Genomic DNA, 144,179 nt, shown 5'->3' on the forward strand with positions numbered 1-144,179 from the left:
TTCTTACTCCACAGTGCATAGAGGATTGCTCAGAAGTAAGCCCCATTCACCTCCTCAGCCCCAGTTAAGCATGTCTCTGAGATTGAATCCTGTGAAATCCTGTATCAACTTATCTAGAAGTCCTACTGAACTGAATGGGACTCGCTTCTGAGTAGACAAGCATAGGATGGCGCTGTAAGTCATCATCTTTTAATACTCTTATGTGGAAATGGGGGTATAAAATATGGGAGTGTATTCTAAGCTCTGCCTCCCCCCACAAAAGCAGCCAGCATGCTGCCCACCCCCAAAATGAATGAATGAAAATGAAAGAGGGGAGAGAAAAATAGAATTAATACAGAAAGAGGCAGGGAAGAAGAAGAAAACCAGCAAAGGAAGACTTGAAAATTGGGGAAATGAGAAAGACAGTGAGGGAGCAAGAAAAAGGAAGGTTTTATTGAGAAGAATGCGGTAGTAAGGGGATTCCCTTACAGTTTCTTGGGCAAAGAGATTATTTACCTTTCTCAACCTGCAGTTTGGCACCAAGATTTCCTTCCTGCTCAAAACATATCTATAAAGCTGAGCGCCCGCCCAAAATATTATTTCCTTTGTGACTAGGATTTGCAGTCTGTTTCATGCGCCGTACATAGCGGTTTGCCGCTGGCAGCGTTCAAGTGGCGTACGGATGGTGGCGGGATACTCCCCCCACATGCAGCTGCGGTGGCACAATGGCTGCTTGCGCCGCCGTGCCCGGGGGCGGTGAGAAAAGCACCCCATGGGGTGCCTTCTTGTCACCCCCTCAGACATGGTACCCGGGGGTGAACCGCCCCCACCGCCCCTTCCTCTGCCACTGAAGGGTTAATGGTGAGCTCCAGTACCCCCCCCCCCTTTTAAAAGAAAAATAGCACTGAATAAGATACATTTCACTCTGATTGGGAAGCCTGTGACCAAGTCAACTCTAGCCCACCAGACTCTTCCAATCTTCCTGCTGTAAAACTTTTTGTTTTGGTGGTAGGAATGTAGAGAAGTTAATTTTTTGGGGGAAATGATATACAATGAATTGAAAAAAAAATGTTTAAAATGACGTTTGTAAAAAAAACCCCAGAAGCATTTTTGTTAGGGATTGGAGGACAAGACCTGCCAAGAAAAATAAAGAACTTATTTATGTATGCTAAAACAGCGGCAAGAGTCTTGTTAGCACAAGGATGGAAGAATGAGGAAATCCCAACGAAAGAACGGTGGCAAGAAAAATTGATGAGCTATGCGGAATTGGCCAAACTGACATACAAACTGTGTGATAAGGACAATTGTGACTTCAAGGAAGAATGGGAACTTTTTACAAATTACCTAAAAAGACAACAAAATGATCTGGACTCCTTGGCAGGTTTTGAATAAACATCCACAAATTTATTAGTTGAACACATGATAGATAAGGCAAGGATATGTACAATTTTATAACATGCAGAGAATATGTGCAAAGAAACCAGAGAGGGGAGCTGAGGGAAGTCCTGGGTGTGGGGGAGAGGGAGGGATGGGGGGAAAGGGAAAAAAATAATGTAATTGATTATTTGGACTGATAATTTGTTATGCTAAAATTGTTTAATAACAATATTTTAAAAATAACAAAATAAAACTTTTCGTTGATGTGGTTGTTTGATGGGTGCCCTGCTTGTGTCAGTAAGGGGTCTAGCTATGATTGTAGGTGATGTGCAAGTCATGATGAGATTATTACCTGTATTGGTCTCACAGGGGAAATAGGATTGGCTCCAACACATTAGCCAAACATAAAGATCAGAGCAGGATCTTGCCCACTTGGGATAAGCATAATGTCCGTGTTGGAAGCAGGGATCCTAATCTCAGCTATAGCCCTGAAATGACAACAGAATCCTAAAATAACAAATCCCCATGACGGAGTGAGCTCCCGTTGTTCTGTCCCAGCTCCTGCTAACCTAGCAGTTCAAAAGCACACCAGTGCAAGTAGGTAAATAGGCACCACTGCAGTGGGAAGATAAATGGCATTTCTGTGAGCTCTGGCTTCCATCACAATGTCCTGTTGCACCAGAAGTTGGTTTAGTCATGCTGGCCACATGACCTGGGAAGCTGTATGTGGAAAAACACCAGCTCCCTCACCCTGAAAGCAAGCTGAGTGCCGCAACCCCATCATCTCCTTTGACTGAACTTAAACGTCCAGGGGTCCTTTACCTAATAGGATCAATGTGTTGGCAGTGAATATCACACTCATTCTCTCATTCTGGTAGACAACCACTTAATCCTGTCTTTAGAATGTAGTATGCAGGGACCTGTGGCATGTGTGGATATTTATGGCCTCTTCCACAAGCGGGTGGTAAGTGGGATATCCCAGGAATTGTTGCACATAAGCCAAACCCCTTGTACATTTGGCTTCAAAGGGTGTGTGGATGTGCTTGTGTTTGCTGCCCAACTCACCCAATTGTAAATGGAAGAATTAATTGTAATCTCTTCCCAAACTTCCATCTCTTTCCTTCCTCCTGTGTTTCTTGAGCAGCACAGCTCGGCAACACCAATGCAAAATGCTTCTGAAGCTGAAGAGATGCCAGACAGCTTGTGATAAGACATGGACTTCTGTTCACAGTAAAGAATCTGACTGAGTGAATGCAAACCCTCTGATGTGCCTGAAGGAGCTCTTTTGACCCCAACCTATACAATTACAGTGGTACCTCGGGTTGAGAACTTAGGTAATTCGTTCTGGAGGTCTGTTCTTAACCTGAAACTCTTCTTAACCTGAAGCACCACTTTAGCTAATGGGGCCTCCTGTTGCTGCCGGCCTCTGGAGCACAATTTCTGTTCTCATCCTGAAGCAAGGTTCTTAACCCGAGGTAGTATTTCTGGGTTAGAGGAGTCTGTAACCTGAAGTCTATGTAACCTGAAGCGTATGTAACCTGAGGTACCACTGTATAGTTATAAATGGAAAAGGGACACAGGTGGCGCTGTGGTCTAAACCACAGAGCCTCTTGGGTTTGCTGATCAGAAGGTCGGCATTTTGAATCCCCACGACGGGGTGAGCTCCCGTTGCTCTGTCCCAGCTCCTGCCAACCTAGCAGTTCAATAGCACACCAGTGCAAGTAGATAAATAGGTACCGCTGTGGTGGGAAGGTAAACAGTGTTTCCGTGTGTTCTGGTTTCCATCACAGTGTTCTGTTGTGCCAGAAGCAGTTTAGACCTGCTGGCCACATGACCCAGAAAGCTGTCTGTGGACAAACACTGGCTCCCTCAACTTGAAAGTGAGATGAGTGTCATAACTCCATAGTCGCCTTTGTATGAATTAACTGTCCAGGCGTCCTTTACCTTTTACCTTAAAAAGGTAAAGGTACCCCCTGACTGTTAGGTCCAGTCACGGACGACTCTGGGGTTGCGTGCTCATCTCGCTCTATAGGCCAAGGGAGCCAGCATTTGTCCGCAGACAGCTTCCGGGTCATGTGGCCAGCATGACTAAGCCACTTCTGGTGAACCAGAGCAGCGCATGGAAATGCCGTTTACCGTTCCACCAGAGTGGTACCTATTTATCTACTTGCACTTTAACATGCTTTTGAACTGCTGGCAGGAGCTGGGATCGAACAATGGGAGCTCACCCCGTCACGGGGATTCGAACTGCTGACCTTCTGATCGGCAAGCCGTAGGCTCAGTGGTTTAGACCACAGCGCCACCTGCGTCCCTACCTAGTTATAAATGAGCCTATGTGCAAGTGAAAGACCCTCTTCCAATTGCTTCGACTCCTGTTCCCAAAAGTCCTGTATTGGTAACCATTCTGCTGTTATAAGACATTTTTAAAAATCAAATGCTCTTCAGCATAATTGGGGGGGGGGGAGGTTGTGAATGGAACACACAAGCAGGCCTGTTGACTTGATCTCTTTCCCTGCTATTGAAATGTGTAATAGCTCCCACAACTGGAGCTTTTCTCCAATATGGAAAATGTTAACCAAATAAACAAACTTGAAAACTTGGCAAAACTGAAGTTTGCGGCAACCTTGTAAATTCCAAGCTGCTTTTTTTGATGTCAGGAGTTTGGAGGGCAAAAAGGAATTTGTTTTTGTTTTTGTTTTAAAACTCATTTAATCAAGTATTAATCAATATTTCGGACAAGTTTTCTTCTTGGGTTGTTGCCTGGCCCGGGTCTATGGGATGTAATGGGCTTTGGATATGCCTTTAAGTAAACACTTCATTTCTGTTTTTGAAAGCCTGGTGTGTGTTAATTTCATTGCATGTTTTCCTGTGGGAGAAGCATTTCAACGCATTAAGTAACTTTAGAGTCCCTGGAATGTGCATACATATTAAGTGGGTATCACTGTTTGCATCCTAGCAGGAAAACGAAGAGATAAAAATCAATTCTAATGAATTCTAATTAACCCAGTGAACTCGCCGTAGGGGTTGAAGTATGAAGAAAGAGCCTCAAGGCAGCTGTAAATAGAGCAATAGGTCACGGAAAGCTCATCTACTGAAATCCAGTGAATTAGTTATATTAGCCCAGCAAAAGGATTATGATTTTGAAAACAAGATGTTCGTCAGCACTCTTCATTAGGAAATAGAGTAGATGGCTTCGCTCACACAGAAACACAGACTTTTCTATCTTATATTCAGGTTCAACCTTAATTATATTTGGATCGCATTGTAAGAAGCAACTTTGAGATGACCTTGGCAGCCCCATTCTTCAGATAAAGTTTGCACTAAACAAAATCCAACGAAGTCCGACGCTGTGGCGATTTTAATCAGAAAAGCAGTCAGTGGGAGTGCTGGACCCAATACTCTCCTGTTCCCATTCTTTCTCCCTAGCCTATTTTCACCTACTAAAGACTCTGAGAGCTGGGGGACAGGGAGGGAGCGAGAAAGAAATTGGGAGGATATTGCAGGAAAAGGAACCAAAGGGGGCTTAGCAAAGCTTTCCGCTTGAAATCTCTCCCAACCGCTACTTCGCAGCAGCAAAGCCACATTTGAAAACAAAGATCTGCTACTCTCACATCTCCTTTTGACACTTCTTATTTCTTCTTTGACAATCATTAGTAGCCGAGTAAGATTGTCTTCCATAAAGATGGTTTGAACAATGAGTCTGTAAGTGACTGTGGAGGCCAATTCTGGATCCACACATCCTTCCACAGTGGGGATATTGGTTCCTGGGTGGGAGTTGATCACGGTGTGGATTTGCCAAACGTGCCTTCCTCTTAGCATGTTTCTCCCTTGCATCCTGAGTTCAAGTGTCTTCAAAGTCCATGACACCTTTGGTAAAGGATGTTCTTCAACTGGAGTGCTAGCAGGCCCGTGTTTCCCCGTTGTTGGTGTTTATACTACTTTTTTTTAGATTTGCCTTGAGACAGTCTTTAAACCTCTTTTGCTGAACACCAGCATTACGATTTCCATTTTAAGTTCAAAATAGAGTAGTTGCTTTGGATGATGATAATCAGGCATCCGCACAAGCCCAGTCCAACAAAGTTGATGTTGAAGAATCATTGCTTCAACACTGGTGATTTTTGCTTCATCCAGTACACTGATATTAGTTCGCCTGTCTTCCCAAGTGATGTGTAAGATTTTTCAGAGACACTGTTGATGGAATCTTTCGAGAAGTTGGAGATGGCGTTTGTAAGTGTTCCATGTTTCACAAGCATACAATAAGGTTGGTAGTACAATAGCTTTGTAAACAAGCATTTTGGTTTCCCTGCGAATGTCCCAGTCCTCAAACACTCTGCACTTCAATCGGGAGAAAGCCGCACTCGCAGAGCTCAGGCGATGCTGGATGTTGGCATCACTGGTGACTTAATAGTGCAACTGTACATGTTTGCTCAGAAGTAATCCCTCCTCCAATTCTTTGTGCCTTATTTCCGTGTGTGTGTGTGTGTGTGTGTGTGTGTGTGTGTGTGTGTAACTATACCATTCACTATTCCATTATTATATCCATCAAAACTTATTTACACTGTTGAGTTTATCTTAATGCTGCCAACGTTTTCAAGTGTAAACAGTCTCCCCCCACTATATACTGAATAAACATTTTGCAATCTTCTTTAAATGTTGTTCTTGTTCTCTTATTCTATATGTTAGGTCCTCAAGCTGCGCATATTCCATCAGTTTAAGTTGCCATTCTTCTTAGTTGGGACCTCGCTCACTTTCAATTTTTGGGCTAACGAAACACGGACAAAGTAGTGGTATACATAAATAACCTTTTTTGACACCTGGGAATTTCCATCTGAATTATCTCCAACAAAAAGGACTCTGGTGTTTTTTGTGTTTTTTAAATGTGCTTTAAAACATTTTTTTCAATTCATTATAAATTATTTCCCAATACTCTTTTACCCTTCTACAAGTACAAATTGTGCCTTATTTCCTAGGAAGTATGCTTAGGATTATAGTTCCAGTTTTCAGAAAACTCTGTCCAATGAGGGTAGGTGTTTACAGCAGCATAAAGGCATTGCGTTCGTTCAACTACATATATGACAAATGGATCCTAACTTGCAGGATTTTTCTAAGTAATAGAATAACGAAACAGGAGGGGTGTGTGAATGCAAGCATAACTTCTGTTTTTTATGAGCAGGTAAAGATAAAAGCTGCCCTGAATTCATTACACTCTGTAGAGTCTTTCATCTCTTCAGGTACACTTTTTCTTTTAGCTCCTTTTTAAAAATCGGATTTTTAAAGGTTTGTTTAATCGCAAACTGACAGGATTCTGCTCCGTATCAGTGTAAACATAGCAACATGAACTCCAGAACCGATCTAGCGATGTTTTAACAAGGGAAGATAAGGGTATTGCCTGTAACATTCAGTTGCATTCTTCATCAGTTGGATTGAAAAGATTGCTCAGTCTTAAATTATCACTCCCTCACGCCTTACTTGCTGCTGAAAGCATGATTTGCTAATCCCGTAACATTCCTGGATTTAGGGTGTGTAAATGCCAGGCTCCTTATAGACTATTTCCACTAGTAGGAATTTGGGCTCTAAAGTTTCTTTGCTCAATTACAAATAGAACACGTCTTCTGCAACAGTTCTGTTTTGATTTGAATCCTGCATAATGCTTGTGAGTTGGTTCCACCGTATCATCTGGAAACTGCAGTGAAGGTTCATTCTTTGAACACCTGTATCCAATTCTATTATATAGGCGGAAAGAGGCACTATTTTTGAACATGAGCTAGATGACAAAAATATGCCAACAATTCACAACCGTGACGCCTCAAGTTCTGAGGAATCGCATGATAAAAAGTAACGACTTACAGTCATACCTTGGTTCTTAAACGGAATCCGTTCCGGGAGTCTGTTCAACTTCTGAAAATGTTCAAAAACCAAGGCGCAGCTTCCGATTGGCTGCAGGAGCTTTCTGCAGCCAATCGGAAGCTGCGGAAGCAGCATCGGATGTTTGGCTTCCAAAAAACGTCCGCAAACCGGAACACTCACTTCTGAGTTTGTGGCGTTCAGGAGCCAAAATGTTCGAGTCACAATGTACGACTGTACTCCTTATGTGACTATCCCAGATTCATTGAACTGTATACCTTCATTTTACTGGGCAAATCTATGCTTCTAGTGAAGTTTTTAGCTATACTTTTCAAGTTTATACATTTCATTACTTTTACAACCAATTTAACATTTCAAAGTTTGACCTCCTGCCCCCTTTTTCTGCGGTTCCTTAAATTTAATTTTTAATATCTTCTGCATATCCAAATTCATTTAATTTGCTCATTTAATTATCTACTTTAAATAGATACTCTTATGAAACTGCAGGTTATTACCATAATCCTCCCATTTTTTTTATCTGTTTGCAGTTTATCTGTAAATATTCAATAAACCGTTTCCTTTCTTTTATAAAAAGTTCGTTATCGTGATTTCTTATTCTTCTGGTAAGTTCGCCATTTCTGCATCTTCCATAAGTTTTTATATCCGTTCTTTCTTTGCTGGGAAGAGAGCTTTTTTTCAGCCAGAATTGGCCAGAACTGAGTTGTTACCTTTTAGGTGGGTGCCACTGCCATCCTAAGAGAACAAGAGAGGCTTCCTAGTGAGTTCCAGCACCTCTTTTTCTAGAAAAATAGCACTTGTTGTAAACCAAATTACTTGTCATTGGGCCACGCTGGTCTTTTTCTAAGTTTCCATAGTGGGAACATTTATATGGCAAAACCGTAACGATCAGAAAACAAACACAACTGCCACCATTCTGGTTTCTCAAATGTGCTGTTTCACAAACACACGAAATTGTACAGGCATCCTGACAAATTGTTCTCTGAGCATTTCCTTTGGGTATACAAGGAATGCTGACTATTCTTGAAGCTGGGAGTTGTACAAAAGATCCTTTGCGGTTGCACCATCAGCTGAAATGTTTGAACTGAGCAGCTGCTTATCTTGTGAATGGAATTTCCTGTTAGTACACTTTTCGGCCCCGGTCTTCTGAAAAAAAGAACGGCAAATGTCAAGAAGCCTTGCCAATGGATCATGCCCAAATATCTTCGTGACGAGGAATATTTCACTTTCTTAAAACTGTATATTCTTCTGTTTGAATAGGGGAACCATTTCAGATTGAGGGGTGGGAGCAGGCATAAAAGATTTCAGATAGAGGGGCAAAACGCCAAACAAGCTTTGGAAGCCTAATCTTGGATATATTCCCAATGAAATTTGCAAAAACCCCAAAATGCTGCATTGAAGAGCATTCACAGCTGCTGCTTCTTTATACTTTACATACTATAACTGTAGGAAAGTTATTAACAAATATTATCCATTTTGCTTTAATTTTAGAAAGGATTTCTGTCTTTGGCATGCATAAATCCCCACTCAGCCATGAAGCTCACTGACTTTTGGTCAGTCACTCACTCTCAGCCTAACTTACCTACTGACTGGCCACAGCTCTCCAAGATTCCAGGGTTTTATCCCAGCAAGATTTTCTCCTGGAGATTTTCTACATGGAAAGCAGATGATCTGCCTCCAAACTACAAACTTTCCACTGAATTTAGAGCAACTAGTTTAAAACACAGCTATGTTTTTCTTTTTCTCAATTTCAATCAAATCTGGTTTAGGGGAAAACACATTAAGATGCAGTATTTCCTAAGAAGCAACAGGATAGATATGGATTGTGGCTAATATCGTGTGCACACTGCTTCTCAAACCAGCAGTGTGGGTATTGATGCAGGGTAAACAGGAGTGTGTAATTCAGCTTAAGATGGGACGAACCATTCTTGGACAGCTTCGTAGTGTCAGCAGACCTTGCAGCTTGTGTGAATCAGATTGGATCAAAGGCTTTATTCATGCAGGAACTATTTACGGGGTGGGTGGAGATGAGAGAAAATAGAAGACATCTTGTCTGCACACGAAAGCTCATACCAAGAACTAACTTAGTTGGTCTTTAAGGTGCTACTGGAAGGAATTTTTTTATTTTGACTATGGCAGACCAACACGGCTACCTATCTGTAACTGGAACCATGGAAGGCACCACATTGAGCCGCATGAAATGGAAGTCCATCAACCTCACCGGTATCTGAAGAAGTGTGCATGCACACGAAAGCTCATACCAAGAACTAACTTAGTTGGTCTTTAAGGTGCTACTGGAAAGAATTTTTTTATTTTGACCTTGTCTGTAGAGAAGAACAAACCAAATGGCTCAGCTTTTAAGGGTGGGGTTACAAGAAACATTGACACACAAACAGTGCCCTCTCATGGTTTAAGTAACACATGCCTTAACTACGAACTCAAGAAAAGGCAATGTAGTTTTCTCCAACACATAGGCATGCAGTCTAATCCATATGTTTGTGTTCTGAGCAGAGCATAATCTATTGGCTGCAGACTGGGAAGGTTTGCTCCAGATTGTGGAATGAGCTGAAATCTTTCCCCAGCCTGCTGATGATGCTATAACCTTCCAAAATGAGAGTCCGCGTGCATGCATATGTATATGTTTACTTATAATACAAAAAATGGTCTTGATCGTATCACTTGCTTTAGACTTCTCCATGGAATCCTTAATGAGTGGCATGCCCAACCTTTACCTTATATAGGCACGAAGTGTAGCTATTATAGGCCCCTTACTTTCTTAGAAATGGACAGCTGGTGATACATATCATGACATTCATTGCAAGACAGAAGTCCCTTTTTTAATATGCCCAATTGCAAAAAACAAACAAACTTCTGTATCTAAAAATATCAGATGAAATCAAATCTCTCTTAGTCAAAGGGGTAAAATTTCAAAGCAAGACAAAAGAATCAAGGAGTGACTGCATTTCAAGAATCCTCCATGTAAGAATTTGTTGTCATCTGTCACTCTGCAACAGTGTCTGTTTCCAGAAGCTGGCATCTCAGCTGCCATGCCACTCCTTGAAAACCACTCCACCCATAGGAATCTGAGTGTTGCATCGGGAGAGCTTCAGATAGCAGATGCATTACTGCACTGATTGTGCAAATGTCTCCTATAGAGCACTCAAGTCCCCCCCCCCCAGTGGCTGTTATTTATTGGTGCTTTAAAGGAAAGCACTGACATTTCATAATGCCCTTAATACAGTATGTTTGCATCTTGCACAAGGTTTATGCTTTGGGGGTGGTGCACATACGCAAAACTGTGTTTACACAACCTGCCCCCTTGGAACTACCCTGCGCAAGCAAACTTTTCTTCCAGAGCAGGCATCCTAAGAGGGCCTTAATCCTCCCCACCAAACAAGCTGAGCGCTTTTAAGCTCTCCTCCTTGCTTTTGGGCAAGTCCTGCTCAGTGTGTGGCTCTGAGGGCGCTCACGCAAAACCTTGAAGGGGCGGTCTGAGTTCCCGTAAGATCTCACAAGAGCACCCCAGAGCCTAGGAAGTGAGCCAAAGAGCTTCAAAGCTTTTTCCACGCCAGGAAAGCCCAGCGCAAAGGAGCAGTTGATTTGGGCAATTTCGACAGCTTTCAGACACGCATGGTTGAAATCGGGTCATAGAATGGCATCCAACGTAGGATTTCTAGAATTCCAAAAGGATCCAATACACAGCAGCTGTGTCATAGCCACTGGTGCAGGTGGAAGACAATAACTTGCTCACCAGTCCTCTGTCTCTTGGCTACTCCTAGGTGAGTAGCTGTCGAGGCAGTTGCTGCAACGGAGAGGTCCCACCCTGGACTTCGGCTTATGTATCTCCACTATCTGAGCTGTGCGCAAGCAGACGCAGACTACATCTGAGGGTAACCTCTTCCTGCTCCTCCCTCTTTTTGACCTGGGAGACAGAAGCAGGGGGCAGGAGGGGGAGGTGTGGAAGTCCTTGACCGAACACAGCCTGCCGTATCCCTCCCTCCTCCACCACCTGTTCTTCACTTTCTGAATGGCCGCCAAGACTGTACAACACCGGTCCTGAAAGACCTACATTGGCTCCCAGTACGTTTCCGAGCACAATTCAAAGTATTGGAGTTGACCTTTAAAATCCTAAATGACCTTGGCCCGGTATACCTGAAGGAGTGTCTCCACCCCCATCGTTCTACCCGGACACTGAGGTCCAGCTCTGAGGGCCTTCTGGCGGTTCCCTCACTGCAAGAAGTGAGGTTACAGGGAACCAGGCAGAGGGCCTTCTCGGTAGTGGCATCCACCCTGTTGAACGCCCTCCCAGCAGATGTCAAGGAAATAAACACCTATCTGACTTTTAGAAGACATCTGAAGGCAGCGCTGTTTAGGGGAGTTTTTAATGTTTGATTGGCGGTGTATAAATGATGATGATGATGATGATTTTCTATCCTGCATCATCTCCTGCCTCTGACTGTCATCTCCTGGCTGTTACAGGCTCCCCCAGATCACTGCTCCTTTCTTCCAAGTCAGTCTTGCAACTCTACTTCTGCCCAGCCACCACTGCTCAGTGTCCAAACAGCCCCCAATATCCCTCTGTTGGAGGCAATATTCCACTTGCTGGAATTTTAATTAAGGAGTATGCTCATGATCCCCTCGAGGGCTTCCTATAGGCACCCGCTTGGCTACTGGGAGAGCAGGATACAAAAGCAGGTGTGTTTTAGGTCCGATCTTGCCAGGCTCTTTTTATAGACTTAGGTTTAAAAGTGTCAGACTCCAAACAGTATAGAATGTCAGTTGTAATTCCCTTTGCCACTGCAAATGAATGATGACTCGGTAATGCTTGGAGACACTAATCGGGAAGCAGCCAAAAAGCCAAGGTATTTTAAAATTCACTGCATGGATATCTGGACATTTCTTATATTTGGATTATTTCTATATCGGGGTGCCTGGGCAGTGAAAGATTTCACTTGCAAAAACTGCATTCTGCATTTTTGGAAATGTGTGTCAAGTTGAAAGGGCCAACTGGCAAATCTGGCAGCCGTAGAAGAAAGCTCTTTTGTATTCACAACTAGGAAGAGGAGAAATGAATGCAAGTTATGTTGAAATGGGAATTCTAGCATTGGCTTCGTCCTCATATGAGAAGCACAGTCTGAATCTGCTTCAGTGATCTGAGTGTTCCACCTTGTGGTCAAGTCATTGAACTAGAAGTGATTCAGGAAAAACTGACAGAAAAGATCAGTGTGCAATAAATTGAAGCTTATTTTCCTTCCCATGGTTTTCCAGTATCCAGTGAGCCTGGGAGGTTCATAACATGAGCCTGGATTTGAACCCTGCTATACTCAAAGCGAGTCCAAAATTCCATGCATTGGATCAAAGTGGCTCTTTGCAGAAGCCAAGAAAATGATGCAGCACAGTATTTTTCAAAGTATGGGCTAGGGATGACCACTAGGCATTAATGCCACAGGTCTATCTTCTGGTTGCACTGAAGACTTTCAGATAGGCCAGTGCCAGTAACAACTTCCCACATGTTGGCTAGAGCAAGAGAGTGGGTCAGAGCAAGGGTCCATTTGGGTGGTGAAAACACCACGCTTCATGGTAGGCCATAAAACGAGCCCTCGGTGCCCTGACCCACGGGTCACGTTTTTACCAAAAAATCTGACGTCCGATTCACTTGAAAATGGTGCCCAACCCCTGCAAATTGCCTGCTGCAAAGTCATCAGATTCACTTGAAAAGGGTGCCAACACCTGCAAATTGCCCACTGCAAAGTTTGGCGGTACAAACAGCGCATTCCACAGGTGGACGGCAATACGGGGAAAAATTGTGCTGTTGCTGTGACTTCATAGCTCGAAAACTCTCTTTTTGCCTCTTACGTGACAACTCAGCAGAGTTTGTTTGCACATTGGGAGAAACATATTGATGGTAGAGCCGTTTAAGAATGTAACCATTTTGGAACCAATGGTTCTGCCATCTTGGCCTCACCACCAAGAAGGGTCTATCTCTTGTAAGCTTGTCGTAAGACATGGACGGTCTCATTTATGTCTCGTAGCCAAGGAGTAATTACCACTTTGTTAGCATGGCATCTAGTATACCCTGCTTCTTTACATTTCCAACACTTACTAGATCCTGTTCTATACATTTTTGCTAATTTAACCAGATACCACCAATGCATCATTTTCATATAATTCTCTTTTAGTAGGGTTGTATGCAACAATTCATAAAATATTGCATGTCAATAAAAAGGTCATAAATGCAACAATGCGAATAAAATATGTATTTTTTTAAAAAAAATAATTATAATATAATGATGAGAGTTCATATTCAACAAAACTGGAAAGTCATAGGAACTCTCTGATAGCCTTAGAGTAACTGAAAGAGAACTGAAACTGACAGAGCCTTCCATCCCTGCCTCTGACTGCAGTTTTTCCACATAGGAATTTGTTTTCACTGAAAATCCATTCCTGGCCTTCCCTACAGTTTGGTTTACTTTTTCTTTACTTTTTCAATGTAATTTGAAAGTGGTGTGTGGGATGGGGAGTTGCTGCTATTGTTACGCAGACTCTATCATGTGCCAGCCCTCCAATACCTAAGCCAAATCCAACCTACCCCTGGAATCAAGAGTTGGTGGGGCCAACCATGGTCCGCACCACAGTGAATAGGAAAAGACCAAGGAGCCACAGAGTGGACATGGTCATCTATTTAAAGAAGAAGAGCAGATGAAGATTGCTCTTAGATAGAAGGCATAGTCAACAACTTGATCAGTGAGCTCCACCTGACAAACCACTTATTGGGCATGCATCTTGATTTGCTTGCTTATGCAGAAGTTAGATTATATCTGGACTTTAAGGAGCAAGCTGGATGACAGAGCACTTTAATCCACTTTAACTGCACCATCCTAAATCTCCAGTGTACACTGCAATCTCTCCCACAAAATACTAACAAGGAAGTGGCCGCTTCCACTTGGATCAGGCTTTCTTTCTGGCTTTTCTTTCACGCTCTCCATGACCAGCTTGACAGGTCCTGGTGGATCCTGTAGGGATTTGACAAAGGAGGTATTTGCCAGGTTCAGGGTATGGAGAGCCAAAAGGGGAGCGTCCAGGGCTGGCATTGCCTTGGCAAGGTCTCCCTCAAACTCCTCCTGTAATCATATCAAATATACCACATTGTCAGGATGAACAGTCCAGTGAAACAATAACTTTCCAAGAACCACCCTTTCCTTTCTTATTCCAGGTGCTGCCACTGGATGTGCCTTGATTGGAATTGATTGAGGGCCCTCTCGGTGGCAGTTCCCCACCTGTCAAGTGTGCTCCCTGGTGCAACGGGAACGTGGTCACCCAGTAAGTTTTAGAACTCAGTGGGGATTTGATAACCCTGGTCTCCTCTGGCCTAACACTCTAACTCATTCTCATCCTCTCCCTTTCTTTGCTTGCTTGTGTTGATGGGGAGAGGGAGAGGGGTAGAGGGAGTTATTTTTTGTCTTTGGAAGATAAATGCATCAATATTCTTCCTAGATGACTTACATATGTCTGCCAAGGAGGTATACGGAGCCTAGCCTTCTACAGAATTCCTTAGGCAATGGATTGATCACAGCCACTGGTATGACAAGAAGGACACCTCAAGGCTTGCTATTGTTGATGTGAGGGTGCCCAACATCTTTCCTCCTCTAATTTTGGACTCAGATAGTTGCATGTCAATCAGTCTGAAAGAAATATGGATCAACCTACAAATGGTAGCTCTGTGAGGGATCTCCTAACAACTTTCAGCACCTTTAACAAACTACAGTTCCCAGGATTCTTTGGGAGAGGAAGCCAGGGCAATTTAAAGTGTCATAATAGTACCTTAAATGTATGGTGTAGACGTGACCTTGCCACCTTCACCAGCAGTTTCAACTGTCTGCCTGGGGTTACCAGAAGGAATGGCAAAGCTGCACTGAGACTTACCGTATTTTTCGCTCTATAACACGCACCCGACCATAACACGCCCGTAGTTTTTAGAGGAGGAAAATCCGTAGGCATGCCACCCGTAGGCATTTCCTCCATAAGACGCACAGACATTTCCCCTTACTTTCTAGGAGGAAAAAAGTGAGTGTTATGGTGCAAAAAATACAGTACTCTGCCTTCCTTTGTGTCTCACAGGGCATTTCACAAGGCACCTGGCCATTGTTTCCATCAGTGCCTTTGATGATCAAACTTTAGATTTGAGATTTGAGACCACTATTCTGAGGCCACTATTCTGATGAATGTGCTTCTCTTCAAGAGAGCACATGTTGTGGTATTTATATGTGCAGAAGCTGCCCCAGGAGTTTAAACATAACACATAACTTTCTTTGGTACGATAAAACATACAGTGCTTGTTTTCTGGGGGGGGGATGTTTAGGGGTACTCTCATTTTGACTCAAGGAAATCACCATTTTATAGTTGAAATTGGGGGAAATAAATACAGTAAATGGACAAAAGTACAAAGAACATGCACTACCTCATGCTAGATTCCAACTCCTACTTCACACATTAAATGCTTGTTCAGTCTGAGACTCAGGAAATGAGGCTGCCATCCGGGGTAGCAACAGAATTGAGGATTCACCGTGCTAGAGAAGAAAATAAAATGTTTAACATTTTTAGTTTCTTCGGTTTGATTCACAAAATGTTTAGGGGTGTGAGTACCTCTGCGTTCCCCCCAGAAAAAAGAACTGAAAATACACACACACACACACACACACACACACACACACGAGAAACAAGGAAGTTCGCCGGCCAGGCTACGTACGCAAAATGAGCACTCACACTTTACATTGTGGGTGCCTTTGCGGGATCATGCATGGTGCTACAGTTCCCAGGGGGCTTACTGGCAAACAGGGGCTGGCTTGCCTTTCAGTGTTAATTTTTAGGGGTTTATGCCCAATCTCAGTAATCAAGTTTCTTGCTGGGAGGTGGGGCCAGCCCCATTTTTATAAATAGGGGGTGGAGCCAACAATAGCCAGAGTGGCACAGAGTGGTGAGTACAGTGGTGCCCCGCAAGACGAATGCCTCGCAAGACGGAAAACCCGCTAGACGGAAGGGTTTTCCGTTTTGGAGGTGCTTCGCAAAACGAATCTCCTATGGGCTTGCTTCGCAAGACGAAAATGTCTTGCAAGTTCCTGCTGGTTTTTTTCCCTCCCCCCCTTTTTCTAAGCCGCTAAGCCGCTTATCAGCTGATCCGATCAGCAGATAAGCCGCTAAAAGCCGCTAATAGCGCTAATCCGCTAATCCGTCAATGGGCTTGCTTCGCAAGACGAAAAAACCGCTAGACGAAGAGAATCACAGAACGGATTCTTTTCGTTTTGTGAGGCACCACTGTACTTGGGGCCCCATTTCCTTTTCCACGTTTCCTTCTTCCCTATCATACTTCCTGCCATGGAGCCAAGCTCCCTTGACAGCTCTTTGTTATTAATCCCCCCCCCTTCCTGTTGCTTACTGATGGCGAGGCCTGTTAGGACTTCCATTTTTCGGGGGCCTGTGGCCTAGCAAAGCCTACTGAGGCCTCCCTTTGTTCCCTGTCAGCCGCTGGTTTGCAGAGGGGGGATCTGCGGCCTACTGAGGCGTTGTGAAGCCTCCAATTGTTCCCTTGCAGATTCTGGACTGCAGTGAGAGGGCTGCGGCCTAGTGAGGCCCAGTGAGGCCTTCCTTTGTTCCCTTGCAGCCCCTGGACTGCAACGGGGGGCCTGCGGCCTACTGAGGCCTAGTATAGCCTCCAATTGTTCCCTGGCAGATGCTGGATTGCAGCGAGAGGGCTGTGGCCTAGTGAGGCCTTCCTTTGTTCCAGGGCAGCCGCTGTTGGGGTGCTATTCCCAGTGCATGGTATTTGCCCAATTTTTTGCTGGGCCCTCTGTGGGACCGGGGGTTGGTCTGGATGACCTCTGGGGTCCCCTTGCAAATTGGATTTGTCTACCTGCCATTTACAGCCCTGTGCATTGGCTTGCTAGCATTCATGTCATTTCATTCTCTCTTGTTTCTTGGCCTGCTCTAGTCTCGCAGCCTGGGCCTTGCCCTGTGGCAGACACGTGTAAATTTATGAGAGCCCGCCCTGAGGAGCCTGGCCAGTTCCTTGTTCATGCATCTGGCCACCCTTTAGAAGAAGAAGAAGAAGAAGAGTTTGGATTTGATATCCCGCTTTATCACTACCCGAAGGAGTCTCAAAGCGGCTAACATTCTCCTTTTCCCTTCCTCCCCCCACAACAAACACTCTGTGAGGTAGGGGACTTCCGGAGGTGGCGCCAACGGCAATGGCGGTCTCCTTCTAGATCGGAGGGAGAAGCTCCTCGGAGGCTGGGTCTTGCCACTACGGCGAAGCGGGGACCCTGTCAAAAACTGCAGGCGGAGGAAGCCTGCGGCCGTGGGACTCAGCGGGCACCAAAAGCGCCCCCCCAATTTGCAAAAGGACCTCGTAAGGGGTCCCGGAGCGGAACGGGGGTGGCGCGGTGCTGTGAGTCGATCACTACTTCCGAGGAGTGAAGCCGCGCAGCTGTTGCCGGAGAGCGCTGACCTTTTTTCTTCTGACAATTCGGCTGATAAACAACAACCCATGAGTAGGTTAAACTTAAAGACGGGAAATTAAAAGGAAACAAGGCTTAATTTGGCACTGAAGCGGGAAGGTGTAAAGAGGAAGTCCACCTTCCGGTTTGTATAAAGATCAAAGCAAAAACTGTCTAAGCTAAATACTGAGAATGGAGTGTTAAAAAGCTATAAAATCCAAACGTCAAACCAGAGGAATTCCCTCCCTGAGTTTAAGGAGAGGGAGGGAAGAAGAGAAAGTATTTCTTATTTACATTTAAAATCTGAAAGGAAAAAGAAAGATTTAAGACCAAACACTCTGTGAGGTGAGTGGGGCTGAGAGGCTTCAGAGAAGTGTGACTGGCCCAAGGTCACCCAGCAGCTTCATGTGGAGGAGCGGAGACGCGAACCCGGTTCCCCAGATTAAGAGTCTATCGCTCTTAACCACTACACCACACTGGGTAGTTCACAGGAGTGCTGCGTAAAGGGAGGTCATGTGGTGAAGCACCTCGAAATTGAAGTTGGTAGGCCTGTTCTTTTCAGACCTGATGGCGTGCATCTTTCCAGCCCTGTGAGTGAGCTCTTGTTGTGTGACATCAGGCATGGCCTGATGGAGTGGTTGGAGGTAAGTTGAATGGTTTTCCAGATGGTGGCAAGACCGTAAGTTTGTGGTCTCAGGTGGCGGTTATGGCCTTGGGTGGAATCCTTTAGTCTTTTCTTCCCTACAGTGGTACCTCGGGTTAAGTACTTAATTAGTTCCTGAGCTCCATACATAACCTGAAACTGTTCTTAACCTGAAGCACCACTTTAGCTAATGGGGCCTCCTGTGCCGCTGTGCCGCCGGAGCACAATTTCTGTTCTCATCCTGAAGCAAAGTTCTTAAGCTGAAGCACTATTTCTGGGTTAGCGGAGTCTGTAACCTGAAGCGTATGTAACCTTGAAGGAGTGAAGGTCAGGATGACCAATTGAGAGCCAGACCAAAGCCCATTTTTATAGGAACCTCTAAAGCCATTTTTATAAGAGCAAAAAGCTAAGACTGTGTCTCTTTCTCTTGCCTTGCAAACAGCAAGTAGGCCACAGTTAGGATATTTTGCAGGTGCAGCTAACTTGCAAGCTTGTGGTTAGGGTATTTTGCAGATTTCTGAGAAACGAACCCCTGAAGAGAGCAAATAACAGGATATGTGCCGACCACCAGACTCCAGATATAACTCTTAGTGAGAAGTTGTTAAACCATGGGACTCGCTTCGGTACATTTCCCAGAAACAGGTGGGTTAGGGGGCTATTTACCGGAATCAGTAAATAGGTTAGGTAGTTTATAAGCCATCAGCGCCATCTAGTGGATAAGGCAGCTTGGAACCGAACAAGGCCACCACCATTTTTCATTGGTAGAGCTTAAATGAATATGCATTATAGATCATAGGAGGCTGTTAGTCATTGGCTAAGGGGAATGCCAAGGGGCTGGGTTGTTGCTTTGCATAAGGGTATAAAAGTTGTATGCATCTGAGTCTCGGGGGGCATTTTCCATTTCTTCTTAAATGCACCCATTTGCTTTTTGTCTGACAAAAACCAAATTGAATATAAAGAAACTTTTCTTTAAAAGATATTGCTGCCTGGTCTTTTCATTTCTGGTCTATATTTCGAAGTCTCCTACAACCTGAGGTACCACTGTATATGGTGGGGGGCAGGGCATGAAGTGGTGACTCACCCCATTGCAGCGGCGATTCAAGGGTCCCCCTCTTAAAGGGGTTATATATATGGGTGTCACTGACCCTACACTGAAAGGTCATCAGTGAACTACCCTGCGTGCGGGGATATGGGCTTGGCTGCCTGCTACGCATATGTCTCACAGAGTACCCCCATATCCCATTTACTCTGATGAGCCCCAGTTCCCCCCGGCTGGGGTGCTGGGGGGGGGGGTACACGCCCAAGACCTAAGCCAAAGTCTTCCTACATTTGGAAGTTTAATAAAGTTGTGGCCTAATTTTATTTCTTCCTTATGATCCCTGGGGGCTGTGGCTGTCGCCGCCTGGTCATGCAGTGCATATGCTACACTGGCTCCGGCTTGGTGGAACGCTCTGCCTAATGAGACCAGGGCCCTGCAGGACCTGATTTCTTTCCGCAGGGCCTGTAAGACAGAGTTGTTCTGCCTGGCCTTTGGCTTGGAATCATCTTGATCCCCTACCCCTCTTTCTCCCCCCCCCCTCCTCCTGTGATGGAACTCCTATTTGGGGACTTCCCTGGTTTTTTTCTGGCCCATATAGGACCAGTCTGGATAGTTAGCCTTGGTGAACACTTGACGTTTTCATTCCCAAAAAAGTTTTTGATTTGAGTTTCTACTGAAATGAGTCTGCAATTTAATGTTGTATTTTAATCTTGTTTTTTAAGTTGTATTTTAATCAATTGTTTTTATACCTGGTTTTAGCCGCCGTGAGCCCGGTCTTGGCCTGGGAGGGCGGGATATAAATAAAATTTATTATTATATTATTATTATTACTTAGGTAATCAGTGCGCAAAATGCATATATTTCTGAAAATAAAATGCAGAAATGGATTACCGTATTTTTTGCTCTATAAGACTCACTTTTTCCCTCCTAAAAAGTAAGGGGAAATGTGTGTGCGTCTTATGGAGCAAATGCAGGCTGTGCAGCTATCCCAGAAGCCAGAACAGCAAGAGGCATTGCTGCTTTCACTGCGCAGCGATTCCTCTTGCTGTTCTGGCTTCTGAGATTCAGAATATTTTTTTTCTTGTTTTCCTCCTCCAAAAACTAGGTGCGTCTTGTGGTCTGGTGTGTCTTATAGAGCGAAAAATACGGTATATTGGGGGGAAATGGCTTGCAAAAATGGATATATTAGGCAAATACATACAAAAGTGTGTATGTTAGGGGAAATTAGCACTCAAATGCTAATGATTTTTTTTTGGGGGGCCGGGGGGGGTATTGCAAACCAGTGTGGAAATCAGCAGAACTGAACATAAAATTGGGAAAATGAGAAACTGAAATTAACGGATTTGCTCATCCCTAGTGATGTCTGCAACTCTTCATGGCAAAGTGGGAGAAGAGACCCTAGGGGTGGGGTACGTTGGAAAGAAAGGTCAGGGTTACATTTAACTTTTTTGCTCTTTTTTAAAGGATTGGCAAAACGATGGCTGCGGAAAACCTTCTCCTAACTCCTTCAAAATCTCACTACGTCTTCAACCTGCACGATTTCTCCCGGATCATCAGAGAAGTTTTGCTCTGCCACCATACCCATTTGCAGGTGTAAAAGCTACACTTGCTTTTATTTCATCAAATAGGGGCACCATCATCACCATAAAATTTAGCTTCTTGGGATTGTGGCTGCGAAGGAAAAGCCTGAGCTTAAAGAGAAAAACAAGCTGATTGTAGAAAGTGCAGCAAACAAGAAACAGCTGGAGGAGATTGAAGACGAAATCCTGGAAGTTCTTTCCAAGTCAGAAGGAAATATCTAAGAAGATGAAACAGCTATTAAAATCATCTCTTCCTCCAAAGACTTGTCTGAAGAAATCTCTGAAAAGCAAGAAATTAGCACTATTACTGAAATGGAAATAGATACCACCTGAATTGGGGTACTAGCCGGTGGCCACTCATTTAGCAATAGTCGTCTTCTGTGTGTCTGATCTGGCTGACATGGAACCAATGTATCAATATTTCCTGATATGGTTTATTAACTGCTATGTCCAGTCTCTTGCCAATAGCAGGAAAAGTGACGTTTTGGAAGAAAGGATTGACTTAATAATTGAACATTTAACAATCACCATCTACAACGACTGCCGATCCCCGTTTGAGAAGGTCAAGCTTCTTTTCTCCTTCCTTCTGACTATAGGGATCGTGAAAGGGAGAGATGAGATTGATGGTGAGGTCTGGCGTTTCCTACTGACAGGTGAGGTTGCGCTCAAGAACCGGGATGCGAATCCTGCCCCAGAGTGGTTGTCTGACAAATCATGGGCTGAAATTGTGCATTCCTCAGGGCTGAAAAACTTGCATGGGCTGTTGCATCATGTGGAGTCCAATGTTGTGGAGTGGAAAACGATTTATGGTTCTGCCAAACCTCATGAAGAAGAGTTTCCTGGTGAATGGAATCTGGTCACAGGTCTTGACCGCATGGTCATCCTCCAATGCCTGAGACAAGATAAAATCATCCCAGGCACCCAACTCTTCATCGCAGACAACATGGTGAAGATAAGTATCAACCCCCCCCACCTCTGATTTTTGTTCTGTTGCCAGGTGCTGATCCCATGGCATGTTGGTTTCTTAAATACCCAACATGATACCCTTCTTTTATGATACTGCCTTTCCAGTTGAACAAGGCTATAATCTGCATCTTTCACTACCCACACCCTGAGCAGCAGCTCAAACTCTGACCCAGAGGAGGAGTGCACAGCCAGATTTTTTTAAAAAAATGGCAGTGCAAGCACATGAGGAGGAGGAGTATGGATTTGATATCCCGCTTTATTACTACCCTAAGGAGTCTTAAAGCAGCAAACAATCTCCTTTCCCTTCCTCCCCCACAACAAACACTGTGAGGTGAGTGAGGCTGAGCGACTTCAGAGAAGTGTGACTAGCCTAAGGTCACCAAGCAGTTGCATGTGGAGGAGCGGGGAAGCGAACCCGGTTCACCAGATCACGAGTCCACTGCTCTTAACCACTACACCACACTGGCTCTCAATGAGGTGCTGGACCCAGACCTGGGTCCCCCATTCTAAACTTGAGCCAGAGATTCCATGGCCAGTGGCAGTAATGCTTCTCAATGCCAGTTGCAACAGTGCTGCTGTGTTCAAGACTTACTTGCAAGTTGCCCACAGGCATCTGGTTGAGCATTTTGAGAGCAGGATTCGGGACTAGATGGGGCATTGGTTCTTATTATGCTCTTATGAGACTCCCAAACTGGGATCCCCAGAGACAGCATCTCCGGGGTCAGATTCATCTGTAGGTCCAACCTTCCCTTCTGCCCCAGGGCCTGTTTTCCAGCACACAAAATGCAGCCAAGGGAACTCAGCAGAGAAAGACCACAGTTCATGGTACCCTTCTCATGGAGAGGTTCACAGGTTCAGTTGCTGGTATCTCCAAGTAAGGCTAGGAGAGAAATCTGCCTTAAGCCATGGAGAGCTGTTGCCAGTCCGTGTTACCCTAACTGGGCTAGATGAACCCATGCTCTGACTCTATAAATAAAGTAGCTTCCTACTGACATTTCTTAATTTATCTGTATGTTGTGTGCAGAAGTCTGCAACAGCAGCTTGCCTGAAAGTCCTTAAAAAAGCACTTTAATAATAATAATTTTCTTTGTACCCCACCCATTTGACTGTGTGGCACCCTGAGCAGTTTCCAACATATATAAAAACATAATAAAACATTGCATATTTAAAAGCTTCTCTTTACACGGCTGCCTTCAGATGTCTTCTAAAGGTGACAGTTACTTTAAATGAGAAGATTCGGTTTGGGTTTCTTGAATAGCGTTCCTGAAACTAAAACCCTGCACATTTATTAAAACAATTTGTATTTAAATATTTGACCCTAGGCTTGATGATTTCAGCATGGAAAGCATCCAGACTACTTCACTTGGCCAGGGCCAAGGAACAATTGCAGCAAAGATGAACTGCCATCTCTCAACCAGCTGGATGTCTGCTTCAGGAAAAAAAAAGGTGAAGAGGTCATAGTACCTGAGAGTACTCATGACAAGTTCAGGCAAGAATTCAGTATCTATTAATCAGTCTACATGAATGCTGTACAAATCCTGTTTCCTGGGCTCCAGACATCCTCTTATGCTGATCAGGAAAGGGGTGCAATGAAAGTTCTGATCCCTTGGGGCTCTGGGGTCACAGAGAAAGTGGCAGCAGGCTTTTTCTTTTTTTAAAAAAGCAATATTAGGTGAATATATCTTCCCAGTGTGGTCATGTCAGATAATATCACAGTGAACAGCAGGGTCATGCAGGTAAGGTCAGGCTCCTTAGCATGTGCCTCAATTTAGCAGTATCAAGTTCAGGGCCAAGGTCAAATATACATGTTAGTATATAAAGTCCTTAACAGCTTGTCCCTAGTTTACTTGTGAGATTTCCTTATCCTATAAGGACTGCATAAGTCCTATAAGGACTCCTTATCCTATAACTGCATGGGCGGTTGCCCATGCAACTGCTTGGATCTGTGGAACTGGCACTGTTACAAGTGCCACATAATACTTGATCCGCATTTGTAAGAAAATGATATTTTCAGTTGGAACTCCCAAGCAGGTACCTTCATTCTACTCTTTTTGGTGCCTGCTAAAAACATCCATAAATGTAGAATCTTGACATACATTTTAATTTGCTCCCTGCCCACCGTTGATCTTATTTATTTTTCAATGTTTTCAATAGTTGTTTCCTTTTTTTAGATGATTTTATGGTTTTACTCTTTTTGTAAGCTGCTTTGAGCTTTGCTTGCAATCAAGTGGTGTATAGATCATAAGAAATAAATAAAAATACACCCAGATTTAGGCAAGCCCTATCAGGACCATGGACAGGTCCTGTGACCTCCAGTGGCTGCAGTTTTCTCTTGATTGTAGTTAATGGGTGGATGTTGTCTCAGCAAAGAGGTTGAGGTTGGCAAACCCTGTTCTGCAATTAGCCCTGCCTTTGAGGAGGAGCTGGCTGTGTTCTTTATTTATTTTTTAAAAAATATTTTTATTATTTTTTCCAGGTACAGAAGCAAAGTCAGATATATAAGGAAATAACAGAAAAAGAAAAAGAAAAACAAAAAAGATCCATCTTTCCAAAACTTTTTTCCATGATCTACCGGACTTCCCCACATCTCCCCAACCCTGCATTCTTTGCAATAAAAATGTCAGCAAATTAATACCTTGTTTCATGTATTCTTTGTACTTTCAAATAATTATGTTTTGGGTTTAAAATACTTATTATCAATTTACTTTTGATCAGAAATATATATAATGGTAATTTAAACTTTAATACTTTCCTAGTTATAACTTAATTTCCCGTATCCCGAAATCTTATCGCTGAAGCTATATTTTCCAACTCATGCAAATTCTTAACATTCATATAACTTATAATATTTTTGTAGATAGTCCTTGAATTTTTTCCAGTCCTCTTCTATCGATTCTTCTCCCAAATCTCGGATTCTGCCAGTCATTTCGTCCAATTTCATATAGTCCATCAATTGCGACTGCCACTCTTCCAGTGTGGGTAAATCTTGTGTCTTCCAGTATTTTGCGATGAGAATTCTTGCTGCTGTAGTTGCGTACATAAAGAAAGTTCTATCCTTCTTTAACACATTCTGGCCGACAATGCCCAAAAGGAAGGCCTCTGGTTTCTTGGGAAAGGTGTATTTAAATACCCTTTTTAACTCATTATAAATCATTTCCCAGAAGGCCCTCACTTTTGGACAAGTCCACCAGAGGTGGAAGAATGTCCCATCAGCCTCCTTACATTTCCAACATTTATTATCAGACAGGTGATATATCTTTGCGAGTTTGACTGGGGTCATGTACCACCTATATATCATTTTCATAATATTTTCTTTCAAGGCATTACATGCCGTGAATTTCATACCGGTGGTCCATAACCTTTCCCAGTCCTCAAACATGATGTTGTACCCAATATCCTGCGCCCATTTTATCATGGCTGCTGGCTGTGTTCTTTAAAGGGCTATTGTCCAGTTCCATAAATGCTAACATCTACAAGGCTGAAAGATGAAATGCTACAGGGGACTTACCCTAAGGGTTTGAGTCACAAACCCCGCCTCAGCCCACTCACAAAGGGCCATCACAAACTCCACCTGAGCCCACTCACAAAGGGCCATCACAAACCCCACCTCAGTCCACTCACAAAGGACCATCACAAACCCCACCAAAGCCCTCTCACAAAACGCCCTCACAAACCCCATAGTACATTGGGATTTGTGACAAAACTCCATCATCCCTAGTAATGCAAGGCCAGCTAACATCTGGCTGCTTATTAAAAGTGTCCCACTGTAGGTTCCAGTTCCCCCCTGTGCCCACTGTATTAGGGCTCCGGTCACCTTGTGAGCAGAGTCTTATTTAGTCTTCTGTTTTAAACAGACGGTATCTCTGCATGCATTCAGAGAACAAAGGAATTTTGTGTAAGCCTTTTAATCTTTGAACAGTTGAAGTGGTGAGTCCACTGCCATTTCATTCAAATGCGTTGTTTCTATTCCTAGGCGAATCTAACTATGGTAGGAGATTACTGGACGACAAGGACAGGCTTCTCCAGCTCTCTGTTCTTTCCAATTGCATATTGTAAAGATGCAGAAGTCCTGGAAAATGATCAGCTTTCCCCAGAGGGGGAATATTTTGTAAAAAGTCCATTCTTTTGGGAGGAGTGGGTTTGTTGTTCAAGGCCTCCCAATCACCTTGACTGCACAACCGGGATTTGCTGGGATGTGGCTGAATCCCACCCAATACTGGTCTGGAAGTCCTCTTTGCTTTGCTCCCAGTTTTCTTTCTTGCGTTGAGCCCAACTCTTTGCTTTGTCATTTCATTCAACTTCGCTTCTGGCTTTCCCCAGTTCCTACCTTGGCTTTCATTTTCAGGTCAGGGTCATGGGCTTGAGCCCCTGCATTGCAGGATGTTGAACTAGATGACCCTCTCTTCCATTCTAGCTCTTTGATTCTTTGATTCTGTGACTTCGTCCATTCCTGTGTAAGGTCTTCCTTGCCCTCTGCCTTCCTCTCTCTGCCCCAGATATTAATCTTCTGGTGGTTTTTGGCCCCATTTGCACTATACATATAAAGCAATGTCATACCTATTTACACAGTCATGAATCCCCCCTCCAAAATCCTGGGAACTGGAGTTTATTAAGGGTGCTGAGAGGTTAGTTCCTCTTCCTAGGGAACTCTGGAGCTTGCAGTTCTGTGAGGGGAACACAGCTATTAGATTTTGGCCATATATTGATGGATCACAAAGTTTATTTGAGTCTGCTACTTTTATTATCCCCCCCCCATTTTGTTTTATGTTGCTGTTTGATTAGTCAGGACGGACACACACAAACACACAAAATCACAATCACACTCTTTTGTTTATTTTCTATGGGACAGACAGCCACAGCAGCATTGAAAGCAGTAGGATATGTAAGGCACAACGTCAAAGGGGAAAGCTATTATTATAATCAGCTGGCCAGGAAGAAATGACTGGATTGGATATAGAAGAAAGAAGAGGATGAGTCAAATATGAAACATGGACTGCATGTCTGAATAATTGTTGCACCCCTGAGCTTTTGCCGTAACCAGATAGTAATATTGGCTCGGCTAATTAGGCCACACAATACCTCACTGCACCAGCTCACTTGCCTTATGGATATGCTTTGCAGTATTCAAGCCTGGCGTGCTCTGGTCCATGGGGTCACGAAGAGTCGGACACGACTAAACAACAACAAATTCAAGCTTTTAGTTCCTTTAAGGCCAGAACTCAAAAGATGGAAATTCAAAGGGGAACAACATATATCTCATGCAGTGAATGGGCTGGACACATTTTAGAGGATGTGTGCAATGACTGACATTCTGGGGGAAAGTAGCTCAGGCCTCTTACAATGATGTTTCCACAAATACCACACAAGAAACTATTCGGCCTTAACAGAGATCAAAGAACGGGACTCTGCATTTCTGCCTTGTGGAATTCTCTGAAGGGATAAAGGAGCACCTAAGTTGTGCTTTCAAGACATCTGCAAGAAAAAGGTTTCTTACTTGGGGCAGACTCTGTTGACACAAGTGCTACCAAGAGCACGAAACACATGGAGAAGTGTTCATAAGCTGCTGTTCCCTGCGTCACCCTTTTCAAATGAAACAGCTCAGGCTGACCTGTGTTATTCCTATGGCAGCCCGAGACACCACTGTCCTGATAACCTTAGGTGGGTTATGCCATGCTTTGTCTGGAGTTTGTCTGCCCCATTGTAAGACTCAGCTGCCAGCTCAACTGGCTGCTGTGCGTGGAATGAGATTGAAGATTCACCGTTTTGTTTTTGCTTTTTGCTTCAGGCAGCAAAATGTGTTGGTCTGGCTCTGCATATTGACTGATAGCAAACTGTTCCTATTGGTAATAATGTAACTTTTGCTGCATTTGAAAGCCATTTACTCTTTTCCAACTTTCAGGCTGACGACTTATTCATGGGGCCAGTTCAGCCTTGTTTGGAATTTCCTCCCCATCATTGCAGGGTCATGGCTAAGACATCCCCCATCCATCTCACTCTTTCCATGATGACACTGTATATTGCTTTGCTTGATAAGGATCCTGTGAGCTTCAACTTCCCGCTCTCCCACCTCCACCTTGTTGCGCCCTAAGACTGAGGGAGCAACTGCGTTAGTTCTCCCAACTCATTTGTGCCCTAGAAAGATATGGAAATGTCATGGAGGAAGCCCATGTTGAGCTGCGTCCAGCTTAAACTGCAGAACACACTGGTATGTGTATGCAAAGGAATGAACTGGGGAAACGTAAAGCTGTAGTAAAGCACATGTGCTGCTGTTCTGGAATTTTTTTTCTGGAATTATTCTAGTTCACCCAGAATTCAGGAAGACTGGGATGTAGGAATGCTCTGGCTAAGCAATAGGTGGCAAAATACAATTTCTAATCAGGCAGATCCAATCCTCCCCTTTGCTTTACATCTTGCAGTACTTTCATTTTAACTTGTGGTTTTTTTCATTGCCATAACACCTAGATAAACCCCTTTTGCCATTCTTTAAATAGTGAATCAGTCGCGAGAGGTATTATTTGAAATAAAAATATCATTCTAGGCAAAACATTCATTTTTATCACTGAAATTTTGCCTAGCAATGACAATTTTAACTTTTCCCATCTTGGCATAATAATTCACGGCACCCCTGCCAGCTTACATCACAATCCAATGTTAAGTTTATATTGGGGTTATCTGGTCCACAGAGGGCATTTCAGCAAATGAGCTGCAAATGGGTAAGTTGTTATGTGAACAGCCTAGGCGGGAAAGTGTTCTGGGATTTAAAAGCTGTCTAAAAACAATATTCACCTGCTTTTCTTTTTTCATAGATTACAATGTCGATTTTCTGGATAATTCTCGGTGTCAATTTCTGGCACCAAACACGCTGAGGTAAGAAAAAAATATGACTAGCATAGGGCTTGCCGATACGAAGATCGGCAGTTTGAATCCCCGTGACGGGGTGAGCTCCCGTTGCTTGGTCCCTGTTCCTGCCAACCTAGCAGTTCAAAAGCATGTCTAAGTGCAAGTAGATAAATAGGTACCGCTCTGGTGGGAAGGTTAACGGTGTTTCCATGCACTGCTCTGGTTTGCCAGAAGCGGATAGTCATGCTGGCCACATGCCCGGAAGCTGGACGCCACCTCCCTCAACCAGTAAAGCGAGTTGAGCGCCACAACCCCAGTGTCGTCTGCGACTGGACCTAACAGTCAGGGGTCCCTTTACCCTTTACCTTTAAAGGTAAAACATTTGCATTTATTGCTAAAAATTTCTAAAAATGCCCCCCCCTTCACTGGCAGAGGAAGAGGAGTGCAGGGGGAGCACACCACCCCGGCAGCATGATCCTGGCAGGGTGCCATTGCAGCTGCCCCCGCGCTGGGCACCCCACCCCCACAGGCAGCGCTTCCCGCCCCCAGGATGCACGCCCCGCCCCGCCTTCTCTCTTCCCCCCGGTGCCGGAGCATGAAGCTCCACCATTGCCCCTTTTGTGGGGTCACAAGAGAGTGAGTGTGATGCAGTTATTGTTAGGCCGGGGGAGACCAGGGCTATCAAATCCCTACTGAGAATATATTTGATGTCATTACAGGAGGAGTGCGAGAGCGACTTGGTGGAGCGAATGCCCACCCTGGAAGGTCCGTTTTAGGCTCTCCATACCCTGAAGCTGACAAATACCTCATTTTATCAACTGCATAAACGATCGACCAGGACCTGTCAAGTTGGGCATGGAAAACGTGGAAAAAAAAGCCAGAAAGAAAACCTGATTCAACTGGAAGCGGTAATTTATTTTTTTAATCCTCTATTGGGAGGGGTTGTCATGTGTTTCTTTGTTGATACTGAGCATTTTCATCGTATCACTTTATATAATATATTCAGACATTCAACCAGTAGACTTTAGTCCATTAGGGCAAGTGGGGAACTGCCCTAAAAAGCTAAGCCTCTGCTTAGCCAGCCCCCACCTGCTCCTGTTCCTCCTTAGACCCAGTGTTGCTGTTATGGAACTCAGCAGGAAGGAGGGTGAGGACAAAGCCAGAATTAGTTCACTCTGCCTGTCATTGGCTCTAATTCCCTACCACTGTTGACTCTCCCATATTCTGCCCTACAAGTCCAATGGGCACCAGCCCCTCCCCCTGCATTCAATGCAATAAAATGAACCATAGATACAAGTGTCATTCTATGACCTTATCCATTTCCTTTGGCTTAAGAATCACCTGGATGCTCCAAAAACTATTACAGGGGAAAGAACAGCAAGGTTGAAAATCTTCCAGATTTTTAAAATGAGATATTTATATTTTGACAACATTTTAATATATATGTATTTACAATTGAAATTTCAGGTAGTTCCAAAATGGTTGTAAGGCACCTGAAATTCCTCGGCTCCTTGAAGACTTCTGACAAAGAGAATTTCCTCCCAGCTATAGTGAAGAGAAGTAGAGAGAAGTTGTGGACTTTCAGCCAGGTGGACTTTCAGCCATCTTTCATAGAGCCAGCTGTATCAACTGCCTGCAAAGGCTTGTGCCAAGGAGTTGGATCCATGGAAGCGTACGACCGGGTGGCAAAGGTGGTTGCCCCAAAACATCAAGAACTCAGGAAAGAGGAAGGGTTGCTCACTCTGCTGATGCAGAAGCTCAATACGGACAGAGACGAACTAAAGAAAGTAATTGACCGTCTCCGGGACCTAAACGATGAACTTGAATCACTTAATAACCGGAAGAAAGAACTTGAAAAGAGGATTGAGGAATGCTCTCTGAAGCTGGAAAGGGCTGAAAAGATGAGCTTGGGAGGAAAGGAGGATATGGGCACGGAAGCAGCAAGCTATAATCTTTCCATTATCAAGGTGTCTGACTCCACTTACGTAAGGACTTTGGAGAACACCATCCAGTTTGGAACCCTAGTCTTGCTTGAAAATATCGGCGAGGAAGAGTTGGGTGCCATCTCAGAGCCAGTGCTGCTAATGGCAACTTTCAAACAGCAGGGTGTAGAGTACAGGAGACTGAGAGAGAACGTTCTTGAGTACTCAAGCAATTTCAAGTTTTTACTCAATGGATTTCAAGTGGAATACTACTTGGAGGAGTCTGACCACGTCACCAAGGAGCCCATGTCCGTGGTTATGTTGAAACAGGTAGATTTTATGGAAATTTGTACAGTGGTGCCTCGCAAGACGAAATTAATTTGTTCAAACAAAGTCCAAACAAAGCCAAATTTGGTACAACAAGAGTTTATTAAGTGCTCTTTAAAGTCACACATGCTGTAAAGAACATTTCAAAATTCAAACCCAGATTTTTTTTTAAAAAAAACAGCAGAGTGGCCCAATGGTCACAGAAAATCATAAAAATGCAGAAAAAAACCACAAGCTTCCAGATTCTTGCAAACCCCTCCCCAACTGTTCCCCCAGCCACCCAGCACACAGAAATTCAAATCCAGAATTTTTTTAAAAAACAGCAGAGTGGCCCAATGGTCACAGAAAATCATAAAAATGCAGGGAAAAACCACACAAGTGTCCAGATTCTTGCAAACCCCTTCCCAACACCAAGTCCTTGAATTCCAAACACCCCAACCCAAAATCCAACCCCCCCCCAAAAAAAAAGTTTTAAAAGCTTAACTTACCAAATGGCTGCAAAAGAAGTTTTGGAAAAGCTTCAAAAATCACCAAAGTCTTTAAAAACCTCAAAAAAGGCTACTATATACACTGCGTTCTATGAGTTGCTCCTCGAAGTCAAGTCGCAACTGTATTAACGGTGTTAAGAAAAAGGAAACAAACTTGCAAGGCGTTTTCGTCTTGCGAAGCAAGCCCATAGGGAAATTCATCTTGCGAAGCAGCTCAAAAACGGAAAACCCTTTCGTCTAGCGAGTTTTCCGTCTTGCGAGGCATTCGTCTTGCGGGGCACCACTGTATCTGTTTTCATTATCTGCTGTATCCGTTGCAAGCTCAGTATTATGGACAGAGACTGAGAGAGAACGTTCTTGAGTACTCAAGCAATTTCAAGTTTTTACTCAATGGATTTCAAGTGGAATACTACTTGGAGGAGTCTGACCACGTCACCAAGGAGCCCATGTCTCTGGTTATGTTGAAACAGGTAGATTTTATGGAAATTTGTATCTGTTTTCATTATCTGCTGTATCCGTAGTTATATCTGCTGTTTATTATTATCTGCTGTATCCACAGTTGCTTTTTAACTAAAGAGCCGCAATTAAGAGGGGATGTTCACACATGATGTTGTGGGGAGGGGTTTCAACCCCTTGCCCCCCTCCCAGTTCTGATCTGCCCTTAGCTGTCAACTTTTCCCTTTTCTTGCGAACAATCCTATTCGGAATAAGGGAATTTCCTTCAAAAAAAGGAAAACGTTGACAGCTGCCTCCCCAGGGTTGCTATTTACCCCAGAGTTAAAAGTAATATTGGGCTAAAAATGCCCTCCTTTTGTGGTGTCATAAGTGAGTGAGTGTGATGCAGCTGAGTGTTAGGCCAGGGGAGACCAGGGTTCAAATCTAAAACTCACTGGGTGACCCTGTTCCCATTGCAGCAGGGAGTGCATTTGACAGGTGGAGAACTGCCACTGAGAGGGCCCTCAATCAAAACAGGTAGATTTTAAGGAAATTTGTATATGTTCCCAGCACCCTTAACAAACTACACTGTTCCTGATTAGTTAGAAAGCAAAATCACTGGCAGATTCTGGTACCTAGTTGCCCACTAAAATGTTGGTGCATTTTTGTTTTGATTTTTCCCCTGAATTTGAATATGATTATGAAATGTGGTGAACTGAAGAATGGGACAGTAAGGAATTAATATGTAGATTATGCCCTCTCCCTTGGTTGTCCTCCTTAGGTTGCAGTTTCTGATGCCAAGGAGCAGCTAGTGGGTGCAGATGAAAAGGAAGCCAGTGAAGTGGCCGCTATTGCCCAGGGTATTCAGGTAATTGTGCTGTGCAGCCTGGTGCTCCCTCCCCATTCTCTACTATGCCAACTTACCTGAGAGTAAGCCCCCTTGAACCCAAGAAGACTGAAAAAAGAGGCAGACACAGGGCTACATTGTCAGCACATGATGTGCCCTTCCACAGTTGCTCTTTAACTAAAGAGCCGCAATTAAGAGGGGATGTTCACACATGATGTTGCTTGGAGGGGTTTCAATACCTTGCCTGCCCCCCCCCCAGTTCTGATCTGCCCATAGCTGTCAACTTTTCCTTTTTCTTGCGAAGAATCTTATTCGGAATAAGGGAATATCCCTCAAAAAAAGGAAAACATTGACAGCTGCCTCCCCAGGGTTGCTATTTACCCCAGAGTTTAAAGTAATATTGGGCTAAAAATGCCCTCCTTTTGTGGGGTCACAAGTGAGTGAGTGTGATGCAGTTGAGTGTTAGGCCAGGGGAGACCAGGGTTCAAATCCACACTGAGTTCTAAAACTCACTGGGTGACCATGTTCCCATTGCAGCAGGGAGTGCATTTGACAGGTGGGGAACTGCCACCGAGAGGGCCCTCAATCAATTCCAGTCAAGGCACATCCAGTGGCAGCACCTGGAATAAGAAAGGAAAGGGTGGTTCTTGGAAAGTTATTGTTTCACTGGACTGTTCATCCTGACAATGTGGTATATTTGATATGATTACAGGAGGAGTTTGAGGGAGACCTTGCCAAGGCAATGCCAGCCCTGGACGCTCCCCTTTCGGCTCTCCATACCCTGAACCTGGCAAATACCTCCTTTGTCAAATCCCTACAGGATCCACCAGGACCTGTCAAGCTGGTCATGGAGAGCGTGAAAGAAAAGCCAGAAAGAAAGCCTGATCCAAGTGGAAGCGGCCACTTCCTTGTTAGTATTTTGTGGGAGGGATTGCAGTGTACACTGGAGATTTAGGATGGTGCAGTTAAAGTGGATTAAAGTGCTCTGTCATCCAGCTTGCTCCTTAAAGTCCAGATATAATCTAACTTCTGCATAAGCAAGCAAATCAAGATGAATGCCCAATAAGTGGTTTGTCAGGTGGAGCTCACTGATCAAGTTGTTGACTATGCCTTCTGTCTAAGAGCAATCTTCATCTGCTCTTCTTTTTTAAATAGATGACCATGTCCACTCTGTGGCTCCTTGGTCTTTTCCTATTCACTGTGGTGCTGGACTCTCCCCTTCCGGCTCTCCACACCCTGAACCTGGCAAATATCTCCTTTTTCAAACCCATGCCGGATCCGAATGGACCTGTTACGCTGGCCATGGAGAGCGTGAAAGAAGGGGTCAGGGCCGTTGAAGAGCATGACCGTGCCGCAAATGTGATGGCACCCAAACATGAACAACTGAGAGAAGCTGAAGGGTAGCTCCCTCTGTGAATGAATGAAACTACACATTCTGGGGAAGAATAACTCAGACCTCTTACAATGATGTTTCCACAAATACCACACAAGAAACAATTCAGCCTTAACAGAGATCAAAGAACAGGACTCTGCATTTCTGCCTTGTAGAATTCTCTGAAGTAATAAAGGAGCACCTAAGTTGTGCTTTCAAGGCATCTGCAAGAAAAAGGTTTCTTACTTGGGGCAGACTCTGTTGACACAAGTGCTACCAAGAGCATGAAACACATGGAGAAGTGTTCATAAGCTGCTGTTCCCTGCATCACCCTTTTCAAATGAAACAGCTCAGGCTGACCTGTGTTATTCCTATGGTAGCCCGAGACACCACTGTCCTGATAACCTTAGGTGGGTTATCCTATGCTTTGTCTGGAGTTCTGCTTATGAGGTTAGCTATGGGCCGGTACCATCTCCTGACATGGAACAGTATGCTCTTATTAGCAGGCCTAATTTTGACTCAAATGCAAATCTAGATTAGACCTTCAGCTATAAAACAGGGGAATCTGTGGTCTTCCAGTTGCTGTTAGACTCTTAACTCCTATAATCCCTGACAATCACCTATGCTGTCTGGTCCTGATGGGGGTTGGAGTCCAACAATATCTTTTAAACAACATGGGGGATAGAATTGAGTCCTGCGTCACCCCTCATTGAAGGTTCCAAGGGGATGAAAAGCACTCCCTAAGTAACACCCTCTGGGAGCTACCATCCAAGTAGGACTGGAACCACTGCAAAGTAGTGCCGCCCACACTTAGTTCTGAGAGTCACTCCAGAAGGATAACATGGTTGATGGTATCAAAAGCCACTGAGAGGTCGAGAAGAATTGACAGGGATAGGTTTCCCTTGTCTCTCTCTCGACAGGACGACCAAAAGCAATTTCTGTGCCAAAACCGGGCCTATACCTATTGAAATGGATCCAGAAAATCAGTTTCTTCCCAAAGCACCTGGATCTGGTCTGCAACCACTTGCTCCAGAACCTTGCTCAGGAAAGGTAAGTGGTATAGGATTGCAGCCATAGACCACACTCCTCAAAGCACTCTGGATAAATGGGGAGGCATGCCAAAATGCCTCCAGCTTTCCAAGGGGGAAATACTGCTTTTTCAGTGGAAATGTAGTAGCTAAGGCTGCAGAAAAATCTTTTCACAAATATATTTAGAAGGCTAATGCATAAATGTGTTAGCTATTCATGCTTAGGACACTTCTGAATTGATTTTTACAAGGTAGTTAACTGTACATTGGTGTCAAGGAGAAACAAATAAATGACATTTAGCACTGATTTGCAATAATTTGAATACTGGAGTTAACGGTTTTATCAATTCATACCAGTCACTTAGTCGTACATAAATATATTACAGGTCTTTTATAGCCTGTGCAGGGACAGCTTAATAGAAAGGCACAAACCACATTCTAGTGGATTTGCATTTCTTAATCCTCATGCAGGCTTTGTCTCTTGTTTCCATAGCAATGAGTAGATCTATATTCCAATCACGCTGTCTGCTGGGCTTGCTGTCTCCATCAGGAAAACGGAGCCAGTTACTTTGTACGTGTGCGTTTTGGGGAATGATGTGGCATGGCCAACTCTAAAATAAAGAGTCGGATTCATTGGATATTTGAATGGGGATATATCAATGGAGCAACTTTGCTTGTGTGCATTTCTTCAGAACGCCGACTCATAATTTCAGAAGAAATTAGATACCACACTAGGTGAACATTGCTTTATTGGCATAGCTCTCGGCAGCCGGAATTTGTCTAGCATGCTTAAACTACAAATGAGAAATTAATAGTTTTTTCTATTGCTCTCTCCAAGAAAACAGAGCTACATTCTCCAGTGCATTTTTTCTTCTCGATCGTACAAGCTACTTCCGTATGTTCTAATATGGTTGGTGGTGATTTATATGTAAATAATTTTAACAGCCTTGTTGCTTCTGCAGCCATGCAGCTCTGTACACTGAAACAATGAATTCTACATATCATTTTTTCCCCTTTACTAGAAGTCTTGGGAAGGAGGTCCAATAGTCTGTATTTTTGATCGCCTGTTAAGCTTTCTACACTAATTCAGTTTACCAAAGCTTAAGTAAATACTGGATGAGCATTCCTGACAAGCTTTATGGTATAGAACAGAAGTCTTTGAATTTGAAAGGACCCATTTACCATTCTGATGTAGCTGTGCTATTCAGTGTTTTGTCTCCTTCCTCAGTGCCTTATATTTTTTATACTGGATCCATGAAAGTTGGATCCAGTATAATATATACTCGATCCATGAAAGTTGCAAACTTTCTTCCTACCCCACTGGCAGAATCCACTGGAGTAATTTCCACTGATTTCAGAAGAAATTATGCTAGGGTGTGTTGCGCACATCACTGATGCTGCAAACCTTACCTGGGACTAAGTCTCATTGAACACAATAGGACTTTCTTCTAGTAAAACATGAATAGGCTGCTAAGCACACTGACTAGGGAGTACACCCCATTGAACTAAATGGAACTTGCTTCTGAGCAAACATGCTGAGCAAACAAAGCACTTTTGAGCCTCTCATATTGTTGCTGTGGATATGTGTGAAAATCAGTGCAGGTGAGAGGGGGAAATGCCATTTAAAATTCAATGTACATTCTAGGCAACTTTACATTCACATTACAGATGAAGGAAATGCAAGTGTTTTTGGTGCCATGCATGAAACCATGCTTTGGTGTAATATATATCAGCAATGAAACAGGTGCCTTAGTCAAAATTCTTAGTACAAATTACTTTTATCAACTTCAAGTTAATTAAATTCATTTGTATAGAATTCCTGCTCTTCAATTTGCAGGCACAATTCTGTATTGTACTTTTCATAACGAACCAAAAGCAACAATACATTACCATATATGCGTATTTTCTAAAAATATTTTGAAAAAGAAGATTTTGGCTTGTATCTTTATGTTGCAATTGTTTGAAGTTGTTTAGCCAGTGTCATGTGGCAATAGATCTGCTTATTCTAAGCAGTTCTTCAGATTGGCATATACTTTGTGGACGGCTTCACTTTCATTTCTGAATATTCTTCAATAAAGTTTAATGCCTCATTATTTTAACTTTAAAAAAATCATTAAAAGTATGTCCTGCTATACAGCCATTTAAGTAGCAGAGGGCGCTACAGAACTACAAATACAAACCCCACGCCAATTAAAAAAAAATCTCTGTTTAGCAGCATGCTAAACGCACGCACTGCTTGCTGTGATAGAAAAAAACACAAAATCGTTGCCTTCACGTTGCTCACTGAAGGAGGGGGCGGTCGCCAGCTTGCAGAATATTTGGAGACAATTTGTAGCTAGTTTAATAAGCGGTTGCTTATATCTCAGACAGTTCACACACATCTTTCGTGCATGGCGAAGTATCCTGCCTTCCCTTACAACACGTCCACACTCCAGTTCCTAAGCATCCTTTTCCCACACTCTTTCGAGAAGAGTTGCCTCCATGCTTTCGAGATTAAAACGAAGCCCTCTCCTTCTCTCCGTTGTCTCACAACCGTCCCATCACCAGAGGAAGGTTTTCCTCGATGTCCCAAGCAGGTGGCACTTTTAAATGCAAGCATTCCGGCCCTCCTGCAACCCAACGCAGCACGCCGCGCACTCCTGCGCGGAAGCCTCCCCGGGGTGGTCCTCTCCTCATCCCTTCGCCATCCGCGTTTGCCATCCCTTGGCCACAAGCTGCCGTTCCTTCGAGGAAGCCCAGAGCGCGCAGAAGAAGCCCATTCTGGTGGCGCGCGTCTCTCCCATTCCCCATCCAGCAGCGCGGTGCCAGAATGCCAACGACGACGACCGCTTGCGCTCCGCCCCGTGCGTAAAAACCACAATAATATTAGTAATATATAAAGAGGCAGGGGAAGCGAAGTAAAAAGCACCTCTGAAGGCTTGCAAGATCTCTTAGGAAAGGAGTCAGAATCCACCAGCAGAGAGATCTGCCCTTGCTGTTCCTCCCCACCGCGGGATCCATCCTTTCACGTGGGGGTTGGAAGCTCGGTGGGCATGTTTACGCGCCTTCCAAAACAAGACTCCGTCTTGAAACGCGCAAAGCGGATATTTAAAACCTTGGCTCGGGACCGCCCCCTAAGGGCGAAAGGAGGCATCTCTTGAAGCTGATGAGCTTTGGGTGAAATAATTTGGGGGGGGGGGTGGAGAAGGAAAAAAAAAAGGTAAGGAGGGAGGGGTGGGTGCGCGCGCGCGCGGAGGGGATGAGGAGAGAGAGAGGAACCAAACCCGGTGCGCGTGTCTGTGCGCGCGTGCGTGCGTGTGCATGTGTGGCTTTTGAACTGCCCACAGACTGTCACCGAGAGAAGCGGGAGGGAGGGGGAGAAATGCAGCGGCAGCAGTAGCGGCGGCGCCGGCGTTACTCCAAGCAGCCACAGCTCCAGCCACTACACTCCCAGCCAGCGAGCGAGGGAGATCTCCGGCGAGACTCAGCGGGCGCCAGGGCGAGCCGGGACCCCGCTCTCTCTCTCTCTTTGTGACCCCAGCCTCGCAGCCGCGCCAAAGGGGACAGAGGAGCAAAGGAACGAGGTAAGAACCATCCGAGAGGCTGGAGACAATTTGGATTTTCTTGTTTCCCCCCTCTGTGTTTTTTACGCGGCAGCCAGCTGGTCGATCCGGTTCTTATTGCTGTTGAAACAAACGCCCCCGCCTCCAAAAATGAAAACCGCTTGTTCTCTCGAAATTTTTAATGTGTGTGTGTGTGTGTGTGTGTGTGTGTATTGGGAGATTTTCTGATCTATATATATATTTAAAAGAGGGAGAAGCAAGATCTAGGTAGCCCACATGCCTGGGCGATGGGTTTCTATGAAAGGGAGAAATTTAAGTCAGTGCCTATGTCTTGAAATCTTTGCATGGAGACGTCCACGGGCATGATGGAGAAAGGGATGGATGTGGGGAATCGGGATGGAGGGTTTGGGGTTGTTTTTCTCTTTAATTTTTTTAAAGCCACTTTTTTTGGAGGGGATGTTACAGATTTCTTTCCCCATCTTTTTAATATATATATATCTATATGTACAGTATGTATGTATGTATAAATAAATAAATAAATAAATAAGTATAGACTGCATAGCATGGATATCTCGAAGAAGGCATATTGGGGAGGGGGCGTACATCCATGTTAAGATCATGCAGGGGAGGAGGGAGAGGAAGGAGGGGGGAAGAGCGTAAATGCGAGATAACATGGCATGAGAGCCTCAGCTTGGGCTTGAAAGGATGGGTTTTCGCAGTTATATTACCTGTGGAGCACTTTGGAGAAAACTCCTAAACGGATCTGTGCGTGTGTATTTTGGCTAAACGTGTTTCCCCTCCTCCTTTTTAAAAAATCACCCCTTCAATCTTCTCTTTGCAGAGGGCGGGCGAGGTGTAAAGTGGACGCCTGCCGATTTTTTATTTTTTATTTTAAAACCATCCTGGGGTGTTACACTGTGTGATTGTTCTTTTTTAAGCGATCCTGAAGAAAAGAGCTTCTGCTTTTATTATTGGTCACCAGTGTGGGGTGAAAAAGAAAGACAGACGAGGAGGGGGGCGGGGTGGGGGGGATATGATAGCAGTGGCCACAAACATTTTAATCTCCCACCCTGCTTAAATGCAAAGCCTGCAAGACCAGAAGCGTTTGTGTGTCTTGGCTTGGGGATTTTTTTTGCTTTAATGCAAAGATCCACATCATCTCTATGGAGTTTAGGAATACTGCATGGATCCCCGTGGCTTCGTCCTCTCCGCCATGAATATGCATAGCAAGCCCCCTCCTGGCATCCTCTCCCCACCCCCAAGCGAATGTGGTTTCTTGTAAATCAGAGATCCTGCAGTTTCTCTCCCTTCTCCACCCCTCTGCTGCGTTAGCCACCGAATCATGGCACATGAAAACGAGCGCATCTTAGTGGCTCCCGGAGATGAGGCTCCCGGGTACCACGCTTTCTTTTTTGGGGGATGCCTTTTCCAGTAGCCGTCCCCGAGGCCAGCGCTTTCACACGTCGTCTACGACACCGGGTCTGTGTTGGGTGAGAAAACCTCCCAGCTGGGCCCCTCTTTTGGCGATACTGCAGGGAAAATGAATGAAACTCTCTTGTAATTACCTATTCCTTTGTCTTCGCCTCGCGCATGCGTAGCAGAGCAGGGTGGGGAAGACGGACGAGGCAAGTCTCTCTCCATCGTTAGTCAGGCACTTATCAGAATTGGCAGAACAAAGGCAGGCATCTTGAGATAAGGATCTCTCCAGACCTGTAGGACAGCATTGGAGGGAATCCTCTTTTTTTTTGCCAGCAGATCCATCTTGCATAAGCACCTTGTTAAATGCTCCAGTGGATTTAAAGGGGCAGAGGGAGAGGGAGATTGTAGACTCAGCATCAATTTTACAACCCCATGTGAATGAAATTCTGCTTAATATTAAGCGGTGGTGATCTCTGTTCGCTGTTAAGATTGTGCATCAGTCCAGCCATACTATCACAACTCCCTTTTTTCCAATGTAGCAGTGAAAAAAATGCTTCTAATCTAGATGAATGGGGGGGGGGAGGGTAAAGAAATGGCCATGCTGGGTGTAGGCTCTGGAAAATCTTCACTGTCTAGTATCTTGCAAAATGGCCTTCAAAGAACTGTGCTGAGGAATAGGGGCAACCATTTCAATGCGTTTCTCCACACCATGTCTCTTATCTGCTAGGCTGGCCATCTTTTCTGCAAACATTTTGGGGGTACCAAATGAACTGCACTAATGAGGCCGATCCATTAGAAGAGGACAATTAGGCAACTTCCGTGTACCTAGTTCAATTAAAGTCCGTGTTTAATGATACTGTGAAGAATCTGTCGCTATAGAAAGCACCCCAGCTGACACTGTCTGCCAAATTCCTCCACCTAGAGGGAGACACTCTCCTCCTCTCTGGCATTTTTTCCTATACAGTCCTGTTTTCTTCATTTAGTTCTCTTCTTTCCAACCTTCTCCCCATTCATTTCAAGAAATGGGATTTACCAAGATGTACTGTATGGTGGATACAGATGCCCATCCCCCCCCATCTGCAATTGAAGTGTGGCAAAACCCTCCACAGGCAGCACTTTGGCAGGATAATATGGATGAATTAGTTTAGTAGTGAGCCCACACTCAGATTTTGGTTCCTGGTGGAAACCTTGGCACCATACTCAAATTCTTCCATTTATAAGAGCTGGGGGAAGGATCTGCAGAAGCACCATTTGCTTAGACACAGCAGTTTGGGAGGTACAAACATCTACGCACAATGTGGGAATTGAGACGACAAGTTTACCATGCTCCTATGTGTGTTAACATTGTCTTGTTCACATGGGAGGCTGATGCAAATGACCAGGCTCAACCTTGGCTAGTTAGTCTAGAGGAAACCACAGTGATGAACTGGTTGGATTTGCAGCTTTAGGCACAGATCTAATCAAGAATTTGCCAACACACAGGAGCTGTCACATCTGAATTGCTACTTCTAGGCCCAACTATATATATATATGTGTGTGTGTGTGTGTGTGTATGTATGTATTAGAACTGTCGATCCAGCCAAACACTGGATTTTGAGATATCTTGGAATGCTGATTAGGTAATGTCTGTCCACAGGCCTCAGAGTCAGTCCATCAACAGTTTATTGCCTTGCCCACAGGACATTAAAAAAACACACCAAGTGACAGAATATATCTGAGAACCACAGTCTCGGAGTGGAGGAAGAGGGGAGGGGACTTTGCTAAAGGCTGGCACAAGATTCCCAGATTTATTAGAGTGCAAACAGTAGCATGGTATATTTTAACAACAGCTGTAGTAGTATACACACACACACACACACACGTGTGTGTGTATATATGTGTGTGTACACACACACACACACACACACACACACACACCCCTCACTGCAGGTTAATCAGTTACCTAAACAAACAGACATCAGTAAAAATGCACACAACCCAAATCCTCAAAGCAAAAGGATTTGTGCTTTTGGAATGCCTAGTGTATCGACCCAATAACTGATCAATAGTTGGTCAGACATATAGAATGTGGGTAGGATTATTTCCCTTTGTTTTGCTGAACGGCACAGCTGGTTTGGAGAAGAAAACAGAAAGTGAAGTTTTAAATGGAGAGGAGGAGCATGAATCGAAGGAAAGAAGTCACCACTACCACTTGTTTTTTTGTCACCTGTTAGTGGCTGCATATTAATGGTGAAAGCTGCTTTCCCCAGTCAAGTAAAACTGCTGACAGGAAGCCAGCAGCTCCCCACATGTTAACTTGTCAAAACAGCTGATTGGGTAACTCAGGAAATTTGTTAGTGAAATAACTGTTAGGGAAGCACATCACACAACACTGCTCTGCAAAAAAACAGATCTGCCAGTCCCCTTGCTGCATGCTGTTTACAAATACTGCCCAAACTTGTGGAATCTTCTGCTTGCAATATTGTTCATAGCCTTTCTTGCTCCCCTCCCCCCATGTATCAAAATAGAGTAGAAGATAATAAATATTTCAGTTTTTGTTAAAAGCATAGTTCCAAAACTGCACCATGCCCATGTGTTTTGTGAAATCATGGCCCTCTGCAAAAATGGCAGCGTTAGTAACTGCAACCGGAAGCTACAAATAAAATTTGTATTTTCTAAAGCGTCCTGTATTCATCTGTCTTTCTTGCAATCCCTTGTTGCAGCTGACATTTTGATCTGCTGACCAAGCCATTTGTGTCATCAGTTGCACTTCTAAAAACATCTTTTCCACAGAAAACAGAAGTAGGTTTGTTTTATTAATAAGCAATTGGTGAAACCCACAATGTAAAATGGATTCCTCCTCTCACATCATAAATTCTCTTTACCTCTTTAACAATGTTACTTTTGAGTAAGTGGTTGGGGCTCGCATCCTTAACATAGCAACCAGAAGTATATCTCACTGAAATCAGTGGAACCTGCTTTCACATAATATGTAGGATTGGGTGCAAGTTGACTGATGAAATTCTATGGTCATTTTTAACAGTTAAGAGCCAGTACTAAACAAGATCTCCTGAGGAACAATTATTGATAAGTGTCATCTGGAGAAGTAACATGGCCCGATCCCATGACTGCTTTGAAGTAAGTTCTACTGAGTTCAAATGAGCTTACTTCCAAGTAAATGTCAGTAGGTCACACTTCCAAGTAATCTTGGACATAAACCCACATAAATCAACGAGATTTGCTTCCAAGTCAGCTTGCTTGGGTATTGGGCTGCTAATTACCTTATTCTAGGTAAAAGTAAAGGTACCCCTGCCCGTACGGGCCAGTCGTGTCCGACTCTAGGGTTGTGCGCCCATCTCACTTAAGAGGCCAGGGGCCAGCGCTGTCCAGAGACACTTCCGGGTCACGTGGCCAGCGTGACGAAGCTGCTCTGGCGAGCCGGCACCAGCGCAGCACACGGAAACGCCGTTTACCTTCCCGCTAGAAAGCGGTACCTATTTATCTACTTGCATTTAGGGGTGCTTTCGAACTGCTAGGTGGGCAGGAATTGCCTTATTCTAGTAGACCCTTAATTCTACAGATGTGATTTTGATGTGCAAAATTTCACCGAGCGAGAGCATAGGGCTTTCACTTCTTTGTTTTGAAAAGATTCCTAGCCCACATGGTTTCCAAGAAAAGTGTGTCCAAACAATGTCACCTGAAAGATCAGGAACTAAATGTAGGGAAGAGTTAGAACTTCTGGTTCTCCTAAATCTCTGATTTCCTCGTTCCTTTTGCCACCCACACAGCCATGTCTGCACTTCTTGTTGGAATGTTGTGGGTAGCAGGAGAGGATATAGTGATTAAATATTATCCTTCCTAACTCACGCTAGTGAGTTTATTCACACAGCAGAGTACATTCCCCTCTTTACACAGCAGGAAGCTAGTTGCAGATTCGTTAGAATCTCTTAAGTTCTACTATTCCTGGTAAGACCCCTTTGATTCCCTCCTAAAAGAATAAAAACACAACAGTCTTCTTTTAAAAGTAATAAGTTTACTCACATTCAGTTCACAGTTGGAGCCCTAAAGGCAGGCTTTAGCTTAGAGTTACAGAAGAGGGTTTTAGTTCATCCCATATGGGAATTCATCCCACATGCTGCTGTGTAGTCCAAGAGAAGGAAAGGCATCAAAAAAGGAAAGTGGCTGCGTGACTGGACCTTTTGTGGGGTCTGGAAGGGTCACGCCCACCTTACCTGATCACATGAAAAGGAAGGATGCTCCAGACCAGGTGTAACAGGAAGTTCAACTGGCTGGACCGACATTCCCCTGCATGTCCACTCTAGGCAAACAGGAAATGTTGTGTTTGACTGCTTTTGTTATATCCCACACTTCTTCCTTGTCCTTTGCCCTCCCATTCCCAACAGAACATTTGACATTCTGAGACTATGTTCTGTTTTGCAACCAGGATATAGGATGCACATCTCGCAAGTGCATGTAAAGACAGAGAACATTTGCTTAGCATGCAGAAGCCCCCAACTTCAAGCTCTGGTATCCCCAGGTAGGGCTGGGAAGGATCCCAGTCTGAAACCTCGCCAAACTGAACTAGATGGACCAATGGCCTTTACATAGCAGCTTCCTATGTTAGTGGAAACATCTGTATAATTTACTAGGAAGGCAGGCTTTGGGTTTCTTAGCATGGGAGAGCATGGGGGGAGGATTGCTAGAAATGAATGAGCTTCCAAGGCACCAGCAGGAACAGAAATAAGAGGAATCTGAGGCCATCAACTAGAGCAGGGCCAGGATTTTTGGCCCAGCTTTTTTCAGCAATTTAGAATGGGAAGGAAAAGAAAGCACTCACAAACCAGAGGTGGTGCAGGAGACTTTATCTAGTGTGTGTGTGGTGGTGGTTGTGGGGAAGGGCTTGGTTTGCCTTACATAAATGAGGTGGTGGTTTGTTTTTGTTTTTTTTAAAAAAATTGGGGGTGGAAATCACCTGGCTGCCCATCGACTCTGCAAGGCGTGCCAGGATCTTCTGCTCCTGTTTTCTGCTGGAGGCAGGCCGATATGCCAAGGGGAACTCCTGGTCACCACTAGCAGAGGAACCACGGCAGAATGGGGAGGTTCTTAGGTGCTTCATGCTTGCTCTGGGACTTGTTCAAAAACAGGATTTAATTAAGGAAATCCAGCCGTTCCTTCGCCCATGAAAACTTGGAGGTATTTTCTGTTGTTCCCCAGAAACGAGAGGAAGTATATTCTCCCTTTTCAGGGGTTGCAGTTGAGGGGAGGATAAATGATCCTCCTAAAATGGAGCAGTGAAATTTGTCTCGGTGGTACAAGGAACAGCCCCTGGTAGGAAGCTAGGAAGAGGTTGGAGCAGAGGTCAAGTGTGGATGTGTTGGCTACTGAAAATAAGGAAGCAAGCAGTGGCAAGGAGAGAAGCTGAGGGAAGAGTTGTAAAGAGAAGGCCCGAGAACTTAAAAGTAGACAAAATGGAGAAGGCACATGAAGTCTCTTGCTAGCAGTGCTACAGCCAAGTGTAGACGTTGGGAAGAGAAAGGGGAAAGGATACAGACAGGTGTGGGGAACATTTCACCTTATACATGTTGCTGAGATACAACTCCCATCATCCATGGCTGTTGGCCATGCTTGGTGGGGCCAATGAGAGTTGCAGTTCATCAGCATCTAGAGGACCAAAGGTTGCCAGGTGTGGATGCTGCTGGGGGTGGCAAAATGGAAGGGAGACCCACAGAGTGGCAAGGGTGCAATTCAGAGCCCAAGGTGAGTCTAACCAGTGCCAGAGTTTGCCTGCGGAATCAATAAATGGAGTAGTGTATGGAGTCTTGCAATACTGAGTTGTCTGTAGCTAACATAGAGATAAGCCTGTCTGTAGCTAACATTGAGATCAGCCCTGATTATAGGCTTTAGGTAGTGCTAGTGAATTTTAACTGACCCATGAGATGCTTGTAGCCTGGCTAATACATGTATATGACTATGAGCTAATTTATCTAGTCCTTTACCTAACTAGTGAATTAATAATAATAATATAATAAAAATTTATTTATATCCCGCCCTCCCCAGCCAAAGCCGGGCTAGGAGCAGCTAACAGTAGTAAAATAATACAGCATTCTAAAATCAATTCATTCTAAAATCAATTCAAATCAAATTAATGGCAACCACTGGGCTAGAGTTCTATGAGGATTACCGAAGGAGGGGGTCAGACTGTGCCTTGGCCAAAGGCCTGGTGGAACAGCTCTGTCTTGCAGGCCCTGCGGAAGGATGTCAAGTCCCGCAGGGCCCTAGTCTCTTGTGACAGAGCGTTCCACCAGATCGGAGCCACAGCTAAAAAAGTCATGGCTCTGGTTGAGGCCAGCCTAACCTCTCTGTGGCCCGGGACCTCCATGGTGTTTTTGTCTGAAGACCGTAAGGTCCTCCGCGGGACATGCCAGGAGAGGCGGTCCCGTAGGTACGAGGGTCCTAGGCCGTATCTGGAAGTGGTGCAGGCAGTTTTCTGTTCTTGGCAAGGAACAATTTCTAGGGCCCACGCTCTGTCTAAATAGCAATAACATGAAATAATAATACAGTGCTGCTGGGCATGTGCAGAGTTCCTTTGTCCTGCCACTGAGTAATAGTGCTAGGTAGCTTACACACACTTACGCAGGGCTTGATGCATTTAGAAGTTCCTCCTCCATATGTTTCCCTGTAACCTCACATCTCGCAGTGAGGGAACCACCAGAAGGCCCTCGGAGCTGGACCTCAGTGTCCAGACTGAACGATGGGGGAGGAGACGCTCCTTCAGGTATACTGGACCGAGGCCATTTAGGGCTTTAAAGGTCAGCACCAACACTTTGAATTGTGCTTGGAAACGTACTGGGAGCCAATGTAGGTCTTTCAGGACCGGTGTTATATGGTCTTGGCAGCCGCTCCCAGTCACCAGTCTAGCTGCCACCTTCTGGATTAATTAGCATGTCTTCTACCCCTCATTTAAGAGATAGATGCAGGGACCCCTGACCAGTGTGCATAGCCTCCAACACGTCCCACTGGAAAACCAGGATGGCCATCTTCCAGGGTCGCACTTCCGTGTGAGTCATGTGACCTGCATGAGAAAATGGTCCCCCAAAACTGGATGCCCAGGACAGTTGATGGGTATGGTGTGTTGGGCTGGATATTATGGCTAGAGCCTAGGTGGTTCTGGAACTGTGACTCTGTGTTGACCTGATACTTCATAAATTGGCTTTTCTTAAGTTAGCTTGGTTGCCTGTATTTCTCCTCTGCATGTGGTGAGATGTCCACTCACAGTCCAGAAGAATACTGAGGGAAGCCAGAATTGAGCAGAACAGTAAGGGTAAGATAATGGTGTTGGAGAAGGAGTTGATTTAGATAAATGGTTTTTTAGTGATAGGAAACAGCCTCCTCAGTGGTTCTAGAGAATGGTTCCTCAGATTCCATCCCCATGAATCTCTTTTTTAAATATTTATTTATTTGGTTTTTCAAATTAAAAATTTACAGAGATATATCAAACATAAATCATAAAAACAAGATTCTAAAGAATCTCCTGGATTTCCATCCTCCCCTTTGTGGGTCCTACTATTAATCCTTTCCTCCTGCATCTTTTATGATGATCCAAATCTTTTACATCTCCATTGTATCCAGAATTTACCCTTAACTACAAGTAGTATTCCAATCCTACTAAGGATTTTAACTGTTTACAATGGTCTTTAAGATAAGTTCTATTCCCCCCCCCCATTCCTTATTAAAAATTTGGTCTTCCTGATTTATGATTCTTTCTGTCATTTAACCATTTCGGCATAGTCCAGCCTTTCTCAACCTGTGCGTCCCCAGATGTTGTGGAACTGCAACTCCCATCATCCCTAGCTAGCAAGGCCAGAGCTCAGGGATGATGGGAGATGTAGTCCAACAACATCTGGGGACCCAGAGGTTGAGAACCGCTGGATAGTCCATCAACTTCATCTGCCATTCTTCTCTGGTAGGAACTTTATCTTCTTTCCATCTCTGGGCCAATAACATTCATGTAGCCATCTGCCTGTAATGCAAAGAGGTTGCTGGTGTTCTTACAGTTATACGGCAAAAGCAGAAAATACAGTGGTACCTCGGGTTACATACGCTTCAGGTTACAGACTCCACTAACCCAGAAATAGTGCTTCAGGTTAAGAACTTTGCTTCAGGATGAGAACAGAAATCGTGCTCCGGCGGTGCGGCAGCAGCAGCAGCAGAAGGCCCAATTAGCTAAAGTGGTGCTTCAAGTTAAGAACAGTTTCGGGTTAAGAACAGACCTCCAGAATGAATTAAGTACTTAACCTGAGGTACCACTGTATAAAGCACATTGTATACCGTGTTGGAAACTGAGATATGGAAGCTAGGAGCTAAATGGCACCTTAAACCTAGGTTATGGGCACAACAACAGAATGTCGAAGTGTGCTTTTTTAATAACAAGAATACAAAGCTGAACATGAATGAACTGCAGCTAAAATATTATGTTCTTTTTTAACATGGATGGTATAGTCCTTCCCTTGACCACACCCCTAATATTCTTAAGATGGTCTCTTCTCCAGTCTTCAGAGAGCAGCTGGAAGTGGGGAGGCAGGAAAAGGACCTCTTTTCCTTCCACTCTGCAGTTTTAATCTGAAATCTTAGGCACAGTACTGCGCCCAGAGCTCAGAAACCTCTCACACCAATGGAATTCCATGTCGCAAAATGTGCCTAGAACAATGGGAGTTTCGAACACTGATCTCGAACACTCCCAAAGCTGATTTTCCACTCTGGAAAGTGAACATTGGTTACACAGGTATGTTTGCAGTTTATATTTCCACCCATGGTCAACGTAATGTACTATTTGCATGCCAGCAAGTGTTTCCCAAGCCTCTGACAACCGAGTCACATTTTAGTCTGAATTGAAACTGGAGGCAATGGCGGACTATGGGCATTCAAATTTCAGCAGTCCCCTGTGCAATGCCAAAATTTGGTACCTCCCTTTCTCTTGCCTTCTGTTCTAAGTCATTTTTGTGGCGCCCCCCTGCAGCTCCCTCTCGTCTTGGTGCCCAGTGCAGGCAAACTATTCAAATTCCTCTAAAACCACCTTTGTAGAAGGCACACTTCACTCCAAACATTTGCAAAGTTTTACATTAAGAGTCTGCAAGCTGAAGGCTTATCTTCCCTTAGCAAACCTGCTCTTTAAAATCTCAATTGGAACAAACGCCAATCTATGCAAAACCTGAACTGACATTTGCTCCGATTCAGCTTGAGAGAGTGGGTTTTCGTGGGGGAAATTTTGGAGCAAAAGAAAAAGAAAAATTACGCTTGGGTGCAGAGTGTTAAAGTGCGGACCTTTGTCTGGAAAGAGTGGGCCAAAAAGTAAGCGTGGAAAAGCCCTGAGCCACTGTTTTTGACTGGACCAGGGCAGAGATACAGTGAGCAGTTTCTTCTGAAGTCAGGGGCTTCTGCCCAGTCTCTGTCTTGGTGTGATAAAACGATCCAGTCACAACCAATGAAAAGATGTGGCTGAATTACCTTGCACCAGCAGAACCAATGGGAAAGTGGCCAGGCCAGTGAAAACAGCGAATGATGCGCTGAGGCAGCCGTGGGCGGGTACTTGGGGCTGAAAGAAGCCATTAATTAATTTATTTTGTGTGGCATGCCAGCAGTTCTCTTGTGGCACACAAATGTAGGAATTGCTGCAGTAGGATTAATTGTTCCTAGCTGCTTTCCATATTCAATTTGCTGCTGTGTGTGTCATTAACTGCCCAGCACCTGGAAGTAATGCAAAGCCACTGTTAATGGTGCAAAAAGAAACACTTAACGGAAAACCATGCACTAATACAAATCTTTAAACATCCTATGCAGTCAAATCGACAATAGATTTGCACCCTCTTTAAATACCAGGTTCCACCTGACGATGATGAACAATACAAATTGTTTTTTCATAGAGACATCACATATGCTTCGTGTTTTCCTTTTCTCTCTGGTTCTGGCTCCATCTTGTGAAGAAAAAAAGTGCCCAAACAGGAAAAACGCTAGAGAAGATGTCTTCCTGCCAGACAACAATCCCTTCTAAAAGATGAATGTTTTGGATTAAGTTGTTGAGCTGAGTCAGGAAACAGAAAATTTGGGAAGTGGGGTAAGGGGGAAAGAAACGGCTGGCCTTCTTCTTGTCAGTCAACGCTAATTGCAGTCAGGCACCAATGAATGTAGTCAAGGAACAAATTCCTAAAAGCATCGGAGATTTGAAAATAGAAACCATATGCAACGTGTAATGGAGGCTTAATGCATTAAGAAGTGGTTTCAAGATACCGTATGAAAAAATGCCTGTGGAGAATGGAAAGCACTCGTATGGTGGATCTCTCCCCTGCAGCGTTGCAATATCACATGTGCCACAATTTTCTTGCTCTCTGGATACCGATAGCATCTTGACATCTTATTTAAAGAGAGTGGTGATTGTTTCACTACAATTTGCACCTGTCAAATGAATGAAACTAAGAAGAAAATAAAAACTTCCTATTTCCACAGTGCCTTTTGCCTTCCAGTTTTTCTGCTTTTTTCAAATACGAAACTTTTCCATTCTTTCCCCAACATCTCACAAGCTGACACAAGGAATGCTTATCCCTCACCCCCCCCAAACATGTGTGAACAAAAGAAAATGTAAACGTTTGTACTTACGTGCTGTGAATGGTCACAGCCCGGACACATTTAAAGGCATTTTATTTATCCTGTTGAGATAGATGAAATTAAATCTTTCCCACTGAAATCAGTGTAGCTGGAAATTTCTTACTTTTGGCTTGATTGTGCGCAGTTCTTAAAAAGATGGAAGCCATGTGGATTAAAACTGCAGATGGGAGCTCAAATGATGGAAAGGTCCCCCTACACTCACACACACAATGACAGGAAGGGAAGGGAAGAATTGAACCCTTCTCTTTGACATCTAGTTTTCTATATAGAGAGAACTCTATTGTATGGAAGGGAAAAAACCCCATAGAAGTCTGAGGTGGTACAGCCCAGAGACAAGCATACTGTCTCAGTGATAACATGCCTACAGCTTCTAATTTCTAGAAGATTTCCGTTGCCCAGTCCTGGAAGCTACAAAGCACTGTACCAGAAAAGATGAAGACCCTCTACATCCTCCTTCAAATGCAATGGATTATATGGGATTCCTGGTTCTTGGGCACTTGGGCCACTGTGGTGGTGCTGATAGAGATCACCCACTGTAGCTGAATGCCAATTTTGGGTCTAGCAGTATTTGGAAGGCCGAAAAGTATTCATCAGCCAAAAAAGATACCCACCTAAGCATCACAAGATGATGGTGTCCTTTCACAAGAACATGCATGGCACCGTCCAATAGGAAAGCTCATCCTCAGATGCTTTCCCTACAAAGAGCTGTGTGAAACAGGGCTGTGTTCCTGCAGCAACTCTCTTTGATATATTCTTCTCCCTGTTGCTCTCATATGGCTTCAACTTGACTGAAGACAGTGTGTACATCCATTCAAGGAGTGGTGGTGGTGGGTCTGTTCAACTTAGCATGTCTCCACAGCAAGACAAGTGTGATGGTCCTTATCTGAGAGATGCAGTTTGCAGATGATAATAATCATAATCATAATTTATTATTTATACCCCACCCATCTGGCTGGGTTTCCCCAGCCACTCTGGGCGGCTTCCAACAGAATATTAAAAACACGATAAAACATCAAACATTAAAAACTTCCCTAAACAGGGCTGCATTCAGATGTCTTCTCAAAGTCAGATAGTTGTTTATTTCCTTGACATCTGATGGGAGGGCGTTCCACAGGGCGGGCGCCACAACCGAGAAGGCCCTCTGCATGGTTCCCTGTAACCTCACATCTCGCAGTGAGGGAGCCGCCAGAAGGCCCTCGGAGCTGGACCTCAGTGTCTGAGCTGAACGATGGGGATGGAGTCACTCCTTCAGTTATACTGGGCCGAGGCCATTTAGAGCTTCAAAGGTCAGCACCAACACTTTGAATTGTGCTCGGAAATGTACTGGGAGTCAATGTAGGTCTTTCAGGACCGGTGTTATGTGGTCTCGGTGGCCACTCCCCATCACCAGTCTGGCTGCCGCATTCTAGCTGTAGTTTCCAGGTCACCTTTATAGGTAGTCGCATGTAGAGCGCATTGCAGTAGTCCAAGCAGGAGATAACAAGAGCATGCACTGCTCAGTCTTGACAGCACACTCAGAGGAAGCTCTACAGAGACTCATCGGTTGTTTCCCCAAGTCTGCAGGGAGTTCGGTGTTACCATCAGCCTGACGAAGATCAACGTCTTGGGTCAGGACATCACCAGCACTGCACACATCAGGATTGGTGACCACACACTTGAGGTGGTAGACAATTTTGTCTCCCTGGGTTCCACCATAACCAGCAGCCTCTCCCTCGATGCTGATCCAGAAGAAGGCAGCTAGGGCAATGGCTCACCTCTCCAAAGGAGTATGTGAGAATGTGATGCTAATGTCCAATATCATGTTGAAGGTCTACTAGGCATGTGTGTTTAGCACACTGCTTTATGGAGGTGAGCCTTGGGCAGCTTGCAACCACCAGGAGCGATGCCTCAGTGCCTTCCGTCAGGAAGATTTTGGGCATCACATGGCAGGACAGAGTCTCAAACAGAAGTTTGTCCTCCCAGTCCCACATTCTCAGCGCATTTGCACTTCTGTCCCATCAATGTCTATGCTCGTTTGGTCATGTCCGCAGAATGGAAGATGGCAGAATCCCCAAAGTCTTCCTCCATGGGCAGTTTGCTTCGGGCATGTTGGCAGACCAACTCCACATTACAAAGATTTCAGCAAATGTGACACAAAGGCTGGCAGCATCAATCCAACCCTGTGGCAATCCCTTGCAGATGACTACAGTGCCTGGAGACAGATGGCCAGGTCCTGTATCCACAGCAGTGACCAGAGGAGGAAAGACCGCCGGGAGGAGCGCAGAGAGAAGAAACGCCATGGTGCATCTGTCTGCAGCAGTACAACCGGACACCTTCACCTGCCCCAGCTGCAACAGAACATGTCTCTCCCATATCAGTCTCTACAACCACAGCAGGCACTGCAACCTTCCAACAGTTTGACTTCACTCCCAAAGGCACAAACGGATGCCCACAACAAGCACTTGGAAGGAAGCCGTATTATGGAGGGTGTTTCTTCTCTGTGCAAAGACAGATAGCACATTCTTAAATAGATCTAATAGAAATATTGCATGGACCCCATGGCTTGCTCTCTGCCAATTAATATTCTTGGGCAAGCCCTCCCTCATGCCCCACTCCCAAGCAAATGTAGCTCATTGTAAATCTTGGATCCTGCAGTTTAGCTTCATTCTCCACCCCTTGCTTATATCCGCAGAATTGCTACAGATCTCTCTCCCTGTGTGCGTGCATGCTAAAATCTCTGCCTTTGTCTCTAGTTACATATAGCACATGGACAGCAGGGGAAATTAGGCTCTGCTGGTTAAATTGGGCGTTGAGAGGGGAGAGACAAGGATTTAGGAGGCGTTTGCTGTTCCTAACTGCGAGGTATGCAGTGCTGGCTTTTGGTGACTGTATTGCAAAGGGGTTCTCATTTTGCAATCAGAGAACGCTTATGGTGCAGTAAAAATCAGGCACCCACAGAAGAATCTGCTTGACTTCATGGAATATACTGGACTATATAGAGCTGTGATCAAAAAATGGGAAGATGCCGGAATAGGAGAGCTACTGTGTAGTGGCTAGAATGCTGGGAAATAAAACTTGCAATGCAAGCCCCAGTGCAACCATTTATTTAAAAAGCCCAAGTAACAAGATTTTACTTCCTCTCTAAGAAGCATATTCCTTTGCATGACTCATTAATTAAATTGTTGGTTATACTGAGGCATGAAAAAAAGAAGAAAGTAATATAGCTTCTGTTCCTTCTATCCTGGTCTTCTGAGAACTCGGCACAAAAGTTTTGGATCTGGAAGCATGTATGGAGTTAAATGTACTTTATGTGTTGGTGGGGGAATCTACATTTTACACTCCTGTACTGTATAGAGAAAAGAAGGCGTATGCAAATTAAAATCATTTGCATGCATGCGCTTAATTAGTTGCAAGGTGGTATTTTGAGTGCAAAAGTCAAGTTGTCACCTAATTTAGATTTGGGGGAAATGCCCTGATACACTCAAATTCAAAGAGGGAAGGAAGGAGAAGCAGCAATGGCAAAGCAGAGACTTTTTTTTACATATGATGTGTTTGCAGATCTGGGTTTCCAACCACTGTGCACTCAGCAGGGACTCAGGGCTAGTCCTGGCTCTGTGCTGAAAACATTTATCTGGCACATGGGTTTACAAACGAACGGTTTTTCCTGTTGACATTTTTATGCGCATCTGTACATTTTTGACATGCCATGTGTGTTCTACCTCCTGGGAGAAATTCATATCGGATCTAGACAGCCTGCCCAGAGCTCCTTGTGTCTTTTGAACCATTTCTTCACAGCGACCATGTGTTTTTTCGTGTCCTCTTCAAAAAGCCACAATGCCTTGAGAAAGAAAACAGCATGGGTTCTCCACAGAATGTTGTAGCAGATGCCAGATTCCCTGCTGCCCAGTTGGCCAAACTACACACATCCTGACTGTGTGTGTGCCACGACACTAGTTGTTTTCCCATGCTTTTACACAAGGCTCAACAACGACACCGGAGTGTATAAATATACGGAAATCATGAGGAGGCTTCCTGCTGTGTCCCTTCAGGTGACTGATGACAGGAGAGGATTTGGCAATGTGCCCTTCTCCTGACAAGCTGCTGGCCCTTCTCCTGCCAAGTCTAGAAGGTGGTTTGATGCTCCACTTGTGCATGGTGGTAGAGGTTAAGCTTTTGTGGTGAAACTCTTATAAGGCCTCTTCAGGCAAGGAATCCATTTTTAAAAGGAACAACATGTGGTGTCAATGTCCTGGTGTGTCCCACGGAGGACCTTACGGTCTTCAGATAAAAACATCTTGGAGATCCCGGGCCACAGGGAGGTTAGGCTGGCCTCAACCAGAGCCAGGGCTTTTTCGGCTATGGCTCTGATCTGGTGGAACGCTCTGTCACAAGAGACTAGGGCCCTGCGGGACTTGACATCCTTCTGTAGGGCTTGCAAGACAGAGCTGTTCCACCAAGCCTTTGGCCAAGGCACAGTCTGACCCCCTCCTTCAGTAATCCTCATAGAACTCTAGCCCAATGGTTGCCATTAATTTGATTCAGAATTGATTTTAGAATGAACTGATTTTAGAATGTATTTCAATTAATTGATTGTGATTTATGTAAACTGTGTTACTTTTACTGTTGTTAGCTGCTCTGAGCCTGGCTTCGGCTGGGGAGGGCGGGATATAAAATTTTATTATTATTATTATTATTATTATTATTATTATTATTATGATAAGTGAAAGGTGTAGATGCTTCTGTATTACATTCCAGGTAAGTGAAACACACCCAGAGCACAAAAGATGCATTTAGGTAGTCCCTTAAACTGGGTGCTGAGGCTGAGGGACATCGGCTCATCGGAGGCCATCTTGTGAGTCTATGGCTGCTGTGAGATTTTTTTTTTAAATTTCTTTATTTGGTTTTTCAAATTAAAAATTTACAGAGATATATCAAACATAAATCATACAAACAAGATTCCAAGGAATCTCCTGGACCTTCCCCTTTGTGGGTCCTATTATTAATCCTTTCCTCTTATATCTTTTTATGATAATCCCAATCCCATTGCCTCTTCCATTATGGTCAGAATCAACCTTAAGCTACAAGTGATATTCCAATCCTACTAAAGTGCTGTGAGATTTTTAACTGGGGTCTTCCTGAGCGACACCACACACCAGATCAGGAAAACCTGGACCAATAAATTGGTTTAAACCACTCAAGTCTCTGTGTATGCCCACAGTGGATCTCAGGTTTCTCTGAAACTTGTGGTGACTGGGGAAGTACCATTTTAAGAGAAGGGACAGCAACATGCAGCACAAAAACCCCCCACTGGGCACCACATACTGGTGTGGATAGAAAACACTTGAGATAGATTCTGGAGGGATAAAATTGAAAGCGATCAAGGTTCATGAATGCACATGGAATCAGCAACCCACATATTTATGAATGCCCAGCTGTGCAGATGGCCTTCCTCTATAATCTATTTCCTGTTCTTTTCTCTTGCCCTTCCCCCCAGTGTATGTCTTGCTGTCATCCTAAATCTAGCATTGTGACCAGGGAGTTCTGCCTTTTACCTGACATTTTATCTCCTTCCTCCCCATAGCACATAGCATGTACTCCTCTTTTCACTGCAACCTCTTGCAGGCGTCTGCCAAATTCTGCTGCTGCTGCTTTTTCAACTTCTCCAAAGATCTGCCCCGTCGTTCTTCTGCTTTTGCTAAACTTCCTGCTTGTGTCTTGGCGATCTTTTGTCTTGATGGATGTGCATCTCCTCTGGCTTGTCCTCTCTCCTTTCATCTATCTCCTTCATTTACAGTGGTACCTCGGGTTAAGTACTTAATTCGTTCCGGAGGTCCGTACTTAACCTGAAACTGTTCTAAACCTGAAGCACCACTTTAGCTAATGGGGCCTGCTGCTGCCTCCACGCCGCTGCAGCACGATTTCTGTTCTCATCCTGAAGCAAAGTTCTTAATCTGAGGTACTATTTCTGGGTTAGCGGAGTCTGTAGCTTGAAGTGTATGTAACCTGAAGCGTATGTAACCCGAGGTACCACTGTACTTCTTAATGCTTCTGCACTACTTGCCTTCTGTTTGAAGCTCAGCATCCTTTCACTAAACAAGATATCTGAATTACATACTTAAAACTTTTTTTAATGGTCATTCCCCACCCAAAGCAATCCTGGGAAGTGCAGTTCTCAAGAGATGAGTTGCTATATTTTCCCAAGAGTCATTGGAGCAAGCCATGAAACTGGAATATAAATGATACGTGTTGTGGTGTAGTTTTCCTCTGACATTCTATTCTCTTACTTTCCAGCTACATTTCTCAGCTCCCTTTATTACAGTTCTTGTGCCCTGCCACACCTCATTAGAGGCCATCTGAGCCTCTTGGGCATGAGCTCCCATTGCTCTGTCCCAGCTCCTGCCAACCTAGCAGTTTGAAAGCACACCAGTGCAAGTAGATAAATAGGTACTGCTGTGGTGGGAAGGTAGTGTTTCTGTGCGCTCTGGATTCTGTTGCACCAGAAGCGGTTTAGTCATGCTGGCCACATGACCCGGAAAGCTGTCTGTGGACAAACGCCAGCTCCCTCGGCCTGAAAGCGAGATGAGCACTGCAACCCCATAGTCACCTTTGACTGGACTTAACCATGCCGGGATCCTTTACTCCTTTTTTAAACCTTTTTTGTAATACTAGTTTTCTGTCATCTAACCAGCTACTTTTATCTAATGGAACTTTATCCGTCTCTCAAGTGTCTCACAAGTCTGAGTTCCTCATCAGACTCTTACTTCCGCAAAGTTAAACATAAAGCCACATTTTCTGTCAGCTAACTCTCCCCAGTTCCTGCTTCAAACCCATCTTCACAGGAACTTGTTGTCCGTGTTACTGTGGTTTGTTGTTGAGAATGTGAGCTCAGAGGATCCATACAGTGTTCAGACAGTGTGGTTAGAGTGTTGTGTTAGGATCTGTGAGATCAGAGTTCAAATAGTCACTCAGTCATGAAGCTCCCTTGGTGATCCTGAGATGGTCACAGTCCCTCAGCCTTGCCTACAGTCTGACGAAGTTGTTGCGAGGATAAAATGGAGAGGGGGGGTAGGCATTCCTCCTTCCTTGGAGGAAAGATGGGATATCCATGGAATAATAAAAAGCTTTGGGTGTAGTGTGTGGATTGCAGCTGAATCCACACTTATTGTGCCCTGGTAAGTGCATGACAACTTTTGGGATGGTGAGACCATGCTGGGAAATGAACATGTCAGTATATTTGCATCAAATCCTTCTAGGCTCTCTTCTTTCTTTGCACAGCAGAGTAAACGTTTGTTTTGTATGGATGAGGGGACAGGGTGGGGCAAAGCCAGCTGGCTCTGCTCTTGTGGCAGCACCCAAGTCAGATATTTGCACCCAAAGCCCTAGGACTCATTTTGGGGTTTAGGTCCTTGAACAGAATAGCAAGCCTTTTATGAAACCTGAGGGAAGTTTCGTATATGGTGCAGCAGAATTTGGTCAGAAAGAATAAAAATGACAAATCCACAGGCCTGAGATGCACACAAATGAGTTCTTTGGATTCCAGCCAGGGATTTGTTTACTGCAGGTGTCTATAGGACGGGAATATTTATAAAATAGGTGGGCCACTTGCAGATGTAGGATTCTCTGCTTCCAGCCTTTTGCAGAAAGGTGGTCAGTCAGTTCAAGCTAGGAATCCAAAATGTGCTAACAATCAGTGCACATGAGTTAACCAATCACATTCACCATACTCCGGTGCACCAGAGAAACAGAGATGCTACAGACTTATGCCTGTGATATGCCTCTGGGCTTTAAATATAGAAGGCACTAGGGTCAATCCCAGTTGAAAGGATATTTGGCAGTGGGGCTGGTAAAGAACCTTTCAGCCAATCAGAGGTGACAGGACAGGGCTTAACCAACCAATAGTGTAACTTATTATAAGGCAGCTCCTTATACCAGTATTTCTGTATAAGAAAGGGGAGGGTTTGAATCATAACTGCAGATGGAGCAAGAGATTACATTCACAGAATGAAGCCTTCCCTCTGTAGTTCCTTGTTCATACATCTCCCACCAACCACAAGTCTCTTCCTGGGAGCTGGGGGATCCTTGGAAGTGGTGGATGATACCTTGTAAGGAGATGGAGACTTGGTGGAAATCACATCCCACCGTTGTGTGAACAGAGGAGCTCCTTAAGATCCTGAAAGACCCACATTGGCTCCCAGTACATTTCCGAGCACAATTCAGAGTGTTGCTGCTGGCCTTTAAAGCCCTAAATGGCCTCAGCCTAGTATACCTGAAGGAGCGTCTCCACCCCCATCGTTCAACCCGGACACTGAGGTCCAGCTCCTAGGGCCTTCTGGTGGTTCCCTCACTGTGAGAAGTGAGGTTACAGGGAACCAGGCAGAGGGCCTTCTTGGTGGTGGCGCCCGCCCTGTGGAATGCCCTCCCATCAGATGTCAAGGAAATAAACAACTATCTGACTTTGAGAAACAGGTGGGTAGCCGTGTTGGTCTGCCGTAGTCGAAACAAAATAAAAAAAATTCCTTCCAGTAGCAGCTTAGAGACCAACTAAGTTTGTTATTGGTATGAACTTTCGTGTGCATGCACACTTCTTCAGTTACACTAGGAATCACAAGACAGAGAAACCAGTAGGAGAACACTTCAGTCTCCCAGGACATTCTATACAAGATCTCAAGGTCTTATTACAAAAGAATTTCGGAAATAGCCTGGAAAGAGAAGTTGCTGAATTGCAACTTGTTACCAAACTTAAAACCATGGAGAGACCTGGTCTGAATAGAGACATTGGATTCTTATCTCATTATACATGGCAAAGCTATTTTTAGCCATCTCACCCCTTGCTTTTTCCTGCAAGACCAATGGCAGTCTTGACAGTCGCCAACAGGTTTACCACACCTATCAGCCAATCACCCATTCCCACCACCCTTTTGAGTAATACCCCTCCCCACCCTCTCACTATATATAAGGGTCTGGGGACTTCTGTTTCAGTGTATCTGAAGAAGTGCGCATGGACACGAAAGCTCATACCAAGAACAAACTTTGTTGGTCTGTAAGGTGCTACTGGAAGGATTTTTTTTATTTTGTTTTGACTTTGAGAAGACATCTGAAGGCATCCCTGTTTAGGGAAGTTTTTAATGTTTGATGTCTAACGTGTTTTTAATATTCTGTTGGGAGCTGCCCAGAGTGGCTGGGGAAACCCAGCCAGATGGGTAGGGTGTGAATAAGAATAATAATAAGAATAAAAATCCAAGTTAATGAGGTTAATTATGTGTGGACAAGAGAGAGACGGGCACAGAGATAGAGAAAGAAAGAAAGAAAGAAAGAAAGAAAGAAAGAAAGAAAATATGTTTGTTTTGAAGTATTCCGTGTAAGATTCCTTTTCACAGTACATTCTTAAGAAAACCATATTAGGGTTGCTAAGAACGTTTGTTTTATTGCTCTTGTAAATGAAAAGGATATAAACATGGTCACAGCTCTCAGTGCACTCCCAGACCGCACCAATCCTTTGTTTTGGAAGACAGAGGGAGAAAGTGTCTCAAAAGAATGGATGTGCTCTAATTCAGCAGGACTTAACTGATCCTCCCCAAGAACATAAATAATTTCTTCACTTTCTCTCTGATTCCTGCGCACGTAGAGAATTATAACTTGCAAGGGCCTCATGGGTCATTTAGCACAAGTCATCGGCACAGAAGCAGGAAATACTGTGCTCAAAACATCCCTCTCAGATCAGCTTACATAAGAGAAAAATGGCTTCCATGATCAGACCACAGACAGAGAGCAGGAAGGAATTTCTGTTGAATTCCAGTAAGCAAGCACCCCAAACATCAACTAATGCTCCTTAGAGAAGAGTATTTTTACTTGTCCGTATATCCTGTCTCACATGGGAGTTGATAAATAGAACACACATCCACAGAGGTAATATAGACCAGAGTGTAGACAGAGAGAAGACAGGTAAGGGTTTCTTTTTGACCCCTTTTCACTCTTTTTCTTTAAGTCTGCAAGGACTTTGGAATATATTCTATCTCCTCTCCAAAGATTTGTTGAATGAGGCTGTATTTAGCCTAGTTACAAATCATAAGATTTGTTTGTTTGTTTCTAACCTGCCCTTCACCACCTGGCCCCCGGTGGAACCACAACAGCAGAGCAGCAAGACGTCAATAAAACAAAATAGATACAGATATAGATATAATAACGAAAACATCCTACAACATCTTCAGAATGCATCAATGCAGGCAAAAAACGAAAACAGCTGCAAATGAAGTGGCTCATTATCGTTTTCACGACATGAGCAATGAGGTGTAGGTTCACTAACTAACAAAATCGTCAATGGCTTTCCAAAGTGGGGGTACAGAATATTTTCTGGTTAGTGGTCGGACACTCATCTCCCCACACCTGGAGGGCTGCCTGTCAATCACCTGGCATCACAGTGACTTCAGGCGATGCTATGCTTTGAAGCCCCGACCGCTAGGACTTCAAAGCTCAGCAGAGTGTTTGCGAAAGGGCTTTCAAACAGCTTGCACAGCTTTTTGAGCCTCCCAGCAGGGAACAGGTGCATGCAGCCCAACTGAGCAGGATTAAACCCACAGCTCATCAGCTGATGAGTGGAGGGTTCAGTTCTGCTGGCTGAAAAAGGTTGCTGACCCCCTGCTCTAACATTTAAAACACCCCCCATTGACCATGATTCTTTAAAGCTACTGTTGCCACAAACACAGGGAAATGCTAGAACATTCAGTAGTTTTGACATGTGCTTGTCATAGCCCGTGAGCAATGCAATATAGATTAAAAAAACAAACAAAAACCTTTTGATGCATGTCTGTACTTAAGTCTCAGAACATCTTGCTTGCATTGGGCAATGCCCTCACAATGGTTTGATCAGTTTCATAGGCACTGAATGTACCCTGTTCAGGAAGAAGGCATGAGCATGGGGGAGACGACTTCTTAGCATACAACAGCACACACCTGCCCAATATCATCAAAGGAGGTGGGGTACTGTGGGGTTTAACGTGCTGCGACATGGCTGGCAAATTTTAGCTTGGGCAGCTTTGTGCCAAAGGCCAGGCAGCTTGTAGCATACATGGACAGGAACAGGAAGGTAGCTGCTTAAGGTCAAGTCTCCTTGCCTTTTAACTTCTGTACTCTGCAGTTCAATGGAGGAACAGCCAACTCCAAGGCGGAAGGGAATGCACTGTGGGGTGCCTAAGTGTCAGGGACTGGGCAGAGGAGAAATGGTGGAGACTTCCGTATTTTACGCTCTATAAGACGCACCAGACCACAAGACGCACATAGTTTTTGGAGGAGGAAAACAAGAAAAAAATATTCTGAATCTCAGAAACCACAACAGCAAGAGGGATCGCTGCACAGTGAAAGCAGCAATCCCTCTTGCTGTTCTGGCTTCTGTGATAGCTGCGCAGCCTGCATTCGCTCCATGACGCACACACATTTCCCCTTACTTTTTAGGAGGGAAAAAGTGAGTCTTATAGAGCAAAAAATATGGTACTTCCCCAGCCTGACCCTTCCAGACAAGATAGCTCAGAGGCAGATGAGGAGGAAAGCTGGGAAATAACCTCTCTTTTTGAGGTGTTGACGGGAGTTCGTTCTTTTCCTCCCAGGCCATGCCCCCTTGCTCAAAAGAGCCTGGCTTTGTCCTCAAATAAGATGCAGAGGCATAAGAAGGGGGAAATGCCATTTGGATCACCTGGGTCTAACCTGAGACAAACAGGGTTGGCTGTTGTACTTCTGGGCCAGTTCGCACAGTTCTGGCATGGGAGCATTGTGTTCATTTTTATCCAGGGTAAATTGGCCATGTTATTGCTGTATCATAAGCGTAGATCAGCAGCAAACTCCCATGGAGTTTTTCCTACAATACTGGGAATGCTAGCAATCACTGCAAAATGGAGAGCGTGCAGATGGCAGCTTTGCCTAAGGCAAATGGAGGAATGCAAGCACAACAAGTTGGAAATATATCCCTACAGGTTGCAATGGCTGTGTCAATTGACCCTCCATCTGATGATATGTAGTCCTTTGCCTTCCTGGGAGGCTAAGGTGGAAGAACGTTGAGAATGTCCTCATGTTTTTCACACCCAGAAGCCAGCTTTAACCCCGACCTACAGCATGAGAAGGGACACGGGTGGCGCTGTGGTCTAAACCACAGAGCCTAGGGCTTGCCGATCAGAAGGTCGGTGGTTCGAATCCCCACGATGGGGTGAGCTCCCGTGTTTGGTCCCAGCTCCTGCCAACCTAGCAGTTCGAAAGCCCATCAAAGTGCAAGTAGATAAATAGGTACCATTCCGGCGGGAAGCTAAACAGTGTTACTGTACACTGCTCTGGTTCACCAGAAGTGGCTTAGTCATGCTGGCTACATGACCCGGAAGCGGACAAACACCAGCTCCCTCGGCCTATAGAGTGAGATGACCGTGCAACCTCAGAGTCATCCGCGACTGGACCTTACGGTCAGGGGTCCCTTTACCTTTTACAGCTTCTCTTTTGTTCCCTGCCATATATGCCTGTCTTTCTCTCCTCATTGTATAACCTGAGAGAGAAAACCTCACACAAGTCACTGGTATGTTCCATTGTGTCCCACTTTGGGGTCTCCAACTCCCTCCAATGAAGACCAATGGATTAAAGGATATTAAGAAAAATCATAGAGAGACTTAACCCCAAATCTCTATCCCACCACAATCATAAGATGATTTCAGAAGCTACATTCAGTATTGTTTGGCCACGGATGGAGATGTGCTCTGGTGCGCTCAAATGTGCTCTGGGAATTCTATTCATAGAACCTTGAATAAAAGACTCCAGCAAGTCTCCAGAAAATGTGAGGCACAGTAGCTTTTCACAGGCATTTGAATAATTACCAGGTCACTGGGAGTTCAGCTGTCATGTACTTCTCCAGACGAGTTGGTCTCTCTGACAAACTGATTTCTCAACAAATTATTGATAGTGATGGCAACTGAACTGCAGGGCTTCTTGTGTGGAGGCTCTGAACCTGGCCACGACAATGTGCTGCATTGACAGAGTCCATTAAGGCGCACTGTCCTCTTGGTCATATCCCTGAGGCTGTGCTGAGTCGAAGGCCATTCTCTGGGGTTGGTGGGGATTGTCTGAAAGTGCCGTGCGACGTTAACACTTCTCTTCTGCCTTCTTTTCTGATGGTATTGTTACCTAGGTATCACAGCCAAACAAAACCACCTAGTTCCCGTTGCCTGACAAAGGCTGTGAATGACACACCATACATTTCCCACATTTGTCAGCAGTGTCCTGGCAGAAATCGGTCAAATGTCCAGGACAGTCTGGACATATGGCAGCCCATGTCGGCAGTGCTGATTTTGCCAATTTCCCCTTAAAATAGCTCTTTGGGCATAGCTCAACAATTTGGCCCCCCAAATAGCTTTTCTTTCTGGATTTTCACTCTTTGAAATATGGCAACCCTATTGTATTTTTTATTTTTTTAGGGCACGGGTGGTGCTGTGGTCTAAACCACAGATCCTAGGGCTTGTCGATCGGAAGGTCGGTGGTTTGAATCCTCATGACAGAGTGCGCTCCCCTTGTTCGGTCCTAGCTCCTGCCAACCTAGCAGTTCGAAAGCATGTCAGTGCAAGTAGATAAATAGGTCCCGCTCCGGCGGGAAGGTAAACGACATTTCCACGCGCTCTGGTTTCCGTCATGGTGTTCCATTGCACCAGAAGCAGTTTAGTCATGCTGGTCACTTGACCCAGAAAGCTGTCTGTGGACAAACGCCAGCTCCTTTGGCCTGAAAGTGAGATGAGTGCCGCAACCCCATAGTTGCCTTTGACTGGACTTAACCATTCAGGGTTCCTTTACCTTTACCTTTTTTACCTTTATAGCCCTCCTAACTCCTTCCCAGGGATGCGGGTGGCACTGTGGTTTAAACCACAGAGCCTAGGACTTGCCGATCAGAAGGTCAGTGGTTTGAATCCTCATGACGGGGTGAGCGCCCGTTGCTTGGTCCCTGCTCCTGCCAACCTAGCAGTTCAAAAGCACGTCAAAGTGCAAGTAGATAAATTCCCTCTGGCGGGAAGGTAAACGGCGTTTCCGTACGCTGCTCTGGTTCACCAGAAGTGGCTTAATCATGCTGGCCACATGACCCAGAAGCTGTACGCCGGCTCCCTCGGCCAATAAAGCGAGATGAGCGCTGCAACCCCAGAGTCAGCCATGACTGGACCTAATGGTCAGGGGACCCTTTACCTTTACTCTTAACTCCTTCCCAAAGCTGGGTAAGCAGTAACTATGCTTTGGGAGGATGAGGGAGCACTCTAGAACTCTGTCCGAGCCCTCGTGCCTCCTTCCTGAAAGAAGCACTTACTACTCCTGAAAAAAAGCACTTTGCTCCTGTGCCCTGTGCAGGAGAATCAGTCACGCTGCCCTAAATCTGCCTCTGCAGCCATGGCGCTCTCCGCAGCTGCCTGTATCTCCAGACATAACTGAGATATTGGGACGATGAAGGGGAGATGCTTTCGTCTGGCAGACGGAGCAATTGGTAGAGTGCGACATTTAATTCCAGGCAGATGAAACTACTTGCTCCAGAAACAGATATCGGGACCAAGCAGATTTCAAGCCATCTTATAAAAAAAAATTGGAGGCCTCAATAGTTTAGAAGCTAAGAATGCTGTACAACAGGGCACAGACATAACTGTCAGATAGCTTGCTAAAGGGAGGAATGGCCTTCAGGGCATACTGATTTGCGTCCAAGGCCTTGTTAGGACTCCTGAACCCCGCAAACTGTGCAGTCATCTGCTTGCAACAGAAGGCTGTTGTGTCTTCTCTGGAATCAGTTTCGCTGTTAAATTGGTTTGTACAAAGGGGGACTGCCTGCCCTTGAAATATGGATTAAGTGCCACTCCATGCAAGTTGTCTAATCTAAATAGAGCTAGGTCATTTAAAATTGCATCCAAGTTTGGGTTTAGAGTTTGCAGCTGCAAAGCCTACGTTAGTGACTTTCAATCCCCAGTAGTTCCAAGTGCCCCTTATTTATATAGTGCCTTTTAAGTGTTCGGTGGACTTCATTTATGTCGGCAATCCCATAGCACAGTGGTTTTCAACCAGTGTGCTGTGGCATCCTGGGGTGCCTTGAATGATGGTCAGGGGTGCAGCGGGCAACACTGACCTCTGTCCCTCTTTTCTTCCCTCTCTCCTCTGATGCCCTCTCATGTTTCTGCCTCACAAAGGCTTGCACAGCTGCTGGTTGCAGCAGCTACAAGCTTCCCAGGTGAATAGTGCCTATGGGGCTGGCCAGGTGGTGCTTCCCACACCCTTGTGGGGGGCAACTCAAGAGACCAGGGGCAGCAGCTGTGGATGCCCAGAGGACTCCCAAGGAGAGAGGAGAGGAGGCTGAGGGACCACTCCACAAGCGAGAGTGTTTGGAAAAGGGTGAGAGGCCGCCATCTCTGCAGGCAAGGGGTGACATAACTGGGCCCCTGAGCCCCACAGGGCTGCTGCAGAAAGAATGTAGTTGGTCAAAGGAGTCGTGGACCCAAAAAGATTGAAAACTTCTAACAGCAAATAAATGGAATTAGAACTGCTAAGCTTTGGCAGGATCTGGTACAAGCTCTGGGTTGCTACCAGAGTATGGACAGTTGTGGCCAGGCTATCGTCATTTAGGCTGTCCCTGGAATTGGGGTACCATCTTAAGTTGGTGAAAAGTACTTTGTGTCATGGATGCTATATGGGTCTCAAAAGACATGGCCAGAGCTGGATACAATTGGACTTGGAGATTTCTTTTGTGAGTAAGCAGTTTATAATTCTTATTAATAACCAATGTCCTAAATAAACAGACACCACTTCTAGGTGGTGAACCTGATTTTTGGGGGGCACTTCAACCTCCTCCGAAGCAGGTTGCACCAGTAATGCCTCCATCTTGCTTGGACTAAGCTTCCATTTGTTGGCTCTCAGCCAGTCTGGTACTGATTTCAGACATCGATTCAGCACTTCCACAGCTTTGCCCGCATCTGAATAAAAGGAGATAAGCACATGCTTAACTCCCCATTGAAATCAATCAGACTTAATTGGCTTAACATTGACTGGATAATTCTCACTGAATAGAGGGGCACAAGGGGCAAGGGCAGTTTAGCACACATCCTCTTTTCTAAGAAAGATTCCAATAAACCATTCCACTCCTTTTTGATATGTCATAGACCACATTCTATTTTACCCCTCTGTGTTGTTGAACATGGTATTTTTTTGTTTTGTTTGGAGTACAATGGAGCCAAAGCATGATCAGTACCTGTGAGAGGTGATAGATATCCGAGTGATAAATCACTAAGCAGAGACACATTTATCACCTATATTTGGTTGCGTCAGCTTCTTCTTGTCCAGTAAATCTTGCCCCATTTAGATGTGCTTCAACCAACCATAGCCACCAGAGTTAGTCCAGAGAAATATGCCTTCATTTTTAGTAAAACATCTCAAGTGCCTCAAAAAGAATTTTCAGACACACAACTTTCAGTTGACCAGTACAGATAGATCCCACCTGCTTCTAAGACACACAAGAGTGAGAACTTTGGATACCTATCCCTATTACTGATATGTCTAGATGTTATTGAAAATCTATTAAGCATGGGTGAGATATGCACCACCACAGTTGCAGATTTTGGAGTACCGTTAAAGGGCAGCAAACTGGAAAGAGCTTCTTATAGGTTTGTCTTCACAGCAGGGGTGGGGAATGGGATCCATGTGGCAGACCAGATCCCTTCCCCCCATCAGCACTCTGGTCAGTGACCAAAATGAACCAATTGTCAGGCTTCGGGGAATTGGCTTCCTTCCCCCGTGGCAGTAGATAAGAAGATCAAAGAAAGGAATGTCTTACCAGTTAGAAACTTTAATAACCAGAGTGAGAGACCAAAGAACACATTTTCTAGAAATGGCGGCGCTCCCAATTAAGGGTCACTCCCCCCTCTGTCCCTATTAATCTATGTCACTCTTATGTCTTGTAATCTGAATTTGTACCCTCTGTGCTCTCTGTTCTGACATTTTCTGAGCAATTCTTGACCTTGGGCTGAGCAGAGGAATGCTGTCCAGAGACTGTGAATCTGCTAACTCTCTCTCTTCTGGCGTTTCTTCTGCTAGCTGTTCCGCATCCAGTATTTCCCAGCTTTTGCCTTCTGAACTATGTCCCTCTGCAAACCACTGTTCCAAATCTATACTGTCCTCCTGCTCCTGGGAAGATTCAGGATCCAGATCAGAGCAGGGGGAGGGGGAGATTCCCACCATTCCTTCTCAGTGCAGCCTTCCTCAACACAGTCCCTGTCATTGATTCAAATTCCCCCCATCAGGAGCGATACATATCTATTCAGTGCAATTGCACACACAGATACTATGCAAGGAATGTGTTGAGGGTCTGGGATGCTTTCTAAAGATATTGTGTCCATCAGCTGTCACTCCCCTGGTGCTTCCTCCTCCTCTCCCAGTCTAGCTGCTGCATTCTGGTTTAGTTATAGTTTCCAGGTCATCTTCAAAGGTAGCCCCACGTAGAGCACCTTGCAGTAGTCCAAGTGGGAGATAACCAGAGCATGCACCACTCTGGCAAGACAGTTTGTGGGCAGGTATCATGCAGTTAGGTTTGTTGATATCATCCTAACCTCACTGAAGGAAAAAGGATATACAGTGGTACCTCGGGTTACATACGCTTAAGGTTACATACACTTCAGGTTACAGACTCCACTAACCCAGAAATAGTACCTTGGGTTAAGAACTTTGCTTCAGGATGAGAACAGAAATTGTGCGGAGGCGGCACGGCGGCAGTGGGAGGCCCCATTAGCTAAAGTGGTGCTTCAGGTTTCAGGTTAAGAACCTCCAGAACGAATTAAGTACTTAACCCGAAGTACCACTGTACATATAGAATTATGAATAATTGGCATTGACCCCTTACAAAAATGATTCATAATTCTATATGTATATCCTTTTTCCTCTTCCTTTCTCATATATATATATATATATATATATATATATATATATATATATATGCTTTCGTAGATTTTCACGGGTACAGGAATGCAGGTTTTGGTGTCTTCGGGTGTCTTCCCGTGTAAGAGTCGGGGTGTCTGGGCGACGTTTCGACGAGGTCTCACTCGTCATCTTCAGGCTGGTGCTTTCGGCTTCTTGTTACTGGAACAGAGCAGAATCTGGTGTTTGAGTTCCTATAAATACTGTTGAGGGGTGTGGTGTATAGCCTCCAACGTTCTGGGCAGAGAGGAAGTTCCTAGATTAGTGTGCCTTTTCTTCTTTTGTTCCTTAATTACTTGAGGGATGTCTTGAGTGATTTCATGAGTGATATTCTGAATACCACTGGGTGGGTCATTAAGTGTAGATTAGTTGCTAAAGCTTTCGTGTCATGACCTCTTGAGCTTGTGAAGAGTTTTTCTGAGAAGATGGCTGTGCTGCATTTAGTTGTGCTCTGGCTTGGCTTCGTGTATAGGGGCGAGCTGTGATTTTGTGCCTTGTGCCAGCCAGATCTGTGTAGGGATTGCAGGGGGGTGCAGCATCCGGAGGTGCCACTATAGTTTGGCTACTGGATGGAGTCTGTAATATGTCTGTGGAGAGGGTCTGGGTTTGGGTCTGGTGTGGTTGATTGGTGACGGCGTTCTGTGTGCCTCTGGTTCTGGTGTCGGTTTTTGTGGGGAGGGCTAATTTCCAGATGTCTGGCAGGCGGGACGTGTCGTCACGCTTGTTCATGTTGTGAGGGTGTTTCTCTATCTCGATGGCTTCCATGATTATTCTCTTGTGGTGATGTTCCATGTTAAAGAGCAATTTGGAATCTGCAAAATTAATTTCGTGTCCTGTTTCTTTCATGTGTTGGAAAAGAGAGGAAGTTTTTTCTTCTTTTTTGACGGCATTCTTGTGTTCTGCGATACGTGCATTTATTCGTCTGTTTGTTTGTCCAATGTACGTGGCTGGGCAGACTTTGCAGGGTATTTCATAGACCCCTTGGTTTTCCAGCTGGATTTTGTCCGTAGCCAAGACTCTCATCTCCAGAACCAAACGCCTGGCTGACAAAGACCACTTGACAACTGAGTTACAGAATCTCTCAAATGTGTTAATCGCCAATGGATACCAGAAAAACAGGGTTACGAAGCTAATCCAAAAAGAAACACCCCCCAAAAACCAAGACACAGAAGAAAACAATGGCATGGCCCTCCTTCCTTATATCAAGGGCACTACAGACAAAATTAGCAAAATCCTCCATAAACACAATATCAAAACAGCCTTCTGCACCAACCAAAAAATAGCCAATATCCTCAGAAACCCAAAAGACAAAATCCAGCTGGAAAACCAAGGGGTCTATGAAATACCCTGCAAAGTCTGCCCAGCCACGTACATTGGACAAACAAACAGACGAATAAATGCACGTATCGCAGAACACAAGAATGCCGTCAAAAAAGAAGAAAAAACTTCCTCTCTTTTCCAACACATGAAAGAAACAGGACACGAAATTAATTTTGCAGATTCCAAATTGCTCTTTAACATGGAACATCACCACAAGAGAATAATCATGGAAGCCATCGAGATAGAGAAACACCCTCACAACATGAACAAGCGTGACGACACGTCCCGCCTGCCAGACATCTGGAAATTAGCCCTCCCCACAAAAACCGACACCAGAACCAGAGGCACACAGAACGCCGTCACCAATCAACCACACCAGACCCAAACCCAGACCCTCTCCACAGACATATTACAGACTCCATCCAGTAGCCAAACTATAGTGGCACCTCCGGATGCTGCACCCCCCTGCAATCCCTACACAGATCTGGCTGGCACAAGGCACAAAATCACAGCTCGCCCCTATACACGAAGCCAAGCCAGAGCACAACTAAATGCAGCACAGCCATCTTCTCAGAAAAACTCTTCACAAGCTCAAGAGGTCATGACACGAAAGCTTTAGCAACTAATCTACACTTAATGACCCACCCAGTGGTATTCAGAATATCACTCATGAAATCACTCAAGACATCCCTCAAGTAATTAAGGAACAAAAGAAGAAAAGGCACACTAATCTAGGAACTTCCTCTCTGCCCAGAACGTTGGAGGCTATACACCACACCCCTCAACAGTATTTATAGGAACTCAAACACCAGATTCTGCTCTGTTCCAGTAACAAGAAGCCGAAAGCACCAGCCTGAAGATGACGAGTGAGACCTCGTCGAAACGTCGCCCAGACACCCCGACTCTTACACGGGAAGACACCCGAAGACACCAAAACCTGCATATATATATATACACACACACACACACACACACACACACACACACACACCCTTGTATATATACATTTTAGATCTATACTCAAGGGACACGTGGCTTAATATTTAAGAGAGAATTAAGCACCCCACAGTTCCTGGTGACCCAGGTATAGACCTTTCATGGCAAGCAGCCAATTCACCTATTGGACAGAGCAGACTCCCTCTCCTCCCCTTAACATAGATATTGACAGAGACTGGCAGGTTTCATTACAGAACAGTAGCACCTGTGTGATTTCCGTAGTAAATTGTAAGCCAATCGCAGGACAATTGCAAATTAACTGCACTACAATGGCTGTCAAAGCACTTTACAAACTTGCCTGCCTTGCAGAAACAGCCATCACATTAGGGACGGGAGGCTTTCTCTGCCAAGCCATGGCTTTGCAAGACTGCACATTCATTAAAGTCCGTTTGGGATGCTTTGCTGGCTCAGATTTTAATAGCACAAGCTCACCTATTTTTCAGGTGCTTTTGAACTGCTTGACACTTTCATCATGCCCAATTAGGATATATCCTCTCCGTTTGATCGGGTGACAATGTAATGACCATTTCATGGTGAATGTTTTCTTTTCTGCTTTTGAGAGACTGAAAGAAGCTAAAGGGAGGCAGGATAAATCTTGCCCCCAGGTAAGGTAAGCATGTAATCATATTTGCTGCAGTTGGAGAGCTCCCGAAAGCAGGAATTGGCTCAGCACCTGACAGTAAGCACTGGTGGCTGCTGTAAAGGGTTTGATTTCAATATCAAATGAATGCATATGTAGAAGCAGGAGGAGAAAGGATGCTGGCAAACAGAATAGGAAGAAATGCTGTAGATTCTTTCAATTTTTGAATATCTATTTTTTTAAAAAAATAAATATTTATTTGGTTTTTCAGATTAAAAATTTACAGCCACATGTACAACATAAAAACAAGATTCTTGGACTTTCCTCCTCCTCTTTGTGGGTCCTATTGTTAATCATTTGCTCCTGCATCTTTTATAATAATCCAAATCTTTTATCTCTCCATTGTATCCAAAATTCACCATTAAACTACAAGTGCTATTCCAAGCGTACTAACGGTTTTAACTGTTTACAATGGTCTTTAAGACAAGTTATAAATTTTCCTCATTCCTCATTACAATTTTGGTCTTCCTGATTTCTGATTCTTCCGGTCGTTTTAGCCATTTCGGCATAGTCCATCAACTTGATCTGCCCTTCTTCTCTGGTAGGGATTTTATCGTCTTTCCTTCTCTGGGCCATTTTTGAATATCTAGGAAAGGGTGATGAATGGCACGACATACTTGAAACAATTCTGCACAAGCCCTTTTGATATGAATTGGAGCTACCTTTGAGGTGACCCGGAAACTACAACTAATCCAGAATGCGGCAGCTAGACTGGTGACTGGGAGTGACCGTCAGGACCACATAACACCGGTCCTGAAAGACCTACATTGGCTCCCAGTATGTTTCTGAGCACAATTCAAAGTGGTGATGCTGACCTTTAAAGCCTTTTTCTTCTTCTTCTTCTTCTTCTTCTTCTTCTTCTTCTTCTTCTTCTGTTCTCAGAAAGGCTCTTCCGTCTTAGAAAAGTCCCATACATGAGGTGGGACAGAGCACATGAAAAAGCCAATCCTTTGATGGTTCTAGTACCTGCAGCCCCATGGAGCTGGTTAAAAGGTAAAGGTAAAGGGACCCCTGACCATTAGGTCCAGTCGTGGCCGACTCTGGGGTTGTGGCACTCATCTTGCTTTATTGGCCAAGGGAGCCGGCGTACAGCTTCCGGGTCAGTTGGCCAGCATGACTAAGCTGCTTCTGGCGAACCAGAGCAGCACACGGAAACGTGGAGCTGGTTATATCCACCTTATTGACGGAAGGACAGTTCTGGATCTAGCCTACTATAGGAAGCAAGAGTGCATACTTAACAAACCTTTTAATTTCTTAGGGCATTGCCATTCTTTGGTTTGTTTTCTGCCTAGCCCTGGTGTAGTAAGACGTACTGAATATATACCTAACTGTGGAGCTTTTCTGCCATTTTTAAAAACTGTTATGAATCAACACAGTTGATCTCTTAGTAAATCAAAAGGAAAGAGACGGGAACAGTGTCATATGGGTCTTCCGGTTTGTTCCATGTTCTCATGACAGGCTCATGTGAAGGGCAAAGAATGATTGCCTCAGCAAAAGGCAGGTTGGGCAGCTGCAAATATTGCGATGGGTGGACGGACAGAAAGCTAATACTGTATTTTCTGTAATGCATAACCTGGACTGGGAAGAACAAGATGTCTCCCTTGGCAAATATCTGCACCTCCTTAGGGAGGCTCACTTCCCACCAATGCCAGCTATGGCAAGTGGTTAGCAGATCTTGGCTGGAAAAATCAAATTTTCATAGTAAGTCTGGGTCAAGGGATTCAGTAACAAATCAGTTAACTCCTATTAAGATTCGTATTATAAAGGATGTGTGGAAAAAATCTAGGCACACCCAACACTATCGATTTCTATATACAGTGGTACCTTGGTTCCCAAATGGCTTGGCTCCCGAACAAATCGGCTCCTGAACGCTACAAAGTGAATGTTCTGGTTTGCGAATGTTTTTCGGAAGCCAAACGTCCGACATGGCTTCCACAGTTTCTGATTGCGTACAGGAAGCTCCTGCAGCCAATCGGAAGCCGCTCCTTGGTTTTTGAACCATTTCAAGTGTCGAACAGACTCCTGGAACGGATTAAGTTGAAGAAACAAGGTACCACTGTATGGGGATTAGTTTTTTCCGGAGATGGTTTCTTAACCCTTCCTGCATATTCCCAAATCTTTGACCTCTGTAAGAAAGGCCTGGTTGTTGAACCAGGTTGTTTAATAATTTTGATTACAGCACAGTCATACCTTGGGTTGAACGTGCTTCAGGATGAGCGCGTTCGAGTTGTGCTCTGTGGCAACCCAGAAGTAACGGAGCGCGTTACTTCCGGGTTTCGACGCTTGCACATGCGCAGACGCTCAAAATGACGTCATGCGCAGAAGCACCGAAAAGCGACACACGTATGCGCAGACGTGCTGTCGCTGGTTACGTTTGCTTCTATATGTGAATGGGGCTCCAGAACGGATCCCGTTCGCATCTAGAGGTACCACTGTATATATAATTTAAATGGCAGCAACACACCTATTCTTATCTGCTCTCTGGAAGAAATGTATTCATGTGAGAAGTCAGTGTAGAAGCAAGACTGTTTAAAACCAAGCTACAGTATATACAAACGTTTGAAGCACATGGCTGGCCAAACTTAATAGTGATCACAGTTGCTTTGCAAGGCTGAACTTGGTGCAGGAGGGAAATTGCTCACCTGCGTTCTAAGTTGTTTGAATAGGCTGAACGTTTGGCAATGCAAACACCTCTGTCTGGCCCAGTTTTCCGTGCAGGTGGACTGTTCAAATGATAGCTCCCTAGTTTCGGAGCAGTCTTTTCTGTGGATATTATACAACTGGCTTAACCTGTCTTACTTCTGTCCCTGAAGTAGACGTGGCATTTATTTAACCTTCAGGCCCACCGTTGCCTACATATTGGCAATTTGCAGTATGTTTTTAGAGCAGTCATTTTTACTGACTTCAAGCCTGATACGTGGAATAACATGACTTGGCACTGTTTCAGTTTGTTTTTCGTCTTCAGGTGCTAGAAATGATAGCCGCACTGAATATTCTCCAGTTTCAATTTTCACTAGCAGTTTCGGTGGGTTGGAATTTGTTTGCTTCCGGATACTTAAGATTGTACAGATAGTTCCTTTTAAAAAAAACTTGTTTGTTGTTATTTTGTCTTCTGGCTGTTTATCTTTTCCTGGAATAGTCACATAGGTGATCTCACCCAAGCAATGATCATGTGGTGGATGGGCTGACTTAAATCATGTAAGACTATATGATGACACAATAGAGAAGAAATTAATAAGGGAAGCTTTTTTCCAGAAAGTGATGAAAAACTAGCCACTCTTCTCTTAACATCATTCTCATCAGTGCTGTGTCATGGCCTCTCTTAGTGGGTTGTTTTAAATATTTTAAATATTTATAGTCTTAATTTTATATGTACTGTATCGAAATGGCTTTAGACAATCCTAAAATGAAGGTGTATAGATTCTGAAAATATGGAGGCAAAATGGTGATGGAGAGGTCAAGCTTGCTCTAGATTCAAACCTAAGTTTGCTGGGTTGATTTCTGTAGGACAACCTCCCCCAGTTTGATGCACTCTAGTGGTTTGGGACTATAGCTCTAGGGCATAGTGATTTTTTCAACTTTCAAATTACAAAAATGAGGGGTGTTAAAAAGTTGTAGCATGACTTGGGAATTCAAAATATATTTTGGTTAAATGAATATACATTAGTTTTTCTTGTGTGCAAAACCGCAAAGAAATCATTAAAAATGGTTGCCAAGCATTTGCAGTTATATTATATATAATTAAAATCATAATTATTTACTATTTAGCCCTGCCTGACACTTTCAGAAGGTAAAATTAAAATTCTTTGGTTTTCTGAAAGAAGTTTAAGTGCTTCTTCATCAAGTGTAGACATACCAAGCTAAATGTTGTCCAATCACAAAAATAATAGTGATTTCCTCACACACACACCCAAAATATTTTTAAGACCCCTCGCTAAAGAAATTAGCAAAAATTAAGTTTCACCCTCTAAAACAGGGGTCAGCAAACTTTTTCAGCAGGGGGCCGTCCCACTGTCCCTCAGACCTTGGGGGGGGGAGGCTATATTTTGGAGGGGGGAAATGAACAAATTCCTATGCCCCACAAATAACCCAGAGATGAATTTTAAATAAAAGCACACATTCTACTCATGTAAAAACACCAGGCAGCCCCCACAAATAAGCCAGAGATATATTTTAAATGAAAGGACATATTCTACTCATGTAAAAACACGCTGATTCCCGGACCATCCGAGGGCCGGATTTAGAAGGGGATTGGGACGCATCCAGCCCGCGGGCCTTAGTTTGCCTACCCAGGCTCTAAAATGACATACCCTATGTATAGCTCCCATCAGCCCCAAGCCATCCCTGGTCAAAAACCAGATATAATGGAAATTTTAGCTCAAACTTTATGGAGGATACCAGGTTAAGAAGGCTGCAGTGCTATTTTTCTGGAAAAAAGAGGTACTGGAATTCACCTTGTTCTCTTATAATGACAATGGTGTTCCACTTGAGAGGTTCCAGAACTACGTTGTGGTGAATTCTAGCTGCAAAAAAGCATAGGGACTACCAGAGGGTGATTAGAGAGGAGTATTTACTGAGTGCTAATTTACTCTAGGGGGACGCGGGTGGCACTGTGGGTTAAACCACAGAGCCTAGGACTTGCCGATCAGAAAGTCAGCGTTTCAAAACCCCGCGACGGGGTGAGCTCCAATTGTTCGGTCCCAGCGCCTGCCAACCTAGCAGTTCGAAAGCATGTCAAAGTGCAAGTAGATAAATAGGTACTGCTCCGGTGGGAAGGTAAACAGCATTTCCGTGCGCTGCTCTGGTTCACCAGAAGCGGCTTAGTCATGCTGGCCACATGACCCGGAAGCTGTACTCCGGCTCCCTTGGCCAATAAAGCGAGATGAGCGCTGTAACCCCAGAGTCGGTCACGACCGGACCTAGTGGTCAGGGGTCCCTTTACCTTTACCTTCATTTACTCTAGTGTGCATATGGCCCTTGGGAAAATGTTGTGTATTATCATTCCAGGCATCAAGAATAATTTCAGCGAACTTGCACACCTAACCAGAAATGCAGGTATGTAAGGAAACAGTGGAGTTAAAACTTTCATTCCTAGTGGGTGGGAATGCTCTGCTTGGAAAGAATGGGTGGCTGGAACTCTGAGCAGGAACACTCCTGTAAAGAGGGAGGAGATGCACCAATAACATTTTAAGTCCCACTTCTTCGGTTTCACAGCACAATCCTTTGCATGTTGATTAAGAAGTTAGTATTAGGTTGTGTTTTATGGGACTTACAGAAGCGGTCGGTCTGTTTGCAAGATAAACTGCATTGGACATCCATCATATTGTTCAATTTCATTATTCTTTTAGGCAATGAAAGCATCAGTATTTTGAGCAGTCAGCTTTTGTGGTTCAAAGTGATTGAAACTTGGAAGAGTAGGGGAATGTGGCTGCACAGAATCCAGCTGTGATTGTTGAGTAAGCTTCTGGTGAGAACTAGACATCTCTTCATCTGCTTACAGTACTTTAAGATGCTTAGTTTAGTCCTTGAGAAATTATCATCCAATTCATCACAGAGGCCAAGGCATTAACTTACAAAGAAAATGGAAACTGCAGTTAATGGTTTTTATCCTTGGTCACTGCAAAAGACATCACAGCTGTAATAATAATAGGTAAAAGGGATGCAGGTGGCACTGTCGTCTAAATAACTGAGCCCCTTGGGCTTGCCAATCAGAAGGTTGGCAGTTTGAATCCCCACAACGGGGTGAGCTCCCATTGCTCTGTCCTAGCTCTTGCCAACCTAGCAGTTCGAAAGCACGCCAGTGCAAGTAGATAAATAGGTACTGCTGTGGCAGGAAGGTAAACAGCATTTCTGTGCGCTCTGGTTTCCATCATGTGTTCCATTCCACCTGAAGCTGTTTAGTTATGCTGGTCACATGACCTGGAAAGCTGTCTGTGGACAAACGCCTGCTCCCTCGGCCTGAAAGCGAGATGAGCGCCACAACCCCATAGTCGCCTTTGACTGGACTTAACTGTTCAGGGGTCCTTTACCTTTTACAACAACAACAACTACTACAACAGTCTATATCAGGGGTTAGCAAAGTTTTTGTGGCTTGGGCCAGTTCATGGTCCCGCAGACGCCGTGGTGGGCTGGAGTGTGCGCGCACGCGCGCATGCAAGCAAGCAATCAAGTGCAAACGCTATTTCTGGCGCTCTTTCCGGCATGGAGGAGGCGTGCACAGCTTCCTATTGGCTGCAGGAGCTTCCTGTAGCCTGTTGGGAATCTGCATACATGCAGCTACACACACAGAGTCAATTAGGGTTTGCCCAACAGCCAAGGCAATGTGAATGAGTAAGTCTGCCTGGTGATACGGAGGCATGAAGACAGCTCCATGATTGGTCAAGCTCTCTCACGGGAATAATGATTAATGGCCTACTAACTGGAATGTGTGTTAGTACGAGTACGAGTTTGAGTGTAGGAGTTGTGAATCGTGTATGAGAGAGCTAGTCAAAGATCCATGTTCATTCTGTTCCTGTTAATAGTCCACTGTATATAATAAACACCTAACTACAAGTTCCTGGTTCCTGCTTCGTCCATCCTGTCTGCAGCCAAGTTGCCAATTGCTTTCGTGAACTCTGCGTTTACTCTGCTAGGTCTGGCTAAGGTCCTGCAACTAGTCAGAAAGTTGTGAAACACCAATAGGTTTTACCAATATAGCCAATGGGAAGCCGGCCAGCGTCGCAGAAGGCGGTCCCTGCTCTGCTCCGCACCGGTTTAGTGCGGCGCACGGGATTCAACCTAGCGGGTGGCGGGGGTCCATGGGCTGGTTAAACGATCCCCATGGGCTACTTGTGGCCCATGGGCCTTAGGTGGCTGACCCCTGGTCTATACCACCCTTCATCCGAAGATCATAGGGTGATTTACAGTATAAAAACAATAATATATACCACAATCAAAAAGAAAACACCACACACAGAGTTGTAGTAATTCTGTTACGATGAATCATTGAACCCTAAATCTAAACAATAATGCCTCCAAAACTGGAAGTACTTTTTTCCTTTTTCTTGAACTCTGAGCAGTGCTTCAGTCTGCTCAGCAGCTATTGTGGGAAGCAGGTATAGAGGAACCACACACGACCCTCAGGTGGCACACCTGTTAACCAGAAGGTTGATGGTTCAAGCCCACCCAGGGATGGCTGTGGACAGGATTCTTGCACTGCAGGTGGATCCCTTCCAACTCTACGATTTTATGTGCAAAATCTCTCGCATACAGTTGTGCTGGGGACGAGCTTAGTGACCTGGGCTCCTTAATGTGCACACCAGCACTAAACTCAAGCAACTTTCCTATGAGAAAAATGCTGGTGACTACTTTTGTTGAAAATATTCTGGCAGCTAGCCCAAATTTCTGGCTTTTACACACAACTAATCTGACAACCTAGCAGTTTGAAAGCACGTCAAAGTGCAAGTAGATAAATAGGTACTGCTCCGACGGGAAGGTAAACGGCGTTTCCGTGCGCTGCTCTGGTTCGCCAGAAGCGGCTTAGTCATGCTGGCCACCTGACCCGGAAGCTGTATGCCGGCTCCCTCGGCCAATAAAGCGAGATGAGTGTCGCAACCCCAGAGTCGGCCACGACTGGACCTAATGGTCAGGGGTCCCTTTACCTAATCTGACAACTTGGACCAGGGGTTAAAAAATATTATGGAGATGCCCTCCCTTCTTTGTTGATTAGCACCTCTAATGATCAGATACTTACCAGCCACCTGCCTGTAACTGATATGATAATCCCATGAAGTAATTCCTTTGGGTGAAGGCAGCTGATTCAAGCCTTGAAATGATAACCCAGTTCAGGGATGTCCCAAAAGGTAGGTTTGGAGTAGAATATGTCCATTATTTTGGTGTTATGTGAAATATTGAAGGAAGGGACCTAATGTCCTTCAATGGCAATGGACAGATTTTTAAGAAGCTTTGAACCACGATCCAATTGCCGTTACTGCAATTGATGTAGGAAAACTTTTTTTATCAGCGAGCATAGAATTGATGAATGACCAGAAAATATAATCTGCCATGCACCTCAGCCTTTAACAAACTTGCTAGAGAGTGTTTTGGTCGGAGGGAGTCTTAGTAAAAACTAGTTCAGCAGGAATAGTGAAGTTAAGTTTTTCACAGTTTAGAGATGAGAGTTGGCACTTGTTAATATGTTGGTGGATTGAGCCACTGTTGAAGGCACAGGAGCACAGGCAGTAAGAAAATATGGCAACCTTAAACAAATTATATTAATTTTCTATGCAAAGTCACCAAGACTTTAATGAGAAAGATACGAGAAGCTATGTTCAGCTTTCTTGGAAGACAACACCACAAATCTCAATAAAACATGCATCCAACATAGGTTAAATGCAAACGATGTTTATCAAAAAGTCATTGAAAGACAACTTAATTTCTGATTTCAATGGGAAAAGGTTTCTCAGTGACCCTTGAAAGCCAGCCAATGAAATCTTCCAGTGCATGCCTCAATAAACAACAAATGATTTAATGAGGTACTCTAACAAGGGCTGATGTGTCTACCCAATTAGAGGAGTAGAAAGACATTTCCCTCTATAAAACTCATCCTCCCTGTAAAATTCATTTCGGTCGCTCAACTTCCCTTAAACTGTGTTGAAGCATTGTCTGAAGAATGTTGCACACGCTAACAATCTTTGTGCTTGTGTGTGGGGGGGGAGCTGATTTTCCATATGGAAAAAGAATGGCAGTTACCTGGTCTGACCAGTCAGCACAATTAACAGTGATTTATTTGTACAAAATGTCACAGCGGAATGAAGTCAGATAACATACATAACTCAAGAGTAATAGGCTTTTCTATGCCTAGAATCATAGCTGCAACCATGATTCGCACCATGATCTAATCTTGGGGATGGTGCAGACATAATGTGGTCTGAGATATACATATACATACATATATACCGTACATAAACATACATATATATATATATATATATATATATATATATATATATTTGCTTTCGTAGATTTTCACGGGTATAGGAATGCAGGTTTTGGTGTCTTCGGGTGTCTTCCCGTGTAAGAGTCGAGGTGTCTGTGCGACGTTTCGACGAGGTCTCACTCGTCATCTTCAGGCTGGTGCTTTCGGCTTCTTGTTACTGGAACAGAGCAGAGTCTGGTGTTTGAGTTCCTATAAATACTGTTGAGGGGTGTGGTGTATAGCCTCCAACGTTCTGGGTAGAGAGGAAGTTCCTAGATTAGTGTGCCTTTTCTTCTTTTGTTCCTTAATTACTTGAGGGATATCTTGGGTGATTTCATGAGTGATATTCTGAATATCACTGGGTGGGTCATTAATTACTTGAGGGATATCTTGGGTGATTTCATGAGTGATATTCTGAATATCACTGGGTGGGTCATTAAGTGTAGATTAGTTGCTAAAGCTCTCGTGTCTTGACCTCTTGAGCTTGTGAAGAGATTTTCTGAGAAGATGGCTGTGCTGCATTTAGTTGTGCTCTGGCTTGGCTTCGTGTATAGGGGCGAGCTATGGTTTTGTGCCTTGTGCCAGCCAGATCTGTGTAGGGATTGCCGGGGGGTGCAGCATCCGGAGGTGCCACTATAGTTTGGTTGCTGGATGGAGTCTGTAATATGTCTGTGGACCCAGACCCTCTCCACAGACATATTACAGACTCCATCCAGCAACCAAACTATAGTGGCACCTCCGGATGCTGCACCCCCCGGCAATCCCTACACAGATCTGGCTGGCACAAGGCACAAAACCATAGCTCGCCCCTATACACGAAGCCAAGCCAGAGCACAACTAAATGCAGCACAGCCATCTTCTCAGAAAATCTCTTCACAAGCTCAAGAGGTCAAGACACGAGAGCTTTAGCAACTAATCTACACTTAATGACCCACCCAGTGATATTCAGAATATCACTCATGAAATCACCCAAGATATCCCTCAAGTAATTAATGACCCACCCAGTGATATTCAGAATATCACTCATGAAATCACCCAAGATATCCCTCAAGTAATTAAGGAACAAAAGAAGAAAAGGCACACTAATCTAGGAACTTCTTCTCTACCCAGAACGTTGGAGGCTATACACCACACCCCTCAACAGTATTTATAGGAACTCAAACACCAGACTCTGCTCTGTTCCAGTAACAAGAAGCCGAAAGCACCAGCCTGAAGATGACGAGTGAGACCTCGTCGAAACGTCGCACAGACACCTCGACTCTTACACGGGAAGACACCCGAAGACACCAAAACCTGCATATATATATATATATATATATATATATATTCTCTAAATTACATTTCAAAATATTCATTTAAACAACCTTAAATCAATGACTTCCCTTCTTCTCTTTCCATGGTTCAATTTGCATACCATACATCCCTGCATGTTTTACATGAACTAAACCAGAGGTCAGCAAACTTTTTCAGCAGGGGGCCAGTCCACTGTACCTCAGACCTTGTGGGGGGCTGGACTATATTTTGAAAAAATAATAATGAATGAATTCCTATGCCCCACAAATAACCCAGAGATGCATTTTAAATAAAAGCGCACATTCTACTCATGTAAAAACACCAGGCAGGTCCCACAAATAACCCAGAGATGCATTTTTAAATAAAAGGACACATTCTACTCATGTAAAAACACGCTGATTCCTGGACTGTCTGTGGGCCAGATTTAGAAGGCGATTGGGCAGCATGCGGCCCCGGGCCTTAGTTTGCCTACCCATGAAGTAAACCATTCAGTAATCCAATGTTACATCCATCAAATCTTATTTACACTGTTGAATTTATCTTAATGCTGCCAACGTTTTTAAACAAACACAATTTTCACCCATATACTCAGTAAACATTTTCCAGTCTTCTTTGAACGTATGTTCTTCTTGTTCTTTTATTCTCTGGGTTAAATCTGCAAGCTGTGTGTATTCCTTAGTTTAAGTTGCCATTCTTCTTTGGTTGGGACCTCGCTCGTTTTCCATTTTGGGGCTGACAAAACACGGGATGCCGTAGTAGGATACATAGTCTTTTTTAACACCTGGGAATCTCCCTCTGAATTATCCCCAACATAAAGGACTCTGGTTTTTTGGGGAAAGGTACTTTTAAACATCCCCCCCACCCCAGTTCATTATATACCATTTCCCAATACTCTCTTACCCTTTTACAAGTCCACCACATATAAAAAGGTAAAGGGACCCCTGACCATTAGGTCCAGTCGTGACCGACTCTGGGGTTGCGGGCTCATCTCACTTTATTAGCCGAGGGAGCCGGCGTACAGCTTCTGGGTCATGTGGCCAGCATGACTAAGCTGCTTCTGGTGAACCAGAACAGCACACGGAAACTCAATTTACCTTCCTGCCAGAGTGGTACCTATTTACATAGGCACCGACTCCATGGGGCTTGAGGGGGCCCGAGCCCCCTCAAAAATTCGTTTGGGGGGCTCCGCCCCCCCAATAATCTCCGGTGCCCCTCCAGCAGAGCGCCATCGCCGCCCCTCCCCCAGCCCAAAATGCACAGGGTCGGGCTGCATGCCTCCTGCCCTCCCTCCCGAGCAAAAGCTCCACCCAATTTCCGCTCCGGAGCTGATTAATAGGCGCAGCACACTCTCCCCTATTCGCTCACGAGGAGGCGGCGCCACTTTATTTGCATATTCATGAGCTTATTTATTATTCATGAGCTTTCCCGGGCCCCCCCAATATTTTTTATAAGTCCGCGTCCCTGCCTATTTATCTACTTGCACTTTGACATGCTTTCAAACTGCTAGGTTGGCAGGAGCAGGGACTGAGCAACGGGAGCTCACGCCGTTGCTGGGATTCAAACTGCCGACCTTCTGATCGGGAAGTCCTAGGCTCTGTGGTTTAGCCCACAGCATATATAACTGATCTCAAATAGAATTTTCTTGCCTGACCTTCCAAGCTGCCATTGATCACAGTGGTTCTTTTACAGAAGAATTTACTGGTCGTTTGTTTGACAGTAGGGAAAGACTTTGGTCTTTCGAGTTCCATGCAAGGCCAAAATTTGGTGCTCCCTCACCTCTCAACTTCCGTCTTAGTTGCGGCGCCCCCTAGGCTCGACGCCCAATGTGGCTAAAAGTTCTAGCAACAGTGATTTAAAGTTTTTTCCCTCGAGGAAGCTCTCCCACTTTGCATCAGCTGAGTTCCCCAATTCAGAAATTAATTCTAGACTACACTGTTCACACAGTCCTTGTGACACTCTTTGTTTGTGAGGCAGTTGGTTCATATGGGTTGTGGGTCATTGACCTGCTCTGCAGATTCGGTAGCAAGCAACCCAGAACTCCAAACAGTGGAGATCTGTTTTATGTCGCTGCCTAGCGTGTTTCTAAATCTATCAGCTACGGCCTGGATACTGTTATGTCTGGCAAGCATATCTGTGTGCCAGAACCTTGAGTTGTGTATATTTATATTGGGGGGGGGGAATCAATGTGTTTTAAAATATTAACTAACCTTTTTTTGTTTTGCACGGGGGAAATCATTGGTGTAAAAATTCGGAATACAATACCGTGAAATGATAGCAAAATGACAATAATAAACTCACAAGGCAAACTAGTAGCTTCAAAATGGGAAGAAATTTACTGTGACCCACAGAGGTGAACAGTGATCATCATTGGAAGGATTGATGAGATGTTTGGTCTTGGACATATCTGGCGCTTTGAGATGGTCACAAAGTATGGAAACAGCAGAGGAAGTTGCAGATTGGGGGCAAGAGGAAGGGAGAATATTCTGGTATGGAGAGCTACAACTGAGCATATGGGTGGAACCAGTGCATTTTTTCTAGAAAAAGGTGCCAGAATTCACCATGAACACTCCCCTTGTTCTCTTATTATGGTGCCCACCTGAGAAGTGCTGGAATGGAGTTCCAGTGAGTTCTGGCTGGAAAAAAGTTCTGTGTGGAACTGAAAGCCATGGGATGTGATGAGGCTACTTGGGTACAATGTACATTGTAAAGGGCCAAGAATAGAGCCCCGAGAAACTCCCAACAGGGAGAAGGAAAACAAAGTAAAAGCTCTCTCCACTCCAACCATGGAAACATTGAAGGAGCAATTAGTTATGAACACTGCCCAAATTGTCCCTAGCCTTTCTTTCTGATGTCACCACCATTTTTCAATCAATAGTGATGGAATCCTACTGCATAGGCCAGCTTGCTTGGGTTGTGTGGCACTGTTATGTACTGAGTTGAATCCTAGAGCAATAGGATCCAGAATGCAGCAGTCTGATTGGTCCGCAGGAGCCACCCAATCACGCTCCTGGATGAAGTGAATCAGCAACCTGATTGGCCTGCAGGAGCAGCCAATCAGGCTTCTTGGAGGAGGTGAATCTGCAACCTGATTGGTCTACAGGAGCAGCCCGGAATTAGCCAATCACGCGGGGCCCATTGTGTAAATAATGTATATATAGCTAGGCGTTTGGGGGAAAGTTGCATTCATTGCTACTACGAGCTGAATAAAGAGCATGAAATTCACACTCGATTCTGAGTATGTTTGAGGCACCTTCCCTGATCTTTAAGCACATGACATTGGTCCCCCTGCTACCAGCTCGGAGTGGGGCGGGAATGTTGTGGAAAAGTGAGGAAGGAAAGTGTTGTCACCACCCTTAGGGTCCTACTTCACGTTTTGCCCGGGCAATGAAATTGTGCGTTATCGCCATTCTTCTCTTCCTCCTTGCATCCGACTCCTCTGTGCTCCTGGAGAGATCCGGAGGAGTGCTCCTTTTCTAAGTTTAGATAACCCCTGGCATGTTCTGCAATAATGCCACCACCTTTTAAACCCCACAAGACAACAAGGCAGAAGCTTCCAGCAGCTGTGGCCTACATTAGCCAGGCTGGTTGCTGGGCCAACGGCCGGACCATTGTAACCATGGACCATTAATCACTCTTCATGGGGCAGCTCCAGTGTGGTCCAAGCATCTCAGGTGCCCCAGGCAGCATGCGCTTTGCTGAAGGGTGTGTGTGTTGGTGACTGTTGCATGCAAGCCCATTGTACTTGGCCAATTCTAGCTGTGCAAATTGCTACATGCAGGATATCAGGAATCTCTTCTAAAACGTGTGGCTTTCTGTTTCTTTTCCTGCTGCTTAGCCATTTTGCCAGTTTTCAGAAGGATTGTGCAGATGTATGTGAGCATTTGGTTGATAGGGGCAACACTCATCGAGTGGTCTAGGACCACATTTAGTAGCAGCTGGAGAACATATGGAGCAATGGCTCAGGACCGCAATACCTCAAGGACCACCTCTTTCCGTATGAACCTACCCAGACCCTGAGATCATCTTCTGAGGCCCTACTTTGTGTGCCCTCTCCTCAAGAGGTCTGTAGGGTGGCAACATGACAACAGGGCCTTCTCTGTAGTGGCTCCCTGTCTGTGGAATGCTCTCCCCAGGGCAGTTCGCCTGGCGCCTTCATTATACACCTTTAGGTGCCAGGCAAAACATTCCTTTTTAACCAGGCCTTTGGTTGACCTGATGGACATCTATTGTGCTTTTAAAATGTGGCTCTTTTGGGGGTAGTGTTATTGGGTTATTGTTCTTATTTTGATTTTATGGATTATGATTTTATTCTGTGAACCGCCCTGAGACCTCTGGGTATAGGGCGGCATACAAAATCAATCAATCAATCAATCAATCAATCAATCAATTAATGTGTGAGTGAGACTGAGTTTTCAAGGTACTGAATACCCTGGTACCCTTGTTGGGTGTTCCGAGTTGTGGATCTAGCCTTGCCTCTTACAGATTTTCCCATTCACCCTCAGTTGGCATTTTATAATTTGCAGGAGCTTGTCATTAGGGTTGCCAATGTTTAGCTTTCAAACGTCGAGGCATCTGGGTGAGGCTAGTGGGAAGAGCGAGACACAGCTAATGACAATTTCCTATTTGCTCTTGTGGCTCGTGTTGGCAGATAAGATGAGCTGAGCACATGGATTCTAGTGCACAGTTGAGTCTAGTTCAAGGATGCGGGTGGTGCTATGGTCTGAACCACTGAGCCTCTTGGGCTTGCCGATCAGAAGGTCGGCTGTTCAATCCACGCGACGGGGTGAGCTCCCGTTGCTCTGTCCCAGCTCCTGCCAACCTAGCAGTTCGAAAGTACGCCAGTGCAAGTAGATAAATAGGTATCGCTGCGGTGGGAAGGTAAACGGTGTTTCCATGTGTTCTGGTTTCCATCACAGTGTCCCATTGCGCCATAAACGGTTTAGTCATGCTGGCCACATGACTTGTAAAGCTGTCTGTGGACAAACACCGGCTCCCTAAGCCTGAAAGTGAGATAAGCGCCGTAACCCCAAAGTCGCCTTTGACTGGACTTAACCATACAGGGGTCCTTTACCTAGTGCACAGTATGTATGTAAAACAGCCTCAGTGAGGGGGTGGGGGAGAGAGACATTTGAAATAATGAGCTGTGGCTCAGCCTGGCTACCGTGTGCACGTGTGTGTATGTGGGCAGTCAAGTGGTTTATAAAATGTCCTTTTATGGAAAACACTTTCCCTTTTATTTCCTCTTTCTCTACGGAGTGTAAACTCCAGCTGCCAGTTTACTTTGCAACTTTTCGATCATCTTAAACATGCATAGCCGAAATGCTTAATTTTAGTTCACCGACATCCTGCCTTGTTGAATCGGTGCAGATAGACTGTGGGGGAAATGTTGTTTTAACACGCAAGTGCTTTAATGCCCATGAACAAAAAGAATAAAAATGTAGGAAGACTTGATATCCCGAGGAGCAAAACCAGTAACATGGCGTTATTTATTTTGGGTTTTCTGCTTTGTATTCTTATTCCAAAAACATTAGCCTGGAATCATGTTTTGTTTCTATCCGTTTGTAATGGAAACTTGCACTGGCAAGATTGTAACTTAGATTTAAATATAGACTTTTCTTTTAACTGTTGATCCCACATTAAAACCACTCATTCACCCCCTGGCCATAAAGAGTGCAGGCCCAGTGTGATGTAGAGTTTTCCAAACTTGGGTCTCCAACTGTTTTTGGACTGGAATTCCTATCATCCCTGTCCACTGGTCCTGCTAGCTAGGAAAGGTGAGGGTTGTAGTCCAACAACAGCGGGAGACCAAAGTTCAGGGGAAAACTGCACTATGCTATTTATTGAACAAAATGTATGCACTGCTTCATTGTAAGAAAACCTCTTAAGTGGTTGCAGTGGCATAGTGTGGGTGGGCCCTGAGGGTAAAAGTCTTAGAGGCGCATTATTATTATTATTATTATTATTATTATTATTATTATTATTTAAAAGTAATATAAAATAGCGTGCCCTCTCCATCACACAGAAAATCTTTCAGTGTTCATTGGCAGACTGAGGAATGGAATTTCGGCAATGGCTGCTTGCTAGGGCACCCTCTGCACGGGCTTTCGAAAGATACCTGCTTCCTGAACTGAAAAAAAAATAAATGTTTAAAATAACTTATTTTAGAAGCCAGAGGCTTTTCTATTAGGAATTGTAGGTGCTGAAATTCCAAGGGAGCAGAAAATGAAGTTGTTGGACTATGCTGAAATGGCAAAATAGACTGGAAAGCTCAGAAACCAGGAAGAACAAAACTTTAATAAGGAATGGGGAAAATTTATAAGTTACCTTAAAGCAGTTGAAAACACTAGCAGGACTGTAATATTACTTGTAATGTACCGTATTTTTCGCCCTATAAGACGCACCGGCCCATAGGACGCACCTAGTTTTCAGGGGGGGGGGGGAAATCAAGAAAAAAAATATGATTCCCCCCCCCCCGCAGCTCTGGGAGCAGCGGACAGGCTGCACGCAGCCTGTGCGCTACTCCAAGACCTTCTCCCTGCTTTTGCAGGGAGGTGGCGGAATTCCCCCACCTCCCGCAAAAGCCCACAGGAGCCCCACTTGACTCCTGCGGGCTTTTCGACCAGGAGGGAGAAGGGACTGACTCGGCCAGTCAGTCCCTTCTCCCTCCTCGGGGAAAAGCCCCCAAGAGCGGTGCGCTCTTTAAAGGGTGCACGGCTCCTGCAGGCTTTTCTAGGAGGTGGGGGAATTCCCCCGTCGCGCGCCTTCCCGCTGCCCCCCATCCTCTGGGGCTGGCGATGGGGGAAGCGCTGCTTCCCCCCACCGCCAGCCTCAAACAGCAGACTCTCCTGGCTTCAGCGGAAGCAACGCGAAGCCTCCAGAGCGCAGGCTTCGTAGGCTTCGTGTTGCTATCACTGAAGCCAAGGAGTCTGCATTCGCCCCATAAGACGCACCCACATTTCCCCTTCATTTTTGGAGGGGGAAAAGTGCGTCTTATAGGGCGAAAAATACGGTAATGAGAACTTTGGATATAATGGAGTTTGAAAAAAGTTGCAGTAGAAAAGGTTTAACAACAGAACCCATGGAGGGGAAGGTGGGAATTCCAGAGTTTCGGAGGAATCTTCCAGCTGTGGATATGTTATGGTAGGATTATAATTTTGAATATGTAAAACCAAATAAAAATTACCGTATTTTTTGCACCATAACACTCACTTTTTTCCTCCTAGAAAGTAATGGGAAATGTGTGTGCGTGTTATGGAGGAAATGGCTACGGGTGGCATGCCTACGGATTTTCCTCCTTAAAAACTACGTGCGTGTTATGGTCGGGTGCGTGTTATAGAGCGAAAAATACGGTATTTTAGAACGATACCTGCTCCCGACCAATCTCCCATCTGCCATGCTTGACGCTCATAATGCACTGCATCAGCAACTCTGGTAGGTCACTGAATTATTGCCCCTTCGTTCCAGCCTGTCAGTGGGCAGTAGCAAGGATGTTTGCTTTGCCCTGGGTGATGGCAACCCACGCTATGCCACTGGGTGGCTGAGGTGGCCACAGACCTTGCCTGCAGCACCACCAGTTTGCAAAGCAGTGGTGGCTCAGGCAATCACTTCAATGCCTCACCACAAATTAAAGTTCTCTTCCTCACAATGATGCATTGGGGTGTGTGGATGACCCTAGCAGTCACCTTGTGGGCCTGATGGTCTAGCTGCCACACTGACTGGCAGTGGCTCTCCAGGATCCTTTTACAGGCCTGCTATCCAATATTGTTTTACGGGAGATTCCTGGGATTGAATCTGGTACCATGTCAGGCTTCGGGGAATCTGTTTCCTTTCCCCATGGCAGTAGATAAGAGATCAAACGAAAGGAACGCCTTACCAGTTATAATCTTTAATAATCACAGCAAGAGAATAAAGAACACGTCCCCTAGAAATGGCGGTGCTCCCAATTAAGGGATACTCCTCCCTCCATCCCTATTCATCTACATCACTCCTACGTCTTGTAAACAGGAGCTGAATCTATTGTGGTGATTTACTTCACAATGCTGTTGTTAGGAGGAGCTGGAAAAAGAATGAGAATCCCTGTTGCAGCAGTGCTAAATAAAAGACAAAGGCCACACTTAATGTTTAAAGCAGTAAAGGGGTAAAGGTACCCCTGCCCGAACGGGCCAGTCTTGACAGACTCTGGGGTTTGTGCGCCCATCTCACATCTATAGGCCGGGGGCCAGCGCTGTCCGGAGACACTTCCGGGTCACGTGGCCAGCGTGACAAAGCTGCATCTGGCGAGCCAGCGCAGAACACGGAACGCCGTTTACCTTCCCGCTGGTAAGCGGTCCCTATTTATCTACTTGCACCCGGGGGTGCTTTCGAACTGCTAGGTTGGCAGGCGCTGGGACCGAGCAGCGGGAGCGCACCCCGCCGCGGGGATTCGAACCGCCGACCTTTCGATCGGCAACCCCTAGGCGCTGAGGCTTTAACCCACAGCGCCACCCGCGTCCCTGTTTAAAGCAGTATCATACCACTTTAAGCAGCCTTGCCTCTAGGTAGCATGCAGTCAATCCCAACAGAAAGGAAATGACATTCCAGACCAAAAGAAGATTCTGTCAAAAGATTCTGCCCTCTGCCCCAAAGCACAGGACAAACAACTTATTTCAAGCTTAGGGAAAACTCTTTAACAGGGTAGTACTGGATCTTCTGTTCAAAAGCACTGCTCCTGCAAAGGATTCTCAGACTGTGACTTAGCTTATTCTAGTTAAAAATGTGTCAAGAAAACCCAATTTGCCACCTCTCTCTTTTTGATCTCCTTTTCTTCCCTCCCAAATCTTCCTGGGATTCTTTGAGAGTTCCTTCACCTCAGGCTACAATAGCTTAATGTGGGCTATAACTTAATGCTTTGGCACCTGAATGCTTGGAATGTGGGCGATGCTATATTCTGTTCTTAAACATCTACCATTGCCAGTTTAGGGACAGCTCCCCAGGGTGCTGGTTTTTTGGAATACATTCCAGTCATTCCAGTCTTCTGGCAGTGGTATTTGCTCAGAGAAGGGAGACCGCTTTTTTTGCCTTCAACCTACAAGTTCCAAACCAAGGTGAAAGGCCAGCGTTCAAGAAATGCTTCCTGTTCGCCAAAGATATTTATAGCATTTATTTAGCATACTTCTGTCCCACTTTGTTGTTCCTTGAGGCTCTCAAGTTGGTTTCCAAATATTTGCACAATATAATTGCATTCAAGAAAATTTGTACACATAATCAGAAATAGCAGGATGCAGTTTTCCTCCCCCTCCTCCATCATTCTTGGTATTCCCACTTTGAGGGTCTCTGAGGCAATTGGGGCTAAGCCACTAGACCTCATGTGAGTCCCATGATGGGTCCCAAGTCATGCATATATATATTGGAAAATGTTTATTGAATATATGGAGGGTAAATTATGTACACCTGAAAACAGTGGCAGCATTAAGATAAATTCAACAATATAAATAAGTTTTGATGGATGTAATAATGGAATACTGAATATGCAGGGATTTAGGATCTGCAAAATGAACCATGGAAAGAGAAGAAGGGAAGTCATTGATATTTTAAGGATGTTTAAATGAGTATTTTAAATTGCAAAACAGAAAATTATATACAGTGGTACCTCTGGTTAAGCACTTAATTCGTTCCGGAGGTCCGTTCTTAACCTGAAACTGTTCTTAACCTGAAGCACCACTTTAGCTAATGGGGTCTCCTGCTGCCACCGCACCGCCGGAGCATGATTTCTGTTCTCATCCTGAAGCAAAGTTCTTAACCCGAGGTACTATTTCTTGGTTAGTGGAGTGTGTAACCTGAAGCATTTGTAACCTGAATCGTATGTAACCCGAGGTACCACTGTATCTACTTTAAATATATATACTCTTATGAAACTGCAGGTTCTTACAATAATCCTGCTTTTGGTATGACTCCTGTGCCTTTAACAGCTGACTGTTCAAAAGCACGCAGTGCAAGTAGATTAATAGGTACTGTTCCGGCGGGGAGGTAAATGGCGTTTCTGTGCGCTGCTCTGGTTGCCAGAAGTGATTCGTCATGCAGGCCACATGACCCGGAAGCTGTATGCCGGCTCCCTCAGCCAGTAAAGTGAGATGAGCGCTGCAACCCCAGAGTCGGTCACGACTGGACCTAATGGTCAGGGGTCCCTTTATTTTTTAACAGGTAAACATATCACAAAGAAATGTTTCTTGACATGGACAAAAGGGATCAGAATTGTGTTTTCTTCCTGAAGTTCTGCATGGTAATTAAAGGCCCAGGAATTAAGCGAGACAAAAGGACTAACATTGCCCCACCCTAGATTAACTAGGTGGCCTTGTGCAATCCAATATTTCTAAACCTCCGCTCCAAATATGCAACATGGGAATATTTAAGGACCTGCCTAGTTGATCTGCTAAAAGGATGATTGAGAAAAAGTTAATGTGTGGGCAATCTATCCGGAAGATGTTTGTATTTCGAGGAGATAGTTCTTTAACATGGTTATCCTTCCTGGCCCCTGTTCCTTCCCCCTCCCTTTCTCTTGTTAAATTGTTTGATGGCTGGGAACAGTCTTTAATGTTCTAATCTGTTGGAAGGAAGCGATAGTACTGGGTACCTTCTTTGATGTTGGACATTGTTTGGAGAAAGTGAGGCATTGGGAGAGGGTGGCTAATGAATAATCTGCCGTCAGTCAGGCAAGCCACAGGCTAAGCCACAGGCTAGCTATATAGCGATCTCTATAAATCGGATGGTGTTGGGCATAGTTTTTTAGAAGCTCGTGCCCAGACTCCTCGATCACAGGGCTGTGCAAACTGAGGCTACCTGGTGGAGTCCCTTCGCCAGTTCTTGAGGGCTTCCTAGTGCCAGATTGAAGTGCATGCTTGGTAATGTATAAACAGTGGTACCTTGGGTGAAGTACTTAATTCATTCCGGAGGTCCGTACTTAACCTGAAACTGTTCTTAACCTGAAGCACCAGTTTAGCTAAAGGGGCCTCCTGCTGCTGCCACGCCGCAAGAGCACGATTTCTGTTCTCATCCTGAAGCAAAGTTCTTAACCTGAAGCACTATTTCTGGGTTAGCAGAGTCTGTAACCTGAAGGGTATGTAACCTGAAGCTTATGTAACCCGAGGTACCACTGTAATGCTTGCTGTTTAGAGTAAAATCTTTAATCTTCCCACTCTGTTTCTATTGCCTCTGAATCTCATTTTAAAAGAGCCGCCTTGCATTTGGCAAGGCAGTTAGTAAGCGAAACGTGTCGTTGGCGGGATCAGCGGATTGTGAAAAGCTCCTCAGTTGTGTGCCTTCTGAACTTCAGTCTTGTACTTGTTGAAGTCAGCAGCAGAACTGAACTTTTCCCTCAGCAAAGTCAGCCCCAAACCGACGGCTTCACCCTTCAAGCCCAAGTCTGTGCCTGGTTTCTAAATTTAAAGTTAATCCTCTTTCAACAGAAGTCTTATTAAAAACAACAGGAGTGCATAAACCTTCTAATCTTTCAAGGCCACTATGGGGTGCTTTAAAAAATAAATAAATTCCATAGAAGAACTGTACTGATGCCAGTGCAAGATTTATTTTTTCCTGTCCGAAATGGCAGTAAACACACTGAAGTAAGCCCACCAAAATCAGATAAGGAAGTGAGAAGGGAAGCACTAAGATTGGAATGGCATTTTTGTGGTTTCTGACCATGACAGATTGGGGCACAGTGTTGGCCTAGCTCAAATTAGTCAGAGCACAGGGAGTCCAGTTGGTCCATTTCTTTCTTTCCCACCCTTCCTTTGTGAACTGGATTGAAAGGAAAAAGGTAGAAATTCTTCTGTTAACTAGTACATTTGCCAGAGGAAAGTGGCTTGGTGATTTCTGAAGATTGCTTTTGTGAATGGGGGGAAAAGAAAAAGAGCAAAATGAAGGAACCATAGCTTAATTGCAGCGCATAAGCTTTGTTGCATACAGACAGACCTGGGTTTGCCACCCCTACCCCAAATACCCCCAGTGAGAAGGGTGCTCAAAACAATCCCCCTGTCATTTATGAGAAGAGATTGCTGTAATTAAACACATAGTCAACCAAATAAATTTTAGGGAAAAACAAAGCCACTTGAAAAGCAGACTTCCCTCATTTTAGAGGCTTTTTCAGATGGTTCCTTCTCAACCCAGCAAGAAGAGGTCAAGTTTTGGGTTTGTGTTAACCTTTGCCCTGCCAGTCCAATTTTCAAAAGGTTTCAGACCTACAATTACTCAAACAATGCATTTCAACAAAAAAATACCCCCCGTACCCCCAGGCAGTCCCGTGAAAAGCCTCATTGCACCATAAATTCACCTATCGTTCTCTTTTTGTGCTGGGCATATCTTATGTGCGAGTGGGAAAACCAGTTTTGCCACTGTTAGTACAATGCTGTTTCTGGCTTCCCGACAAATAGATGTGTGTGATACACATGTTTGCAAACATACCTTGCAAACAAGACTCCGTGTTTGACTAACACAGAACTCTTGCACCTTGCAATTTTCTCCCTCTGCTTCCTTCATTAGGACACAGCAATGAGCTTGTAATTCTAATGTTTACTCCATGCACTTTCTCTGAGCACTTTTTCTAATGTGATTGGGTGACTCCTAAGCATTCGTTGCACGTGATTTCTGCATTTTGCTACATCCTGTCGATCCAGCGTAATCCTAGTCTAGTGAACTGGGCATATCTCAGGCCTGAAGGTGTTCAGCAGACTCAATTTTTAGCTCAGGTTATTTATATATATTTGCTACGTTTATATGCCACCTTAATCTTCCAAGGAGCTCAAGGTGGTTAATATGGTTCTCCTCTACCCCATTTCATCCCCACTGAAACCCTGTGAGGTAAGTTAGGCTAAGAGATGGTGACTGGCACAAGGTCACACAGTGGGGATTCAAACCCTGTTCTCCTAGGTCCTGATCCAACATATTAACCCAGGGGTCAGCAAGGTTAACCTTGCTGGGCCCGTGGAGATCGCTCCATGGGCTGGATCGCGTCTGTGCAGATGTGATTTCCGGCATCTGCATCCACACAGATGTGATTTCCAGTGCTGCGGAAGCGAGTCCCTGCTCTGTGCTGTGCCGGTTTAGTGCAGCGGGGGGGGGACTCGCCAAGCGTGTGGCTTCGTTCGGGGGCAGCTCGTGGGCCATTTAAACGACCCCCATGGGCCACTTGTGGCCCATGGGCTGCAGGTTGCTGACCCCTGCTTTAACCATTACGCCGCACTGGTGTAATTCGGGTTGCTGATCTGAATATATGTATGGTGGGTCCTTCAAATTATCTAGTTTCATATGGACTCCATTTTGAACTTAACTGAAAAAGAGAATCATTTTATGGCAATGACTGCCTGAATTGATCCTGCTATGTGTAGCAATGTGGTTAACCACACCGCATATGGAATTTGAATTGAGCTTCTCAAATCTCTATAGATGAAGAAGAAGAAGAAGAAGAAGAAGAAGAAGAAGAAGAAGAAGAAGAAGAGGAGTTTGGATTTGATATCCCGCCTTTCACTCCCCTTCAGGAGTCTCAAAGCGGCTAACATTCTCCTTTCCCTTCCTCCCCCACAACAAACATTCTGTGAGGTGAGTGGGGCTGAGAGACTTCACAGAAGTGTGACTGGCCCAAGGTCACCCAGCAGCTGCATGTGGAGGAGCGGAGACACGAACCCGGTTTCCCAGATTACGTGACTACCGCTCTTAACCACTACACCACACTGTTCACGAGAATGGAAAGTGTCCCTTCCATACACAGAGTCCATGGAATTTGTTCTTCCGGCACATCAGGTTACATTGTGGTGATATCTTAACACACCAAAAGAACCGGAACCAATGAAAGACCGAAAATAACAAATCCCCTCTAGTTAGTATTCACATTTTTGCATATTTGTGATTCATGAGCTGCTGATAAATGCCAGTTGAAAGCTAAGCAGAAAGAAAAAGAAGACCAAATGAGGTTCAAGTGACCTGAAAACAGAAATCTATTTTGTGCTGAATTCTAGAGCGACTGAGCTGTGTCTGATAAATTAACTTCCCAGTCTGAAAGCTATGCGTTTAATTTTATGGCTGAGCTTTTTTCGTTGTTGAAAAAGAAACACATAGGAGAGGAATAATGTCCAATTTCTATTCACATGAATGGGAATGAATACCGAGGTTCCTTTAGGTCGCTCTGACATTCTATCCAGGGAGTGTATAATAATTCTCTTGAGTTGCACCATTGCAACAAACATAAGGAGGAAAGGCATGTGAGTTTTTCTTGGAAGTGTGTGCCTGATTTGACCATCGCCTGATACTTGTTCTTTCCCATTGGTTTTATGTCACCACGTGACCATTAAACTTAATACGGCAATCTCTTTAAAACAACAAGGGATGAATGAATGCATTTATGGCTGTTGGCAACGATAAAACAGATGTGCTCAGAAATCAATGTGTTTCTCTCTGCAGTTGAGATCACTTGCCAATATAGCCTAGTTCAGGGTTGGGGAACTTGTAGCTCTCCATATGTGGCTTGGACCACAGTTCCTTTTTTTTAAGAAATCATTTATATTTGATTTTACAAATAAAAATTTATAACAATCCAAATGCATATCCATATATAGAGATTGCTCTGAATCTTTAGACTTCCCCCCCATCTCCTTCATGGGTCCTATTGTCAACTTTTACAACTGGATATTATTACATAATCTATATTTTGTATCCATCCATGTTATCCATAGTATTTGTTACATTACAAGTGGGATTGAAATCCTGCTAATGTTTTCATCCGCTTACAGTGGTCTCTTAAATAAATTATAAACTTTTCCCATTTTTTAAAAAAAGTTTTTGTCCTCTTGGTTCCTGAGCTTTCCAGTAAGCTGGGCCATTTTGGCAAAGACCATCAGCTTGGCTTGCCCTTCCTGTCTAGTAGGGACTCTTTCTTCTTTCCATCTCAGGGCTAGTAGCATCCGAGCGGCTGTTGTCACATACATAAAAAGTCTTTCCCCTTCCTTTAGAATGTCAGTACCTATAATTGCTAATAGAAAAGTTTCCGGTTTTTTAACAAAAGTTATTTTAAACATTTTTTTCATTTCATTATATATCATCTCCCAGAAAGCTTTTATAAGCTTATATGACTTGGACCACAATTTCTATCAGCCCCAGTCAGCATGGCCAATGAATGGTCAGGAATGATGGGAGTTGTAGTCTAGCAATATCTGGAGGATCATCCCACATACAGGAACGAAGGAAATGCATTGAAAACAGATCATCCATCCAATTGTCACGAACAACTTGACTCTTTATGGTCCCATTTCTCATGTTCTCCCTCTGTCTGTTGGTCTCCTTGTCTTCTACCAGACTTTTCCAGACTTATAATATCCAGATTTCTACCCTCCTTTCATCTTCTGGTTTTGTTAAGTCATGAAAAACATGTGCAGCCTTCTAAAAAGTCTCATCCATTTGCACGTGCTTGCAACCAAGCAACCTTTTGAAAGTTTGTGTCCCTAATGGGGCAAACAGATAAAAGAGTAAAATTTCGTTTGATAGAGGAATGACAGTCTGGATCTAGCCTTCTACATATCTTCATTCATTCATTTTATTTGTATGCAGCTTTTCCACACACACAAAATGTGCCATAATAATAATAATAATAATAATAATAATAATAATACCCCACCCATCTGGCTGGGTTTCCCCAGCCACTCTGGGCGGCTCCCAACAGAATATTAAAAACATGATAAAAGACCAAACATTAAAAACTTCCCTAAACAGGGCTGCCTTCAGAAGTCTTCTAAAAGTCAGATAGTTGTTTATTTCCTTGACATCTGATGGAAGGGCGTTTCCACAGGGCGGGCGCCACTACCAAGAAGGCCTCTGCCTGGTTCCCTGTAACCTCACTTCTCATAGTGAGGGAACTGCCAGAAGGCCCTCCGAGCTGGACCTCAGTGCCCGGGCTGAACGATGGGGGTGGAGATGCTCCTTCAGGTATACTGGGCCAAGGATGTTTAGGGTTTCAAATATCAGCACCAGCATGTTGAATTCTGCTTGGAAACGGAGCTTATAACAAAGAAAACAGACATGCATTTCAAACAAACGCCACAAAAACCATTTCATAATAACATAGCAAACCAATAGCAAATATAATAGCATACACCCCCCCCACACATTTCGAATACTATAAATATAGCAAGATTACATAAATGACATGCTATGATGTTGCTCACAGGCCCTGTCCTGTAGCCACTTAGAAGGCTTCCATGGGCAAGGGGTGAGATAGCCGAAAACACCCTCCCTATATCTTGCCAATATAATACTGATCTTGCACCTTCAAAAACTAAACTTCAGCTTTCCAAGTCAGGGCATTCCTTCCCTTCTCCCTGATTTAGATATACCCTATGGCTAGCATAACTGTTAACCACAATCCTTTGTTGATTTATGCATCGCTTTCCTGCAGCTCATTTGCACACACATGCGCACATGCACAGACAACCATACTGAGAGCCAGTGTGGAGTAGTGGTTAAGAGCTGTAGTCTCGTAATCTGGGGAACCGGGTTCACGTCTCCGCTCCTCCACATGCAGCTGCTGGGTGACCTTTAGCCGCTAATCCGCTAAGCCTTTAATAGCCGCTAAACCGCTAATAGCACTAAGCCGCTAATAGGGTTGCTTCGCAAGACGAAAAAACCGCTAGACGAAGAGACTCGCGGAACGGATTAATTTCGTCTTGTGAGGCACCACTGTAGTCTTTTTGCACTGGGTGGTGGCCTGCATAACATTAGGCAAGGATACTTGCTGGCGTTCTGGCAGCAGCCTTTGTTGAATGGCTTCTCCCACTGCCTCGGTACAACGTGTTCTTGACACTTCCGTGAGTGCATTCTTTTCACATGCACCACATAAACCACTTACTGACACGAGCAGTTCATTGCCCAAACGAGCTGGTAAAAAGACGATTCTGAGATGTAGAAACTCGAGAGGTGGTGAAAAGGCACACAGCATCATATGAGCTTCAGAAATGGGTTGTGAAACCGGCCTTGTTTAGACTGGAAGGGAAAGGGAAGTACTCTGCTTCAGCCTGGTGCTATGTGGTTGCCAGCACGTCATGTACATGACTGGGCTGTTGCTGTCACCCACAGACCACCTGTCCCACTGATTATTGCAACCATCGTAGAAGATATTATATAATTTAACGGTCTTCTTTTGACACGCAAGTCATCTTCTCCTGCCCAGGTGTGTTTTTAAGCCGCTTAATAAGCTTGATATTCAATACCTCATGCCCGAAATGTCTTAAGCCCATGGATGACTGTGAACCTTAATCTAATGTGTGGGAAAGCAGAACAGAATAGAGGAATTTGATCTTCTGTGTCACTGCCTTCAGTGCTAGCAGGGGACTCTGGCTTGGTTCTTTTGCCCTTTGAGGAACTTGCTCTTTTCTTTTGTGGGTTTAAGCAGTAGGCAATGGTTTCAACCGCAATCCAGAAGGGGGGAAAGTGGGGATAAGTTGTCATCGGAGAACATGCACGACTGAAAATGAAATGCAACAGAAATCTGGAAGCGTTGCGAGCTTCCTGTGTACACAAAAACTCAGCATGAATGGACAATACCCAGGTTCACAATGGAGACCTAAAATGTCTGAAATCCTACCAACAGGGCATGGGGTAAAAAAGTTGACAAATAGCTTATTTCCACCCTAGCACATTTCCACAAAGAAGATATTGTAGGCTTCTATTATAGACAGTGCTATCATCACACCAGGTGCAGTGGCTGTTCAATAATCTGGCAATGCAGGCAGAGACTGGAAATGGACAGAAAGGACTTTTATTAAACACAGTTTTCACTCTCTCTGTTCCTACTAAACAAAGGGTGGGAAGCTTCTGGCCCACAAGAGAGGCGGTGGATAGGGCCCGAGGCAAAAGTGGGCAGTGCAATGAATGCAAATTTTACCTTTGTATAGCAGGCCAGTTTCTGCACACCCTCAAACATCCCTCTCTATAATCCACCCAGACAAGATAGAGTCATTATCAACGTTCCAGGGCACATTCCAGAAAGCAAAATGGGGGAGGGAACATGGCTTGGGGCCAGATAGAACAGCCCAGAGGGCCATTTTATGACCATGAAATTTCCCATGGAATAAAGGGACAAGCCTGTTCCAAAAGTAAGCAGCAAACGAGAATGCGGGGCAAATTTTGCTCTGCTCCTCCCCAGGTTCTTTGCTCATTATATTCAGTTTCTTTTAGAAGCCCAAAGAGGCTTAGGTGGGGCTTCTGAGCAGTCTCCAGTAGACTAGGCTGAGGTTCAATTCACATGTAACATAGCAGCCAGCAGCTGATGGGAGTTGTGGTACAAAACACCTGGAAGGCTGCTAAATCTGCTGTACACACTAACCTTGGAGTAAGTCCTCTCCAATGCAATAGAATTTATGTCTGAGCAGACATGCATAGGACTGTGCTGTTATTTGCATTTAGGTGCAATGGATTTTATGCTGAGATGTTCACCATGTGTGTACTGTCCCTTTGGAGTTGCAATACAGGAAAGAACTGAGCTGGGGTCCAAAATAAATACACGAGATTTATGTGCTTAACTCTTGTCCTGTGATTCCGCAAAGCTTAATTACTTTTACATTACTCTGAATTGTAGCCTTTGAGCCGTTATGGTCTTAAAGGGAAATATTTTGGTTTCTGTGTGGCTGGTATAAGTCGGTACCTCCAATTTCAAACATGTACTTTGGTGTAGCTAGTCACAACACCCATCTCTGCAAGGCTGGTGATAACACCATGTTGTGTAAATGAATGCCTTTTGCAGCTTTGCTGGTTTCAAAGAGCAACACAGAGTGATAGCTCTTAACTAGATGAAAGTTTCCAACACCTTGTTCAAATAGTGTGCTGCCTAGCTGAAAGGGCATTGCATAACCAGACCTCTTCAGCAAGGCCAGACAGTTTGTAATACTGCCAGAATAGTTACTATTTAAAACCCCCAGCTCTGTTGGTTTAAAAAACACTTAGTTTTCTGAATATCGCAGACCCTCCCAAGCATTCCAGCTTTACAGAAGCTGTCCCGATTTCTGATTTGATCCTAGAATGTCCCACTTTTCCTTATGATGCCTCTATTTTCATCGGAGAAATGTTGGAAGGAAAGGTAGGATGTCCCTATTTTCATCAGAGAAATGTTGGAGGGTATGGAGGTACCTGACCCCTGAGCCAGCTGAAGGCAGCTCTGCATAGGGAATTTTTTTTAAAAAAAGTTTAATGTTTCATTGTGTTTTTTTATATGTTGGAAGCCGCCCAGAGTGGCAACCCAGTCAGATGGGTGAGGTATAAAATTCTTCTTATTCTTATTGAATAAGATGTCCCTATTTTCATTAGAGAATTGTTGGAGAGCATGATATAGGTATGGCTATTTGACATCTTTTTGTGTGTTTGTGAAGATTTTTACTCAGAAATGAAAAGGTCACTTCTCTCACCACCAATGAAAACTAATAAGTGAATAGAAAGAGAACCTAGGCACATGATGTTGGCACAAAAACCTTGCACATCACTATGTAAAAAAAATGAAAGTTTACTATCCTAATCTTCTCTCTCTCTCTCTCTCTCTCTCTCTCTCTCTTCTTTCCCAACCTTTATCTATAACATTAGTGTCTCACATTGGAGATTAGCTGATCTGTAGAAAAGATTCTATGAACAGAAAACTGAGACACTCTACAGTATGTACTTTTGTAATTCAAGATATTTAATAAAAATACAAATTTAAAAAAGCATGATTTTAGCTGCCAAGTTTGACTCATTTGCACTGGCATGGCTGTTGGTGCAACTTGCTTTCTTAAGAAAATAATAACATAAAATGAGAGCCAACAGCCAGTTGGATGCTTGTGGGAAGGTCACAAGTAAGACATGAAGCTCCCACTGATGTTCCCCGCAGCCTATGATTCTCTAGGTAGCATATAACCAACCTGAACTTAGCCACCAACGCATTTGTCCTCCATAACTTTTTCTATGAAAACTTAAGAACAGGCGCAGCAAATCTCAGACTGTGCCTGGACCAGCAACTTATCATGCCACCTGCTGCTCAATAGTCAAGTGTAGGTACATGGGTGGCGCTGTGGTCTAAACCACTGAGCCTCTTGGGCTTGCCGATCAGAAGGTCGGCGGTTCAAATCCCCGCGATGGAGTGAGCTCCCATTGTTCTGCCCCAGCTCCTGTCAACCTTGCAGTTCTAAAGCACGCCAGTGCAAGTAGATAAATTGGTACCACTGTGGCGGGAAGGTAAACGACATTTCCGTGCGCTCTGCTTTCCGTCACGGTGTTCCGTTGCGCCAGAAGCGGTTTAGTCATGCTGGCCACACGACCCGGAAAGCTGTCTGTGGACAAATGCCAACTCCCTTGGCCTGAAAGCGAAATGAGCGCCACAACCCCATAGTCGCCTTTGACTGGACTTAACCATCCAGGGGTCTTTTACCTTTTACCTTTTTAAACAATAGTCAGGCGAGAAGTAACAATGCTCCACATCCCATAATTCCATCTCTGTGTGAGCTCTGCTTCCTTACTTCCTATCACAAAAAAAGAATCTATCTACATGCAGAATATGGGTGGTTTTAGGAGTCATTCTCTCTTGCCAGGGAACCCTGGACCCTGAAGTACTTCAAAGGACCGTGCAGTTCTAAGGAGGAATGCATGAGTATGTGATACATGCAAAGATTATTTCAGGGCGAAGGAAAAGCTGAAATGAAATGTGATCCGAGGGTAAGAGTGGACCCGGTTTTCAGATGAAGCCATTAGTCTGTTGCTCAGGCAATCATTAGTCACAGTGGCTTATCTTCCAGCACATCTGAAAATTTATCTTCCCTTGGTGGTTCATTCGCTGAGGAATGGCCAGACCACACTGCTGAGGTATTGGCTGAGTTTGGAAAGAGAGTTTGCACCAAGCCCACTATTCCTTCATCAAAGTGGCCCATCAGTCTGAGAGAGTAATTTGTGAATGCAATGACTCTGATTTCAGGAACGTACAGCTCTTTTAGCATTGGGTTTGCCCTGGGGGCGCTTTGATCTCAAGGTGCCAGTATCCCTTCTCACATTATGTGAGCTACAAGATAAACATCAGTCGGAGACAGACGATAAGCCTAGCTTTGATAATAGGCAGGTAGCCAGGTGGTGGGTGATTCACTCCGAGCTTCTTTAAGTGTAAAGCTATGCTGATTTTTCTCCTCAACCCTTGACTCTTGGGATCCATTACTCTGTTCTAGCACTCTTATCCGGGCGCTGTTATAACAAGCATAAACATGCCCTTCTAATCAGAGCTTATCTGACCCTGGTGTTTGTCATGCTGGAACAGCCAGGCAATAAACAATCCCACCATAAAATATCTATGACACTGACCAGTATTCCATAGTCCACTGCAAGATGGGCGCAAAAAGTATTATTCTTATTAAAATAATTTTTATTTGATTTTACAAATATTAAATTATAACAATACAACCATGCTCAACTGTTAAAATATTCTTCCGAATCTCTTGACTTCCCACCTTCCCCTCCGTGGGTCCTGTTATTACACCTTTCCTACTGCATCTTTTTCAATATTCCATGTTTTATATAACTCCATAGTGCTTGCTACATTACAAATGCTGTTGCAATCCTGCTAAATGTTTTCATCTGCTTACAGTGATCTCAAAGTTCCCCCCACTCTTTGTTGAAATTTTGGTCTTCTTGATTCCTGAGCCTTCCAGTCATTTTTTAGCCATTAGGGCAGGGGTCTGCAACCCACGGCTCCGGAGCCGCATGTGGCTCTTTTACACCTTTGCCGCGGCTCCAGGGCAGATACTAGCGAGGGGAGGAGGCGCATTGTGCGCTCTGACACTCCCCACTGTGGCGGGCGCTGTACTGGCTGTGACGTCGCATGGGGGCGGTGCGTGCGTTAGTCACGCACTGTCCCGACATCACTTTCCCGCCCGCTCGCTACATTGTAAGGGGCATGTACGCTGGTTACTGCATTGAAAGGGGGCATGTACGCTGGTCACTGTTTTGAAGGGGAGTGAAGAACACACACACCAAAAAAGGTAACTTGTTAATTTAACATTTATTTCTATGAGGAGGAGTAATTCTAAGGGGTCAAACAAAGAAATAATAAAAAGTGACAAAAAAGTTATTTTTATAATGACGAGTTTTGTGGCTCCCAGTTTTTTTTTCCTTCGGAAACGGGTTCAAGTGGCTCTTTTTGTCTTAAAGGTTGCAGACCCCTGCATTAGGGGCAAAAAGCATTAGAAGGAATTGCTGGGCTTGCATGATTTGGAGCATTTTTGGGGTGTTTGCTGCATTTCTGAGACACTTGCCCAATCAACAGTGGAATGGAATTTAGAGAATACACTTCTGCAGTCCTATGTTTAGTGAAATTCTCTCCCCTTTTTTAAGATCTGCTGTTAGCAGGGAAGGGGGAGGTCCCAATTAACAGCCCACAGTTAACCCTGATCTCTTTGGGACAGAGGTATCAGTGCTTGAAGCCAGCACAGGAAGGTTATGAAGCAGTAAAGGCATCTCCTCTTCCTCTGTTCTGACACCCTGATTGGTTCCGGTCCCAGCTTTCCAATTGGATGGAGAAGCCCAGTCTACACTTCTGGGTGATGGCACCACCAATTCTGGATTCTTCTTCTTCTTTGCCGCTCCCTCATAGCTGAGTAAGATTGACTTCCACAAACACGGTTTTAACAGTGAGTCCGTAAGTGACTCTGGAGGCCAATTCTGGATCGACATGTCCTTCCACAGTAAGCACACACTCTTACTGATCCTCCTGCAGGCTTTCCTTGACTTTTTTTGCCTGGTTGGAATGTGTCCTTGAACTCCAATAAGTGTGTGTGTGTGTGTGTGTGTGTGTAAAAACTAGCCTGCTGTGCAAAGGTAAAATGTGCATTAATGTATCCACTCACTTTTGCCTTTAGTCCGAATAGGATTCCTCGCAAGAAAGGGAAAAGTTGACAGCTATGCTTTAGCCCCATCCACTTCTAGTATGTGCCCCCTTCCCAAAAGATTGCTGAGAATATTTATGTCTGTCTGTCTGTCTGTCTGTTCTCAAGGCAGTTACAACATAAAATCACAATACAGTATTGAAAAACAAAATACAAAATAAAAATAAGAACCAAAACAATCCAAGGGAACGGGAATGCGACCCCTGTGCTAAAAAATGGAGGCTTCCCATCCCAAATACAGATCCTGAGCTTTGTGTGTTCCTCATCATGAAGATAACCAAAGTGAACGAGTGTGGGAGGGGCCATCAGCCATCCAATCAGCAGAGCAGAGATACAGTTAAGTGGTCCCATTGGCTGAGCAGCATGGTTAGAATGCTGGACTGGGGCAGAAGAGACCAGCGTTGCTGTCCCTACTCAGCCCTGAAGTTCTCTGGGTGACATTTTCTCTGCCTAGACACCGTTGGCGCTGTGGTCTAAACCACTGAGCCTCTTGGGCTTGCCGATCAGAAGGTCAGCGGTTCAAATCCCCACAATGGGGTGAGCTCCCATTGCTCGGTCCCAGCTCCTGTTCAAAAGCACGCCAAAAAGTGCAAGCAGATAAATAGGTACCACTGTGGTGGGAAGGTAAACGACACTTCCGTGTGCTGCTCTGGTGTCGGTGTTCCGTTGCGCCAGAAGCGGTTTAGTCAGGCTAGCTGCATGACCCGGAAAGCTGTCTGCAGACAAACGCTGGCTCCCTCAGTCTGAAAGAGAGATGAGCGCCGCAACCCCATAGTCACCTTTGACTGGACTTAACCATTCAGGGGTCCTTTACCTTTTACCTATGAGGCTGGTATGAGAATGGGAACGTCCATATATGCCGCCCTAAACTCCTTGCAGGAAGAGACTGGAGATAAAAAATGTAACAAATGAAGGAATGAAGACAGAATTGCCTGGTTGCTTGTGAAAAGACAATAGCAAGTTTGGGAAGGTAATAAGTAATGGGGCACAACTGCAACAGATAGTTACTAACCTGCCGTTCCTTTCCTCCTGCCCCTTTTTGTTCTAACCAAATTGTCGACGGTGTGCTCTTAGTTTTCCATATAAGAAGGTGAAGGTGGCCCTATGCTGTGTGTTCATATGTGTGTGTGTGTTTCTATTTATCTATCACTCTGGAATTCATTGATCAATACAGAGAACCCCCAGTAGAATGGACTTTAAAAAAAAAAGGTGTTGGTTTTTTTAAGACTATGGGAAGAAATGCATGGAAACTACCAACGTTGCTTAAAGCCGCAGAAAGAATCTGTTGTTTTGAAACCGAGATGGGAACTCAGCTTCAAACAAAACTAAATCTTGCATGGCATGTTTACAGCAACGTGGCTTTGAACTGGTGAGAATCTAGTAATTCAGACTGTGAAGTTGAAACTTTTTTGAGTTTCAAAGTAAACTCTCCTCTCAGAACAAGCATGGGGTGGCCTTAAGAAGAGACCCACATGAGGAAAAGAGACGGGCCAATGTAGCTGAAACATTACTGTTTACAGTAGAGCTTCAGCACCCTATTTCCTAACTCGTGTTATGTTGTGCTAGCTTGGGATGCTTTAAGCTGGTTTGAACTTCCTCCTGCTCCACCACTCCTATTCAAATGTTCCCTGTAAACAAGCGCCTTTTAAATAGTATTTACTTCTGTGGGCATATAAACATTCTTAAAGCACAGCTGGATATCCATTTTCAGAATTTGGACTTGAAATTCCAAGCAAAGCAGTGATAGGGATTGCTGGCGGATTGTTGATGCCTCGTTTCCAAACACTGGACATGAGCCAGCCAAAGTAAATCCATTTAAAAGTCCCTTTTGATACCAGTGGAACGTCAGTTTTAAACACGTGATTAGCTTTTCCATCGAAATGGATGGGGACTTAACTTTGGCTCATCTTTGTCCTGTTGAACCAGTATTATTTCCCCATTCCTCTATTTATAGCTCCCGGTTAGTACCAATATTTTCATATTTTCCATGTAATGTCAAGCTTCACTCACGCACCAGATCTCTCTTTATTTGGTGGGAAAGGTCTCGAGTGCACAAGGGGAGAATGACCATAGCCTGAGTTCAAAGTTGAAACAAACATTGAGTTTGTAGACTTTTCGCTCTAGCCTGGGGTGATGAATGTCAGCCAGACTATAGAATCTTGGGAACTACAGTGGTACCTCGGGTTACATACGCTTCAGGTTACATACGCTTCAGGTTACAGACTCCACTAACCCAGAAATAGAACCTCGGGTTAAGAGCTTTGCTTCAGGATGAGAAAAGAAATCCCATGGCGGGGGCGTGGCAACAGCAGGAGGCCCCATTAGCTAAAGTGGTGCTTCATGTTAAGAACAGTTTCAGGTTAAGAATGGACCTCTGGAATGAATTAAGTACGTAACCAGAGGTACCACTGTACAAGGGAAGGAGAGCGCTCCTTCAAAAACCAGCCCAGCACCTCACTTCACATCCTGTGCAGCTACAAGCCACAGGGCATGATGACAGAGTGCTCCCTAGGATGCCTTCTCCCAGTTTCCCCCAATTTCTGGGAACATCAGCACTGGTGCAGGGAGCAACTTCTGAGTAGGTTGTTTCCACATGGGCTGGTGCACTGGGAATGGGCTGAACCCTGGGAAAGAGTGTTCATTCATTCCTTTCTACAATCCTATATATGTACAGTATGTATAATTTGGGCTGCCTACCACTGTATCCTATCTGTTGTTGCTTTCTATATTTGTTGTTTTTGTTCTGATCTGAGCCCATTTTGGAAAAAACAAATACTGTTATAACCTGTTGTGAATATTTTAATAGATGCCATCGTTTGAAGTTGACTTAATATCCTGGCTTGTTTTGAAATGCTTAGCTAGGTGTGGGGAACCCGCAGCCCTCAAGATTTTGTTGGACTGCAACTCCCATCATCCCTAGCCAATTTGGCCAGCTGTCAGGAAAATCAGAAGCTGGCAGCAGTTTCCAGTTTGATAGCTGTTCTGTTGTTATGCTTGGATAGCTGATCACCACTGTATGGCTTGACTGGGGTTAATTCTCTCTGCTTTGTCCTATTGTTTGTTTGTTTTTTAGTAAATTTATTTATTTGGTTTTTCAGATTAAAATTTTATAGTCACATGTCCAACACACAACATAAAAACAAGATTCTCTTGGACTTCCCTCCTCCCCTTTGTGGGTCTTATTGCTAATAATTTCCGCCTGCATCTTTTACAGTAATCCAAATCTTTTCTCTCTCCACTGTATCCAAAATTCACCATTAAATTACAAGTGATATTCCAATCCTAGTAACAATTTTAACTGTTTGCAATGGTCTTTAATAAAAGTTATAAATTACCCCCCATTCCTTATTAAAATTTTGGTCCTCCTGATTTCTTATTCTTCCAGTCATTGTAGTCATTTTGGCATAGTCCATCAACTTGATCTGCCATTCTTCTCTGGCAGGGACTTTATCTTCTTTCCATCTCTGAGTTAATAACATCCATGCAGCTGCCGCTTTGTCCTAATGTTAGTCCACCAAATTCATCTGTTGCAATATTATGACCTTACTGTTCTGGGCGATTTGGCATCCCATCGTTTCCCAGTCTTTCAGGGTTAATGTTGCTTTTTATGCATGGCACCTGTGAGGTGGCAGTTAACGATGTTCTAATAAGCCTGACATAAGGAGTGTGCATTTGAGGACTTTGTGGTTTGGATCTAGACTTAGCCTTCCATGGATGGAATGACTCCTTCCATCCATAGATTGCTTTTGGGGAAAGGGGCCTTGGCAAAAGTTGCTTCTTCTCTCTGCTGGAGAACATGTCCTCTAGGAGGAGTTCCACTCTAGGGATGCTCCAGCAGGAGAGAGTGAAGACAGACTCCAACCCTGTATCTTCTGCTGTCTCATAGAAGAGCTGTGTATAGTCTGACCCTAAACCAGAAATGGATGCCATGGCGATGCCATTTTTGCAATCTTCAAAATATGCAAATGAAGCAAAATCTGCGTTTGTATCTGTCAGTTTATCTATAGGCCCAATATGGCTGACCGTTGGTACAATTCCTGGAGAAGGGGAATGGGCTTAAACATCTAGTATAGCTCTGTTACCATTTCTGAGATTTCCCAAGGCATTGCCTAGACATTTCCAAGGGTACTTTCATAGGCTTAAGAGCTAGAAACTCAACTCTGTAAGAGAGAGGAGGGGAATGAGAGGGGAAGAGGTTCTAAGGATGTGGGATTCAACACCCAGTTCCAATTTATGTTCTTTCAGGGTGACGCACTGAGTTCTGCCTAATTGCTTTATTTTGGTAAGCGGCACGATGGATTGATGGGTGGCGTGACTCCTAGTGTTATGAACTCTTTAGGGTTAAAATGTGTTTTCCCAGTAGTGTAATTATCTGATTAGGACTCTTCATGGAACTGAGAAGCTTGCAGTTACCCCACTGCACTTTTTGACCCTTTATACTGCTATAGGGAATTATATGTCATTTTCTCCCATTGCTATCCTGCTGCGGCAAAAAATAAAATAAAAATCCATCTTACTTGGGAAATGTGGCCCCACAAATGGCAACATCCCTTGGTGCAAACTTTATTAGATACAGCATCTGGTTCATAAAATGCAACGTATGTTTCCAGATGGTTATGGGAAACAAACCCTTATCTCATTAGGAAATCACTGGGGACATCCTGCAATTGTAAACTTTCTGTGTTAAAGGCCCAGACCGTTCTGTGAAATGTCTTATTGCTTGGAGTAGTTTTCTGCAAAGCACAGCGATTCTGCTTCAGCCCAGAGAACCATTTATGTCAAATTCCTCCAGGATAACGTTAGGATGAAGTACAGAGGCCAGCTTTGCAGTTTCAGCAATGAATTTTATCACACTAATGCACGGGGGGGGGGTGTTTCTTCCTATTAGAATACAAATGCAAAGAAATTAGCATAGGCTGAATTCAGAGGTAAAGACAAGCAGTGGTTTGCCATGAGGACAAGTCTAAGGTTCATGTCCTTCTTTTGCCCGCCTCAAATGCATGTAAAGCAAAGAGATTAGAAGCTTCCACTTTCTACGTTTGCTCTTGCATCCAAACGTAGCAAACTATGGTTTGCTCAAACCACAGTTTTGACTTAGAATCCTACTTTGTGGGCAAACTATGGTTTGCCCACTAACTAAGCAGAAGCTTCTAATCTCTCCTCTTCCCATGTAGAAGAAGGGATAAAAGGAAGAAGGGACATTAAGACCTAAAGCTTACGCCTACCTGTCTCCTGAACAACAAACCATGGTTTATTGTTACATTTGAATTCCGTCAGGGTAAGTTTCCAGAAACACTGCTGCTCTACACAGAACAAGGCACAATAGAACTGGCTGAATTGGAAGTGGTCTACATCGCTTACCAGCCCTGCTCTGAGCCTTGCCTGAGTGCTTTGGGCTGGCTTGGAGTGTGTGTTTGAATTGGAATAATGCCTCTTCTTTACCTACAGTAGATGGAGGATTGAGCATTGTCTTCTATGAACACAATCTTAACAGTGAGCCTGTAAGTGACTGTGGAGGCCAATTCTGGATCCACACGTCCTTCCACAGTAGGGACATAGGTTTCTGGGCGGGAGTTGATCACGGTGAGGGTTTGCCAAGTGTGCCTTCTTCTTAGCACGTTTCTCCCTTTTGTCCTGAGTTTGAGCATCTTCAAAGCCTATGACACCTTTGGTAAAGGCTGTTCTCCAATTGGAGCGCTTGCAGGCTAGTGTTTCCCAGTTGTTGGTGTTTATACGATTATTTTTTTAAGATTTGCCCTGAGAGAGTCTTTAAACCTCTTTTGTTGACCACCAACATTACACTTTCCATTTTTAAGTTCAGAATAGAGTAGTTGCTTTGGAAGACGATAATCAGCCATCCGAACAACATGACCAGTCCAACAAAGTTGATGTTGAAGAATCATTGCTTTGACACTGGCGATCTTTGCTTCTTCCAGTACACTGGCATTAGTTTGCCTGTCTTCCCAAGTGATGTGTAAAATTTTTTGGAGACACCGTTGATGGAATCTTTCAAGGAGTTGGAAATGGTGTTTATAAGTGGTCCACGTTTCACAAGTATACAGTAAGCATACTGTACTTGGATGGAGGATTGAGTGATGTGAGTAGAAGTATATAAACCTCTTGACTTTTGGATGGCTGGAATTTGGTCTGCTGTACAAAGGTCAGCATCACACCCATTGCTGCAACCAGTTTTGCCTCTGGCCACTTCCACAGACAGACATCTGACTCCTGAAGGGTTTCCCGTGAGGGAATGTGGCTTTTGAGCTGAAAAAGTTGCCTCACCTCTCTTCTATAGGGAGTGATGGACTGCAGAGGAGCAATATTGTGCATCTTAGTTTCCCTGCCATTCCTCCACCCTGAAGCTCTTCATGGACCCTGCTGTTCAGATTGAACAAGTTATAGGACACAGTTGACTTGTGGCATAAAAGCAGCAAATGTAGGGAAGTTTTTAATGTTTGATTAGAGAATGCAGCTGTCCCATATGGGGATCGAACCTGCAACCTTGGTGTTATCAGCACCATGTTCTAACCAATGGAGCTATCTTTACAGGGGATGTTTTATTGTTCTTTTAATACTTTGTTGGGAGCCACCCAGATTGGCTGGATCCACTCGGTCAGATAGGGGGATAATAATAATAATAATAATAATAATAATAATAATAATAATAATAATAATGTGGTGATGGTGATGTTGTCAGGAGGGGCAAAAGGAGGGGGGAAAGCCAGCACATCACTTTAAGATGTGCTTATCCACCTGTCATTTGGTGGGCAACCTGGTGTAGAAATCTTGAGGGTTGAGTAATGTTCTATTTTACGTATTTTGAAATGACAGAGTTGTCTATAAACTCAGCACACTAGAAGTACCACAAACAGTGGGGACACATCTACAGAAGTGCGACCAAGGTTGGGCAGAGTAGCTGCAGAAAAATCTATGGTCCCCACTTAAATAAATCAAGCTGTGTAATCAAGCTCTTTACCCCTGAGAAAAGGAGGACCGATTGTCAGACCCACAGGCAAACCTTGTGATTTAAGGTAAGAAGAGAATACTGCAGCATCAGGAACAGAAAGGGTGCAAAGGTAGAATTCCAGAGAATTTTCAGAGATATAGATAAGATTCTTCCCACCATTGAGGGGAGGGGAAGACTCACTACTAGAAGGGAAGCTGATACTCCAAAATGATGATGTTTTCCTGAAGAACTGGAGCCATAAGCGAGGAAGAACAGAAACTGAAAGAACTGAGACGGCTTCAGGGCAAGCGTAGAAGCAACTGATTATTTTGGAAAGCAGATGAAAATGGTGAACAGGGTGAAACGGAGAGGGAGGCTGGAGTAATGCTTAGTGAAACAGTGGAAGAGGATATGGAGCAATGTGGTCTGACAAGACCGCTATGGAAGAGAGGAGAAGAAGAAAAAAGGAAGTCGAGGAGTCAAGGTTTCTTGCCAAGGGGAAGAAACTTTCATAATTTTCCAGTTTCAGACACAGCGGCTGCTGACAAGAGGTTCAGATGACACTTCTTGTTTCTCCTGTACTGGCATTTCCTCCCTTCCCTATCAGACTTTTGTTCGGTTATATTTGGCCACTTGACTACTTATGAGAACTGCAGCTTCTTGTCACTTGAGCTGACAAGTGCCAAGAAATCCCCCGCTTTGCACCACGACGCTGGTGGGTCAGCTGCCCCATCTGAAGGCTTCATCACATATTGAAGCTGCTAAGTGAGACTTGTGAGGTGACTTGTAAGTGCCAAGAAGAGGCTGCCGCTTCCTCTACCGCCTTCCTTTCTCACACTCTGAACAACTTGTCAGAAATATTGCCCAGATAGGCACACCACTCAGAGAACCTCCTTCATATGTGGGCTTTGCCTGCTCCTTGGGGGACCAGAGTGGATTTCTGCCCTCCCATTCTGACAACCACTTCAACTGCCTGTCTGATCTGTTGGCCAGATGTAGACAAATATCAGACCCCGCCCCTCAAGTGTCCCTGTTTTACAGGGGACGGTCTCAATTCAGAAGACGTCCTGGTTTCTGATTTGATCCCGGAATGTCCCATTTTTCCTTAGGATGTCTCTGTTTTCATCAGAGAAATGTTGGGGGTTATGGCAGCATGTCCCTATTTTCATCGGAGAAATGTTGGCGGGTATGCAATAGAATGTCCCTATTTTCATCAGAGAAGCGTTGGAGGGTATGAAATATGGTAGTTGACTTTCGCTTTCCATGACCTTCTGCATTTGATGCTGTCCTGGCTGTTCCCTTGCCATTGTCTAGGCCTCTGGCCCTAAATCCTAAACAGGACCATTTATATCCCATGCTCCTGATATATAAGTGCCCCAATCCTCAATATTTGTTCTGATGTCTTTCCAGGGGTCCCTGTGCTTAATGAGCTCTATGGTGCAAGCTCTATGGGAGAACAGCTCTGGGCCTTTGGAATAATCTCCTGTCTGGGGTGCATTTTGCCACATTTCTTTGAATTTGTTAGCAGGTGAAGAGGCACGACTTTGTCCAGGTCTTTGAGAAGGGGTGCACTTCATGAAGCAATGAGAATGTCTTTTCTGCCACTGCTTTGTGGTTTAACTGTGTTGTGGTTTTCCAATAAAGAACACTAGTGCTGCAATATTCTGCCTTAGCTTCTCATTGTTAAATGTGTTTTAATATGTATGTGCTTTCCAAACTCAGACCTTTGGGTGAAGGGTGCATTTTAAACATTCTTAATAAATGAGGTAAAAGGTGAAGGACCCCTGGATGGTAAAATCCAGTCGAATTTGACTTTGCAGTGATCCTCTCCACTTTCAGGCCGAGGGAACCAGAATTTATCCATAGACAGGTTTTCTGGGTCATGTGGCCAGCATGACTCAACCACTTCTAGTGCAACGGGACACAGTGACGAGTGCCAGAGTGCACAGAAATGCCGTTTACCTTCCCACTACAGCGGTACCTATTTATCTACTCACGCTGGTATGCTTTCGAACTGCTAAGTTGGCAGGAGCTGGGACAGAGCAGCGGGAGCTCACTCCATCACAGGGATTCAGACGTCTGACCCTGTGATTGGCAGGCCAAAGATTCTTGGTGGTTTCGACCACAGTGCCACCTGCGTCGCCCCAAAATAAGTAAACATTGTACTGGCACAGGGGTTAGTATACCCTCCCTTCCCTTAAATCCTAATCACTGGGCAATAATTAGGATTGCACTGTAAGGCTGCACCCTTTTGTCTTCTCACGCCACCCTGCCAGTGTCCCCCAGAAAAATGTTCCCCGGGGCCATCACCCTGGCAGCCCCCCCCCCCATGATACGCCCCTGGCCTTAAATATCCATGCATTCTGATTCGTGCTAGAGACACCATTTATGTTTACAAAGGCTAAGCAGCCATTTCTTCTTTTTTGCACCCAGCATCGTCAGAGTCCATGCAAAGCCTTGTGGCACAATTCATGAAAAGTTCTGAAAAGTTTTTTTTAATGCCTAACAAATCAGGCACAATGGGAGTGGGGTCAACACTTTGACCACATCATTTTCACCCATGAAAATTCTCCCTAGTTTCCATTGGCCCCATGGGGCAACAGATACAGGTCGTCATAAGCTGCAGGCTATTGCATCACACCTAGCAATTTTTTTCTTCCCCATCCCATTATTATCATTATCATCATCATTATTATTATTTTTCTTATGTTACAAAACAAACTGGCAGCCCTTTTTATTTTTCCTTAAACAACCAACCCGAAGAAGAGCTCTAAGAACTTAAAAGCTTGCTCATTATTTTGTGATGCTTTATTTCATTATAATGAAAGCATCGCTCTACTGTTGCATTACAATCATCTGTTGAGCTTTTGTTTGGGGATCATAACATTTAACTTAAGAAATCTCTCTCATTTACTTTCACTACTTCAGGGAACACCTTGAATATTTTGTGTCTCTAGAAGCCTGTATGGAAAACCTAGTTTTGCAAGAAACACAGGGGAAGGAACACTGGGCTGGTGGAACAGCTTGGAATAATAATAGAATAATAGAATGGTAGAGTTGGAAGGGACCCTGACGGGCATCTAGTCCAACCCCCCTGCAATGCAGAAATCTCAACATATGGTACCCTATCCCATTTGAAATAGTAATAATATTTCTACCTCACCCATCTGACTGGGTTGCCCCATCCACCCTGGATGGCTGTCAACATACATAAAAACGTAATAAATCATCAAATATTTTTTTAAAAAAATCCTTCCCTATACATGGCTGCCTTCAGATGTCTTCTAAGGGTTGTTTAGTCACTTATCTCCTTGGCTTGGGGGTTGCATAACTCCACACCTTCCAACATTTCTCCGATGAAAATAGGGACGTGCTAAGGAAAAGCGGGACATTCTGAGATCAGATCAGAAACCGAGACAGCTTCTGTAAATCTGAGACTATCCCTGGAAAATAGGGACTTGGAGGGTCTGTGTATATACACACCAATCACTTGTTGGAATGGAGTCTGATGTTGGGTTCTTTGCAGAGAAAAGCTAAATATGTGCTTAAGCTCCCCTATGTGTAGGCTAGGCAACTTGTGGAAAGTCCCATTTTCCCTGGTTCCCCTCTGTTCTTCCTTGTGAGCTCCAAGTGTGCACAACATGGAACCAGAGAAATAGAAACACGTGCTGTATACCCTATCATCTGACTTTATGGTTTCCCTGTGAGGGGTGTGCTGTGATTGATGGTTGAATTGTGCTATAGCCTATGCTCAGTCATGGTGACGTGATTTGGGGTGTGAGACAGTCAGTGACGGGACTATTTTGAACCCTCCTCTTGTAGAAGGGACACAGGTGGCGCTGTGGGTTAAACCACAGAGCCTAGGACTTGCCAATCAGAAGGTCGGCGGTTCGAAACCCTGCCACGGGGTGAGCTCCCGTTGCTCGGTCCCTGTTCCTGCCAACCTAGCACTTCGAAAGCACGTCCAAGTGCAAGTAGATAAATAGGTACCACTCCAGCGGGAAGGTAAACGGTGTTTCCGTGCACTGCTCTGGTTCACCAGAAGCCGCTTAGTCATGCTGGCCACATGACCCTGAAGCTGTACACCGGCTCCCTCGGCCAATAAAGCGAGATGAGCACTGCAACTCCAGAGTCGGCCACGACTGGACCTAATGGTCAGGGGTCCCTTTACCTTTACCTTGTTGAAATGAATGCATGCTTCCTATTCACTCCTATGGGCAAGAATCAAGTGCTGCACTTTGCTGAGGTCATATCTCATGATACTAGCCAACCTCCCAACCTCCACTGGCCATGAGCCTATGGGGGAAGCAATATGTTGTGTGAGTGTGGAACAGATATTGTGCTCCCTCCTCATGAAATCATCACCATCATCTACTTGGCCTTCTTCTCCCCACCCCCATCCTGATGGCAAGCATTTTGCTGGCCGTGTCAAAAGCAAAAGACTTTGAAAAAAAAGTGGAAGAGGCACATCAAACAAAAGCACACTTGTTTTATCCAAGCATTGCTGGGCAAACGAATAGAGGCTTAATTGGGGATTGGCTATCTGCAAGCAAATATAGCTCTCGCTATTGTTTAAAATCTTTGTTCCTGCTGATTTGCAAAACTGCTCTGAAGTGCAATGTGACTAGATGGGCATGAAAACTCCCATTTTCTTTATATAATAAGTGCACTGTGACCTACATGGGCAAGTTGTGAGAATTGGGGTGGGTGCATTGTTACTAAACTCCAGTAACTGCGCTCCTGACCCAAGTGTGGTGGGTGCTCTTTCTTGTGGGCATGTGGGAAGCCCTTTTTGGAAGCTCTCCCTCTAACCTCATAACTTCAGAGGAGCCAAATTACCACTTATTATGAACTATTTCACAGTGAGCACCAGTGCATCAAATTCTCTCCTATTCAATCAAGGGCTACAGATTATTGTACCCACAGTGAGGGCTGTGAATCCAAGACGTCTTCTTGGGCTCAGAAATCTCACTGCAGGCAAGCTCCTCACCTTGTGTCACAGGAAGCCCAGTGAAGAATAACCATGTATAAACCAGCCTTGCACATGTCAGACACATGTCCCAGGCTCATAAACATATATGGCTTATGTAGCCATGGATGAATGATGCTTGCGTGAATCTAGAAATCATGATTTACAAACCTCAGGTGTTCAAATGCGGACATGGACTTGTCAAACCAGACTCTTCTAAATGAAAGGGTTGACTATGTTTTCTAGAAATATCAGGTTTAGAATTATGGAATGCCTACTTTATAGGATGGAGACTAGTTGAGATAGTGATACCACTGAGAGATCCTGTGTCTGGTTTACAAAGCAATTTCCCCCCACATCCCTATCAAATGTTAAATAATGGTGGGTAAAAATGTTACCCACCATTTCATTTGTAAGGAAAATATGTAAGTGTTTAAAAATAACAATACAGCGGAACCTTGGTTTTCGAGCGTCTTGGAAGCTGAACAATTCAGAATCCGAACGCCAAAAACCCAGAAGTAATTGCTTCCATTTTTGAATGTGCCTCGGAAGTCAAATGACTTCTGAGGCACGTTTTTCACCTCCCCCATTGACTTTGCAGCCAGCCCATTGATCCTCGGTTTTCGAACATTTTGGAAGCTGAACTGTCTTCCAGAACAGATTACATTCGAAAACCGAGATTCCACTGTAATAAAATGTTCTGCGAGGCAGAGATATTCTGCTACATCTCGCTTCAGATACTATATGCAATGCCTTGGCTTGTATGTGTAGCTTTTAATGCAGGGCTTGTCTCCCAGCCACAACTGTGAGTGTTAGAAAAAGGAAGAAGAGGCGTGCCTTCTATTGCAGATTCCCATTTTTCTTGCTTTCTAATCTAGCCACCTATGCCAAGGTATTACTGTTCAAAGTCTTATTAGAGACAGAATTGGGACATTGGGTGGTTCTGATCTGCTGGTTACATGAAGGAGCAGAAGGCTATACAGTGGTACCTCGGGTTAAGAACTTAATTCGTTCTGGAGGTCCGTTCTTAACTTGAAACTGTTCTTAACCTGAGGTACCACTTTAACTAATGGAGACTACCGCTGCCGCCCAGTTCATGAGTGTTTTGTGAAAAAGTGAAAAAAGCCAGCTCATGAGTGTTTTGTGTTTTGACCCTGGCTCAAAACAAGATGGCCTTCTTTCTGGGTAACCCTCTTTCTCTTTCCTTGTCCCCAGGGCTCCAACATGGGAGGCAAACTGAGCAAGAAGAAGAAGGGCTACAATGTGAACGACGAAAAGGCTAAAGACAAGGACAAGAAGGCTGAGGGGGCAGCCGTGGAGGAAGGCGAGGCTCTGAAGGAGAACGAGCAGAGCCAGGCCACCACAACGGAGACGGCAGAAGTGAAGGAGAACAACCAGGAGGATAAGCAGGGAGACAAGGAGGCCAAGAAGGCGGAAGAGAAAGAAGGGGAGAAAGAGACGGCTGCCCCGAGCCAGGAAGAGCCCAAGAAACCTGAGCCGGAGAAGCCTGAGGCTGCCGTCGATGCCAAGGCTGAGCCTCCGAAGAACAACGAGCAGCAGGCGCCCAAGGCGGAGGAGCCTAGCCCTGCCGCTCCTCCTCCAGCCAGCAGCGACGCGCCGAAACCTTCTGAGCCCAGCAGTGATGCAAAAGCTTCCCAGCCTTCAGAAGCCACAGCTACTAGTAAAGTAGATGACAAGGGCAAGGAGGAAGGGGAAGTCAAAAAGACTGAGGCTCCTGCAGTACCCACAGCCCCCCAAGAAACTAAAAGTGAAGTGGCCCCAGCTTCAGACTCAAAACCTAGCAGCAGCGAGGCTGCGCCTTCTTCCAAGGAGACCCCGGCAACAACAGAAGCACCTAGTTCTACTCCTAAGGCCTCGGAGCCTGCGGCCCCGCCAGAGGAAGCAAAACCATCTGAAGCCCCGGCAACTAATTCGGATCAAACCATAGCAGTGAAAGATTAAATTTGGACAGCCTATTGGGAAACGAAACGGCGGCAGCAGCAGCAACGACGACAAATTAACCACTTTAAACAACCTGTGTATTTTTATTATTATTACCTCTCTCTTTCTCTCTCTCTCTTTCTTTTTTTCCCCCCAGCTCTACTAACTCATTTCAGATCTGAAATAACAATATGTATTGCCCAGGAAAAATAAAAAAGGAAAAAAACAAAGTTTTTTAAAAAAGATTGTCCCATCAAGTTGAAAGGGAGGGGGGTGGGGTGCTGGTTCTGGCAGAGGACGGGCTGGGGTGGGGATCCAAATAGTATTTTTGTGGGGGGAAATATCTAATATACTTTCTGCCAACTTTGCAAAGTCCTGTATTTCAATCAGTAGTTCAAATAAGGCAACCCAGATGTCCGAAAATGCAGTACCTCTTTTTTTTTTTGTACGTGAACCGCTTCGTAAACGCACTCCACCAATCTTTGGATCTTTTCCTTTCTTCTTTTTCTCTAATGGGGGGTTTGGGAGTGATGATGTAATTGAAGATTCTGCCCAGTTGGGCTCAGTGCCACACCAATCAGATCTTTATGAAAGCAGTATTTCCTGTGGTTTGTATTTTTTTTTTTAATTTACAGCCTTTATCATTTTGTATTTTTTATGCAGTGGATGAACGGCAGCTTTCAGACGAAACTCACACAGCTGTCCACATTTTTTTCTCAATGCCAATCCTCTTGATTCTTCTTCCTCTCCAAATATTTTTGGGAGTTAAAAAAACAAAAAATAAAACAAAAAAAAACAAAAAAAACGCATTCTCATTCTACTTAGCCTACCTAGATTTCTCATGACGAGTTTAATGCATGTCCGTGGTTGGTGCACCTGTAGTTCTGTTTATTGGTCAGTGAAAATGAAAAATAATAATAATTCTGCGTTCATTGCAGTTCCAGTTTCTCTTCCATTCTGTGTCACAGACACCAATACACCACTCATTGGGGAAAAAAACAAAACAAAAACAAACGAAAAAGCAAAATGTACAATGGATGCATTGAAATTATATGTAATTGTATAAATGGTGCAACAGTAATAAAAGTTAAATAATTTAAAAACATTTAAGGTGTTAGTGGTTGCAAATTTATTCAGATGAACTCTCCTTGCTTGAAGGTAGTGAGAAATATTTGGAGCTGTCCATGGTAGTTTAAATGTGAGCCCCACTCTTTTCAAAGATGGCTCCCTCTGCCCTCATCCCTGATATTTGACTGTGCTGGCTGGGGTTAATTGGAGTCCACAGAGGCTAGCAGAGGGGAAAGTGGAGAGATTTGGATCTCTCCGTTTTCAAACCAAGGACTACAGTAAATTCAGAGTCGCAAGCTGAGGTCAGTTTTGCGAAAGGCTGTGCTGGTGGATGTGGAGACAAGTTGGTGGTAGGATCAGTGGGGCCAAAGAAGTAGGGAAAGAAATGTAGCCATGAAACAAAGCAAGAGCAGATAGAACAAGGAGTTCTCTGCGAGTCACATATTCTAGGTGCTTTGTCAAATGGACATAATCCACTAACAGGAAAGGGAAATGTCTATGGTGACAGAAATAAGCAATAACCAATCACAGGGCAGAGAAGAAAGCAAGGCAAAGACACAGTATAGCTACTTGGGGGCAATTAGGCCTCTGGTTTCCCATGGCAGGGCAATGGCTCAAGTAGCAGACCCTCCAAATGTCCGTTTTCCAGAGACAGTCCTGGTTTCTGAATTTATCTTGGAATGTCCTGCTTTTCCTTAGGACATCCCTATTTTCACCAGAGAAATGTTGGTATGGTAGGACGTACCTATGTTCATCAGGGAAATGTTGGAGGGTATGGAGTTATGTGAGCTCCCCAAGCCAAGGAGGTAAATAACTATACAACCTTTAGAAGATATCTGAAGGGAGAAGCATTTCCCCAATAGCCAGAACCCAGGCTGTGTAGGGCTTTAAGGGTCTAAACTAGCACTTACTACTAGACTCGGATAACCAGTGCAGGCATATCAGAACTGGTGAGGTGTGTTCATTCCAGCACACCCTTGAAGAATCAGGTGACAGCATTCTATACCGGTGGAAAGTTCTGAACTCTTTCCAAAGGCAGTCCTATAAAGGATGCATTCCAGTCGTGCTGTCTAGAGGTTACTAGAGCATGTCGGATTGTAGCCAGGTCATTGTTTTCCAGCAAAAGTTGTAGCTGGCAAATCAGCTGAAGTTAATAAATGGCCACAGCTTCCATCAGAGACTCTAAATCTGGCTGTAATGCTAAGTCCAAGAGTGCCTCCAAACCATGAGCCTGTTCCACAAGGGAGAGTACAATCCCGATCAAATGGCCACTTCTCCAGCTAGCCAGTTCAGCGAGTCACCTACTATATTGCTCAGACATAACCCGGATTTAACTTTAGTTTATCCACCTTTGTGGAGCCCAGTACTGATTCCATATACCCTTCAGGAAAGCAGTTGCCACATCAACATACAGTGGTACCTTGGTTTGCGAACAGTCTGGTGAACACGTCAAACCCAGAAGTGCGTGTCTCGGTTTGTTAACTTTTTTTGGATTATGACCCTTTTGGGGGGGGAGGATTACGAACAATTTTTTTGGTTTACGAACAATTTTTTTGGTTTACGAACAATTTTTTTGGTTTACGAACAATTTTTTTGGAGGCCCCATTGGCAAAAGTGCGCCTTGGTTTACGACCTGTTTTGGTTTACGAATGGATCTCCGGAACGGATTGTGGTTGTAAACCAAGGTACCACTGTACTGGTGACACCCAGGGCCTTTTTTCAACAGGAACTCGCCAGATCTCAGTTCTGACCCCTCTCAGGTGAGCACCTATTTCTTCCCAGAGTAGCTGTATGCACAAAGCTAACTTGGAAGTTTATTACGGTGCAAAATGATCGAGCATGGCACTCATTCCTCAGCAACTCTTTTGAAAAAGCACCTGGGGAAGAATCCATGCCTTTCAAGGAAGCATACAATGAAATAAACAAACGGTATGTTTGTTTTAACGAATAGAAATCAATTGTTAGTGTATGGTTAAAGCTGTTGCCATGGGGTGTTTCACCAACCAGCCTCAACATAGCTCTTCAGCAATCTCCTGGAGAATGTCACAGGCCTGTAGGTGTTCCTTTAGGATAAATAGGACGTTTTCTGGTACCCACTCGCTTTATGCTTTTGTTCCAGTTAGACATGAAGTGCCATAACATGGCCTTTAGCAGCTCCTTGTCTTTGAGCCTCAACTGTCCCTGAAGACTACAGATCCTCTTATTCAGTTTGGTTTTGAAGACCTGTCCAGCTGCTTGTTTGGGTGGAAACTCACTTTGGGAAGGGAGTGTCTGGTGACTCCTGCCCATAGGTGCCAGGAACGCAGGTGGCGCTGTGGGTTAAACCACAGAGCCTAGGGCTTGCTGATCAGAAGGCCGGCAGTTTGCATCCCTGCGATGGAGTGAGTTCTCATTGCTCGGTCCCAGCTCCTCCCCATCTAGCAGTTAGAAAGCACGTCAAAGTGTAAGTAGATAAATAGGTACCACTCCGGCGGTAACGTAAACGGCATTTCCGTGCGCTGCTCTGGTTCACCAGAAGTGGCTTAGTCATGCTGGCCACATGATCTGGAAGCTGCACGCCGACTCCCTCGGCCAATAAAGCGAGATGAGCACCGCAACCCCAGAGTCGGCCAAGGGCTCTTGGGCTAAGGTGTCTTCCGCCTTCCCAAAGTCTGTTGGGATAGGGCCTAGTCTGCTCAACCTTGAAGGGGCAGGAGAGGCAGAGCCCTTCCTCACCCACCTGCCCTTCCCTCCTCCCTCTCTCTTACTTTTTTCCCTGCTGTCTTCCACCACCTTCGGAGATGCCGTGCAACCTGGCAAGATGTTGCTCTGGTCTTTGCAGCATCTGCAGCAGTCACACAAAATTGTGCCAAGTGTGGCAGCACACACTGCACGCATTCTGAGCCTCCCCAATGTTGGGCGCAACTTGGTGCCTCTGCTCTTACCCCTCAGAAGAAATGACTCAATCCCTGTTGCCATAGGACAGGAATCAGCAGCATCTTTGCCGCCCAGAGCCACGTGTGGCATTGGGCAGGTGCTAGGTGGGTACATGGCAGCGGGCATGGGCAGCTGTGGCTGTTGCTGGTGGTAGGCGGGGCCACTTTTGACATATATGCACACATTCTGTGTGTTCACTCTCACACAATTTCAAAGGGGGGGGGAGGTGCAAGGCGGTGTCCTACAGAGTGCCTTCCTCTCAAGGTGTCAGTGGTTCACATTCTAGTTCCTGTGCTACAACTCAGTGTTGGGCATCCCTGCCTGGAGTCAGAACCATGGCTGTAATCCATACTTTTCCAGGTAAGGCTGGGTCCTAGAAGGCTATATCTGAAGATACAACTCCTACATCTTTCCTGGTTATACTGTTCTAGATACTTATAGGTGGAACTGAGAAACCATCATTTCCCATGGTACAGATGTCCACGATTTGTGTCCTGTTCCATAGCAGCATCTTGGAAAAGCTGAACTTAATCCACAGATCTACAACCAATGCTACTGTAAAATAGATGCAGATATTTAGTTTGGGGGTGTCTGTTGCTGCATTTTCGTCACCTATTGGTACTTGCCCTAGTTGAAGAAAATAATATGAGTCCCCATGCACAGAGATGCTGTTGAACTTTTATAAAACACATTAAAAAAATCCAACTAATGTGAAAGGATGAGAGATACCAGGCTGCCAAGCCATAGTGGATCTTGAACCAGCAACTCTATAAATCAGCGACTGGCTCAATGCTCCATGTAACAGCAAGATTGCTGGTTGGAACAGGAAATTGCCACTGGGTGCTATAAATCTTCCAGATTTGAGATGCTCCCTCATTCTGAGCAATTTATCAGTGAGGAAGGCCTTGAGGGGGTTTATTGATCTGTACCTACTTGAATTCCTTACCAGCACTTGGGCCTTCTGAAGACAATGAGATGTTGAGATTTGCCATTGCATCTTGTTTGCAGATAACCTGAATGGTTTGAACAAAGCAGATCACAAGACTACATCTGCTTCGGCTAACTAAACCATGCTTGCTAAATAGATAAAACTAGATCCTAAGTGGAAGGTCTTTTTGTATGAACAATGCTTGCATTAGCTAAAAAGGCAGGGCCCACTCAGTGAGGAGGAGCCCTGTATAGAAGAGGGTAAGGAATACAGACTTTGGCCTTCTTTGTAGCTGGAGAAAGCCTTTTAAAAATCATTTGCAGAGATACATACACCAGAAATGCATAGACTGAGCACATAGCCTCTGAAATAACCAAAACAATAGTACAATAGCAACAATACATTTTTAAAATAATAATAATTTTTTTTACTAATTGGTATCGGTGTGCTCCACCACCAAAATTTAGTCAGAACCCTAGTTCAGTGCTTCAGAAAACTGCCTACTTTAGTTAGAAGTGCCTTGTGAGCTGTCTGATTCAGCTCAAAGTCCATCTGTATAAATCTGCCCCCCCACTTAACTATTGGGGGTTTTTTTAGGCAGCAACTTTTTTGACAAAAGTGGATGAAATTTGCAGGCACCCCAGTCTTTCCATGGTGAATAAAGGCTACTACATTATAGACACTGGGACGCAGGTGGTGCTGTGGCTTAAACCACAGAGCCTAGGACTTGCCGATCAGAAGGTCGGCGGCTCGAATCCCCGCGACGGGGTGAGCTCCCGTTGCTCGGTCCCTGCTCCTGCCAACCTAGCAGTTCGAAAGCACGCCAAAAAGTGCATGTAGATAAATAGGTACCGCTCTGGCGGGAAGGTAAACGCCGTTTCCGTGCGCTGCTCTGGTTCGCCAGAAGCGGCTTAGTCATGCTGGCCACATGACCCGGAAGCTGTACGGTGGCTCCCTCGGCCAATAAAGCGAGATGAGTGCCACAACCCCAGAGTCGGTCACGACTGGACCTAATGGTCAGGGGATCCTTTACCTTTTACATTATAGACAAGTGTGTTTAGAGGTTTTTGTGCTGGGCACCTTTGAAGTTTGATTTTTATTTTTTTTCTATTTTGGGGCAGAGTTTGATGAACTTTGCAGACAAGGTCGCCCCTTCTGAGGGTGTACAAATCCTGTCAAATTTCAAAAGACAGCTGCATTGGGTTTTCCCACAGTGACAGCCATTCCAGTTTTAAGCTGGGTGAAAAAGGAACCACTTTATTCTGCCCTCTTAGTGTTTTGTGGGCTGTTGGTCTCAAAACAGCAGGTGTGAGATAGGTGCTCCTAGGTAAGAAAACTCCAAATTGGAGACAACAAAGTTCCACAGACTGCTTCAGATCTCCATGTTCCCTCTCTTGCTACCTCATATAAATCTTTTTTTTAAAAAAATGATATTTATTAGAAGTTTAAGAATTACAGAAAAAAGAAGAAAAGAAAACAACAAAAAATTGACAAGACATACATTACAATACAGAAAAGAAACAGCATAAAAAATACAATACAGCAAAAAAACAAATAACATTAAAACACACATACAATGTTCCATATCTTTATCTTTCATTTACTTGTTTCATCGACCTCCTCACATCTCCCTTTTTGTATTCTAATTTAATTAATTGTTTCAGCAAATTCTTTCCATCTTTCTCAATTTTTGTTATGTAATTTATCTTAACGGTCTAACCTATTAATTAACTCAGAAAATCCTTTCCATCTTTCACTATATTCTGTCATTCAATTTACCTTAATTTATTTTAACCTTATCTTACTATAAAAAACCCTTAAAACTTAAAACTTAATACTTATTTGTACATGACTCCTTATATCATTTCTACTAAAGCCAAATAGTTTCATTCCAACATTTTTCCTAATACTCGTTAATTTTACACTAATTCTCAAAATAATTTTTAAAAAACTTTCTTCCAATCTTCATCCAACGTCTCTTCTTCCTGGTCTCTGGTTTTGTCAGTCCTTCTTGTCCATTCCATCTAGTTCATCAACCTGGTGATCTTATGTCCGAGGCTCTTAAGTCTTTTCCATGTCCCTTCTACAGATCTTCTTCTTGTTTATACCTGCACTTTACTTTGTCTTTTGTTGATCTTTTTCTTAATTTCTTTCCTTTCTCATTGGGGGGTAGGCCTCGGGGGGGGGACTCCAATCCAAAAATATCTCCATCTCCCCTCAGCAGATCAGCCCATTCCCCACAGTCCCATTCCCCACAGTCAACACTGTAATCCAGAAAGTATTTAAGAGCATGTTTCAAAGTCCCTCCAAAATTAAGAGCCCTCACAACTCCAGACCCCCCCTGGTCCACTCCAGATTCAAACTTCAAGAACAGCGGCTTATGCTCCTGCAAGGCCTCGAGTCTCTCCATTTGTGTTACTTGAGGTTCAACAGCAACTTCCTCCATTATCTTCTGCACTTGCACTTCCCTGTCCAAACAGGTTCCTGGGTTGGTTCCTGAATGGTTTCTATATGGGTATTCACCGTTTGTCCAAAGTTTTTGACTGCAACAGTCATCAAATCCATCTTCTCATGCATCTGCTCCAGCAAAGCGCTTGTCTTGCAAAAAGCAAGCACCAAAACTTCTTCTAAACACATTTTTATTCAAGGTCAGAGTCTGGTCTCACGATCCTAATCTCCACAGCTGTGAAATCCCCAGATCGACTCCGGCAACAATTTAACAAGCTCCCTCTAGAGGAGACAATTTCTATTTGTATCCATCTTTTGAAAGCAGAACCAACAAAAGAAAATTACTTTCATTTTTCAAATATTTTGTTTCTTTTGAATGCAAAAGGCAACATTGGAATCAATTTGTTTCTCTTTTTTAACTATCTGTCAAAAGACGTTCCATTCACAGTCAATGAACTTCTCCATAAATTTCTGTCTCTGACACCCCATTCCCAGGTTTGAGACGGTGGGAATTTATCTTTCTTTACTCTCTCTCCTGCAGGCTTGAACAATCAAAATTCCCCCCCCCCTTTTCTCCTGCTTCCAAGAGGGGTTTTGGTGGTAATAACTGAAGGAGACTTAGACCTTTATATACAACTTTCCAGACTTTAGCTTGTAAAGTTTTTGCTTCAATCTATTTACAAAAACAGGAGGCGGACTTCCTGTTTAGAACCTTCCCGCTTCAGTGCCAAATTAAAATGTTTCTTAATCCAATTTTCCATTCTACTCACGGGTACTTGTTTAGAGTCCAATTGTCCACAGGAAAAAGTCAGTGCTCTCCGGCAACAGCTGTGCGGCTTCACTCCGTAAAAGTAGTGGTTGATTCAAAACACCGCGCCACTCACCCCACGTCGCTTCGGATCCCCGAAAAAGGGTTTCCCTGCGAGTAGGGGAGGCGCTCCTGGTGTCAGCCGAATCCCACGCTCCCAGGCTTCCTCCGCCTGGGATTTTTAAAGGGTCTCCGCCTTCGCCGCGGCGGCAAGACCCGATTTTCATGGAGCGGGTTCCTCTCGTCAGAGGCACTCCACCATTGCCGATGGCGCTAACTCGGAAGTCCTCATTAGCAACCCAACAAGGCAAAAATCCATTTGAGGCACCACACTTCATCTCAGAATTCAGGATTTGTCTGAAACTGATGCACACCCCTATTATGTGGGGGGATAGGCGATGGTGAGAAGAAAGAGGGAGAGAGACTTGCACATGATGTAATGAGGACCATCTAATTGGTGTCCCGGTGACCCTAGGAAAGCCCCTGTTTCCAATGAACTGCAGTAATTGTGCTAGCTGGGACAGGGCAAGAACATGTTTTTTAAAACACTAACTCAGGTATGGGTACTGGCTGAATGCAGGGATGGTCATTGGATAATAGAAGTTGGTTGCTGTGGACACCAGGCTCCTCCAAGATGACGTGCCTGATGGGGAAATTACACAATGACACATAAAATGGAACGAGGGATAAGTTTCTCCTTTGGTGCCAGAGAAATGAAGGAGGGATGGGACGCTTGTTTATATGCCCAATGTTGAGCCTGGACCCTGAAGTCCACCTCCAAGGGCCTTTTAGCCCTCATTGCGAGAAGTGAAGCTACAGGGAACCAGGCAGAGGGCCTTCTTAGTGGTAGCTTGTGGAACGCCTTCCCATCGTATGTCAAGGAGATAAAGAACTACACAACTTTTAGAAAACATCTGAAGGCAGCCCTGTATTGGGAAGTTCTTAATGTTTGATGCTTTATTATCTTTTCATATGTGCTGGAAGCTGCCCAGAGTGGCTGGGGAAACCTAGCCAGATGAGTGGGGTATAATAATAATAATAATAATAATAATAATAATAATAATAATTGCCATGCTCCCACCCCCAAAAACACATACACACACAATTCTTCAAAAGTGGGAAGATGTCCAGGAAAACTAGGAAGAAAGGACTTTGAAGGATGAAGCACTAAAAGTATCCACTAAGAATGAAAAGAGATTGTGTGACCTATCAAACCTTGGACTAATTCCCTTTGTATTCTGCTACAGCTCCTTGATGTTAAGCCAACACAGCTTCTTTTAGTTTTTTTTAATGCATGCTTCATAGGAAGTTAGCCATTTAAAAAGTGCTAAATGGATCGGCCTAGACATGACTGCCTCCAAGACACAGGGAAAACTCAGGGAAGGGAACATCACAACTAGCTTTCTTGCACTTCTTTGACAGTGTATGCCATTCATGCATGGCAAGCTGCCCTCTACAGATGAATCTGGCCACCATGACCTTGTAATGTGGATGCTTATGGGAGCCTCAAAATGGAGACACTCCTTCTGAAGCAATCCTATCAAAGACCATGTCTGGTCTACATAGAAATCTTGTTTGCTTTCCATTCCAACTGGCACTCCAGTGTTAATCCACTTGCATGTGTACCAGTCATTGAATACTAGTTTTGGATTTGTTTAATCTTTGGACCAAAACAGTGTGGGCACTTATAAATTTACAATTATGCAGATGTGATTTCTAGCTCTTCTAAACAATTCTTAGCATTCATGTAGAGCTTTAGACGGTTCAAGATGCATCACATCACATCAGTATTAGTTTCTTATTACACGTAGGGGGAACAACTGAGATGATGAGATAGCAGCTTACCTAATGCCACCTATGTGAGTTCATGGCACAGGTAACACTTGAACCCATGACTTCCTGATTTGCTGGTCAGTTGATTAGCCATTATAAGCCTTCTCAAAAAGGCTAAAATGACCCCAGACAAAGTTAGGGCCCATTAAAAAAACAACTTACCTTAGTTTCAACCCTTGTCATCTTCCAAGAACTATCAGCTATGTTAGCAATGGCGCTTCCATACTAAGAGGCAATGTACCTCCTATTACCAGATTGATACTTTTGAATTATGGTGCTGGAGGAGACTCTTAAGAGTCCCATGGACTGCAAGAAGATCAAACCTATCCATTCTTAAGGAAATCAGCCCTGAGTGCTCACTGGAAGGACAGATCCTGAAGCTGAGGCTCCAATACTTTGGCCACCTCATGAGAAGAGAAGACTCCCTGGAAAAGACCCTGATGTTGGGAAAGATGGAGGGCACAAGGAGAAGGGGACAACAGAGGACGAGATGGACAGTGTTCTCGAAGCTACGAACATGAGTTTGACCAAACTGCAGGAGACAGTGGAAGACAGGAGTGCCTGGAATGCTCTGGTCCATGGGGTCACGAAGAGTCGGGCACGACTAAACAACTAAACAACAATTATGTTTTTACCCCATTACAGTAAGCAACTTGCAGTGACGTAGCATGGGTTGCCAGGGCCTAGGGCAAGGCAGGATGGGTGGGTGGGAGGGAAATGGATGGAGTATGCATGTGCATTCAACTGCCTAACAACGTCCATGTCACCCAGGAGATTGTAGCCGTAGAGATAAGAAAAGTCATTCTGTTGTCTTAAGAGGTTGCTTCCTGGTTCATATGGAGAAACAATTTTCAATAGAAACCAGCAATGGAATTGTGGCAGCACCAGGTGTTCAAATTTTGCACCCCTAACAATTTTGCGTCTGGGGCAACAATTGGCACTACGAAAGGCACAGACATCTTCCACTGCAGAATGGTTTTCACAATAATAGGTGGGGAGACATGAGTGCAAAACAGATGGATTTATGGCAAAGCCACAAAATAATCTCCTAAGTAATGAAGATCAAACAAATGAAACAATTATGTTAAGCGATGGGACATATACAGCTAAGCAAAATAATCAACTAGCTGCTCAAAATATAGCAAAGAAGGTTTTGAACCACACTTGTATTTTTCAAAATGTTTTGGAACCTGAAGGCTCCTGAGAAGTTTATAGGGGATTTCTCACCTGAAGAAAGAGTAGCAAGCATTGGCTGAGATGACTGGCAGAATCCGTGATCAGGGAAAGGAGACAGGGGAAGAAGAATGGAAGAAATTTAAAATCTACCTTAAGGACTACTATAAACTTGATGAATGTTAGAATGTTGAGGTTTTGAGAAAGAAAGGGTTACAGTGATATAAGATTAGACTGAAGGAAAGATTAAGAGGACAGAGGCTTGACAGAAATATTTAGAAGTTGCTAAAAAAATTTGGACATTGGGATGCAGAAAGGGGAGGTATGGGGGAGTCTGAGAAGCAAGGTTTATGAAAAAAAGGTTATGAAATTATACGTGTTTGTATGTCTTTTTATATGTTTGTATTGTTTTAAAAAATTTTGTAAAACCAATAAAATTTTTTATATAAAAAAAAGAAAGAGTAGCAAGGGACAAATGTCCCCGAAATAGCTTGTTGATCTTCAGAAACGCACATCAGCAATTGAACATATCAACAGCTTTCTCTAGAAGGCATTTTCTGTAATGTGCAGTGATTGTGGGGTCCGATGGGCTTGGATCAGACCGTTTGCTCCATGTGCACCAAAAATGCTCTTAAATATGCAGCGGTTCCTTGGCAGGCTAGACAATGTGCAAAGGTTGCCCTAAAAGGGTTAAAGGTAAAGGGACCCCTGACAGTAAGTCCAATCGTGAACTACTTTGGGGTTGCGGCGCTCACCTCATTTTGTGGGCCGAGGGAGCTGGCATTTGTCTGCAGACAGTTTTTCCAGATCATGTGGCCAGCATGACTAAGCCACTTCTGGCACAATGGAACACCGACACCAGAGCAGCGCATGGAAATGCCATTTACCTTCCTGCTGGAGCGGTACCTATTTATCTACTTGCTTTTTGATGTGCTTTCAAACTGCTAGGTGGACAGGAGCTGGGACCGAGCAAGGGGAGCTCACCCCGTCGCGGGGATTTGAACCGCCAACCTTTTGATCAGCAAGCCCAAGGCTCAGTGGTTTAGACCACAGCGCCACCCGCATCCCTTGCCCTGAAAAGGTTGGACACCCCCAAAGTGAGTGGATTAGGCTTTGCTTGCCTGCCTTTCTAATGTGGTTGAGCTTTGCAGCTGCTGGGGAGCAAATCCAGAGAGGTTTTGCTCTCTACCCAACTCAGATGTGACCACAGTGCACATGGCAGAGGTTAAAGACTCTTATGCTGATGCAGAACAACACGAGGTTAAAAGAGCAGTGCTTTTATTTTCTGATAACCCTGGATTCCAAAACAGCATACAACAAACGGACAAGTCCCTGAACAGATTTCAAAAGATATCACATGTCTGTGAGCTAAACACATTGTTGTTTTAAGCCCTGCTGCTCTGTCAGATTATCCAACTTTGTCAGCTGCACCTCATTTTCCCTCTCTTTCTTTCTGCAATAAAAGAAAGTATTACCAAGCTAGCATTTTCTTGTTTGGAAAACTGAACTGTAGTAGCTCTCACTTGCTAAGATATAAAAGAGCAGTTTAAGCGCTCATTAGACCCAAATAACCTTTCGGGCAGGGCTTTGTAGTATTGAATGCTGTTACAGTGGTACCTCGGGTTAAGTACTTAATTCGTTCCGGAGGTCCGTTCTTAACCTGAAACTGTTCTTAACCTGAAGCACCACTTTAGCTAATGGGGCCTCCTGCTGCTGCCGCACCGCCGGAGCCTGATTTCTGTTCTTATCCTGAAGCAAAGTTCTTAACCTGAAGCACTATTTTGGGTTAGCGGAGTCTGTAACCTGAAGCATATGTAACCTGAAGCATATGTAACCTGAGGTACCACTGTATTTCAATATTTTGCCATCGTGCTTCATGGAACTTGAGTGGAAATTGTCTGCATATTGGTAATGGATATGACAAAATGATGAATAGGGGTCTGAAAACAAAGCCTTATGAGGAGTGCTAGAAGGATATTTAGCCTGGAAAAGAGGAGACTGAGAGGAGATATGGTGGCCATCTTCAAATATCTTAAGGACTGTCACATAGAGGAGGGAGCATGCTTCTTTTCTCCTGTCCAGGAGGGTCGGACTCATACCACTTGCTTCAAGTTGAAAAAAAGGAGACTCTGAGTAATACAGTGGTACCTCTGGATGTGAATGGGATCCATTCCTTAGCCCCGTTCACATCCTGAGTAAAAGGTAAGATGCGTCTGCGGATGCGCAAGTCACGTTTTGCCGCTTCCACGCATGCGCGCGATGTCATTTTGAGCACCTGCGCATGTGCGAGTGGCGAAACCCGAAAAGTAACTTCTGGGTTGCCGTGGAGCGTAACTTGAAAACCCTCAACCTTAAGCACATTTAACCCGAGGTATGATTGTATTTGGAAGAACTTTCTGACAGTAAGAGCTGTTCAGACTCCCACGAGAGGTGGTGGACTCTCCTTCCTCGCAGGTTTTAAAACAGAGGTTCTATGCTCATCTGCCATGGATGCTTTAGCTGGGATTACTGCATTGCAGAGGGTTGGAATAGATGACCATTGGCGTCCCTTCCAACTCTAAGATTCTATGATTCTTTGAAAGTTTTAAAGGTGTGCATGCTCCACTTCAGCTTTTGCAACCTGGTTCCCTCTTGATGTTTTGGACTACAGTGGTACCTCGGGTTACATACACTTCAGGTTACATATGCTTCAGGTTACACACTCCGCTAACCCAGAAATAGTGCTTCAGGTTAAGAACTTTGCTTCAGGATAAGAACAGACCTCCAGAACGAATTACCGTATTTTTTTCTCTATAAGATGCACCAGACCACAAGACGCACCTAGTTTTTGGAGGAGGAAAACAAGAAAAAAATATTCTGAATCTCAGAAGCCAGAACAACAAGAGGGATTGCTGCGCATCGAAAGCAGCGATCCCTCTTGCTGTTCTGGCTTCTGGGATAGCTGCGCAGCCTGCATTTGCTCCATAAGATGCACACACATTTCCCCTTACTTTTTAGGAGGGAAAAAGTGAGTCTTATACAGCAAAAAATACAGTAAGTACTTAACCCGAGGTACCACTGTACAACTCTCAACAGCTTTAACCAGAGAAATAAACACTGATGACATCTTGCCCCCAATTTCCCTATGACCACTCCCAACAGTTTCATGGGAATAAAATAGCAATGGCATCCAATGGCATAACTGCCAGAGGGATAAAACACACTCTCTCCTAACAGTATTCTTTAGACTCAGTTCCATAAGTATCCACTGTAACACTGTGCCCTTAGTACTCATTCCAGCCAAGTGTCAGCCAAGGAAGATACAGTAGTACCTTGCGTTAAGAACTTAATTCATTTTGGAGGTCCGTTCTTAACCTGAAACTGTTCTTAACCTGAGGTACCACTTTAGCTAATGGGGCCTCCCGCTGCCGCTGCGTCACTGGCGTGCGATTCCTGTTCTCAACCTGAGGTGAAGTTCTTAACCTGAGGTACCATTTCTGGGTTAGCGGAGTCTGTAACCTGAAGCGTCTGTAACCTGAGGTACCACTGTACCATGGTCAATAGTATCCAAAACCATACAGTTCAGGAAGAAGGCGCAAGTCCACACTTCTCATGTCCTGCTCTTGTTAAAGGGCTCCTTTGGTCGCATGACCAGGCCCAAACCTGAGCCAGGGTCTAGATAATCCAGCTCATCCAAGAATGCCTGCAGCTGTTCTGTCACAAATCTTTCTAACACCTTCCCAATAAAAAGGGGTATCTATGAATGCTCACTAGTTATTCTGAAGGGGTGGTGCTGTGGTCCAAAACACTGACCCTCTTGGGCTTGCCGATCGGAAGGTTGGCGGTTCAAATCCCCGCGATGGCGGATGGGCTCCTGTTGCTCTGTCCCAGTTTCTGCCAACCTAGCAGTTCGAAAGCACACCAGTGCAAGTAGATAAACTGGTACTGCTGTGGCAGGATGGCAAATGGCATTTCCATGCATTTTGGCACTCGTCAGGTGTCTTGTTGCACCAGAAGCAGTTTAGTCACATGACCTGGAAAGCTGTCTGTGGACAAATGCCGGGTCTCTTGGCCTCAAAGCGGAGATGAGCGCCCCATAGTCAAATTCAATTGGACTTATCCATCCAGGGGTCCTAAAAAATCTTTACTTAGTTATTCTGAGTCCAGTGGGCTCAGAGAGGCTTCTTGAGGAGTGGGTGTATCGCCACCTCTTTGAAGGCAGTGGGGACCAGCAACTTGCACAATGCTACATTAACCAAACTCAGGACCCAACCAGTCAAACCTCCTAGGCTACATTTAGCATAGGAAAAACTTCCATAGGACCATTCACATCTTTGACAGACATGCACTTAGGAGACCTCGCTCAGGTATCAAGCTAATTGGGCAGCCTTGGACCAATTGCACTCTCTCAAAATTATTTTGTAGGTTGTTGAGAAGGTACCCCATATTTGCTGCCTTCTGCTGAATTGAGGAAGGGTCCAGCAGAAACATGATAAATAAAATTGTCTGATGCCAAATCAAATACAAGACTTTTCCATGGAGACAGTTTCCACATTCAGCTGAAAGTCAACCAGTTTTGAGAAGCTGAGATATAATGTGCATGTGTGAACCAGTCTTATTTAGCCATATCCTTGCCAATAACATCTTTTCCCAACATCATTGAACACTTTATCTGAAAAAAGAAGTGCAAATCACGAGGGTTGGCTTGTTTTAATTTTAATCGCATTAGGCCAAACTACACATATTTGCTTTGTACCCTATATTGATCGAATGCCACACCAGAAACATTTGCTGCTGCAGCTCCCTCCATGCCTTTACAGAATAAATATTGCTTGAAATTCCAGTTGGCAATTTTAAACTTGCCCGTTAGTAGTTGCTAGGGAGAAAGTGAGCCTTGGGACAATGAGGTTTGGCATGGAGCTATGAACTTTCACAATGCAAGCCTGGGCAATAATGAGGAGGAAGACTCTTTTTAAAGAAGTGCATATGCTGATTGGACAGAACTGGCACGGCTGTTTGCCAACTTGCCATGATGAACTGTGCAAAAATGCCCCGGAAAATCCCTTCCTCCTGGACACTGCTGACTGCTGAGCAATCTGTGCTGCGTGTGCTTTTTGTTTTGTGCTCTTCTGGGCAAAGGAAAAGAAACACACAAACACACACACACTGAAGCTCAAATTCCAAGAAGAAGAAGAAGAAGAAGAAGAAGAAGAAGAAGAAGAAGAAGAAGAAGAAGTGAAAACTTTATTTATTACCTTTTTAATTTGAAATGGAAACAATTGTGGCTACATTCTAGACTGTAAAAGTATGTTACAGTCGTACCTTGTTTTTCGAACAGCCTAGTTCTCGAACATTTTGGCTACCGAACAATCAAAACCCAGAAGTGACTGTTCCTGTTTTTGAATGTCCTTTTGGAAGCTGAACGTCTGAGGGGGCTTCTGATTGGCACGCCCAGTACTGTGGCATACACATTTCAATATATGATTTAATGCACATCTCTACCTATGTTTTCGAAGGACTAGTTGTGTGTCAGCTTTTTGTTTATGTGTGGCCAGCACTGAGGCAGAGGCAATAGTTTCACAGTGGAGAACAGGAACCACAGCTTCTAACAGCCTGCTTTTTATTTAAGGCCAACCAAAAAGCTCGAACGGAAGCTGACCTGGAGTTTCGTCATCATTCCAAATTTCTGCCAGAAAGCGAAAGAACTCGTGCTTTGTGCGCAAAAGACCCACTTTACTCCTTGACATAATTTCTTTAAAGGGCATGATTTCTAAATACGTACAGTGGTACCTTGGTTCTCAAACTTAATCCGTTCTGGAAGTCTGTTCCAAAACCAAAGCATTCCAAAACCACGCACGCTTTCCCATTGGAAGTAATGCAGAATGGATTAATCCTTTCCAGACTTTTAAAGACAACTCCTAAAGCAGTAATTTAACATGAATTTTACCATCTAATGAAACCATTGATCCATAAAATAAAAGCAATATTTAATGTACTGTACTATAAAATAAATAAGACAGCATTGTAGATGATAAAAAATAAAATTATTTTTTTCCTTTATCTGCACTCATTGTTTGGATGGGGGGCTTTTATCCATTTCCGCAGTCACACAATCAATCAATCAATCAATCAATCAGTAGCTGAACTGTGTTCCACACTGTCGCAAAAATAAATTAACCGAAAAAGCAAAATAAATTGCAAAAACAAAAGCGCCAAACTTAATCTGTTCTGGAAGTCTGTTTGACTTCCGAAAAATGCAAAAACCACGGCTTCTGATTGGTGCAGCCGCCCCGAAAACAATTGCTGACAGCCATATCGGACATTTAGCTTCCGAAAAACATTTGCAAACCAAAACACTTACTTCCGGGTTTTCGGCGTTTGAGTACCAAGGCGTTTGAGAACTAAGGTACCACTGTAGACACTAAACCTATGTGGGCATCTCACTGTTTACCAAACAAAGGAGCTGAGCTCTTTAATCCCAAGCATGCAAAATGAAACTTGGGAAAGGCACTCTATCCACATACAGGGACACTTTTGTTCTTAATTAACATTACCTCTGTTTCTTTAAAGAAAAGGCATGAGCAGAAAGATAGGAGAAGTGTGTACGGTTGAATGTGAGTATACCTATAAGGGCACCTCAAATATCCATTTTAGGAAGCCCAAATAGAAGGCAGGGTTAGACACCAGCCTGAGAAAGTGGCTAAAATAGAAAATTCTTGGTGTGCATAGTTTTTTAATAAAACTGGTTGGCATCTGTCTCGAGTGAGCACCTTTGTGGTTGAAGCCAAACCATTGGAGAGTTACAGTGCCCGTGGCTGCAGAGGCCAGCATGGGAGAGCCATGTTTTGCTGCAGATCTACCATGGCAGTTCTTCTTTCTGCACTTCTTCAACTTCTCTGACCTGCTCATCATTAAACAGAGAACATTACAAGGTGGCAGGAAATGAGCATAATTAAAGTGGGAACAGTGCACTTTTGTTGTTGTTTAGTCGTTTAGTCATGTCCGACTCTTCGTGACCCCATGGACCAGAGCACGCCATGCACTCCTGTCTTCCACTGACTCCCGCAGTTTGGTCAAACTCATGCTGGTAGCTTCGAGAACACTGTCCAACCATCTTGTCCTCTGTCGTGCCTTCTCCTTGTGCCCTCCATCTTTCCCAACATCAGGGTCTTTTCCAGGGAGTCTTCTCTTCTCATGAGGTGGCCAAAGTATTGGAGCCTCAGCTTCAGGATCTGTCCTTCCAGTGAGCAGTCAGGGCTGATTTAAAGCACTAAAGTCACACACATATTTATGACAAACACTGGGTGTACGTTTTTAGAGTTGGCTATCTGGAATTTGTGTCCAGGGGGGATTTCTGAGTTCTCGAAACTCCCCCCCCCCAAAAGCTCTACAACTTCCCTAAAGAAACCTCAGCCACTTTCTGTCCAAATTTTTACCTCTTGAAATATGACAACCCTAGACTCATGGTGCTCATGCATAAAACAGAGAAAGGAGGGGGGGTCTTCCTTATCTGCACCACTTCCATACTGCGGGCAACACTGGCCTCTGTCCCTCTTTCCTTCCCTCCCCCCCTCCTCTGATGCCCTCTCGCGTCTCTGCCTCCCAAAGGCTTGTTTGTTGCAGCAGTCCTGGCTACAATGTGCTCCGCAGGCGAATGGTGCCTCTGGGGCTGACCAGGGGGTGCTGGTTGCCAGGATCTGAGGTGGCCTTGGAGTAAGCAAGCAAACAGGTGAAGGAGCCCAGCTAGCCAGCTGACCAGCCTTTGCTGTTGGGAATGGACAGATAAGTGGGAGGCCGGGCAAGCAGGCTGGTCTTTCTTCTGCTTGCTGTGTGCAAGGCCTGTCTGGGAGCTGAGTGCCCGGTGCTGAAGCGGAGCCTTTCCGCCATGCGGGTCCCGGGCAGTGCCTGCTGCTGCCCCTGCTGCCTCCCAAGGTAAGATGTTGAACTCACATTCACCTTTGGTCAGTCTCCATTGGGCACTAAGGCTGGGGGCATCCTCTTCCCAGGCCCCTATGGGGCACTGCGAGGAAGCATCTTTATTTGGGGCAGGTGGGGGGGGCAGCAGCAGCAGCTGCCCAGAGGACTCCCAAGGAGAGGGGAGAGGAGGCTGAGGGAACACTCCACAAGGGTGAGGGTGTTTGGAAAAGGGTGAGAGGCTGCCAGCTCTGCGGGCAAGGGGTGACATAACTGGGATCCTGAGCCCCACAGGGGTGCCGCAGAAAGAATGTAGTTGGTCAAGGGAGCCGCGGACTCAAAAAGGTTGAAAACTTCTGGGTGAGGGTATGACAAAAGAAGCGTTTGCTCGTTTGCTTCAGCAGACTGAGGGGTCATTTCCCTCAGCAAAGAGAAATTATGTGAGAAGTTTATTTCTTTCACTAAAAATAGGGAAATCATTTCGGGAAATAACGGCCAGTTACCAGCCTGAATTGGCAGTTTCAAGACAGCCACATTTCCTCTTCCTGTCTCCATGTGGTGGCTCTAAACATGCTTAGAGTAAAGGTTATTCTGAAGTCAACAGTCACAACGCCCCTCTTGCTATCTCACCTATCCTGTACCTTATAAAGACCTGGGTTGGGCATTCTGAGAGAGCTTTGACCTACAGGCCTTCTGTTCCCTTTGTGGGTCAAAGTAGGCTGGCAAGGAACATTTCCATTTCCCCCTGGTCAGATTTATACAGACTAGTGCGTGTTCCCCTGCCTGGCTTTGAGTGATATCCCCTGTACTTTCATTTAGAAAACTGCATGTATGTTTTGACCGCAGTGTTACAGTGCGCTCTGGATTTTACAGGCTTGGCTAGTATTTCAGGGCCAACCTTGATGTGAAGCAGAACCTCATGGTTCTGAAGGGATGATGGGCAAAATTCAGACTTCGTTTCTGAATGGTACAGGAAGACTTTTAAAAATGTTGGCCCTAGCAAGAGGAATGGGGCACACAATCTGAGCTGTGCTTCACACATGTTTAGGGCCAGTGTAGTTTATTTGGGAATACATTTCTGTGTAAAAGCGTTATGCTCGCTCGTCCACAGTGCTATTCAATTTGTACTTTTTTTCTTTTTTCTTTTTTTATAATATTTTATTAAGTTTTATCAATAAAAAGGTTTAGAAGAATACAAAGCAAAAAAAGATACAAAACACAAAAATACAAAAATACAGACACCAAACACAAAAAAGAAAAAAAGAAAACACATATAATAAAGCAAAATTTCCCTCTTTCTTGATCCCTCATCTTTAGTTAACTTATTTTCCTGACTTCCTCACGGCTCCCGTTTTTGTATCCCTTTTTATAATTTGTTCAGCAAATTCATGTCCTATTAATTTATCTATTATTAATCCCCTCTTACATTTTACCTTGTTACTAGAACCCCTTCAATTCATTTCAATGTCATCAACATTCAAAAATTTTACAGTGTTTCTGCAAGTAAATTTTAAATTTCCTCCAATCTTCCTCCACCAACTCTTCTCCCTGGTCTCGGATTCTGCCAGTCATTTCCACCAACTCCATATAGTCTATTAGTTGCATCTGCCATTCTTCCAAGGTGGGTAGATCTTGTGTCTTCCAATGCTTTGCGATGATCAATTTGTACTTTTTTTCACTTATTAGCATATTCATATGGTAATAGTCTCCCATCTCCCCTCAGAGAAGTGGTAGCAGCCCTACTAGGCAGAATAAGATATTTATTTTAAACAGAAAAGAGAAATGTGGTAAATGCAGGGCTTTTCCCCCAGCTGGAACTCACAGGAACTTAGCTCTGGCCCATCTCAGGTGGGTGCCATTGCCATTCTAAGAGAACAAGGTTCATGGTGATTTTTGCCTCACCTTTTTCTAGAAAAATAGCACTGGGAAAAGGTTATGTAGCACCTTCCACCACCCCTTTTGTTGAACACATCTTGCATTGCATATTTGCATTGCCACTTTACCAGGAAGTAGTCCCTGGGAGGTGATGGCTGACCAAGTCTGAAGAGAAAAATAAAATAAAAAAGGGAGTCAGGTTTCCCACCGAAAAAAGGAGTGCCAATATTGTTGTTGGAAATTAGAAGTTGTCATGGCTGCGCTCCCTGGGTTGCTGCAAGTTATTGCACTGCCAGGCACAAGATAATTCTCAAACATATGTGAGAATCAAGGACCTCTGCACTACCTATAAGAATTTTTGCATTCTTATATACAAACGTGGAAGGAACTCTGGGTTGCCCACTGCAGCAGTCACCTGGGCAGCAGCATGCAGTGGCATCTCATCTGACGGTGGCTGGAACAGGTTGTAAGTAAAAAGGTAAAGGACCCCTGGACGGTTAAGTCCAGTCAAAGGTGACTGTGGGTTTGCGGCACTCATCTCGCTTTCAGGCCGAGGGAGCCGGTGTTTGTCCACAGACAGCTATCCGGGTCATGACTAAACTACTTCTGGCACAATGGGAAACCATGACGGAAACCAGAGCACATGGAAATGCCGTTTACCTTCCCGTCACTTTATACCTATTTATCTACTTGCACTAGTGTGCTTTCAAACTGCTAGGTTGGCAGGAGCTGGGACAGAGCAATGGAAGCTCACCCCATTGAGGGGATTTAAACCGCCAACCTTCTGATCGGCAAGCCCAAGAGGCCCAGTGGTTTAGACCACAGCACTACCTGCATTCCTGGTTGTATGTGCCAGGTGGCTGGAGAGAGGGTGGCTTTTCTAGGATTCTGATGTTGCCGCAACTAAAAGTGGTTTGCCATGCAAGGGGAATTCTGGTCACATGCCTTGACCTTGAGGTCAGCTGGCACCACCACTATTTATCTTGGCAATCTCAAAAACATGGGGTCCACAAAGTCGTTTGAGGGATGGCATTCTTTACTTTCCCCAGAGATTCCTTCCAGCCAGATGGCCTTACTACATACATACAAGGTTAGTCCATTAGGGCCCCACCAACCTCAATCTGCCTTCAGCCCGCCCCTGCCTGCTGGCCTCCATACTTACAACCAATCCAGAGATGGCACTGCCTGTCAATTTCCTCCTCCTCCTTAGTCTGCGTTACTCTTGTTAGGGAAGAGAATGGGGACAAACCTAGAGTTAGGCTCTGCCTGTTATTTGCTCTAACACCATTCACTGCTTAGACTCCCTGCCTTCTGACTACCAGTCATAATGAGTACCATTTACCACTGATGAACTGAATGGTCAGGCCAGGCACTTTTTCTGGAGACAATATGTGCAGTGAATAATCTGTAACCACAAATCTATTTCTGCATTTTGAAGAGGAAAACAACAGCAACAACAACTTATTATTTATACCCCACCCATCTGGCTGGGTTTTCCAAGCCACTCTGGGCGGCTCCCAACAGAATATTAAAAACACGATAAAACATCAAACATTAAAAATTTCCCTAAACAGAGCTGCCTTCAGATGTCTTCTAAAAGTCGGATAGTTATTTCCTTGACATCTGATGGGAGGGCATTCCACAGGGTGGGCACCACTACTGAGAAGGCCCTCTGCCTAGTTCCCTGTAGCTTCACGTCTCACAGTGAGGGAACCATCAGAAGGCCCTCAGCGCTGGACCTCAGTATCTGGGCTGAATGATGAGGGTGGAGACACTCCTTCAGGTATACTGGACCAAGGCACTTTAAAGGTCAGCACCAACACTTTGAATTGTGTTCGGAAATGTACTGGGAGCCAATGTAGGTGTTTCAGGACCGGTGTTATATGGTCTCGGCGACCACTCTCAGTCACCAGTCTAGCTGCTTCATTCTGGATTAGCTGTAATTTCTGGGTCACCTTCAAAGGTAGCCCCACGTAGAGCGCATTGCAGTAGTCCAAGCGGGAGATAACTAGAGCATGCACCACTCTGGCGAGGCAGTCCGGGGGCAGGTAGGGTCTCAGCCTGCATACCACTTGAAGCTGGTAGCTTCCTAAGGAAGAATAAGCAACTCATAATATGAAGAAACCCTCTGGGCTGATATCTGATTGATATCTGGTGTATTCTCTGGTCTAAACCAGGAGGGGTAGAGCACATCTTGGTTAACAAAATTTTCCATCCAGCTCTTGCAGAAGGACCTGCTTGGTTTCTCCATCATTCGTCAAGTGCAGGTAGGATAGGCAACATCAGATGCAGCCAGCAGGGCTTGCATCACCTGTCCCTGATTTAAAGAAATTCAGATATCATTTCAGATATCAGCTTTGCAGGCTATCCCTTGTAGTAACTGGGCAAACCAAGGGACAGAATGAACCACAAAGCCATTTCCGCCTTGGAGGAGATGGGGTTGCGGGCTAACTCCTCCCACACAATCTGGCTGAATTGATGGCGGCTTACCCAAGCATTACGATTTTGTGGTCCTCGTTGCTTGAAAGGAGGACATGGAGGGATTGTGTGAGCCCGGTTGGGGTCAATAAAGCAAGAAAAGCTTTGGAGCGGGCTGTGCAGCGTAGAGTGACGGCTCTGGGCGGGTGCGTCATTGGCCACCCAAGCATCCAGTACAGCAACGAGGCCCTCTACAGACGGGATGGCGTGCATCTCTCAGATGCGGGAAACGACATTTGGTTGGGTGACATCACGGCAGGGATTAGGAATTGGTTACAGGTTTAAAGGTATTGGCGGCGAGCTTCGCTCGAGTGGCGGTTAGGCATTGGCAGGGGGAATTGTTATGCAAATGAGAGGGGGGAAGGAAGCGCCATCACCTTCCCCAAATAAAAGGGGTAGTCCGGTAGAGGACTCCGGGGGGGGGGGCGTTGTCTTGTCCGAAACCGTGGAAGGTAAGGGCCTCCGGCACCCCCCTGAGCGGTGACACCTGTGGGATCCTAGTTGGCGTACTTCAACAGGACCCCCACGGTTTGTGTACAACCCTTCCCGGTCTCCATGCCGGGTAGTCGATAGGAGCCAATGCCTAAAGCCAATACCTTTCAATTCTGTAATCAATAAAGTTGTGGCCTTTTTATGCCCATTAACCTAAAATACTGTGTCCAGTGTCTTCATTTCATATGGGGGGGGGGAGACTTGCCACGCAATAGGAGGGATGACTATTCCTTCTTCATGGAGATGAATGTGTTCCATTTCCAGCCTCCCTTCCTGGAAAATGAAAGGGAAGGGAAAGGAAAGAGCAGCATTCCTCAGTGAAAGGAAGACTCACATTTTCACACTTGGATTGGTATTGCTCCTTGTCTCCAAGCTCTTTCAATGGCAGAGTTTGAGGTTATATTTATTTACCTGATTTTTTTTAATTAAAAAAACCACACACAAACCAGGGCAACTTACAAATATAAAGCCATCAAAATCTAAAGTACAAAAATCATGCAAAATACTGTAATAAAATGGAGGAATCCAGTTCCATTCATCAGAAGCCATTGACTATGCTCCAAAGACCTGATTAAATAGGTGTGTCTTGAGACTCTGCCTGAAACGTACCAGTGAGGGAGATAGCCAGACTTATATCTACTGCCGCTGGCAATACAATCTCAGTGGAGCTGAGCTAGTTTAAGGATTTTCTGATCTTGGGGGGTGGTGTGATGGATATTTGTTAAAAGAATTGGTACCTGCCCAATTATTTCCACTCACATTCTATTAGTCGAGAGAATGTAGCTTGGCAATAGTCTTAACTAGCATCCTGTTGAAGTCTTGCTCAATTGCATACTTTGAGTGATCCCTGTCATTTCAAGCTAGCATTAAAAAGGAGCCACTGAGATAATCTAACCCAGGAATAGCCAGATGTTCCTAGACTCCAACTCCCATCATTCCTGATCTTTGGCCATGCTGGCTGCGACTGGTGAGAGCTGGAGTCCAACAGCGTATGGAGGGCTTAACACTGGACACCCAGATCTAACCTGATCTGCAGAATTGATTTCTTTTGTGCGTGCTTGTTACAAACCACTGTTGACTTAAGCTGAGTGAAATCGCAGCTAAGACGCTCAAATCATATACCTGACTGACACTCTTCTTTGGAAATTAAACTCATTTCCAGACTTCATCATTCAAAAATTTTACTTGCAGAAATGTACACTTACATTTCATACTTACAGATGAATTAAAACATAATATTTACAGCCACATGCTCATCCAAGAATGGTCTTACAGTCTTTTCTACTTTCCAAACAACTGTATATTCCTCTCATTCCAGAGCTTAGCACTCAGCCTTCTGTATCTCAGTTAGTCCATGCCTATGAGAGATTTCCACTTTTACCTTCTCCTGAAGCTTTGCTCTTTCTTTTAAGCAAAGAAGAAGCACTACAACACTCTATTCAATTTAGCAGTGTTCACAGTGGATTGTAAAACACAGTCATCTTGTTTCACATAAAGCGGAGTCTCTCCTTCACCGGATACCTCCCATGTGACAACATTAGCCAATCACATGAAAACTACTAGAGAACTCTCTTGAATTC

At 44.5% G+C, this 144,179-nt stretch overlaps 4 protein-coding genes and 1 long non-coding RNA gene across 10 annotated transcripts; 4 read left to right on the forward strand and 1 right to left on the reverse strand.

The window, feature by feature from the left end:
• Positions 1 to 13,718: 13,718 nt before the first annotated feature.
• LOC309538888 lies at positions 13,719 to 19,542 on the reverse strand. Of its 2 annotated transcripts, XR_014222463.1 has the most exons (4): positions 18,176 to 18,303; positions 16,652 to 17,302; positions 15,677 to 15,785; positions 13,719 to 14,339 (listed from the first exon to the last, which is right to left on the reverse strand). It is a non-coding gene; the product is annotated as an uncharacterized lncRNA (long non-coding RNA). The 2 variants fall into 2 exon arrangements; XR_014222462.1 differs by lacking the exons at positions 16,652 to 17,302; positions 18,176 to 18,303 and adding an exon at positions 19,433 to 19,542.
• Positions 18,291 to 23,335, forward strand: LOC309538794 (dynein axonemal heavy chain 3-like). 5 transcript variants are annotated; one of them, XM_082234702.1, is made up of 4 exons: positions 18,291 to 18,352; positions 20,855 to 20,981; positions 21,567 to 21,985; positions 23,259 to 23,335. In XM_082234702.1, the coding sequence occupies exons 1-3, from the start codon at positions 18,338 to 18,340 to the stop codon at positions 21,947 to 21,949; spliced, it is 525 nt and encodes a 174-aa protein (XP_082090828.1). In that variant the 5' UTR covers positions 18,291 to 18,337; the 3' UTR covers positions 21,950 to 21,985; positions 23,259 to 23,335. The 5 variants fall into 5 exon arrangements, 1 of the variants encoding a protein (XP_082090828.1); XR_014222342.1 differs by lacking the exon at positions 20,855 to 20,981 and having other exon boundaries at positions 18,294 to 18,352; XR_014222343.1 differs by lacking the exon at positions 18,291 to 18,352 and having other exon boundaries at positions 20,553 to 21,623; positions 21,711 to 21,985.
• Positions 23,336 to 26,757: 3,422 nt separating this feature from the next.
• LOC309539794 (dynein axonemal heavy chain 3-like) lies at positions 26,758 to 31,380 on the forward strand (the record flags this gene model as incomplete). The annotated part of the gene is made up of 5 exons (XM_082236128.1): positions 26,758 to 28,141; positions 28,743 to 28,803; positions 29,496 to 29,684; positions 30,244 to 31,057; positions 31,371 to 31,380. The coding sequence occupies exons 4-5, from the start codon at positions 30,255 to 30,257 to the stop codon at positions 31,378 to 31,380; spliced, it is 813 nt and encodes a 270-aa protein (XP_082092254.1). The 5' UTR covers positions 26,758 to 28,141; positions 28,743 to 28,803; positions 29,496 to 29,684; positions 30,244 to 30,254.
• A 423-nt stretch (positions 31,381 to 31,803) lies between these two features.
• LOC309538811 (dynein axonemal heavy chain 3-like) lies at positions 31,804 to 33,996 on the forward strand. The gene is made up of 3 exons (XM_082234718.1): positions 31,804 to 31,983; positions 32,730 to 32,816; positions 33,508 to 33,996. Exons 1-3 carry the CDS (start codon positions 31,960 to 31,962, stop codon positions 33,748 to 33,750), a joined length of 354 nt encoding a protein of 117 aa, XP_082090844.1. The 5' UTR covers positions 31,804 to 31,959; the 3' UTR covers positions 33,751 to 33,996.
• Positions 33,997 to 38,488: 4,492 nt separating this feature from the next.
• On the forward strand, positions 38,489 to 119,792 carry BASP1 (brain abundant membrane attached signal protein 1). The gene is made up of 2 exons (XM_082234666.1): positions 38,489 to 38,758; positions 117,962 to 119,792. Exon 2 carries the CDS (start codon positions 117,971 to 117,973, stop codon positions 118,706 to 118,708), a length of 738 nt encoding a protein of 245 aa, XP_082090792.1. The 5' UTR covers positions 38,489 to 38,758; positions 117,962 to 117,970; the 3' UTR covers positions 118,709 to 119,792.
• The last annotated feature ends 24,387 nt before the right edge of the window (positions 119,793 to 144,179 follow it).

The sequence above is a fragment of the Podarcis vaucheri genome (genome assembly GCF_965113315.1).
Source record: "Podarcis vaucheri genome assembly, chromosome: 8".
In the NCBI taxonomy this organism is placed as follows: domain Eukaryota; kingdom Metazoa; phylum Chordata; class Lepidosauria; order Squamata; family Lacertidae; genus Podarcis; species Podarcis vaucheri.

Bases quoted from the DNA above. Each gene is read 5' to 3' on its own strand.
- LOC309538794 (XM_082234702.1), top strand. The intron at 20,982-21,566 runs GTGTAAAAGCTA...TTCTGACTATAG, and splicing joins GCCACCATACCCATTTGCAG to GGATCGTGAAAGGGAGAGAT.
- LOC309538811 (XM_082234718.1), top strand. From the start codon at position 31,960: ATGTCTCTGGTTATGTTGAAACAG. The intron at 31,984-32,729 runs GTAGATTTTATG...TGTCCTCCTTAG, and splicing joins CTCTGGTTATGTTGAAACAG to GTTGCAGTTTCTGATGCCAA. The intron at 32,817-33,507 runs GTAATTGTGCTG...ATATGATTACAG, and splicing joins CTATTGCCCAGGGTATTCAG to GAGGAGTTTGAGGGAGACCT.
- BASP1 (XM_082234666.1), top strand. From the start codon at position 117,971: ATGGGAGGCAAACTGAGCAAGAAGAAGAAGGGCTACAATGTGAACGAC.